Source organism: Nipponia nippon, unplaced genomic scaffold, assembly GCF_047370975.1.
Source record: "Nipponia nippon isolate SJK-2023a ecotype South Korea unplaced genomic scaffold, ASM4737097v1 scaffold_4, whole genome shotgun sequence".
Taxonomy (NCBI): Eukaryota; Metazoa; Chordata; class Aves; order Pelecaniformes; family Threskiornithidae; genus Nipponia; species Nipponia nippon.
In genome coordinates, this window is record NW_028262358.1 from 87,312,537 (window position 1) to 87,456,715 (window position 144,179).

A 144,179-nucleotide genomic window follows, 5' to 3' on the forward strand; every position below is an offset into this window, starting at 1 on the left:
GATGTGCAAACAGTATTTCAGATTCCATAGGAACCTGTTTTGTATTTATGCTAGGCCAGCGTCATGTGTTACTCGACCGACCGGAGGGATGGGAATGATAACCAGCGGCTTGCTTGGGCAAAAAGGCAGAGGTGCTCTTCCATAGTTAATAAAGAGGCAGAAACTTGAAACAAAATCGGACCAAGCTATATGTTTTCAGAACTTGAATTTGCCTACGTCAGCTAAGTTTTGTCATGGCAAAAGTGCAACGAGGAATGTGGGAACGCTTTCACCAGGTTGTCTTCATCTGAAAAAACAAAGCAAGAAAGTGAACAAATTTTAACCAGAAATTGAACGTTAGCCACTTCTGTGAGTCTTTAAATGTTAACATCTATGGAAGAAATACTATATTGCTGTGGCTTTTCCTCAGTGCATTTGCAGGAAATGCCAAACAGTAACGCTCTCCAGTTTAAAACATGAGAGTCATGTGACAAAAGGAAAACGCACGTGTAAAGCTGATTACTGGGCTTTTACAATCTATTTTCTGCCCGCTTTAATAAATGTTAATGAAGAAGTTAGCTTTTTTTGTTTGTTGAAGTCAGTTTTTTGCTATAATTTATGCAGGGTGGTAACTGCTACTGTGGCATCACCAGAGAAGAGCAGCACAGTGGTTGCACATGGCAGTACTCTGGCAATGTCCTGCTGCTCAGATGCACCCCAGGTTGCTCCTGTCACATTAAGGGTGTTTTAAAATGAGCCATCATTTACGGATTCCACCTAAAGGAGTTTTCAGCTGGCCCTGCAACGCATCTTTATGGCCATTTCCTCCACCGCATATTTATCCTTGGAGAATTACAAAATGCAGAGACCAAGTGGTTGTTCAGGTTCACTGAAATGCACAGGAAGGATTTTTACTGATAATTTCAAATCCTGTATTAACTGCATGGAAAAAATATTTAATATCGTTAGTAATCTGACCATATAGTTCCCCTTGCCACTTTATGGTATATTTCCATTCAGTTTTAAAGAAGGAGAAAGAAGGAGAAGCCATACTTGAATCTGACGTAACTTATCTAAAATTTTTGAAGATTTTTTCATTATGTTAACCTGCCATCTCAGATTCAGAGAATAATTGTTGTGGATTTCTAAATTTATATCGATGCAGGTTAATGCTTTGCAGTTGGCCTGCATGAAGTTGGATTGGCAAGGAAAGTGGCTTTTCTGTTGTTACAGTGATGCCCAGTCAGCCGTGCAGTTGATAAGTGGACTACTCAGGCACAGAAGGTCACAAGGAAATAGAGATCCATTGGTTGCACAAAAATTAGGAGCACCGTGCGCTCTTTCAAAATAAGTTACTTTGTCAGGTTCCAGTTAAGGTTCAGTTTTACCTTTAAATTCATTCTTGTGGAAGTTTTCTTAAATCAGTAATGGAAATGCTAAATGACCTGCTCAAAAGTTGCATTTCTGCTTATTTTCTGCTTTCATTGTTATCATTAAGAGAATTCTTTGGGCAAATTACAGTAGAAGTTACTGGTGTTTTATAAATGTATCTGTACTTTCCTATTAATGTCAGTACCAAAGGGCCAATGGCAGTTATGTACAGTAATGCAAGTTCTTACACACTTAAGTCTGGTCCCGTGTGTATAATAAATGAGATCTACTCCGAAGAATTTGGAAAGCCAGGAGGTTGTAGGGTTAGCCTGCTATAAAATACCAAGGGACTGAGGCCCTGATCCCCAGTCCGTTCTTATTTGTAAAAGCACTTCAGCACATATGTATCTCTAGGCATGTGTTTAAGACCCATTGACATCAATGAGACTTTAGCTGATGCTTAACCTCTGAGCATATGCTTAAGTTTCCTGCTGAATAAGGAGGGCCTTGAGCATATGCTTAAAAATACCCTGCTGAATTGCTGATCTCTCTCAGGCCTTTAGCCTGCCCCAAATACAAACCTTTACTTGCTTCTCTAGGTCACTTGTTTTGGCTTGGACTTCAGATTTTTTCTTCTGTAGCATTTCCTTTTTGCTCAGCTGGCCAGATCTATTTTCTACAACCCCCATTATCACACACACATGGTGTTCATTATCACTCCACATTGCTCCACATTACAAAGTCGAGTACCCAGTTGGCTCATTCAATGCTTTCAGTGAAAGTGCTATCTATTTATAGTTTTCTGCAAATTTAAAATCGTGCGGGGAAGAAGCTGTTGTCAGTTCAACAAACACTGTTTATATTCAGGTGTTGTTGGGATACGAACCTTTCACTATAATCCTTTCACTCTCTTCCACTGTGCGACATTATTACGGTATTAGGTGGGATATTTAAAAGGCTCCAAAAATCCATTGTAGCTTTCCCAGACTTTTGGACAAGTTGTAATTACTGTTGGCCACAGTATTTAGTGCAGAAAATTTTCTTACCAAAAATACTATTTTGTTTACGCTGAATTTTTATAGTGTTACTTTATTTCCACTGGAAATTTTCAATTTCCCTCCAGCAAACACATCCCAAAGTGTTTTTCATATTGAACCAATGTTTCAGAATGAAATTTTTTAAAATTATTTTAATGTAGCATGTTGGGGTTTTTGGTGAAAAAATAATGATATTTTAAGTCAAAGTGAAACTAAAACACGACTTTAAAATTGTCAAAAATTTCCCATGATGGAAACCTACAATTTCAAAGGAAAAAGTTCAAATAAAGATTTTTTTCCATAAAACATGAAAAAGAGGTTTTTCCATTTACCCCTAGTTAACAACGTAGAATTTACCTGGTGTCTTTTATTACTACCGAGAGAAGCCTGTGAGAGAATGCCCTCAATATGGGCTCACTATTTTGAACTTTTACGCAGCAGTCGTCATGTTAGAAGACCAACTGCACTGGCCCAAGTCGTGGAAACCCCCCCAAATTTCATGGGTCTCAAGATGAGGTGTTTCTTAGATTCAGTAAAGGCACATGAGAGCTCCTGAATGTGCCTGCGGCTCATGGATTTCTGTTAGAGCACAGGATACTCTTAGCAGATACCTAGGCACATGTGAAAGGATAGCCATCTCCCAATTCCAACAATTGTCTCTGGAAATTATAAAGAGTTACTTAACCGTTGTTTTTATTATCTTGTGTCCACGTTCAGATGTTTACCATTGAACAGTCACGACTAAAAATGGTTTCCGCTGCACATACTGTTTAAATACATTTCTTGGACGAATCCAGAAAACCACCAATCAGTGAACTGAAACTCAAGCTCCTACTCTACTTGTCAGGAGATTCTAGATCCTCATGTTACACCAAAACATAACAAACCGTTAAGACCATTTCATGCTTCGTTGGCTTCAAATAAACCAGAAGTACCCAGAAAAAGGTTTCCTCCGACTTTCATTTGTCTGCATCCGAATTTGCCAAAAATTCAGATGTTCTGCACGCTTTGCTCTTGGCTTCAGTCACTGCGTCTTACTAGCAGGGCAGAGGATTTTGTTTTCCTTGCAGGTGAGGAACAGCAGAAACGTTTTTTCACAGAAGCGTTGCGGTTCGGGCATAAGGGGGCGTTTGTATTTTACTGCCCACACAGGCCCACGGCGTCAGCTTGCGAGGTGCTGCCCCTGGTTGACGGAGTCCAAAGCCTCCTCACCGCGGGGCAGTTTGCAGCCTCGCACGGATCCCGTGCGAGTGCTGGTAGCTGGCACGATCAGAGCGGGGATCCTCCAGGACAGATGGAATCCAACACATATTTTATAAGATTTGAGGACAGACGGGATTCTTAATTCAAGGAAAAATTCCTTTTGCCTCCTTTTTTGCTGACTCAGCGTATTGTTTGCAGCTGGGCCAGAGTGGGAATGCCTGCCTGTGTAGAAGAGTTATATGACTTTCTGGCAAAACTAACTAGTATGGAACTAATTGCAGCCCACCCAAACCTAGCAGGAGGCAGGGTTTTCCTTTCAATTAAAAGCATTCTGCTAGAAGGCAGCACACAAGATCTAATGCGTGTGTTCAGATGAATGCTTAATAATAGCTTTCGTGGGCTTTGGGAAAAAAAAAAAAAGGCCTTCAGGAATGAAGGCAAACAGGCTATGGAATTTAAAGAAAAATATTAACTAAGGGTCCAACTCCAAACCAGAAGCTGGGAATATCTTTCCTGAAAAGAATTTTTCATCTACTAAAGGGGTAGATCTGAAAGAAAAATTAAAAAGGCCATTATTAATTGCACTGATCTCATTTATTAAAATTCCTATAGCAGGCTGGCACTGCTCATCTTCGCAGCCCCTCTTGTTAGCAAATTTTGAACCCTCTGGTTCTTGTGATCTCTTGTCTGTTTGGCAGGTGTAAGACACTGACTCCATCCTTGTTGTAAGGTGGGGGGAGTGGGGAGGGTAATTACCTCCTAAAACATGGGGAGCTGTGATTTAGGACAGGAATTTTACTGAGGAAAGCTCAGGGGCAACTTGGGTCAGTTGACAATTATGTTTGTGCTCTTATTACTCCAGTTACCCACAAAACCAACTCATCCCCAGAAGGCTAAAGGATTTGGATTAAATATGGTGGAGGGAAACTCTTCAAAGCATGCTGTCTTGTCTGCCAGGGGGTAAAAATGAAGTTTCAAGCTGCCTGCTGTACAAAAGAAATTGTGAGCAGGGAAGACGGGAATGGAAATGAAGCTGTTGAAGAGCAGGGGGAGGTGATCTGATCTCTACTGAAGGACAGGCTAGTCATGGTGATGACTGAATGATTTACTCTCACCAAGTGGGATAGGGATCTTTCACAAAGGGCCAGAAGACAGGGAAGGGTAAGAAAGGCTGAGGGAGTCCTTGTAGAGCTGGCTGCCGGTGGGAAAGGGGCTAAGGAAGGCCCACGGTGCTGTGAGGTGCTACCAGGGAAGAGCATGGGTTGCGTGCGAAAGGTGCTGGCCGGACTGAAAACTGACGTATGAGAAGTCCCTGTGCCAGGGGGCTGAGGGAGGGAGGCAGCAGCCTGTATTCAGGGAAAGGAGAGCAGGAACCTGGTGACGGGTTAAAGGTGAGGAGCACAGCACTGTTGCTGGTCAGGCATGGCCGTGGGGAGGGGGAACCAGGGGAAGACTTTGGATCTACTGGAATTTTTGTGGTCCCACTGGAAGGAGCTGGGCTATCCTGCCATCATAAGCAGCCATTCTCCCCCTCCTATGTTGCTTGTTATTTGGGGCATTGTATGGAGAACCTTTCTTCCTCCTCTTTTAGAAATGTACATAGCATTTTTAATTTTTTTTTTTCATGTTTTTGGGTGCTAAGTGAAAAGGCCCTGCTATCTGCCGTGGACCTCTGGCTGCCTGTCTTTGAAGATCGGTATTTGAATAAGGATTATTTTCCATCCAGTAATAACGGAGAAAGATGTGATCTTGGTATTGTGGTGCAAGTTGCAAAAATAATTTCTGCTTGCTTGGTAACTCCGTCCTTTGAAGTATCCAGATTCTCTCAGGGGTGTATGTGACCTCACCTTCTAGTTACCAAACTTTTCCAAATGTCGGATTACACTCAACACCAGATTAGGAATGTGCTTGACATTTCTTTATAAGGTGCAGGAAAATATCTGGGTAGAGATGAAAGCAGATACAAGTGTAACTGGTATATTGGAAGAAATTATATATTGCTACTACTACACTCCTCTTCCTGTGCTTCAGCCTACCTTTGTGCTGGAGCTTTGGCTAACATTCAGTTGTCTGCATATTTTCTGAGAACTCATGAGAAATTTGTTCATTACAAGTCCAGATCACCTCAGAAGAGGGACTGCAATGATTTGCTCTGTAGCGTTCACATTCAGAACCAAACTGACAGACTGCTTTTACACCTGTGGTTATTTATGTCCGCATCTTAAATTACAGGTGGCATTGCTGGTGCAGTAGAGTTGGCAGTTTGATGACGATGGACTACTGGAAATGCCAGTACAGTGTTTGGTGATGCTGCTATTTGTATCCAAGATTTATGTGTGGAAAACTGTAGACCAGCACATGAAAATGCTCCAGAACAATTATGTTACAAAAACATAAATATGATGAATATTTTACAGAATAGTGCATGACTGATCATATACCTCAGCAAGATGTATCATCTGTCCTTCACAGATAAACATTTTTAAAACACTGAGACAAAACTTCACAATTTGGGATAGGAGAGAAACAAAAGTTTGCTGGGAGGTACACAGGGCTACACTATAGGAATGTTCAGCTCTGGTCATGACATGAATAATAGAGACATCATCAAGATAATAATCTATGAGCATTCAATATTTCTTATTCATTCTTATTCAATAGCATTCCTACGGAGCATTCAGTATTCTTTTGGCATGGCTTATGTTAATACATTGTTGGTTTTCTTAGGCAGAATGGGTCTTAGTATTTATCATAATTTTAACTTGTTTCAATGAGTTCAATTCAATGAGCAGAAAAATAAACTAGGTGTGTCAGTTGAATGACATATGCTGGTCTGTTTACTTTTCTTAGTATGTTTTGTACCTATTTGCTGCTCTTACTTTTTTCCTGAACAGTCTCCCATTTCCAGCTGGGGGGTTAAAATGACCGTGTCATTGATCTCTTGAGTCTTGACCTCTCTTCCTTATTTGACCCTTCGTTCTGGCGTTTATAAAAATGACCATTGCCTGTACCTTCTCCTCACCAAGTGCTGCTCCACTTTTTTCTCTTAGCAAGTTCCTTCTCTCTGGCCACTGTCTCATTACTTTCAGCAAACCATCACTCCTGTCTTTCATTCTGCTCTTTACACAGAGCAATGCATGTGTTCTCTGTGCCATTTTCAGGCTCTTTTTTCCTTTCCTTATGGCGTAGTAGGGTTGTCTGACTGTGAGCAGGTACGCTGTTTTAACTTTGCGTGGTGTCTTACTCAGAATTAACGTTCTTATGTGGGTGAGTTTGTAGCTGCTCATTCACTCTGCTCCCTTCACAGTTCCTGAATTGCTGAGTCCCTCTGCCCAGCTCTAATCTCTCCTGCCAGCATCACTTCAGTCCCGTGGTCTGCCTTGGCTTGATAGTGCTCAGTATCTCCCAAGGAAGAACTCGTGATCTGTGGACCTCTTTGATCATTCAGACATGTTTTTTGCTTCCTTCCAAATCATTACAGCCCCACTCGTGTATTCAGAGCCCTTCTTCTCCTCCAGAAGACTAGTGGGAATGTAATGGCAAATTAGCTGACTTCAGTACTCGGGCTATTCTGTCTGTGTTGATACGAGTCTGTGGCCTTGTCTTACCTCTTCATCTGCTGCCACTCACCCAGGGACTCCCACCATGGTAGTTTATAAGACAGAAGCAAATGATAGAGAGGACCTTAAGCTGAATAACATTGGAGTTAGCAGACTATGATATGAAAGGCTGAGCAGTACTTTTGATTTAAATGTTAACTCTTCTAATAATTTTGAAACCTGCATGTTTCTTTGGATCACCTTGTACTATGCTTTATGTCATGAGGCTTTAGCTATAATCCTGATTTCTAAACTGAGGGTTGTTTGAGCAAGGGATTCCCAAGAGCATCTTAACAAGTAAAAGCAATTTATGAAATGACCAGGTGGCCACAGTGGGTGTTTGCCTTGTTTCTAGGAGAAGTGTTGGGGGTTGCACGCATGCATCTGAGATTCATGTGGTGCCCGTGGTCTCACCCTGGATGATCCCTGTCATTTGTCAGTTAGTCCTGCACATGCAGTAGAGACTGAAGCATCTGCACATGGTAGGACGAGGCAAAAGACTTTGCGGGCAGCCTGCTTTCAGGGAAGTGGGTGGCTCAAGGGCTTGTTCTGTGGTCACTGAACCTGCAAGAAACCTGTATGGGGAAAGCTGAACCTTATCACTGGCAGAAACCTGAGAGTGGCTGTGGGCCTGTTGTTATTGTTGACCTCTGTCTATCAGGGATTATGGTTTTTTTTTTTTGTTTGTACTGTTGGGAAATGTGCCCTACTAATCTATAGTTAATTTAGAAGAGGCTCTGAGGTTTTTTTGGAAGGCAAAGACACGACATGTTTTCTTGTGCAAGTGTTTAAGAATGACTGCTGACTTGTGGCTACTTTTCAAACCTGAGGGAATATTACAGAGAGTACCAGTATCTGCCAATCAGTTAGTGTTGATTAAAAAGATTGGAGATGAAGGACTCTTGTGATACTGTAATTGAACTTCCTGAATAATGGACCTGGCTGTAATTAAGACCATGGCATTCCTCAGACACACCCCTGGCGGTCTGAGATGTTTTGCGAAAATTCTTGGTAAGTTGTGCTGGTTCAAAAGTAGGAAATAAGGGGGAGGGATAACAGTGAGAAGGAATGTGAATCTGTATGGGATCCACAGGCTGAGGTCTGGCATTTGAGGAAATCAGGAAGGGGAGATATAAGTGGATTGGAAGGAGCACGAAACTATTTGTGGCAGTTGTGGAGGGAGGGGACCAGGATGGGTGTACTCAGCTTTGGGGAACTATTGGGGCTATTCATGTTAGTTAGACCAGTGAGGATAGTCCTGTTCTGAATCTGCATCTAAAGGAGCTGTTCTCTACTGACTATGGAGATAAGCCAGGAGGAATTAGCTAAATTAGGCTAAAATTAGCCTTCCTGAGTCCTGGAGGAATTAGCTAAATTAGGCTAAAATTAGCCTTCCTGAGTCCTGGAGTAATAGTCTGCTATACAAAATGACTGTGAGAGCTCATCTACTCCACCACTTACTCCAAGGCAATTATCTACAACATTTATTGCAGGCGTTGATGAAAGCTGTTCTTAAAACTCTTTGTTAATAGATTGGGACTGCTGAATTTCCACTGCACCACCTCACTAGTCTTGCCAGAGAAAGAAGTCTCTAATGTCTAAACTAAATCTCTTTTGCTGTAAGTTTAGAGCATTCTTGGCCAATTTGAAATGAGCCATGTTCATGCTAACTGGTTAATCCCACTCACTTTGCACTAACTTATCTTTAAAGTACTATCATCAATTTCCAAATCAATCTGTTTTTTAATAGACTTAAATACCTTGAAGTCTTTCAGTGATTCCTAATTTTCCTCATATTTCTAGACATCTTCTCCAGACTCCCCACAGGAGGCTGACATCTTCCGTGAAGTGCTGTGCCACCATCCGACAATGCGCCATGGACTGGAAGAATTACTAGTTTTTGACAGTGCCCTCATCGTTGCTTCTTTAAAGAACTGCCAGTTCTCCTGGACTCTTTTTTTTCTTTCTAAGCTGTTAAAATGGCATTTCTTGATGGCTGTTTTCCTGAAGTCCCTTGTCCTTTTTGCTCTTTGCTTCTTTCTCTTCTAAAGAATCCACAGTCACAATTACACTCCTGCCTTCCTTACCCCGTCCCTCCCTGCTCCTTGGAGTGGAGTCCAGACAAGTCCTCTCCTTTTTGCCCCAGGATGGACACATTCCAAGAACTTGCTGGGGAGGAGTCAGCTCACATGTCGTAGACATCTAGACGTTAAGTACCCAGGCCAGATGTCCAGGCTGTCTCTCCAGTCAGTGGATACATAGGGGCACATTGAAGAGTGGTTGACTCCATTCTACGATATCAGCCTAGGATTAATAACTCATGTCAAGTACTTACCCGTCTTCACTGACTATAAAAATATTTGAGTATTTGACCAACCTGGATGAGACAGGCCTTGCAATATTCCTTTTTCAACTAAAGCTTGGAAAATTAAAATCTTAACAGATTTTACCAAACACCAAATTATAGAGTTGAGGTCATTTTGATTACCATCATCACAAGCTTTGCCATGTGGATTTCCCAATGTGATATGCTGTGCTCTGATCCAAGACAGCCCCAATAGTCCTCTACCCCTTCTAACATTGTCCAAAGACCTTAAAGCAGCAGGTCGTTCTCTGTTTGGACCTCAGAGAAAGTGTATATGTGCGTAATATGTAAGACTTTTCCTGTCCCTCCTGCTTGAATGAACTGTAACCTCCTATAAATATGACAGTTCTATACATTGTCCAACTAATTCTGCTGTGTCAATGAAGTCATAATTCTGATCTTAGGATAAGACTTTGGGCTCAATGCTCTTATACCCATACTTTGTTCATGGAAAAGATATGGTTCATTGACCACCATCCTCCTTTGGCCTTCTATAACCTTAGTGTAATTTTATCTTTTATGATTTTAAGCCCCTCCTGCAGGCTGCCCTCGTTTAACCCTTCCTTGAGAATTTCAAATTCTAGTCTCCACCAGTTCTGTTTTAAAACTCTGCTCATTATGTTAGCAAGCCAGTGTGCAAAGATATTCTTCTTTGTTACTAGGAAGCTTAGGACGGGAGGGAGGATATTGGGATGGGAGGCCACTGGGAAGAAAGCATGCAGAAGAGGTCAAAACACAAGCCTAAAACTGTTTGACTTTGAAAGTATTTCTCACCAGAAATTTGAAGGACAAAATTAAAAATCAAGTTTCTGTCCAAAATTTTGCAGTTCTGGCAAACCTCTTCACTAAAGTAAAATAAAATGCGTGTTTTTAAAAATGTTCATCAGCTCACAGGAAAAAAAATCAGATTTATTTTAGTAAAACTGGGTTGGTTTTTTGTGGTTTGTTCCCAGTCTCTTTCACAGTGTGCTGATGCTTGGAGAACTTGACAGTGTAGTAGTGAGGAACCTGAAAGTGTATATGAAATATAAAAGAAGAGAGTAGAAGTTTCTCACTGGGAATTTTGTACTGCAGCGTAGTTCGAAGCAGGGTTTTTCTTCATTCTAAAATTAGTCTGAGTCTGAGAGATCTTATAAGAACAAACCCGCATGCTTGGCAGTGATCTGCATGATTTCCATCCTGCTCCAGTGTGAAATGTCGCGTTCTAGGCAGGCAATGAAATTCCCTAATGCTCTCATTTTTTCCACTGGCCTCAGAAAAATGGCAAACCTGGTTGTGATTGTACTTCATTAAATAAAATAGCTGTTAAACAGTGTTTCAATATATTTCAGTTAATATCCAGTTACTAGAGAACTGGCCCCACCTAATGCATCCCATCAGACTTAAACAGCTTAACAGGTTTTAACATTCTGCATCAATTTCAGAATTTCAGGCGATTGTTCAAATACCAGATTTACAAGTAAGAGATGGGGCTATATTGGCCCCTTCTTGGGAAGAGGCAAAGCTGTTTGCAATCTCAGCCTACATGTCACATCAAGCTCTTTGTAACTTTTTCTGTTGCATTCTGAGTGCTTTTAGAGATGATCCATCATACAACCAATGCAGGTCTTAACTCATCTGTGAGTCCTTCTGCTCAAGACTCCTGGTGGATTCACTGCCAGCCTCTTTTGACAGCAGAGTCGTCTGCCGTATCCTCTCTTCTTCTGTACCAGTGGCAGCCATGGGGATCTAGCCTCTCTCTGTGCTTGAAAAATTGCTGGACGTGCTGAGAAATGCTGCCAGTGGTTTAGTAGGCTGCCAAGAATGAGGTGTATATATATGTGGCAATGAAGGAGAGGTTACTGATGGCAGTTATGCAAGTGATGGAGCTGTTTGTTTAACAAATGAACTCATAAGAACTTGAATGCATGTGTGCAAAGTAATTGCACTTCAGAAAGCAATGTAAAAGTTCACACAGTGATTTCCTTGCTTTAGGTGTTAATGTTGCTTCTCTGTAATTTATGGATATCAGATTTGTAGGTGTTCAAGCCTGAAGCCTAGTTGTAGATCTGGGAAAGAATACTTTTATAGGATGTCCTCTACAGAACTTGGTCTCTAATTTTGGGAAACAAGAAAGTTTAAATATTTAGATATTTAAAAATACAGATAGTCCGTAGGTCTGTTCTCTAATCACAGACTAGAAAAAAGTGAGCATTTTTGTGACTTGAGGAAGGTTGAACTTCTGAAGAACAAGCTTTTATTTATAAATAGGACTCAGAATAAAGCTCCTTAAGCTAGTTTACTGTAAGACCATGAAGACCAGATCCTCAGCAAATTTGAAAGGTAAATTAACATGGCTTCACTGAAGTCAGAGAAGCTGCATCCATTTACACCAGTTGAGGATGACAAATTTCCGGAGTCTGTATTAATAAGAGGCCTGGAAGTGGGTGGAGGCATGAAATTACTTCAGTATTATTACTTCAGCAAGGCCTTCTTTGCATGTTCCTACCATGGGACCACCATGGAGCATTTGTCTGAGGAGCAGTTTTGTCACATCAAACTAAATGAGTTTCTTTTGCTGCTCTCAGCACTCAGTCCCATCAAGGGCCCTCACACGGCTGCTCCAGCACACAAGAATGTATTCAGGAAGGAGCTGTGATCAAAGCTTTCTGGCTCTACTGAAAATGGGAGCCTGGACACAGAACCGAGGCACTTCTGCAGAGCAGCACACCCGGGGTGTGTGCTCGTAGGGGTAGGCGGAGGTGAGCTGAGTACAGCAGGCGGGTGTGGATTCAGTTCTGCTCCAAGTTACATGTCTTCGCTTACGTTTCCTTCACTGTGAAATTATTTTTATATGTATTTAATTTACTTTAATGATTTACTCTAATTTGTTTTTCTTCATTAGACTTCATAGAAAAAAATCTAAACTGTATATCAAAGAAAAAGCCAAGCCAACAGAACTAAATTGCCTGATGTAGGTTTTCCAAGAGCCAGTGACTGACGTTAGCTGTAGCCTTGGCCTTACTTAAGTTTTCAGATTTTTCTGGGGCTAGAGGTAGATCCTGGGTAGTTTCCTCCTTAAGGTTGCGGCAGATGTCTCAGCTGGAGCGAGCTCCTCTCTCCCCAGAAGTGGAGCTTCCGAACACGGACTGGCAATTGAGCAACTGGTTTCATGACACAAAAGCACCACCAGAAAAGTGGTCCCACTCCCACTCCTGCATGCTCCAACCACTTACCTTGGGCTACCTGTGGGACCGAGACCCCGCTGGGAGCTGATTCAACTCACTGAAGCGGCAGAAAAGAAGCCCAGCAAAGAAGTGGATGATTTTCTGCTGTGTAATGAGTTAAATTGCCACAGCGAGAGTCCCATGAGCATCACGGCTAGCACAAGACAAGGGATGGCATTGCATGGCTGGGAGTAAGCGAGGAGGAAAGGGGAGTGAGACACCCTCTCTAACCCCTTTTCGGAGTGCGCTCAGTTGGCTCTGCTGAATGTGTAACTGTAAATTAGTTGCCTGGGGAGTTTTCAGGCAGAGGAGGGAAGCCCCTGATGAGTTAGGCAGTTCTGGAAAGCAGGCAGAGTGGATCACTTTTGGTGTACGTGGGTTTTAGATGCTGAAGTTCCATCTTTGGTGGGATTTGAGCAAGCCAGATCCCACCCTGAAAGATCTGCTTATAAAACAAACAAACAAAAGAGTTGTTCTGTGTTTTTCACTGGAATGCCACTAACTGTGTTAATGACAATGGGGACCACCAATAGTGTGAACTCCCTGTTCTAATGCAATACTTCCAGGCTTCTTTAAACTGCATTTTATAAGAGGCATCAAAGGCGAAAAAATTCTGCATTAGCTCTATGGGAGCTGCGTGCATACATCAGAGGGCAAACTTGGCCCCCAGTCTTCTCCCTGCAGTGAATTTGAGTCTCTGATAGCATCAGTGCAAGAAGAATAGAGCAGTAGCTTAGGAGGCATGTGGCATTTCCTGGCTGGGTGCAATGGATTCCCCAGCTGAAACCAATAAAAATCAGTTCAGGAAGAATTTTTCAGAAAATCAGTGGTGAAATTGACAGTCTTGAAATGCTCACACAATTCTTGCAGCTGTGGAGTCCTTAAAGTCAATGAGTTCCAGGAAAAATGACAATAGTTCTGGAAACTTTCCCATGACTGCCTCTGGGCAAGCATTCAGAATAACTCGTTTACTCAACGATGCTAATTCATTAATCATTAGAGATACTTTTGTTCAGCTTCCTTTGAAGTTGGCCACAACTTTTCTTTTCTCCTAAGATGAAATGTGGTCAATTATATCCATACACAGATTTAACACGGGGCAGGTTCTTCTCTTTGACAAATTATTTACTAGCTTTGTCAACCCAGACTTCTCACTCTCTGATGTTTCTCAATTGTGTATACTGACCAGGAAATGTTGCAAGTAGTCCAGTTTTACTGTATTAGATCAGCTTTTCTTTCAGCTTAGTCCTTAATGTCCTCAGTCGCTGTGGTACACTTTGATGTGATTGGTCCTTAATTTTCTTATTATAGGACACATCATTTTTTGTGCTGACAGCCGACCATAGCGTTATCCTTTCAAAGGCATGACTAGTCCAGCAGAACCCCTTCTCCAGAAACTGGTAAGTTTTGACAACCTCCCTTGCTTTTCCTGCCTTTTCTTCCATTTCTGAGCTGATGGGTAACCAAACTTGAAGGCAGAAGACTTAGTCGTACCTAGCCCTGCTTTTCTAGTGGCTTGGGCCCTCCAGCACTGCGGCTGGACTGGAAAGAGCTCACTCTGCCCTAGTCCTCTTTAGCATATCTGGCCCCTCCAACAGGCTTTCTCCTCTCCTGTGGGTGAGGTTTCAAGATGCAGCTGAGTCAGCCCATGAACTTGCTGCTGGTGAAAGGGGCAGGCCTGTTCCTGGGCACATGCTCCATTTGTCTCCCTTCTGTCATGTCTGGGATGCGTCTGATCCATTAGCTCACTAAAGTGGTGAAAACTATTCACTTTTTCTTGATTTGTTTTGTTTTGTTGGGTTAGATTTCTGCCAGTTTAGTGAGCTAAATTCACTTTCTAAGGGGTCAAATGAATGCCAGAGCTGGTGAAAGGGAAGGGTAGGTCTCCAGAGCTGGCAGCAAGAGAGGGAGCGGAAATTATGTTGGTTAAATTGAGCTGTTTTGAAAGTGGATGGCAGCTGCTGCTGCATTTTGAGTGTTTCTGAGAGCACTTGCTGAATTGAGTGTCTCGGGAGAGATTGACAGAGTGCTTGATCTGTGGATCTGAAGAGGGCTCAGGCCTGAGGTAGGTGTTGAGCGGCTCAGGCAGTTCATCCTGGGGTATTTCCCAGTGGTTGCCCAGAAATAAAGTTTGAAGGGCAGAGGGAACAGTGGATTTTAGGCATGTGGCTTCAGGGGAGAAGTAAGCATATTTGGGGCTGGCAAGAGGCACTACATGCTGCAATTTTGGATGTTAGTGTCTAAATTCTACCTATGTTTTGGCTGTGGACATTTCTTCCTTCTGTCTAGCCAAGAAAGCTATGGTAGTGAGAATGGCTGTTACAGTAGGATACCACCCTGGTACTCGGAGGCTGTATTTGGGCTTGCAGTTTCAGCATGTAGTGTTGAAAATTACTAACAAGAGATGCTCAACAAATTCTGCAGTAAGCAAAATGCTCTGAGATATGGCAAAGCAGAGGAGCAAGCTTCCGCCTCACTGTAATGTTGGAGACCTCAGTGCAGGTCCTACTGCCCACTGTTTTCGGGAGAGCAGGATTGCCACTGAAAAACAACAGCATGAACTCCAAGAAAATATGCCACTGGCTGGGATCCCAAGCCCTGAAGATGCTTACATCTTGTTTTTAGATTGTTCTAGATGTCTGCATCTCAACTAGTCACTCAAGGTCAAGAGAAGTAGACATCTAAGGTAACATGAATCATTCTCTATTTTAGATGCTTATCCTGCAAGATACATTTTGCCCAAGAAATACTCATTTTTCTCCATTGTCTAGAAAACCTACCTTGGACAAGTTTCTGTATGGATGTCTGCATCTGGTCAGATGAATCAGGGTTGGGTAACCACACTGAACTATCATCATCTTCAGGGGCAGTATTGTCATCTGTTTCTGTGTGATTAATTCTGGAGCAGGAGAAAAAGGGAAGGTCACCGACACTTTTTTCTTATGACTGCTATATGTGTTCCTGATGACTGTGTTCAGCTGATCTCTGGGTAACTCTGTAGCTGTAGGAAGGCTGTATCAGTCTTCACTTGAGTGGAAGGGATGAGAGTCTGGACAGAGCTACAGGCAACAGAAGCCATGACAGAATTCCAGGTTTGGATACTTTCCTGGGGAGGAAACACAGAGGTCTGAAATTCCCATAGCAGATTAAAAAAAAAAGGTAGCAACTGGTCCTATTTTCAGTAATCTGCTCTAGAAGTCAGACAAATTAATTTACTTTAAATGCTTTAGCTGAGCAGTTGAAATGCTGAAGCTTAGTCTTCTGAAACAACATCTTCAGGACAGAAAGGCTACTTAATTCTGACTGATTTGTACATGTAAAGTTTCAAGGTCAAGTAGTTTTTGCAAGGTGTTTATAGACACAGGAATTAGCTATGCAAATAGAGAAGTCCAGTAAGTCTTTAAATCTGTTTTCTTTCTTAATTGTGTTTTGCCAATTAAATTGAGCTTCTGACTTGCACTTGTGGAGGATTTGACATTTCTTGATAGGTTCATCAGTTATACTTTTCTGTTTGCATCTTTTTTACTTTATGGGAAGAAGTAAGATTAATTCCCATATAAACCCAGGTGAATTGCTTGTATGTTAAGTGAATCTGAATTCCTGTGTCTTTCTGGAGTCCTGGACTGTTCTTTTCCACCATATGGAATTTTCTTTTTCACACCTATTTTTTTCTTAGTGTTCTCACACAGCAAGAACTGCTGAACAAACTGAATTGGTAGCCACTTTGTCTTCTGGACACACGACTCTTAATTATCATAATACCAGATTTGTCATAATGACATATGTATAAAAATAACAGTGCCAAATATGTCTCCCCTCATTCATATAATACAGACACCTAAGAAAATCTCACTTGTCCCAGTGTTAAATGGACCCTGTGAAGATGTTGGCCAAATACAGTGTAGGCAAATGCGGATCTGCTAAATATCTTTCATGTTATTTGAGATGGCACAAGAGATGGCATGAGCTTGTCTTGGAAGCATAAGCAGCTGTGTTGGATGTTTTGGCATGAAAAATAAGTGTCTTACACATTTGGTGGAGGGTAAAGAGGGAGAGGAAGTAAGCAAGAAGTACCAGGCAGAGAGTGAAAGAGAAAGGAGGCCTCCCATTTATTTAATTTGATGTCATGGGATACTTGGGCCTCTTGGGGACCATATTCATGCACCTGATGCAATCAGCCACTCCTACCGATGACTTCAAGTCTGAGAGTTACACCCATCTACATCAGGGGATGGAAATGTTCCTCAAAGAATACTTAGCTCTTCGGGGCTTTGACCTTTAAGCTTCTCTACTTTGTCATTTGTTTTCTGACCAATCCCATTTCTGTGATTTAATTCTAACTGCTGCAAGACTTGGCTTATAGTCTACAGAACCACATAAATGAAGCAGAGGTAATTTTGTGAAACTAATTATTTAAGGAAGCAAGTATTTTAGTTACAAAATAGATCTGGTTTTGCCCCAAACCTTAATTCTGCGCATTCTCTCATGTTGTTTTTTATTAGATTAACTGATAAAATAACACAGACAAGCTTTCAGGCATACAAGCCCTCTTTCAGATATGAAGCATAAACAGCAAACGTCAAGTTAAGAGCATAATTCATTGCATGTGTCCATGCCCCGTTCCATGAATGCTCATTCTTCATGCCAGTCTCTGTCTGCTGACTCCTGTGTGATGCTAACAGAACCATTTGCAATGGCTCCTACTGAATTAGATCAGGAAACCGATGCAGGTGAGGAATGACTGTGTTTTGCTTCTTGCTTTCCAGCCAGATAAACTCTTTAGTGTGTTGCTGCCTGAATGCTTGTGTTGCTACAAGGGAGAAAACAACTGACCATAGAGCAAAATAGGTTGACACCGAACAAGGGCAGGGTCTGGGCAGGCCATCTCTAGCAGTAGGCTGTGCTCAGCACAAAGTTAGGATTTATAAATATGATGTAGAACTTGCACTTAGGAGTACTGAGCTTATGTTGCAAAGAAACATATCCTTTGAATCTATTATCTGTCTCCCCTCTCTCTTTTCAGCTCAACCTACTTATCCTGGCAATTTCGGATGCATGTGTTATGACCCATCCCATGTATCCCTGCCGTCCTTTCCCCTGCCTTTCTAGTCTGCTGTGCATGTTTTTATGTGCTATCACCATATTGAGAACTAGGAAATGCAGGTATCTCACCATTCTTTCCTTTCTCTTGCTGTAGGACATTTCTTGTTGCCTTTGCACATTATCCTCTTTTCCACCCATACCTCATAAAACTCTTTTCCATTCAATGCAGAAATTTCTCTTTTGAGTTATTCTTCTGCAGATTCCTTTTGTGATATCTGCCTGTGACTCCCATCGATTCCAAGAGCATGTGAGTTTATTCAGAACCTTTGAAAACTCTGTGGTGTTTTTATGTAGATCCCTGAAAATGGATTTTGTGACGTGAAGGTGAGAAAAACCTACTGAAACTCATTTTATGGCTAACTCATCACAGCTGGTCCAGTGGGGCATGGTGGTCACTATCTTCACCTTGGTGTCCTGTCACAAACTCAAAGGGCTATCGCATAAACGATGAGAGCTGTGCTGCAACGGATTTTATCTGTGTGCAGTAATACTCAGTTTAATTGTGTCCCTATTTCTGAAACGGGGAACAGTACATTCCCGGGAATTATGTTTCTGAGAAACAACGGCAGCACAAAATGGCATGCTGCACTGCTGGGAGTGACCCTTTGAAATAAAATGAATGTTCTCTGACATTCTTTCTCTCTTCATTGTAGCTTAACTGGCATCAATACAAAGGTTTACATCTGTATTAAAGATGTTGGTGATTGCTGAATGCATGATACATGGATGGCCATTATCATCTGCAGAGAGTTAGTGTACTATGCATATAATCAATCAGATTCTGTTCATGTCAGGAGCTAGCCAGCTCATTACAGCTCGTATCATGTTAACCCTTGCAGTGGAGTGATAAAAGGCAGAAATATTCTGCAACAGGCCAAGTAGTGATCCAACCTACGTACTTTTTGCCTGTCAAACCTGTAGGCACATAGATTTGTTAGATACCAACCCAGACAGCCTGAACATTTACATTTAGCCACTTAGGTCTAGTCTTGAGTCTATATCTCACTCACTTGAAAGAGGAGTTCATTTCCTGCTTAGCACTGTCCTGATATTCAAATTCTAGGAAATCTGGTACTGGATCTGGTCAGGAAAGCAACTGTCATCATCTGACATGCTGTCATCTGTCTTTTGCATGATGGGCTAGTGGTAAAACCACTCACCTGGGAAGTGGGAGGTGGAGAGCAGGAGGCAGGAGGGAGCCTGGCTCTAGTCCTGCACTGTGGGCTGTGCCTGGACCAAGGGCAGAACTGGGATTCCAGACCATGCTTCCAGGGCTCTGTTGTTTTATCCAATAGCAAATCATTGAATTAAAGTAAAAACAGAATTGAGAGCATGGCCTGGAAGGCCAGCTTCATAATGTGCACACACTTCAGCGATCAGCAAAGCAAGCCAGTAAAATAATAGAGGAAATAATGCATTTTCTGGAAGAGTTAAATAACACTGATAAAGCTACTTCAGCTGTGAGACATATAGATTTAAGGACTTTTATTGACTCTATTATAAAGGAAATCAGATAATCTATCTGGCCTCATAATCTATGAAAGGCCTTGATCCCTGGCTTTGCTGGTTTACTGATGCTTCACAGCCATGATGCTGGCTTAACTGGCCATATCAAGCACAGGAGGAGATAAGGCTTCAGCAACAGCTGGAGAAAGATTATCTGTCTGTAAATCAGTCATTTTGCCATGACCTTTTCAAGGAATAGGAAAAAACAAAGAACCTCATGTTTCAACTATCATGGCAGAGTTAGGTTAGCGTGACTGTGGCTTTCTGTGCTCAAGTCATTGCTAATTTCCATGATAAATCTCAGGCTCTACAGGATGCTGAACTTGAGCTGAGGGATAGTCCAGCGCATGTCTGAGGAGTCCAAAGACGTCCTCACACATGTGCTCCCACCTCTTGAATTGGCTGTGCTGAGATCTGGATCCCTATAAACAGCCAGGGAACCTCTTAAAACAGCCTTAATTTTTGCAGTGAGTTGATGACATCTTTGAAACTGTAGTCAGGCTTTGAAGCTGACAGTAGCAAAGCTGAAGCTTCTGGAACTGCAGCCCCAGACCCTGGCACAGATGCCTGTCCTTCACCCTGCATTTGGTTTGTAATTGTTGGCATAATTTTTGAGTTATTGGAATTTCAAGAATAAGAAATTCTTCTAATCTAAACAAGTAAAATAGGACTATAAATAACATTTAATCTTCATTGTGACTAAATTAAGTGAAACAAGAAGTTATTAAACACATTTCAATTCATTGCCATAGCTTCTCTTAAATTTTATGTGAAGCAGGAAGCTGCAGTTGAAAGCAGGGAAAGACAAAGGTTTCTGACTGAGCCAAGGATGTGGCACAGCTGGGAAAAAAGTAAATATAAATCTCAGGCGAAGTATTGCTAGCAGAGGCATTAAATAAAAGAGGAATTTTTCTGTGTGGTACCAATATGACCTTTGCTGAATTCTTACACAATTTTATCTGCCTGTGCTAAAAACCACAAAAAGTATTCAAACTGGAACAGGTGCAGAGAATGGTGGAAGAGGAAGCCTGCTTTAGGAGGGCAGACTCAAAAAATTTGATATTTAGCCTGACTGATGAAGGTTGAGAAGGGATGTGAATAGTTTATAAATATATTTTGTGGGTTAGGAGAATAGAGAATAAACACAATTGGGAACTACTCAGTCTTACCTAACTCTGGAAGGAAGGCACAGGGCTGCAAACTGATAGAGATACATTTAGGCTGAAAGTTAGAAGAGCATCTGTAACCACTGGAGCAACAAGATCGTAGTTATTTTGTCCTTTTCCTTTTAGGACTAATGCCCAGCCCTAACCAGTGTCAAGTCTTCACCAATTGGGAAGGGGCCAAAGAAACAGGAAACACAAAGAGAAGAATTAAGTCAGGAGGAGAACTGATGAAAACTGAAAGGACGTGGTGTGAGGATTGGAAAAGAGATTGCTAAGGGATGGGATGGGGGACACTGAGTGCCCAGGGAACTGGTGGTAGCTGCCTGGTGTGCTGGGCTCGACTCAGAAATGGGGGTGGAGGAGGGAGTGCACATGTCACACCCCCCCGAGTTGCTGGGATCCTTGCTGTCACATAGCCTCCTCCTGCAGACCCCAGGGGCCAGTTTGGCCAGGGCCGGGAGGAGATTGTTGAGGAAAGGTCCCATGACTTGGTGGAAGCTGCCTTCTAGTAGGGGTTTCAGAGGAAAAAAATGTTACATTTAAGTTGGGACTTCTCTGTATGGGAGAGAATTGTATGTTGTAGTTCCACGTACAGCAAGGTGATGACTCTCTATAGGAACAGTCCCTACAGTTTTCTACTCCTATTGTCTTAAAAAAAGCCCACCAAAACCCAACTCTTCCTCTAGTCAGCAATGTTACTGTTACAGTCTGAAGACTTGTTTTACCTCAGAGAGAACTGATTAATTACACATAAGGTTGATTATAAACCTGCTGACTAGCATTACTTTGCAATTATATCTTTGGGAAACCTAAGTCAGATTTTTGGCTGTTTTTTTTTTTTTTTCTCTTTTCTTTTCTTGAGAGGTATGGCAAAAGGCTTCAGGTTTCATATCAAGCTCTGATCACAGTAATAAAGCTGGACAGAGCTGGGTGTAATGACAGCTGCCTGTGCGATATTGACATATGGAAGGGTTTGATTGTAAGGTTCTTTTAACCTAAAAGCGGAAAAATGCTTCTTGGATTAATATCTTTACATGTCAGTATTTCATTCACTGCATAGAAATGGGTGAGAGACCAGACAGCCTTGACAATGTTATGTGCCAGAGTCTGTCTTGTGAAGACGTCTTTCAAGCACTTGGCATTGTTAGGTTTTTAATGTCTCTAAGAATCAGATAAGAACAGAGAGAAACTCAGGACATCATTGCAGCAAGAACCAAGTGCAAAATTGCTGAAGCTATTTCAATAGGAGTGGAAAAGAAATGATTTCCTGCTTTCTTTGGGAAACCTCATTAGAGTTCACACCAGATTCAGACTGGAAGCATAAATCCAACAATGTTGCTCAAAGATATTTTATAATTACCCTTTTATCTTTCTTTCCCAGCTCTGCAGCTAGTTCCAGTCCTCATGAATTAACTGAAAGAATGGATGCCACTAGACCCATGCCAGCTTACATGTCCAGATGATCTCTTGTCGTTTCCTCACCAAAATCTCTTCAGATTCCATTTGATATGAAATAGGTTATTGCTGTGATATGATAAGTTGCCATATATTTAACATGTAAATAAATACATCACTGCTGTTGTTGGATGACCTTCTGGAGACTCTGGTTTATCTCTGTTTCACCTGGACTCATTTTTCAAACCCTAATTGTTAAGCAACCTGTAGTATAACCTTTGGAAGAAATAGGTTCACATATAATAGCCCTAAGTGAAAGTGATAATTTTTATTGAACATTTTGCTCTTAACCATTCCATGAGGAAAGCCAAAAAATCCCCTCAAAACTCTCCAAACCCCACCCCTGTTTAAACACCTGTATTTTAACTGCCCTAGGAAAAAAAGCTTATCAATGCTATGAAAATAAAATAATGCCCAGAACCTATAATGATGCCTACTGGGAGAGCAAGTTTTATGGGGCCATCCTATGTCTGCAACCTCTAATGGGTGTTTCTTTGACATTAACCTAAATAGTAATAATCTGCATCTACCAGAGGTCACACTGATTATGGAATAGGGCTTCTCTTGAGTTTGAAGTTTAATGTTTTCTCTACCCTGTTTTGCACGTTGTCTCTGTGCTGGTTTTGGCTGGGATAGAGTTAAATTTCTTCACAGCAGGTAGTATGGGGCTATGTTTTGGATTTGTGCTGAAAACAGTGTTGATTGATAACACAGGGATGTTTCTGTTACTGCTGAGCAGTGCTTACACAGAGTCAAGGCCTTTTCTGCTTCTCACCCCACCCCACCAGCGAGTGGGCTGAGGGTGCACAAGAAGTTGGGAGGGGACACAGCTGGGACAGCTGACCCCAACTGACCAGAGGGATCTTCCACACCATATGATGTCATGCTCAGCATATAAAGCTGGGGGAAGAAGAAGGAAGGGGGGGACGTTCAGAGTGATGGCGTTTGTCTTCCCAAGTAACCGTTAGGCGTGACGGAGCCCTGCTTTCCTGGAGGTGGCTGAACACCTGCCTGCTGATGGGAAGTAGTGAAAGAATTCCTTGCTTTGCTTTGCTTGTGTGCGTGGCTTTTGCTTTCCCTATTAAACTGTCTTTATCTTAACCCATGAGTTTTCTCATTTTTACTCTTCCGATTCTCTCCCCCATCCCACCAGGGGGGAGTGAGCGAGTGGCTGTGTGGTGCTTAGTTGCCAGCTGGCGTTCAACCACGACAGTCGCTTTCAACACTGTCCTTTTTACAATAGAACTGTTGGACACATGTTGAACTATATTCTTTCTCCATATTCTTTTATGATGTCACAATTCTATAAAGCATATTCGTTCTAATATAAATTTAAAACAAAACATACAGTTTTAAAATGCTGCAAAGCCCTTTCTTCCAAGCAAGAATGACCAAACAATGCACCTAAAAGAAGTAGAGACCTAGATGTATTTTGCTATCAGAGAGACTTATTGGCTTTGGTTCATTTTTACATTCATTTCCTGGCACCATTAAAAAGATTGTCCTACTTTGGCTGGGATTTATCTCACCTGAATTTAGGTGTTCAACCTGGAAACTCAACTAGGAGTTTAGTCTAGACTGCCTCGATCACCGAGGCAGGCATTGCCGTGTTTCATCTTGCTCATTTTAAACAGCTAGTCTAGGGTGGAATGTCCCACCCTCAGAAGCATTTCTACCTACTAGAAAGCTATAGCGTGTTCACTATAGCTAGAATTTAAGATGCGCTTTGAATATGCATTTAACCTTTGAATGATCACCTTGAGGTAGCATGTAATGAACCTACACTGTGTAGGTAAATGTGATTTTAAGTCCAAGGTATTCAAACCTATTGCCATGGTGTATTTAGTCTTAATTACAGCTAGGCCTATTTTAAGTAACAAGCTTTAATAATGATACTCCCCGTAATTAGTATTTTACTTACTGGTGTTACAGATTTCATAACCTGCTAATGAGAATTTAGTGTTTTTTCCTCTTGCTCAACAGTCTCTGTCGATAGGCCATTCGAAAGTATTTGCTTAACTTATATTAGTTACGGTATCTCTTGGACGGCATACACTTGAGATAAATAAAAAGTGGGCAGTTTACACAGATTAAAAACATGTGATTGAAACAAACATGCATTTATGAAAAGGAAACATTTGGAACTTGTTAGCTTTGTGAGCACTTCTTGCAAATAGATGTAATTCTAATGGTCTTAAGGATCTATGCAAGGAGGAGGAGGACTTTATCTTCCTTGACCTCTGAAGCAGAATGATTGGCAAGTATTGGGACTTAATTTGTTGGAAAACAAGTGATCTCATGGCTTAAATGGCCTTGTCAGTGAGTGCAGTAAGAATTATGAAGACGCAAATCACAGGGAATGAAAGAAATTTGGTTCCACATCATTTTATTATCATGAGTTTTCAGTAATGCATTTACTCTAGTGTTCTCTATGCTGATGTACAGTAACATGTTAGTCAGAGAAGTCCAATTTTTAGTAATTGTCTTGACAAGGCACAAAAAGATCAAGTAGCTTGCTCAAGGTCACACAGAGAATGAGATTTAGCCTGTGTTTGCAAAGAAGGATTGCCTGGATCCCAGCCTTTTATTTAAGCGGTAGAGTTCATATTCTCCTTAATAGTTAGATCTTGTTCCATATAGCACATGATTAGAGTGCTTATGGCTACATCTTCAAGACCTACTGTTATCTGAATTAGAACCTAAAGCACTTCTATTAGAGTGATATTAGATATTAGACATAAAAGTAAACAAGGCGTGATTTTGTAATATATAGCTCTAATCATTTGGAAAAGCTAAGCTTGCAGAGGATAGTGCAGCTGCTAACATCGTAATAACTAATGTGCAGTATTTTAATCCAGCTGTTTAAAAACATTTTTTATGTTACATTTACATTCCAACTATCCTGTCAGCTCAGGAGACTTCCTGGACCCATTGTAGTTTTTCTATTTTGTAGTCTTCTGTGTATCTGTCCAGTCAGTGTGTGTCATACCTTCCCTTGTGATGATGTACGCATGCCTTATCTGCAACACCCCTTGTCAAGGAGCTGCACAGGTTTACAGACTCCTGCCATCTCCTTCTGTTTATTTCAAACGTGGCTCTTACTACCTCCGTTTGATGGCTTCTAGCTCTTTGTAGTGGAAGATGCCATACATAGTTGAACTTTTCTTCATGTTACCCAGAATTGTAGATTCACCTACATTTTTCAGGATAAACCAGCTTAACCTACCTTGCAAATCTCTGCAATCATTCCCAGTTCTCTTCAGGATGTATTTCAAAATATTATTTACAGACTTATCCAAGAAACCTTTTCATGCTTTCTGGTTTGCACTGTGTTCAGTGTTTAACAACACAGCTTTCTACCCTTCAAGACTGTCTAGAGTAATTTTTATTTGGAAACCCTATGACACACTTGAGTTTGCTGCCTATGCAGTAATCTTTAGGCCATGATAGAGAGAAGATTCACTTTGAATTATGTTTGATTAACTGTTTTCCACTGTTCTCGTTGTTTTTCATGGCCATAATTTGATCTTATTTTTAATCTCCTTAATTAAAAACTAGTATGCTATGACTATAGAATCTCAAGTTCTCAAATATTACAGTGACAGGACTGAAAAAAGTGTAGATATTTTTAGTATGCTAATATTACAAATGAAAACAACCCTGGTACCTTGGTGTAGTTCTGCGCACCGTATCGATTCCTGTTCCCTACAATGTCGCAGATATGTCTGAAAAAATAGTATGGTGAAAGTGCCAATTAAAAAAAAAAAAAACAACCTATGACAGTCATAAAGCTTATCCTGCATAAATGACTTACTTTTCTCAGAAGCAGAAAATTAAAAATAATATTTAATGCACTGTTTTAATTTTAAGGGTAATGTTGGCAGCCTTCCTCAATGTTCTCCAATACATTCAGCTTCATCACATCTCAGGCTGTGGTGAGGTATTTGGCACAAGCACCAAATAGGTTGGCAGAAACAAACCCTAACCATCCTTGAGCATTCCTTGCTGCACTTGAGTCTGATCACCCCGTTGCCTGATGCGTTTCTCTGTAAGTGCACGTGGAGGGTAGCGTCGTTACAGGCTGGGGTATGCAAGGGAGAATGAGTGACAGGGGCTGCTTAACCCACCACCGACGCTGAAGAGATGCATGTGTAAATGTGACTGTGGTATTGCAGAATATGTTTTTAAAATAAAGGTTGCCTGCCTCACTTTATCCACTTCGACACTTAGATGATGAAAAAATAGGTGTGAAAGAACAGGGGAAACTGTGTAAGAGTTTCTTATGTCAGAAAGGGAGAGGAAAGAAAGTATGGTATTAAGTAAGCACTGCTGGGGAAAGTGATTGGCTCAAGCAGTGAGATGCAGGATGACTCTTGTCCAGAACTCTCCTGAGGTACTCAGCTGGCGAAAAAGAAAATTTGTTGTGCTTTTGGTAACAAATAGTACTGCCAGTCTCAGGCATTCCAAAATCATGAATCAGGCCCCAGAAATCACAAGATTAAGAAGAAAAGGAGAAATTGTAGAAACAGTACACATTTGGAGATATTTGTATCCTCTTTTTTTCAATCTTTACTGTACTTTATGACATATTTTCTTCCACATCCTTGAGGAATAACAGATACTCTTAAAAACTGAGATTTTCACCAGATAACATGACTGAAAGAGCTTGGGCTTTGTGGAAACCATTGGCTACCAGAAACTTTGATAATACATTCAAAAGGGTTAGAGACAAAGAGTAAAAGAATGGGGAAATGAAGTAGAAAGACTTTAGAAAGATTAAAGTGCCTCTCTGAGTGAGTTGACTAGCACTGAAATTAAAGTGAGGCTGGCCAGATGAGAAGACATTGCAAAGATTTTATAGATTAACCTTGTGCAGGGAACACACATCTCATTTTTCCTGGTAAAACAGAACAGGCTCCAAAGAGCAAAATGTGGTGATTTAGAAAATGCTCAAAGGAGAAGCAATGACAGGTTTTATGGCATTCCTAAAAATGCAGAAAATAACAAAAATGTGGGAATGTTGCCTCTGTCACTTACACAGTCCTTGCATTTTGATAGTATTCTATAAAGACCTTATAGGGCAGAAGCAAAAAAATCCCCAGATCCAGCTAAGATACGTAGTTTTCTGTTTCCAGAATTATCAAACTCAGGAATAATTTTTTGCAGGCAGCTGGGAATAACAATGAAGAGCTGTATAAGAACAAAATTAACTATTCTGATGACAATTACTACCCTGAAGTTCAGAAAATTTGGAGGCACGTTGGAGCTAAGCAAAACCAGCTTAGGAAAAGGGATAAGGTCCTTCATTTCATAATCATCACAACTAAGATGGGTATTATTATATAAGAACAAAAGGTCCCAGAGGAGCATTGCCAGCTCTTGACAGTTCAGGCATTGTGATCCTTCGAACAGAAGCAGCAGCAGGATTAGACATGCAGTCTGCAGTAATTGGACCAACATCTAACTTTACAGCAAATTCACCTGGATTTTGCAAAGAGGCAGGAGGCCTGACATGCATCAGGGCTGCAGAAAGGGAAGCAGAGAGAAAGAAATGAAATATGAAGTCCGGATGCTCTACTACGTCCAAGGAGCAAAAAGGACACCCAGGGGAGGAAGTGTAAAGCTGCCTTTTTCTGGGATGCAGTGTTCCTGCATCCAGACCCTTGGAGGAACTTCCAGCAAACTTAAGGCTGTTTGGGGTTATGTATTATCTGGCAATGGACTCAAGGGGCCAATAAAGCAGCTGGGGATCAGCTTAGAGAAATACTATCTCCTGTGGAAGCAGTAAGAAGAAGAAGGGGAGATTCTAAATCTAAGAACCTAAATTCTTTTTCTAGTGAGCATAAGAGCACTCCTCTACAGCTGTACAATTCCCTTGCAGGCTGGCTATGTCAGGCTTAAGAGCAAAATCTTTGGTCTGTGGAGCCATACGATCAAAATAGGCAACAAGCAAAATAGGCAATAGGCAATAAACACCACGTTCTACATTGTGCTGCCACAGTAGGTTTAATAGGCAGGTGCCAGGGGGGGATATTATGGATTCTAGGAGGGGAAATAAGTGACAGGATGAAGGTATTAAAAAGACAAGGCTGTGCACTGGGTAAAATGTGCAAGGAACTACTGACAGAAGAAGGGGCAAGTCAGCAGAGGAAAATACAGGCTGTGTAAGTCAACCCTAGCTATTTCAGACTTGCCTTCTTCCTCACCCTCTAGTTCTTATTCTGAAAAATAAAGGAGCAAAAATTAGCAAAAAAGTAAAATATATTGCAACATTCTGAGCTGTTTCTTTTTCCTTCATACTCTTTTAATACAAAGCAAAAGTTGGTTGGGGAATTTTCCGGGAAGGCAATTCTCTGCCTACTGCAGCTGTTAAAAATAGTAGTTGTAGCTCTCAGCCTACTGATCTCTGAAGCCAGACAGCTTTTCTGCCCAAATAAATTTGAGTTCATGGACAACTGGTTTAAGTTATTTGTTGATCCTAGCTGAGGGTTTTCACCAGGTCAGGATGGGTCTATACCCAGAAAAAAATGTAATGATAGCTGTGTTCTTCATTGCCCTGTGCTGGATACATTTGCATTGCTATATCAGGAAGCTAAACCTGGAACTAAGGAGTTGCCTCTTTTTCTTCCCAGTCTCCTCTTTCTTAATGCCTTTACCTCCAGAGGTAGGTCTGTACCTACATCTTAATGAACACCACAGCCTTTCTGTCTTTCTTGCAGGACACCAGTTATGGTGTTTTATCTCCTTTACATTAGTTTCTTTTTAGGAATGTTAATACAAATATATAGGTTTGTATAAGATTTTGTGACTCGATAATGAAGCACAAATATTGAGCATTTAAAAAGTGACCTTTAATGTTTGTAGGGTTATGGTGAAAGAAGCTTTCGGTAGTATTCACATAGAAACAATTTAAAGGACAGCGCAGAGCAGCGTCACAGAGCAGCTACAGTATTAGTTGCTGATTAACCTGTCCAAGGATAGACTCCTAAAACTCCTAAAAAAAAAAAAGATGCTGGGAATGGGAGAAACGCGTGAAATTTAGACAGCAGGTTGTGGGCTAAAACTTCTGAAACTCCTCAGCTGTGCTGTAATTAGTTACAGTGGTATGAACACCAAATTAGCTATGCACTAAGCTCAAGGCACAGCCAAGCAGCCATAGGGCTGAATAGATTCTGCTTTGTTCAAATATAGCTAATACAAGCAACACATCTGCTGATGGTTAAAGAGCCCTCAGTGTGGCTGGGAGACAATGTATTGTAAATTGTATGAGCAAATTATTGTTGGCTCTGTCTGTTACTATGACAGTAATGGTGTGTAAAATATGAAGCTATAGCCAAGGTCAGGATGGACAGTATCTCAATGAGTAAGATACTAAGGTATAACTTTCAGTGTCATTCTGGCCAAATATAAATTTATGCTTACTATGTTGTTTAATGTGGCACAGCTTAGGTCTCTGAAGACAGAACAGAAAACCATGCTGGCTTTAATTCTCATTTGATTTATTTAAAGATAAGAATAAATACAAGTAACCCTATGTAGATAGCTATTTCATATGGAGTATTTACCCCTGTTCTGTACAGCCTTGTCATAACAGTGCAAAATATACAGAGGCATTCTGCTTATGTGAATTTAACAGATGACATAACTTATTGGTGCTAAGATTTGCTTGTATTTGAACTGTCAGAAATATGAGATCATCGTTCTTCTTTCTTACTTCAGCTGACCTTTTCCTCTAGAAAATATTTTAACCATAATTTCCATTGCAGTCCTGCTTTAGGCATTACGTACATGCACAAAAAAGAACATTATAAGAAAAGAACACTTTCATCCCCCTGTCTCCAAACTTGAAAACACTACACATCCTGATATTCTACATCAGGTGGAAAAGTAAATAAAGAAGAGAGAACAAGGTAAGCTGGCAACTGCTTGTGAACAGTGTAATAAGTAACGGTCTTAGCACCCCAACTGAGAATCATCAAGCATAATTGACCTAACTTGCTCAATATATTATTTACCTTAGTTTGGAAGACGTGCTCAGTTGCTTTTAATTTCACTGCCTAACACTATTTTGGTTTATTTTCAGCTGTAATATGTTTAGTAACACATCCAAGGAAAGCAGAGCAGAAGGGTGAAAGCTCAAACAACTTGATCACAAATTGCTGAATCTTGTATTTGAATTCTGGAATGAGGATTTAAAATGATCTAGAGCTAACCTGTTCCTGGGCTAACCTAAACAACTTTGGAGCAACTTTGTCAGCAATAAGCACACAAAGACTAAAACAGGCCTTGAAAACCACAGGCTTTGCAGTATGATGGTAAGGATCACTACCTGGTTCTTGCAGGTAGTTTTGCAGTACATTTTCCAGGTTGAGTAGCATAGTGACTGTGTTGAAAAGCTGCACTCTTAGTTTAGCAATGCATATTTTTTTAGAAACACAGCACTGAATGCCAACTGAGATTGTTCTCCACCTTAATTTCTTGAATTAGACGTATTATCTGGCACCAGATACCAGAGGACAAGGAGTGTTGCAATGCTGGAGAGCTGGCCTAACGAAATGTCATGTTACTGGTTTTTTTACATGCGGGCGAGGTTGAGCTGTTTCCTCGCATCATCATCTGGCTCGCTGACTTTTCTCAGTCTGGAGTTCTCCTTAGTTACTGGCCTTCCAGCGGTCTTGCTTCCTTGTGCGTGTCCTTGAAGTGTTTGAGTCCCTAGGTGTCTGCTGCCAGGCTCAAACCTCTTAAAGTAGGGCTAGTAATTCTACAGAAGTCCATGGTATATATTGTCCCCTATCCTCTTTTTTAGCCTCAGAGCTCCTTCTTGGATAGAGTCAAGCTGCTCCATTCCCAATTAAATGCCAAAGGCCTGCACAAGTCCAGCCCTGCCTCTCATACATTAGATTGCTTCTCCAGGCTCCCCCTTCCTCAGTGGTCTCAAAGGGATCTTCTAATTTCTTCGTTTCTCATTTGTGGCTTCAAGCTTGTGTGGAAACTTGTTACAATCTTTCTGTCATTTATACTGATTTTCCCCCTTCTTCCTGCTTTCTGCTGCCGTCCTCTGGTTACTCCCTCTCTTTTGTCCCTTGGCCCTATACTTCTATTTATCTCCTCCTGTGGATGAATGCCTTTTTTCTGAGGTGCCAAGTCAGGATATTGTAAAAGGCTTTTAGTTCCTTCCTATTCCTCTGATTCATTGGCACCTGTAGTTCCTCCAGGCTAAAGTGGTAAGCAGCAAGCAATGCTGCAGAAAAGACACATTGGCGAGGAACACTATATCTAAAACCAGCCGATAAGACCAGCGCATCATCACATTTCTTACAGTGCAGTGGTCAAAATTCACAAGTGAAACCCTTAGATTCTCCACTCTTCCTACCTTTTTTGTCAGGATTCATCACCTCCATCACTTGGGGATCCTCACATTTGGTGGTGCTCCTCTGATGAACACCTTGGAGTCAGCCAACCCAAGAAGTGTGTCCAAGCCACATCCGGCACAAACCAATACTAGTGAGGTCACGGCAGAAAAAACAGCAGTCAGCACCTCTTTACAAATATGGTGTTATTCACTGCTAGGGAATGGGAAACCTAGGGCAGTTCTTCCCTCAGAAGAGTACTGAAGGAGAAGAGTATTCACCAGCTCATGGTAACAAGGGGCAGTTTCCAATCTTCCTTTTGAAGTTGGGCTGCTGTGTAGAAATGAATGCAAGTTTCATGGACCTTGGCAGATGACTTTATATCCAAGTAAGTGACCGTAACTTGGGGAAGACCAGAGCTAGGCTCTAATCCATTCTTTTAGGGCTGTTTACACTATTTTACCCAAAATTAAAATCCCAAATGGTATAAGACACTTGTCTGTAGCATTTTCTGTTGGCTTCCCAGTATGGTCCCTCTTATCAATCTAATCTTCACCTGCCTGATAGTCCTGTGCACAGCGACTGTTCAGTGCGGTGGCTTGAGACTAATGGCCATGCAGTGTATAAGATAGCTGTTGCGATGCTTGCCATCACTTGCCCACGTCCCTTTGTGGGCCAGACCCTGGGTGTCTTATTAAAATCATGAGAGAGGCAATCAAGTCTCCAGTCCTCAGAAAGAAGTGTGTTCCCAACAGTGGTCCCAGCTTCTCTCCTGAAATGGAAGATGCCCTTCTCTTCACCTTTGTAGCTCTGCCCAGTCAGCAGTTTCTGCTATTTGCTTTTATTTGACTCAAATGTTCTCAGTTGCCAGTTGGTTCTTCCATCCCAGTGACTGAATCACAAGGCAGACTAGGGCTGTGCGTGACATACTGAATGGTATCTCAAGAGGTAGTAAATAAAGGTTTGTTTATTCAAAGGAAATGAAATACAAGATAATGAGTAAAATTCATTGATTTTTGCTTAAGAAAATAAGTCTAGTGAGATTTATTTGAAGAGTAGATTTTTTGTCTGTGTTTATTTTTTAAAAAAGTGCATAGATGCCAGAGTTCCAGGTATTTTTTTAGGATAAGTTCATGAATTCTTCAGATGCGACTTTGAAGCTTTTCCCAACCTTTTGAAAGTATAAGTAATAAAACTGGGTGGGTTCAGTGCCTCAGATGGAATCTCCTAGACGTAAAATCCATCTACTAAGGTGTTTCATATTTTCTAAAAGCCAAAATCGTGCAAACTGCAGCCCGAACTACGAGGTGCTTGTTAAGCGTAGGCAGAAAACAGTGTCAAATGTTCTTTAGGCTGCCTTTCATAATCACTTGTTGGCTCCACTCCTGCAGGACCTCCTACAAGGAGGTCTTGGCCATGCTCTAAAATAATACATTTATCCATAGGCAGCAAAGGCTACAGCTGCAGCCTGCTGTTTGTGTGAGATTTAAACACCAATGGAAAGGTCTTTTAACTTCTCTGAATTCCTCATTAAAATGCTGGTGTGATTTTCTGCAGCCACCTCAGCTGAGAGCAGCAGTCCAACAAAGAAGCACTGGAAGAGATTTGCATTGTATGTTTCTCTTTGAAATGTGGCAAACGGAGGAATAAACTTGGATCCCCCATCAAGAAAAACTGAAGAAGGAAAAGTATTTTCACTACTAGCCACTGTGGGCAGGGATTCTGTGGAGGCAGCTCTCCAGCAAGGAGCTGGTGGTGAGAAGTTCAAGGAAAGACTGCAGTCTTGAAACACTGCACGCCTTTGTGGATGCCATTATCTTCTTAAAAAAAAAAGATTTTTTTTGTATTGCAGTCTTCTCTCTAGCTGGGCTTTCCCCTTTTTAACATATGAGCTAGTCTGCCTTTGCCATCTATTCAGATCTCTGAGAGCACAGAGAAGACAGGATAAGGATGTCAGGGCTGGATATCTATGTGTATAATTATGAACAGGTGTATTTGTCCAAGGAATAATGAAAACCAATGGCCTGAAACTGAAGCCAGATAAAGTCATATTGGAAATAAGACATGAGTTTTTAACAGGGAAAAGATTAGCCTTTGGAAAATACCACTGTGGGGAATGTTAGTGTCTCCATCTCTGGACATCTTCAAATCAGACCAGACCCCCAGCACTAGATCTGTGTGCTGGACTCACCAGAGCCAGGCGCAGATGCCTTAGCCAAGCACAACCTGCTGGGCCCAGCACAGGAGTAACAGGGTGTGATTTAAAGACCCAGGAAGTCAGACTGTGTGATCCAGTTCTAGCACATCCTCCTCACTTTTTGAATATGAGAAGCTTTGCAAGGAAAATAAGAGCACTGAAGTTCAGCCCAGCTTGAGATTGACAGGCTCAACTCTATTACATCTGTTTCCTTTTAATAGATATGTAATGACATAGTTAAAAGGTGTAGTAAATAGTTCTATTTCAAGTCTCCTAAGGTGTGTGAGCTTTTGAAAGCAGTTTCTCAAGGCTAGCAGGTATCTCATTTATAGACAATTCCTAAGGCACATTGAGTCAATTTTGTCATATTTTTATCACTTGTGCTAGAGTGTAACAGGAAACCTACCTGGTCCTTGTGAAGTGATAGTTCATCAACTGAACAAAGACCTGGATCTGTTCTTGGATTCACAATGTAGTACTGCGTGACGCATTCAGGTGTACTGAAACCGATGGGACCGTCTGCTGAGTATTAGGGTGAAAGTTTCAAAGTCAGACTGGCAGTTAATATTTGTTACTCACATGTGACCGGAAACGTTTTGCATTTAGAAGATACTGTCTGGTTTTGAAAGCTTAAAATAAAAAAAATCTAAGTTTGACATTCTTACAATCCTATTCCTAGGATAGTAACTCAGGAGAGGGTTAAAACCCAGCAGTGCTTATGAAAGCATCATATGTGGCAAATTATCACTGTGTAGTAAATAACTGAAAGGGGAGAAATATGCAAGACTTCACACAGAATTTTATTGTCCTTGACATATTGCTGGCCCAGAAGAAGTTGAGTCTGGTTGGGAAACTGTGGTGGGACACTTACATGAAGGAGTAACCATTCATATGGATCCAGTAGATGTGCCAGTCAGAAGGGAAGGAGAATCCAACTGTGTAGCTGAGGACGTTATCGAAGGAGGCTTTGGAAAACAAAGGTTGTCATCAAGCTGTAACACTAAAAGGCACTGTAGCAGGAGTTCAAAAGTAGGTGTAGAGCTGAAGGAGTATGAGTTAAAGTGGTGTGTGCAACTGAATTTCTGCTCACATAATTATGTCCCACCTTCTCGTTCAGATTCAGTAGCGTAAAGCATTCATCACGTCCTAGCCTAAAATACTGCAGAGAGCTTCTGTGCTTTGCTAGTCATTTATGACAGGTTGTCCTAGAGGCTAAGCACATTTCAGTGGTGGATGAAGAGGTCCCTGTGTACATTGGCCATGTATCAGCTTAAGTTTGTAAAATGCTTTGGAATCCTTTGGGGCACAAGGCCATGTAATGTAAGGCCATTATCATGTTTGCTAAGAAAGCTGGGTTTGCTGCCAAAAATGACAAAATCTCCTTTAAACTTTGAAAGACTACAGCTAGAATCTGCATTAAAATAGCACAAGAACAAAGTAAAATGGGACTTACCGGTAATTTCAGTGTTGCCTTGGCACTGCCTCTTCCCAATGTAATGCAATGTTGATCCTATTCCTTTTCACCTTCTTCCTCTGGGTTCTCCAAAGTCCGTGGCTATAATCATGGGGTGGACTTGGCAGCAGTGTGTAGGACCTGGAATGTGTTTTTCCAGCAGCCGTGTCTGGATTTGTGGCTGACTTCTTTGGCTGACGCCACTGCTGGCTCTGCTGGCAGACAGATCTTCTTGGGGGCTGTTTTGGGTTCACAAGGCTGTCAGCTCACTTTCTGTTCTGCCCTGGATGCTGTTTTCCTTGAGTCACACTTCTTTTTTTTTTTTTTTGAAAGACTCTGTTTGTGGACAAACTTTCTGTTATGAAAACACATGATATGGCAAAAATCTTTCCATATTTCAGTGTTCTTGTAAGTGTTTCCCTGCGAACCAAGAGTAAATGTGCACATTTGCTCAGAAAAGTAACTGCTGCTGTAGACGTAGTCATGTCCAAATAAAGCTGCTCGGCTGGGGACCTTCTGTGGCAAATTCTGTCACTGGTATTGTGGCAAATCCCGATTGTCATGACAAAAAATGCCCTATAGTGCCCTTTGCTGAAATAAGATCTCAGTCTGCAAAGGTATTTAGGTGACTAACTGTTATGTAGGTGCCTCATTTCCACTGACTCATATTAAGCGCACTAACTGCTTTTAAGGATGTGGGCTTAAACCTTGCAGGCAGCCAGAGCCAGCAGGTCATGTGGGTGATGCCAGCTCAGCAGGACGGATTCTCACTCACAGTCCTGGATTTCCCCCTATTGCTCCTTTGCTGACTAATGGCTCTGCTGGAGCTGTGGTAGATTGCTGTGAGTAGTTTCACCAGGGGATGGGATATTTCTATTCATATTAAACTGAAAGACCCTCACTGCATCCTGGTGAGAGGTCCCTAAGGTTTTTTTTTTCTTTTTCTGAGATTTTTAAACATATTTTCAGTGATCCATTTTCTTTTTTTTTTTTTTTTGTTTCTTGTGTATTTTTTTCTCCCTTACATCTTTCTCTCTCTTTCTTTCTCCTTTTCTTCCCTTCTACTTTTCCTTCTTTCACTTTTTAGATTCCTTCCTTCAGGGATGGCGTGGAAAAGAAAGAAAGCAGAAAAGTAAGGGGAGAAAAAGCTAAAAAATAGGAAAACTGTGAAAAGCCAAAATATTTCAATTTGGAAAAGCGGCCTCTACTTTTTAGAAATGCTTTGAATGGAGAATGTTGGGAGCTGTAATCTTGATAACTGGATTCAGGCAATAATTCTCAATATATGTTAAAACCGATTTTAGGAAAAAAGGGTTTCCCTTTCTATGTTAGATACTCTTATAAGCATTTTGCATTTAGATGAAGCTGTGAACATCTACTCTAGGCCATACTGGCAAGTCAGCAAAGTTCATTTGGTTTGTACCCTCTTTTGACTGTGGTCCCTGGCTTCCCAGCAGCGGAGGTACTGGTTTACTCCTGGGCTTTTCTCTTAAATGAGCCAGCTCTTGATACAGGCTCCTTTCCTGCATTGTTGAGTAGCTAATTGACTAGCATTAAAGTCAACACCCCTATGTCCTTTATATGGCTGAGCTTGAGTCTAATTATTTCCAAAACGGATATATGCATAGAATATGTTGTTTGAGGGAAACTTTCCCTGGAGTCCACCTTGAGTACATTTTTATCTTTTGAACCTTCTAATCCATCTCTAAAACACAGAAGCAGGACTAAGAGGGAATTAGTAAATAATGATATGGCTTTGTGCAGCAGTAGTGGGAATATCAAGTTCCTCTTTTGCAAATAAATGGGAATTCCAGCTTTTTGAAAAGGAACAAACTTTTCTTGTTATAACAGGAAGGCTGAGCAGCAAAGGAGAAGTACAAAATAACATTTTCTGAAGCTGCAGAGGAAAATGGGAATCCCTGAATTACGGATTACAACCTCAGTGACTTATACTTTCATTAGGTAGACATGAGAATGACATAGCAGAAGACAGTGGTTTTCTGTTAGTAATTCCAACTTTGGTTCCCAAACAATTGTTTAGGAACAACTGTTTTGGTTTTTTTGTTTGTTTGTTTGTTTTAAATATTTAAAATAAAATGCAGTGCTATGGTGTTTTATTAATTTTAAAAATACCTGACAGAAAATACTTCAGGAACTGTTTAAGACTGAAGTATGCATAAGGGTAGCATATTGTTTGCTTTAAAATTTTAAACAAGTAAGGTTAAGTGATGTAAATGGCTAATTCAGTTGAGTGAGTCATCACTTGTCTTTTGCATTTTAATTTATAAATATCATAAAGGAAGGAATTATCAAACAATAATAGCTGGCAAGCTCTCTTGCCAGCCAACCCCAGATAGATACCTAATGGTTTTTTTCAGTGATTTGTCCAGTTTGCTCTCGAAGTTACTAGGAACAATAAGACTCCTGCTGCTTTTCTTCAGATACTTATCTCTAGTTAGCAAACCTCATTGTTAAGAATTTCCCCTAGTATATTAATTTTCTGTATTTTTAGTTGCACCTTCTTGTTCCAGCCTGGTTATTTATTCCTGTCCTTGGTGTTTACACTCTTCAGATACTTGAAGTGGTTAACATACGGCTGTTGGACATTGTGCAGACAATTGAACATCATTCCTTTAATCTCTCCTCATAAATCAGCCCCTCCAGCTGTTCAGTCTTTTTTATGGCTTTTTTTCACATACCCATCATTCTGTTGCTCTCTTTCTGGTATTGAAGTATCCAGAATTGTGCAGAGGTTCCTGCATATAATCCCCCCAGAGGGAGGCTGAGTCATTCATTCTCTGGTACAGTATCTGTGACCACATACACAGCCAGCTATGAATTTCAATTCGGGTTGCTGTCTGGCATCTGATAATTTGGTGCTTTGTAACACGTCTTTCATTCTGGTTAAACTAGATCAACATTTTGTACTGTTTGAAAGCTTGAATTAATAAATTTATGGTATTTAGAAATTTTAGGGGAGATGCTATAAATTAGTGATCGCAGATTTGCATAACAACTAACAACAAGGACTAGATGTGATATTGCAATATCAGGAAGAGATGTAAAAGGAAAAAACGCTTTGACATGACTTGTAGGAAGGAGATGTAGTTGTCACAGGGACTGGAGGATAATTGGTAGCATTACTGATTCAGAAAAATAAGTCAGGAAGGATCTAAGACATCACCTAGTCCATTATCCTCCCCAGAAGTAGGATGCAGTATAGTTCTGTTGCTCCTGATGGGATTATCTTTCCTGTTATTAAGGACATCCACCAAAGAGGCTGTAATTTCTACAGGAAGGCTATTCCAGTAGTTACAAAGCAATCCTGCTAGAAGGCTTTTCCTATTTTCCAACCTGCATAATTTTGAGGATAATTTTCTCAGGAGGATTAAGAGTTGCCGTTTTTGCTACTTTACATGACAACATTGATGAAATATGGGACTGGGACCTGGGTGCACCTGTTCCTTACAAGAAAAAGAAGACATAAATGATGAAAGAAATATGGTTACTGTGTGGCCTGTCATTATTAATCTAGTCCTCTAGTCACAAAAAATTTGAGCAGCCATGATCAGTGCTCTTGAGAACAACTGCCTGGGAGAGAGATGCTGACAAGTAGAAGTACTATTAATTCAACAAGAAAGGCTTTACCCATGCCAGAGTCCCAGCTGCTGGTAAAGATGATTGCAGTAGTGCTGCACTGATTTGCACCAGCTGAAGGCCTATGATCTATGTAGACTGACTTTGTTTGAAAAATACAGAACTGTGGTACAAATTTAGCCCCAGCTCATTGCGTGTGTGCCCAAAGTTTCCTCTGAACTAACTAAATTTCACTTGTAAAATCATATCAAATCAAAACTGTCCTATCAGATAAAAACAGCAGTGCAAGATGCAAAGCCTGCAAAACTGCCCTGGAAACACTGTAAGAAGTTGTTTCTTTTTAAGTTGTATTTAGAATATGTAATTATTTGGGGGGAGGGGGGCTGTAAGTACATTGCAAATGATTTGTGGTTTTATTGATACTTCAATCCCATGTTCTAGATAGTGTCAGGAAATGCAGGGAGAGATCATAGAGAAAATGCTACCCAAGTCTAGAAAGTGTTTAGTGGTCTGGGAAATGGTCCAGACTGGATATGCAAAGCAAAATATAGCATCTTTTGAAAGTCTCAGAAACATTCCAGTTCCCATGTAAGTATTAGCATTTACTGAAAATGTAATACAGACGTGCGCACGAGTCATTCTTATCCAAAACTGGACTCATTTGATGAATAAGTAAATGCACTTTTAAAAGTAAGTACTCAATTTCTCAAATTTGAGGTGTGGTTATTGTAGAAATCAGGTGTTCAGATAATTACATGTCATACTTTCTGCCATTTGCTGCTCATAAATGAACTAATTGTAATATCCTCTGTGTGGATGAGCCTGGAAAATTTTCCCCCAGATTACGTACCCAGGAAACATATAAGAAGTGCTTCATACCTCAGACAAGGGTGCCACAGGTAAGAGAAGTACTTTGCAATATGCACATATCAAGTGTGAATAAGGCCATCAAATGTCAAGAGTGTGCACCAACATCCTCCCCAATGTCTCTTTAAAAAATAACAACAAAGCAAATACAATAAAATGGCACCCTGTCTCACAACTCCATAACTCACAAAATCACAATACACTGCCACATAACTTTGTAGGGCTTGATTTACCTTACCTTGCTTTAAGCACCTAGTTGAAAGACCTAAATAATGAACAAGGTAATTCAAGAAATTCTCTGCAGTTAATGGAAAGTGATGGACACCACTAGAAGGCAAAAGAGATCTTAAAGTCTAAACTGTAGTGTTGGTAGAAAACAGTTCTTCCTTCCCCAAATCAAACCTGAATATATATTTTAATTAGAAAAAAAATGCAATTTACCAACTAAACTAAAATACAAACCTTAATAGTCTGCTCAAAGCACATAGACTGAATCTCTCCCACAACTTTCTCCTAGTCAGTCAGCCTCACCACGGGATTCTTTGGGGAAACAGATACCAATGTACAACAGACCTCAAAATCAGTAAAATCAGACTCTGGGGAGAAAAGGGAGCAAAGAAAACTTCAGAATCAAGAATTTGTCACTTAAAATGTCCTGTATGTAATAAGATCCTTTCTTATTTAACTTGGGATCCACTCATGTTAGTACTGGAATTCCTGGTTTTTAAAGATGACACTTAGATGAGCTGTATAGAGGATTATTTTGTACTACTTAAATTGTTTTAAACCCACAACTAAGGATAAATGTTTCTGTATATTGTGGATTGTATATGTACATATAAAATATATAATTATCTATTATATTTTTCAAATATATTTCTGGGTTTAGTTCTGTTTCTCCTATCTCGAGTGAAATATGGGAGATAGGAAAGAAACTAAGAGTTAAAGCATCTACTTCTAATAAACTAGGAACTTTTTCAAGGATAACAATATCTAGCGGTATGTACCTTACTAAACACCAATGCTCTACTAGTGTTTAATGTACAATACCGTGCTTACTCTGTCTCTATTTTACTGAGGTTTTCTGTTCTAAAAGTGATATCTTTCTTGCGTAAATTAACAATCTAAAAATGGGTTGTCTACATCTAAGCTAGCCAGCTTCGTCTCCATATATATTCAATGGAAAGAAATGAGCATTGCCGTGGGGCAAATGCATCTAGTCCTGTCTTTTCCTAAACCAGAATCACAGAATCGTGCAGGTTGGCAGCAAACTCTGGAGCTCATCTAGTCCAGCTCCTGACTCAAAGATGGGCCAGTTGCTCAGGGACCTGTCCAGCCTGGCTTTGATAATCTGGGAAACCTGTTCCAGTGTCACTCTCGTGGTAAAATTTTTTTCCTTTCATGCTATCAGAATTTCTCATCCACGTGAATTCGAACTTGCATCTCTTGCATCTTATTTTATGTCTTTAATATTCCCTCTCATAAGGTAGTTACAGACAGCAATAAGGTCCCCCCCCAAGCCTTCTCTTCTGAAGGCTGAACGAACCCAGTTCATGCAGCCTCTTGTCATGCATCCTGTGTGTTGGCCTCCTGCCCATCTTGGTGGCCCTCCACTGGGCTCACTCCAGCACGTCCATGTCTTTATGGTATTGAGTAGCTTAAAAGTGGGTGCAGTACTCCAGAAGCAGTCTCACAAGGGCCAAATGGAGGCAAATAAACACTTCCCTTGACCTGCAAGCTACACTCTTGCTAATATAGTTCAGGATGTAGTTGACCCTCACTGATGCAAGGGCACACAGCTGAATAATGTTCAGCATGTTGTCCATCAGGATGCCCTGGTCCTTTTCTGCCAAGTTGTTTTCCAGAGGGTTGAGCCCTAGCCTTTATTGCTGCATGGAGATATTCCCTCTCAGATGCAGGACTTTGTGTTTGCCTTAGCTGAACCTCATGAGGTTCCTGTCAGCCCATTTCTCCAGCCTGTCCAGGTCCCTCTGAACAGCAGCGTGTGCTCCTGCATATTGACTGTTGCCCCCAGTTTGGTACCACCCACGAAGAGGCTGAGTATGTCCAGTCACTAGTAAAGACTAAACAGTATCAGTCTTGCTGAGGTCAAGATGTACAACACTTTTTGCTCTTCCCTTGTCCATGGAGCTGGTCATCTCGTCATAGAAACCGGTCAGATTGGTCAGACATGATTTGCCCTTGCTAAATCCCAGTCAACTTCTTGCCTTTCATGTGATCAGAAATGACTTCCCTGAGGATTTGCTCCATAATCTGCCTAGGGGCTGAGGTGAGGCTGACTGACCTGAGTCGTCCTGCCTGCTCTTTCTGAAGATGGGTGTGACGTTTACCTTGTTTCAATCATCAGGAACCTCCCCTGACTGCAGTGACCTTTCAAGGATGATGGCTCTTTTGCAATGATCAGCCAGCTTCCTCAGCACCCTCAGATGTATCTGATCTGCTCCCATAGGCTGCATGTGCTCTGTTTGCCTAAGTGGTGCCCTGACCCTGCCTTCCTTTCCTGCAGGTACGGTGTCATTCCCACAAACTCTGCCGGTAGCCTTCGGGGGCTGGAATGCTTGAGGCCACACCTACTCGGTGAAAACTGAGGGGAAAACAAAAGAGATGGAGTACCTCAGTCTTCTCCATGCTGATGGTCACTCAGTCACTTGCTCCATTGAGCAGAGAGCCCACATTCACATTAATCTCCCCATCGGACATATTTCACTTCCGTAAATATAAAGACAGAGCAGGCTGATTAGCTTAGTCTTCACTAATTTTCAAAAGCCTAGAAAACAATGACTTGAATCATACTTCACATTCAGATAAACCTTTGGTTTGTGATTGACTGTGGACATTACCAACCTGTACTGGGCTGGGTGCAGCCTGAGCTGGTGACATGTTTGCACTGGTTGATACCTCACTTCAGCAGCCTAGCAGGGCATTGCCACTGCATTGCACAAGGAGCAAGGGCTTTGATCAAGCATCAAAATCAGGGGTTTCAGGCTTTTATTCTTTCTTGTGTTCTGACTTGTATACTGATTTTAATTACTTGAAGAGTGATTCATGGCAGAGAAACAGCTCCATGATCAGTGCGGTCACAAGGAGTTACTTAGCCTGTGATGATGTGGATCTCCAGAAGTCTTCCAGCTCTTTGGAGGTTCCTGCTGGTGTGCAGAGGGACATGCGCTTGGCTTTCATGCCATGTACAACAGTTGTGTAGGACCTAACTTTTGACATGAAATGGTATTAAGTCAAATAAAGATGCCAAAGATTACTTTTATCTTATGAGCTAACACTAAAGGAAGGTGGTACAGAAGATGCCTGTAAAGTATTTAAAAGCACTTAAGGGAAGAGTCATCTACATGGAGGAGTCATTCTTCTGCTATCGTTCTGCAATGTTTCTCTTTTAGGGGCAGTTTTACTCATAGCAGACACACTGTCAAGGCAGATGTTGCCTTTGTGGGTTCTTCCAGAGCTCAGTGTCTCTTGAATGTTGGGCTGTGCTGTTGCATGGCTGATTTAGCTCAGGTTTTATGCATCAAGGTTACAGTAAAAATCAAAACAGGTGCTTTAACCTGAACAGAGCAAAACAAGGCAGGAAATAAGCATTTTCTATCCTAAAACTCCTAAAGAGAATGCTCTGTATAATATCTGGGGGGTGCAGTTGGGGGTGTCATGATAATAGCGAGTTGAATGAGAAGTGTATTTATGAGAATGTAAAAATTAATCAGAGAAAAAGAAAAAATAGTTTATCTCATTAACTTCTCTGCCAGTGCAGTCTTTCCTGTAATATCCATTGTAATAACTATTCCAGGAGATTTTTCCCTGTCAGGAGAGCGGTGTTTCCATGGAGCATGCAGCACGCCGAGGGGCTGCGCAGCTCCCAGTGAGGGCGAGGGACGGATTCCAGGTGACTCTAATGCCTTTTCAATCCAGGTCTAAAGCCTACAGTTAGCCTAAGACTACAGTTAAATAAGACCTTCCTGTGCTTAAAGGCCCAGATCCGCTATAGCAGGCAGTGCCAGATTAGCAAGGCAAAAATGACTTTATAGATCTTTAGGCTGCTGTAAAACTATTATAAATTAATCTTGGCTACCTGTGAGCTCAAAGAGTACATCTGGTAGCAAGGGAGGAACACAGTATCAATACTACACCCTCTAGCTGGAGAAGGGAAGGTGGCATACAGCCACTGTTGCTGCTTTGAATTACCCAGTATTTCCCCTCTATGGAGAACCATCAGGAAAGCAAGACTGCTGAGTCTCTGGCTCTTTTGCACCACTGAAATGACAAAAAGCAGCTGGAGCAGACCTGAGAACGAAGCTGCACAGCTCATTTCATTTAGCATGCTAATTTTTTTCCTGTTTCTGAGCTGTATGGCAAATGGCAAAACTTTCGATTGGCTTTGATTACACAATGTGTTAAAATATAACGAAACACTCATCATGCATTAATTACCAACAGATTTTTGAAGACACTTATTGACATTGAATAATTACATGGGAGATGTGTGTCTCTTATAAAATGGATAATCCTCAATAAGTCTATTTCTTGCAACCATTCTGTAATTATTTTACACTAACTATATTTAGATTTGGTAGCATAAATCATAAAATACTAAATTATTATTTAAAACAATATTTTAAAAGTCTGAGCTATGTAAGTTAATCCTACAGAAATATGTCTTCAATAATCAACTGGTATTTTTTTAAAAATGCAATTAGAATCTTATTAAATCTAAATTAAAAGCTTACATGAAAAACAATTTAAAAATAGATATTGAAACCTAAGAATTCACACTCTTCAGTGTTTGCTCCTATTACAATGCACACTTAAGAATTTGATAATTTTTTCCAGGTGGACAAAAACAGAAAGGGTTTAAATTTGTAGCTAGTTTCAGATTTTAAAGTAAACAGGCTATTTAAATGGAAGGACGTGGTTTGCCCTGTTGTACCCATATGGGAACATTTAATTTTAAACACATCATAAAAATAAGGCAGATTAACATTTTTAAGCAACTTTGTGCCATTTGAAGGGAGATTTTATTTTTATTTCAGACACTGAACTTAGTTTTTCCAACATGCAAATTCTGGGTCAATGATAGGCCCAAGGAAGCAAAAGCAAGGATGCAGTGGGCAGGCGTTCATTTTCACAAGATGAATTAAAGTGGAAAAATCTGTAGAGACCACAGGGTATAAGGGCATAAAGTATAGTGAGTGCACTCAGTCACTGGAGTGACACTGAGCTGATTGCAGTTGATTAAGCCTAAAGCCATGGTTTGCTCTTCTTGCTTTAATGGAAGGGCAAAAATCCCAGCTCTTAGTTATTGCTAAGCCAATTTTTGGTCAGTACTTCCAAACTGGGCTATTATGAGGTTCTCTTACCATGCCACATAATATGTTTATACATTGAAATCTGTGCTTGGCATTTCTTCTATCCCATCCACAGGGCAAAAGCAGAATTAGACACAGAAGCAGAGAGACTCCTGCGGAGAAAGCAGCAAGAAAGGGCAACTTATGAATTATTTCTGAGATTGCATAGAAATGTGTAATGTATCATCTGTAGTCACAGACTGTGCGTTTTGAGCTCGGATGTTCATGAGTTGATACTGTTCCATACTGGTATCTATCAGGATAACACAATGGCTATACGACAGTCATGATTTTACTGACTTTCAGTCACCACTGAGTATTTTTCAGGCTTTCTGGGAAATTTTGCCATCTTTACTATGTATTCCATGAGCACAGAAGTCTCTCAAATATCCATTGTTCTCAAAGGATTGCCTTTGGGAACTCAAGGGGTGCTTGCTTGCTTTTTTGTGGAAGGAAGATAATGAGCTTAATGGAAGAGAACCAAGCTCATTGGAGCAGGGTATCCTTAGAGCGTTTCTGACAATGGGGTGGGTTTTCTGAAACATAAATTTCCTTCTCATCTGCAGGATGGGGTCATTTGCCTACTTACTCCTGTTGAAAGCAGTGAAGTGACTGGAACATGGTTTTCTTTCTCTTAGAAGGCTGTCATAACAAAACAGCTTGAGCTTCCCACAGTATCACAACCACCTCCATGAGGAAGGAAAGAAGGGTTATAGTTGAAAGTGACTCCCTTCTGAAGGGAACAGAGGGTCCAATATGCTGGGCAAACCCTCCTCATAGGGAAGTCTGCTGCCTCCCTGGGGCCTGGGTTAAGGACATCACCAGGAAACTTCCCAGCCTGGTACGGCCCTCAGACTACCACCCGTTACTGATCTTCCATGTAGGTGGAGAGGAAGTTGCAACCCGTAGTCCAAAAGCCATCATGAGAGACTTCAGGGTCTTGGGACTGGTGGTGAGGGAATCAGGAGCACAGATTATTTTTTTCCTCCCTCCTTCCAATTGTGGGCAGGAACACTGAAAGGAACAAACGGATCCAGTCCATTAAGACATGTCTCCGTGGCTGGTGTCATCATCACAATTTTGTGTTTTTCAACAATGGGATGGCCTACACAGCACCAGCCTTGCTGGCATCTGACGGGATTCACCTTTCTCAAAGGGGGAAGAGGGTCTTTGCTCAGGAGCTTGCAGGGCTCATTGACAGGGCTTGAAATTGCATTTAAAGGGGGATGGAGCTGATATCAAGCTTCCCTGTGATAAGTGGTGGGATGACATGCCATAGTTAGAGGGACAGGGTACTAGCGGGGGATGGGGTGCTAGCGAGGGCCCTCAGCCTGTTGATCTGCGGCGTGCTGGAGACACTGCAGCACAGTTGAAGTCTTACAGGGATGAGCAGGGGGCTCGTGAGGTAATAGGAGCCAACAGGGAAATATTGGTGAAATTCCTCAAGGGAACCAAGGGGTGTTCCTCCAAGAAGGTGACACAGATGACAGCCCAGCTGAAGTGCCTCTACACTAATGCATGCAGCATGGGCAACAAACAGGAGGAGCTGGAAGCTACTGTGCTGCTAGAAAGTTATGACCTAGTTGCCATCACTGAAACTTGGTGGAACAAATCCCATGACTGAAGTTCAGCTATTGATGGTTACAGGCTGTTCAGAAGGGACAGGTGAGGTAGGAGGGGTGGAGGCATTGCCCTCTATGTCAAGACATGGATAGAATGTGAAGAACTGTCCCTGAAGAAGAGCCATGAGCAGGTTGAAAGTTTATGGGTAAGAATTAGAGACCAAGGCAACAAAGGGAACCTCGTGGATGGTGGTTACTACAGGCTGCCTGATCAAGGGGAGCCTATTGATGAAGCCCTTTTTCTCCAACTACAAGAAGCTTCAGTCAGGCGCTCACAGGCTCTTGTCCTGCTGGGGCATTTCAACATCTGCTGGGAAAGTAACACAGTGGGCTGTAAGCAATCTAGGAGGCTCCTGGAGTGGATGGAGGACAACTTCTTAAGCCAGGTAATAGATAGCCCTACCAGAGGGGATGTAATACTGGACCTGTTGGTCACCAATGCAAGTGAGCTCATTGGTGATGTCAGGATTGGAGGCAGCCTGGGCTGCAGTGATCACACACTGGTGGAGTTCACAGTCCTGAGAGATAAGGGTCAGGTGAAGAGTATAGTCAAGACCCTGAATTTTAGGAAAGCAAACTTCCAGCTCTTCAAGAAGTAAATCAATGGGATGCCCTGGGAAATGGCCCTCAGGGACAAGGGAGCAGAACAGAGCTAGCAGGTCTTTAACGACACTTTCCATAGAATGCAAGAGCTCTCGATCCCCAGGTGCAAGAAATCAGGCAAGGAAGGGAAGAGGCTGGCATGGCTGAGTCGAGACCTGTTGGTCAAACTAAAGGGAAAGAAGAGAATGCACAGGCAGTGGAAGCAGGGACAGGTATCCTGGGAAGAGTATAGGGACACTGCCCAGCTGTGTAAGGATGGGATCAGGAAGGCCAAGGCTCGGCTGGAGCTGAACCTGGAGAGGGACACAAAGAATAATAAGGGCTTCTACAGGTATGTCAACCAGAAAAGAAAGGTTAAAGAAAGCATACCCCCTCTGATGAGTAAAACTGGCAAGCTGGTAACAACAGACGAGGAGAAGACTGAGGTACTCAACAACTTTTTTGCCTCAGTCTTCACTGGGAACCTCTCTCCTCACACCTCCCAAGTCAATGGACCATATGACGGGGATCAGGGGGGCAAAGTCCCTCCCACTGTAAGAGAAGATGAGGTTCGCGACCACCTGAGGAACCTGAACATACGTAAGTCTATGGGTCCTAATGAGATGCATCCCAGAGTCCTGAGGGAATTGGCTGATGTAGTTGCCAAGCCACTCTCCATGATATTTGAAAAGTCGTGGCAGTCAGGTGAAGTCCCTGGGGACTGGAAAAAGGGAAACATTGCACTCATTTTTAAAAAGGGTAAAAAGGAGGACCCTGGGAACTACCGACCTGTCAGCCTCACCTCTGTGCCTGGGAAGATCATGGAACAGATCCTCCTGGAAGCTATGCTAAGGCATACAAAGGACAGGGAGGCAATTTGAGACAGCCAACATGGCTTCCAAAAGGGCAAGTCCTATCTGACCAACCTAGTGGCCTTCTATGATGGAGTAACTACATCAGTGGATGAGGGAAGAGCTACAGATGTCATCTATCTGGCCTTTGACATGGTCCCCCACAATATCCTTCTCTCTAAATTGGAAGGATATGGATTTGATGGGTGGACTGTTCAGTGGATAGCAAATTGGCTGGATGGTCACATCCAGAGGGTAGTGCTCAATGGCTCAATGTCCAGATGGAGATCAGTGACAACTGGTGTCCCTGAGGGGTCCGTACTGGGGTACAGTACATTTAATATGTACAATGCCACTTAATATCTTCGTCAATGCCATAGACAGTGGGATCAAGTGCACCCTCAGCAAGTTTGCAGACGACACCAAGCTGAGCGGTGCAGTTGACACGCCTGAGGGACAGGATGCCATCCAGAGGGACCTGGACAGGCTGGAGAGGTGGGCCTGTGTGAACCTCATGAGTGCAAGGTCCTGCACCTGGGTTGGGGCAATCCCTGGTATCAGTACAGGCTGGGGGATGAAGGGATTGAGTGCAGCCCTGAGGAGAAGGACTTGGGGGTAGTGACAGACGAAAAGCTGGACATGAGCCAGCAATGTGCTCTTGCAGCCCAGCAGGCCAACCATATCCTGGGCTGCATCAAAAGAAGCGTGGCCAGCAGGTTGAGGGAGGTGATTCTGCCCCTCTACTCTGCTCTGGTGACACCCCACCTGGAGTACTGTGTCCAGCTCTGGAGTCCTCAGGAAAGACATGGACCTGTTGGAGCGGGTCCAGAGGAGGGCCACAAAAATGATCCGCGGGCTGGAACACCTCTGCTACGAGGAAAGGCTGAGAGAGCTGGGGTTGTTCAGCCTGGAGAAGAGAAGGCTGCGGGGAGACCTCATTGCAGGCTTTCAATACTTAAAGGGGGCCTACAAGAAAGATGGGGACAGACTTTTTAGCAAGGCCTGCTGCGACAGGGCAAGGGGTAATGGTTTTAAACTAAAAGAGGGTAGATTTAGACTGAACACAAGGAAAACATTTTTCACGATGAGGGTAGTGAAACACTGGAAGAGGTTGCCCAGAGAGGTGGTAGATGCCCCATCCCTGGAAACATTCAAGGTCAGGTTGGACGGGGCTCTGAGCAGCCTGATCTAGTTGGAGATGTCCTTGCCCATTGCAGGAGGGTTGGACTAGATGACCTTTAAAGGTCCCTTACATCCCAAAGCATTCTATGATTCTATGGTACCATACCATCATCTCTATGACTTGTCTGTCTCTGTCTGAGGAGGTGAGGGTGGTCTCACAGCAATAAAAGGGAGACATTATAGACAAACAGTGTCATTTAACCTTTCATATCCATTGTGTAACAACACATCCTCCACACCTCTCTATGTTAGCCTACGTGTAAATGCCTGTAAAAGTACGTGGCTTATATGTCAGTCACCTCAAGGAGTTATTTTTTGGTTTTGTTGCAGGAGAGGCACTGAGCTAGTAAAGCATATTAGAAGAAGCAAATAGAAATGGTGGAAAGAGCAGAGTCTCTATAACGTGGGAATTTGTGGTCATGCCTGGAAAGGGTGTAGGCCAGCTAAGAGTGGATGTCTGGCAGATGTATAGGGCTGAGTTCTGTGAAAGAGACCTCTTGGTACTTTGAAATACTGCCATACCCACAAGGGCTTGTATGCAGAACTTCACTGGAAAGACACCCTAAAGGTCTGAACCAAAGGGCTCCTCCTTTGCTGGGGGAACGCTTGCTTTCCTTTCTGGTCCCATTGAAGTGTACTGTAGAAAATGCTGGTGTGAGTTAAGCATCAATAAGCATAGAAAAGACTTGTGTAACAATTCCCTAATGCTTTTCATTGCCTGCTTGAGCCGCTGCAATGGATAGGCTCGGTATTTAAATTCCTCTTTTGTCTAAATAGGGGAATACTCTCTTTCTGCTTTACAGAGGCCTTGCTTTCTAAGAAAGGATTTTTAAAAAGTGGCTTTCTGTCTTCTTACTGGCCTCAAAAGGCTGTTACAGTTACTAAATACAAATGTTCCAAGTAAAATATCTGCCTACCTAGAAGCAGCTGATTAGGTTTAAGGATCCATTTGATCCTCCCTTCTACCTTTCTGAGCCTTTGATATATGCTCCAGATAAGGACTTAAAAATCTTACCGTTCTGCTCCTGTGGAGGTCAGGAAAGAGTCCTGCCAGCTATAACATTCATGAGATGAGACGGATGCTGTGTTCTTATTCCCCAGTCTGTGGAAACTCAAAGCCCAAAATATTGGATCAAGTCGTCCTTATGGCAGTGGAGTTGTGTAGACTTTGAAGAGTCTGTTCAAGGACCTCCAAAACTAATTTACTCTCCCTCTTTTCCAGATGTCCATCGTCTCCATTAACTACAAAGGAGTCTAGACAACCAGCTTACTCAGAGATGTCTCCTCTGTTTAATGCTGGGTAAGCAATGTCCCACTGCAAGATTCCATTGCTCCTCAAAATCTCAAACTGAGTATGCCTCGTGGCATTTAGCTCTATTTGTTCCCTTTGCCCTTCTGCCCACACTCCGGAGTGGTGGTAGAAGTCTTAACCCCTATGATAGCTCCTTCCTAGCTGGAAATAGCTCTTTCCTGAAAGCCTGCTCTCATGTGTTCTCTAATGGATTAGCTGAAAAATATGTGTGTTTAAGGGACTGGAACCCAAACACTACAGCCAGGAAAATGGTGGACTTAGTAGGAAGTTCCCTGCTGATTCTCATGCTGGAATGGTTTATGCCAGGAAACCTAGAAGAAATCTCAAATATTTATTGTTAAGAAGACTGTGTTTCTTAAGTTCGCTACCTTACATTTTTCTGTAGTATCCATCTATATGATCTGTGTCCTGGTTTCAGCTGGGATAGAGTTAATTTTCTTCCTAGTAGCTGGTATAGTGCTGTGTTTTGGATTTAGGATGAGAACAATGTTGATAACACTCTGATGTTTTAGTTGTTGCTAAGCAGTGCTTACACCAGTCAAGGACTTTTCAGCTTCCCATGCTCTGCCTGGTGCACAAGAAGCTGGGAGGGGGCACAGCCGGGACAGCTGACCCAGACTGGTCAAAGGGCTATGCCATACCGTATGGCACCATGCTCAGTATATAAACTGGGGGGAGTTGGCTGGGGGGCAGCGATTGCTGCTCAGGGATGAGCTGGGCATCGATTGGCGGGTGGTGAGCAATTATATAGTGTATCACTTGCTTTGTATATTATTATATTATTATTATTACTACTACTACTATTACTACTACTCTATTTTATTTTATTTCAATTATTAAACTGTTCTTTTCTCAACCCATGAGTTTTCTGACTTTTACCCTTCCAATTCTCTCCCCCATCCCATCAGGGGGTGGAGAGGGAGTGAGCGAGCAGCTCTGTGGTGTTAAGTTGCTGGCTGGGGTTAAACCATGACAATCTGTAAGCCAAAACAATGACCAGAACTGAAAAAAGAGGTAAAAGAGAGGAAGGGAATCATTCATTATCATTATGATACTGAAAGATTTTAATTTCAGATGTATGGGTGAGGCAAATGTACGTTACCTATAAGGAAAATAAAAATTGTAAGTACTGCTTTATAAAAGAAAAAATGTGTTTATATATTTCTCAGGCTCACTTTCAGTTTGACAAACACTGATTTCTTTTAAGATGGCTTTTATATGATGAATATCTTCTGAATTTCTTAACCTTTTAAATACCTTATCATTAAAGCCAGGGGAAGTCAAAGGAGTGGATTTCCTTGGACAGCAGATCAGGTGTTGTAGTTTTAACACCATGTTTACGAGGGATGAGCAAAATGCTTCTGTTTGCCCTTTCTCATCATCTTGCTGGCACAGATAACAGGTGAACATGAGCTGCTTTCTCTGTTTTTGTGAGCTTCTGATTTGTGGAGTTTTGTTTTTCATAAACTGTAATGTGAGAGGGCTATGAGAGAATGGGTCAGTCACTTTGATCCCTCTTCAGCAGTTTACCCAGGGTGGATAGATAAGTGTGACAAAGGCTATCTAATGTCAGAACTTCTGAATTATTCAGGGATTTTTCAGAGGCTAAACAGAAATTCCTTTACTGGCTAAATTATTAATCTTGTTCATTTAAGTGTTTAAAAAATGATGAAATTAGAAGTGCAGTATGAAAGAAGTGACATTTTTTTCATATTTTTCCAACCATAGGGTTGATTCTGCTTCCTGATAGCTCTTTCTAAGTGTATATTTGTACTTCATCCCCAGAATTTCCTGTGGTTTGAAATTCTTTTGCTGACATGAAAACAGTTGTGATTTGAAAAGCAGAACAGTGTTCAAACTGGTAATACATAAAGCAGCTGAACTTATTAATATGGTGCAGAAACAGGATAGTAGTAAAAGGTGCCATTTCCTATGTATAAATGGAAAACCTATGAAATGGAGGGCTGGGAATCTCTCATGATTGCATTGACAGACCATGCAAATAGCAGGATCCACTTATAGAGACTGACTTAAAGGACCTAAAGATCCAGCGTCAGTCCCAGCAGAGACTCTATGTGAAGTTTGTTTGTACAAGGGACTGCTATACATGTAATGAAGTAGCTAAATGCTCCTTCGGAAGCTGTCCCTTTAGGATCCTGTTGTTACGTTTCTGCCACCAGACATGAGAGAGGAGGTGTGAAAGCCTTGCCATCCCACTTCACCTTGCCTTGCATCTTATTAGCATTGGCTTTTTATCAGGGTTGTAATAAGACTCTAGTGTTAGATATTTTCAACAGCCCTTCCTGAAGTAGGATGCTGTGGGACTCCTGTGCAAGGCATTCAGCTCCCTCCGCTCCCCCCACATGAATTGCACTGGTTGAACGCTATTCTGCATGACTCAGTGCATTTCTCGCCAAGTGCATCTTAATGTATGTTTTCTTGCCAAGTAGGGATGTCCCCTTCCTTAGTTAGAAGGATATTTTTTTCTTTACATTGTTAAATAAAAGGGTGGATTCCAGAGCCCCTCACTCCTTTCTGCAGACATCACATCCCCAAAGCATAAATTTATCACCTGCTGAAGGGAAACGTTTTTGTGGGAGCCACTTGTTAAAATACTGGCACCATCTCCCTGCCTAGGCCACCCATGCAGTCTGGCTGCCTGGAGGTGTTTCCATCATCATGCGCTACGTTATCGGCTATACCGCACTGTGCTCCCTGCCCCTTCCCAGCTCAGCACGTGATCCGGGACCAGCGTTTATGGCACTGACCCGTAACTGCACTCCTCCCATCTCCCCTTCAGGAACGAGGTGGCTTTTATTTCAAAGTGTTAATATATGTGCTAGATGAGACTTCCTGCTCAGACATTGCTGCTCTGTGCTAGCAGCAGATATGTGGTTCAGTGGTGTTGGAACAGCTCAGGAGAAGGCCAGGTTGAAGTTAGCCCTTAAATGAGTGCATGGAAAGCATAAGTAGAAAATCTCTTTTCTATCTACATGATGTCTATAAAGCAATACTCAGCTGTGGCATGTTGAAGAAACATTTATTTCAGCACTGTGACCTTTAGACTGCCAGACAGGGCAGAAGAAGGGATATTCTCTTGCTTTTTAGTAAACCACTCCTAGAAATAAGAAACCATATTACCTTGAAGATTGAAAGAATAAACAGATGGCAGGGACCACGCAAAGACTTGATGTTTTCTCCAACCTCTGATAAGTGTCTCACCCCCTGGAAACCTCCATTCTCTGCCTCAGCCAGAGCAGAGGCTGGGCTGGAGGCAGCTGAGGCCACAGGAGGATGAAGGCATCACAATTCAGAGCTCCTCCAGGAAGAGGTGCCTCTTCTGCACTTGGGTCATGGTGCACAGTCACTTAACACTGATATTTCCAGGCTTCTTTTTAGTGGGGAACGGGTATTCTCCTGCGGCTGTCGTCTACTTGACACCTACATAGACACACCTGCACTGAGTTGGTAAAGTAGAAGTGTAAGTTCCTCTTGCTCTCCACTCTCCGAGGGCTTGTGGAGGAGCTAGAAGATAGTGGTAGAGCTGCTTGGAAAATGGAGTTTTGACTCGGTGAAACAAGTTAGAGCATTTTGATGTTATTGTCATCTGGAATTGTGGAGTATAAAGTCAAAATATTAAAAAGTGTCAAGGAAAGAAATTTTTCTCGGAAAAAAATGATGTGGAAGAAAAAGCTTTTAGACATTTATGATCGGAATGAAGCATTTCAGTATTGTGAAAGGAAACAGTAAATTGAAATGTCAACTTACAGCTGAAACCATTTGTTTCAAACCGTATTTTCAAACAAAAAGTGTTTTGTAAGGGCAATTCAAAGCTAAAAATGTTTTTGAGACATAAACATTTTCTAAATTCTAAGGAAATCAGATTTTCCGAGAAAAACATTATCTGGAAATCACTCAGCTACCTCTAGGTTCTGAATTGCATGATGCCAGAATCATAAGCACAGCAAATGGCCCCTGGGCTTCTCATTAGCTCGGGTGTGCATAAGGGAAACTGCTGGGTTTCAGCTTCCTTGCCAGCTGCCTGTGTCCAGAGACCAGTGGTCCTTCATAGAATCATAGAATCGTCAAGGTTGGAAAAGACCCTTAAGATTATTGAGTCCAACCATTAACCTAACACTGCCAAGTCCATCTATACCATGTCCTTGAGCACCACATCTATCCGTTCTTTAAATACCTCCAGGGATGGAGACTCAACCACTTCCCTTGGCAGCCAGTTCCAATGCCTGACTACCCTTTCAGTGAAGAAGTTTTTCCTAATATCCAACCTAAACTTCCCCTGGCCCAGCTTGAGGCTGTTTCCTCTCGTCCTATCACTCATTACTAGGGAGAAGAGACTGACCCCTACCTCGCTACAACCTCCTTTCAGGTAGTTGTAGAGAGCAATAAGGTCTCCCCTCAGCCTCCTCTTCTCCAGACTAAACAACCCCAGTTCCCTCAGCCGCTCCTCATAAGACTTGTGCTCTAGACCCTTCACCAGCTTCGTTGCCCTCCTCTGGACACGCTCCAGCACCTCAATGTCCTTCTTGTAGTGAGGGGCCCAAAACTGAACACAGTACTCGAGGTGCGGCCTCACCAGTGCCGAGTACAGGGGCATTCATTCCTTCCCCTCTGAATGGAAGGGTGCAGATGCCACATGTGTATCTGCTTCCTGGCTACGTTCTGCCGAATCATGCCAGGGTCACCAAGCATTTTTAATAGTAGGTCTCTTTCCAACCTGGATAGTTCTGACCAACAAGATTTTGAAGTGTCTACATGTGCTGTTATGTTTTGGGGAGACCTCAAGCTTTGAAGAAAAGCAATGGGCAGAGGCACTAGCCTTTCCACATAGCTCAGCTGCAATCCCAGGTGGCACATCTGACTTGCAGCCACACGCTCACAGGATAAAGTTTCACAGCATGTTTTCTTCGGTGGCAAAGCTGGTGTAATAAATTCCTGCCCACGCGCCCCAGCCTTCCTCTCCAGCTCTTCAGCTGCAGCTGTGGACTTGCCCTGTAAGCCTGGTCAGCAAAGGTGTACTGAGTTAAAAACAGCTCTGTTATTCAGAGGTTGTTTCAGGGCTGGCTGAGAGTAGGGCTCCGCAATAGCTGTTTCAGCGCAGCCGAGGAGACAGCGGAGTGGCTGGCATCCATATGGCTCTGCGTAAGCTGCCCTCACTGAGGCGGTGTGGCAAGCTTGTGCAGGACCCACGTGGACCACAAAGAGCTCACCCTCTGTATGTCGTCCCGGTGTGGTGGGGGAAGGTGAGACAGAGTAAAACAGGACTGCAGGTTTGGTCCTGCTCAGTGTGACTAAATGCTCACCGTGGGGCTTGTCAGATAAAAGCTCACAGGATTATCCCTTCTGCTGCAGCTTTTTCTTACTGCTATTCTTTGTATATCTGTCTAATATTACTTAGAAACCCTTTGCACATCTTTTACTTCTACATGTGAGCTTACAGAGCGTCAAATATGAAGACTCCCATTGTACTCTGTTGAAGTCAATCAAGTTCAAATCTGTTGAGATTAAGGGATTTCATAGAATCATAGAATAATAGAATAGTTTGGGTTGGAAGGGACCTTTAAAGGTCATCTAGTCCAACCCCCCTGCAATGAGCAGGGACATGTTCATCTAGATCAGGTTGCTCAGAGCTCCATCCAACTGATATAAAACTGGTTTGAAGACAAAATCAGGCTCAAAGCTTAGTACTATGAAAATCTAGCTAAGAAGCACAAATCATTGAACCTGAAAGCAAATGCATGTTTTCAATAGTAAGGGACAAACGTTGCAAATGCACACAGTTACAAATAAGCAGTCCTAATAAAGCTGTTAAATTTACAAGGAAAATGTGCTGATTTGCTCGTTTCAGGGGAGTTAGGTTTCGTGGTCTCCATTAATTAGAATACACACAGTTAAAACTAATAAATAAATAAAGGTCAATGTGATGAGTATTTCATTTATGATGACAATCCCCCCAAAATTGATTATTCCATCATTATTACTGCTTGTTTACCTTCTGCATTATGTTCACAGCTTAATGAAAATTGCCTGACCAGGTTTATTTCCCAAATGAAATGCATAAGTACAAGTGACACAAGTTTGGGATAATACATGTATTGATACAAAATATTTAAAATCATGTCTTCTGTCCCCAGTGTCCACTTTTTTGCCTAAATATGCTTGATATTATTCTGTTACAGTGGCATCTGTTTTTCTGCGTCTTTGGTGCGCTCCACAAAATTGTTAGCCCAAAGTTTAATGGATATCAGAGGATACACAGCTTAAATCTTATAATCCTTCTTTGTGTTTGGAGGTGTCTCATTTTAAGATGGGATTAATCTCTTCTGAATTCCTTTTCTCACTCTCTGTTCCTGTCCATCTTTGTTTCTTTCCTGCCCCTTTGTCCTATTTTCTTCTGATGCTTTGTGGATGTTTTAATTATGCAAAATTTAATCTTAGAATCTCTGCTTTTTTCCCCAACCTAGTTTGGTGTGGTGGAGATAAAACTGGAAGATTTAGATCTGTAGTTTTAGGTGTGTGTCTGAGTTGGATAAAATTTTTCTTGGTTTTCTTGTTGAAAAAATCAGTTGGGTTTTCTTTAGGCTGCCTCATACTTCTTATGGTAAATGTTTGCTGTGGGGACATGGGGAAGGCTGGTGATTTTGAACTATTGACTAAAACCAGAGGGCAGATATTTGTATGTTGCTGTGATGTCCCCAGCCAGGAAGTCTTTCTACCTAGGGTTTCTCTCAGGGCAGCTTGTTGCAGCCTGGGAAAAGGTGACAGCTGGGGAGAGTCAATCATGAGGAGATCAGTGCCCTCTTTATCAAGGTGCCACCATGTTGGGATGTAAATATTGTCATCTACTGCCTTCAGAAGGTCTTTAAACCTCATATCCTGATGAGGCAAAGGACTCTTGGTAATAATTCTGTTTTCCATGAGGGACCGGGGAGGCGCTTTGCTTGTACATGTCATTGCTTGGACGTTTGAAGAGGGAGGTCGGTTATTTGCTGGTGTGGATGGTGATTTCTCATGAAGAAATGGTTTTCCAGCTTCAGCCAAGTCTTCAAAATCATTCAGATTCTCCGGAAAGTCCAAAAGTGGCTGATATATGGGCTCACATGGCATAATTTTGCTTGATGACTTAGGAGATCCAAGGTGGGCCAACTCTCTGCCTAAAAACTTGGAAACTAAATAGAATATAGAATAAATCAGATCAGTTTCTGCTGGAATGGTATTTTCAAGAAAAATAACATGTTAATATCAAAACAGCTTCATCCCATAACAAAAAAATCATTACTTGTAAAGGCATAAATAAAAGTAGATCTTGACATAGAATGAAATTTTGCACCAAGGATTTAAAGCAAATGGTGATCAGGAGGCAGGCAATCGGCAATTTTTTGGTTGGGCGAACAGTCTTAAATGAGCATCTCAGCATGAAGTTACCTGGGTTAATTTTAGTGACTATTATTCATTTATGCTTCTAGGGCTATATATCACATTAATTTAACCATGCCATATATGTGAACAGCTGTGGGTGTGCAATAACTGGAGCAGAAATAAGTCTAAATTCAGATCTGGAGTTTGATTATCCAGTACTGTGCATCTTCTATATTTTTGAAACTATGAAAAATGATGCCATGGATGTGAGTGCAACCCCTTCTTGAGTATAAGCGAAGTTGTGACACTTGCACCATGCTCACATTCATCCTGGGAATATAAATAATTTCCTTTTTTTACTCATAAATATCTATTCTTGGAGGTGCCCTAACAGTACTAGTACCGCCCCAGGATGGCTCATAGAGAAACTAACCTGCACAATGATACGGAACAATTATTTGTAATCAGTACCTGCAGAGTGTAAACTGGATCAGGTGTTCACCTGCTAATTTTCCACCTGATCAACATTAAAACCAAACTTGGGGCTGGGAAACAATTGCTCAAAATACTTGTAATTTCAAAACAAAGTGGAAGGATATTTCTATAGCATTTTCAGGAATTGTGTTCCCTTTCTTTCCCAGACAGATACCCTAGTACACTTTCAGACTAAGATGCCAAGACTATATTTCAGTACAGTACCTTCTGGGAAGTCTTCCTGGTTTTCCAATGTAATTGTGATCTCATCTTCTTGAATAGCATCTGGCGCTGCCAGGACTAGTACAGAAGGAAATGCCCTATTGCCATAATTCCTGAGTTTTTCCAGAGTGTCCATTTCAGCCTTCTGAGAAATCTGAATTTCTGAGTCCTTATTCAAATGTTTATCAGGATTAATATTGTGTTTTTCTACTTCATTTTCCCTCTGCAAAATGATCAGACACCATTCGATCAGTATGGAACAAAAAGGCACCTTGAACTTTAAAGGAAATCACAGTATAACATGTACAATGGGAAATCTTTCCACACAAGACTTAGTTACACACATCAACTTTTCATCTGAGCAGACCCCATGCCAGAGGTTCTTCCTGAAACCCAGCTGCACATGGGCTGGCAGACCCTGCCTTTTACCACACAGGCCACAGGGAGCAAGTTTTCATGAAAACCCACTGGAGACTAGAATGCCATCATTGGAGAGCCTGTAGCACTTCCTTTGAGGTTTATGGCTCACAGAGTCTGCTAACCGATGTCTAAGGAAGACCAGGGTACCACAGAGCTCATGCTGCAATGCAAAAACATTACAGGATGCTGTGAACTAACCCTCAATCCAGGAGGAAGATTATCGTGGGACTGTTGCTGTCTGCTGTGAGGGCAGGCAGTCAGCACAGTGCTAGAGCAGTCCTGGGAAGGTTTTACAGTGGGATTGCAGCAGGGAGATGTCCATGGAGCTGTGGTAACAGGACTGAGCATCCTGACACGAACATGGGCTCCAGGACTCCCTCCTGCTGCAGTGCCATCATCCTTACTCCTACATGCATCCTACATGCACGTGGGGTTGTGTTCTCGTATGTAGGACACTTGTCTATCCCATGATTCAAGTTTTCAGAGTCCTCACCGTGGTAGCCTCATGCACGCTGAGTTTCAGGTATCAAAACCTTGTGAAAATGCAAGGGCTGCACAGTGAAATAAATCCCCTTCTACAATACCAAGTCCCATGATGAGCTATCTGCGCTGTGTGCTGCTTCTGCCAAAGACCGTCTTCTCTCAGGTCTGGCGCTCCTGAAAATGAAATTTCTGAAATGTATTGACTATCTGCGTGGATGTTCCAGTTCAATACCAAGCTTTTTTGCATGTTCTCTACATCATCTTTGACAGACCCACTTTGTCATTATGCAGCTACCACTTCAAGGATTATCTGTAGTAAGTTTTGTTCTTTTCACTGCCATCCCCTCATAATACAAACTTCTTGCTTCCAGAATCAGAGAAGTCATTTGTTTTACTATGGTATATTTATCTTTCACAGTTTTCTTCTATTCTTTGCATTGCAAAGTACTCCCCTTGTGAAAAATATGTTTTTAATCTAACATGCCATTATAAAAAGTGGGTGTAATTTGTGGAGAAAAGGCAGTTTTGAAAGCTTACATGTATTTTGTGAGTTAGCAAAAATGTTTGGAAAAGTTTGGAGGGCCCCAAACCTCAAACTTGTGGGGTTACTCCATCCTTCCTACATATTTGCAGTACCCAATCACAATTAAGGAAATTATTTTTAAAGTATTTATAAAAAGAAACACAATATGTTTAAGTTGACAACATATTGCTAAAACCACACTAGATCAATTGGGAATTTGAGATGTCATAAGCATTTTAGGCTATGCAATCAAATAGTCTCCCAGGATTTTACACACTGCTAGTTAAGAAAACAAATTTTCATCTTACGTTTTGCAAGCTGTCACCTTATATACGGTATCTCAGAAAACTTGCCATGACTGGTTTTACTGCCAGACCTCTTAAGAGCTAATTGGTTAAGCACCTGGGCAGGAAGCTTTTTGGCAGAAATGCTATTTTCTGCAAGGACTAGCTATAAAGTTCTGGATGGCAAATTGTAATCATTAAGGCTCCCTCTTCTACAACAGAACACATAAAATGTAAATACATTGCTTGGAGAAATTACGATGCATAAAAGGACAGGCTGTGTTTTAAGTTTATCCAATGACTTATGGCTCAAATTTGAACATGGAAAGGATCTTATACTTTTTTCAGGGTCAAGCTTTCAGCAGACTTCTCTAATTGCACCCAGAAAAATGAGAATCACATCTGTTTGCATCCACCAAAACTATTATTTGCATGTACAAATGTTAACTTGTCTATACAAGGAGGAGTTGCAAATACAATGACTTGCACTGGTCTTTCAAACACAGGGGGTTTTGTACGTGAAAAATAATTTCCACAGACTTTTACAGTTGTAGATTAGAAGTTCTACTGAAAATTTGTCCCCAGGAAATTGTATGTTTCTTCGGTATTGTGCGAAAAATCATAGCATAGTCTGCTGACTGGAATGAGTTGAATGCAGTGGTTTGTGAATATGTGTTTGAATTCCAAACAATGTTTTGGGCTGATTGTGTTGGTGGAATTTTTTATTGCATATTTTTCATGAGCATTGTCATGAATGCAAATACTTTTTCGTATGTGTTGATATTGGATATGTTTGGTTCTTTTTGGACAGAATTTTCAGAACGGCTAGATGCCAACTTTCTCTACAATTCAGTGAGGGGAGGTTTTTAGTTTGCCTAAAAATACTGGAGTATTTTTTTACCAGAAATTTACTCCTTTATAACTATTAGCTGTCTGTAAATATCTCTTTTCATAGGCAGACAAGTATATGCAATATCCTTTATGATCCTAGACAGAAATAATGTAAATGAATGGCAATTTGTTTTCAGGGTACTTCATTTTACCTGCGACTGTTATTTGTTACTTATTTGTTTTGCTCATTTAGATTTCAATTTGCACTCATTTAGATGAAAATACTAATTTTTGTGCTTTAATTTTATGCACACAAGTTGCCTTGTAGAACTCGGTGAAACTATTCATAAAGTTAAAGCTGATGCATCCATTTGCACGATCTGGAGAGCTAAAAGGAAATTATGTGATTTAATGATGGATCACACACTGCTAGTAATAAACAGCTAATAGTTGGCATGATACAGAATAGAAAGAACATCTATCTATGCATTTTGAAATATCCTTGGCATAATTTGTAATACAAATATCAAATACCCATGCTGTCATAATTAAGCTCCAGTAACATTATCAAGATCTCAACAAGAAGATGAAGAAAAAGTAGAAAATTTTCCCTTGCACTCTGTTAACAATCTTTAGGCTTCTTCCTCAGTTTCAACTCTCTGTGGCCGGGTGGTTGGAGAAGTGCATTACAGCCTGCCAAAGAGGTGGTTGAATTTGGCCTCTTTTAGACCAAAGCAGAGAATCTTCCCCCCAAGATAATGCCCTGCCGGCTGCCTCCTCCGAGAGCCACCAGCGCAGCGTGGGCTAGGCTCCAGGGGAGCTGGGGGCTGCTCTTGGCTCTGCCTCTGCCCAAAAACGTCATGCCACCCGTGTGGGGCTCCGCCTTGGGATCCAAGAGATGTATTATTTTCTTTTCCCTATATACTTTGCATACGCTTAGGGCTAAGTTTTGCCATTGTGTAAGCATGTGCATAAAGTAGCTTTTGCTGAAGAATAGGTCAGAGGATACTGGAAAAATAAGGGCATTGAGTAAGAATGCTCAACTTGATTTCTTAGCCAGCCTTCCCCTCTCTCTCCCCTCTTTTTGCCCGAACCCCAGTCTTTCTCCACAATACGAATATTATTGAACATTGAAGAAACTGGCATAAGGTGGTAGCACTGATAGTAATGATTTAAAAGAGCTCCTGGGGAGGAGTGATTGCACAGGTTAATTGTGTATAAGGCTCGAATAAGAAACAACCAAGAGGTGATCATTATTAACTACAAATAGTTGCAGAGCCTAACTCCTAGCAAGGGAGAAATATAGTAATTTTCATAATACAGAAGAATATAAGAGGGGGTAGAGGGATGAAATTAAGAAACAAATGATGTAGAGTGACTATCTGGGAAAAAAACTATGAGTTTCACAAACACTCGTTGATAACAGAATAATCTCTAAATGGTACTATTAGCAGGCTTTGTGTTTATGAGTTTAAACGTAGCATTTACAAACCTTATGCTAACAAACAAGAGGAAACGAACTTTTAATGACATGGAAAGGTGGTATGAATTGGTCTTTTCTAATTTCCTAATTTCTATGTCTTAGTAACAGATATTAGAAGGTATTACTTATGACAGAATCCACTCTGCCAAATTTAGGCACCTCGCTTGTACCTATATTTCAGGTTCTCAGCAAAGATGTCCTCTTAAAAGCAAGTCATTTCCCTGCAAAGCCATCAAAGGGAGATTCTGTCTGTCTAAATGCAAATTTAAGAAATCCCCACATTGAACATGTGAAGATTTGCAGATCAGCATTGTTTTGTGGTACAGAAGAAAGAACTGCACACCTGGGAGCTACGTGGAAGGGGACATAGGGAAGGTGTAGAAATGGGGAGCTGTGATACGACACAACCAAACAGACTCCAGAGTGCGTATCCAGTTCCCATGCTAGACATGTCCCCGCCAAGTTTAGTTCAGGAAGAGGAAGTGCAAAGTCCTGCACCTGGGGAGGAACAACCTCAGGCACCAGCACATGCCAGGGCCACCCACCTGGAAAGCAGCTTGGCAGAAAAGGACCTGGGGGTCCTGGTGGACACCAAGTTGATCATGAGCCAGCAATGTGCCCTTGCTGCAAAGAAAACAAATGGTATCCTGGGCGGCATTAGGAGGAGTGTTGCCAGCAGGTCGAGGGAGGTGATCCTTCCCCTCTACTCAGCCCTGGTAAGGCCACACCTGGAGTACTGTGTCCAGGTCTGGGCTCCTCAGAACAAGAAAGACATGGACATACTGGAGAGAGTCCAGTGAAGGGCCAAAAAGATGATTAAGGGATAGGAGCATCTCTCCTATGAGGAAAGACTGAGAGACCTGGGACTGTTCAGCCTGGAGGAGAGAAAGCTCAAGGGGATCTCATCAATATATACAAATAGCTGAAGAGAGGGTGCAAAGAGGACAGAGCCAGGCTCTTTTCAGTGGTGCCCAGTGTCAGGACCAGAGGCAATGGGCACAAACTGAAACACAGGAGGTTCCTTCTGAACATCAGAAAACACTTTTTCACTGTGAGGGTGACCAAGCACTGGCACAGGTTCCCCAGGGAGGCTGTGGAGTCTCCGTCCTTGGAAATACTCAAAAGCCATCTGGGCATGGTCCTGGGCAACCAGCTCTGGGTGCCCCTGGTTGAGCAGGGGCGTTGGACCAGATGACCTCCAGAGGTCCCTGCCAACCTCAACTGTTCTGTGTTTCTGTGATTCTGTGAAAGTCACCGCTGTTTTGAGCTGGTAGCTGGCTCTGTTATTTTGGGTCAGTACTGGCTTGGGTTTAAACCTTTGACTGGAAAAATATCAACACAGAGAAAGAAAATGTCGGTGATTCCTTTGTTAAACTTCCCCTCTTTTTCTCCTTGCTCTACCAAAACCTCCAGCCTGCCTGGGAAATATATATATACTAGGACTTCAAAAAAATAATTTGTAGTGTTATTACCTTACAATCGGGGCCATTTTTGGGGGTCTGTGCTTGAATTCAGCTTGACTCTCTGCCTTAAGAGGGCATTTTGAATGCCAGGAGTGGCAGGAAGCAACGCAGCCCCTTAATCAGCTTGTAACTTACTTTATGCACACGATTGCTTCCCTCTTCCACCCGGGTAGGATGCTGAAAGAGGTCATAGAGGACATGAAACACTACCACTTGCCTGGAAGGCTAGATCTCTAGGGGCTGTAAATCAGCTTGATATCCAGAAGAAAGCTGGTCAATAACCTTCACAATACGGCTCTTTTTGAGTGACTTACGATTTAGCAGATCCAATTTAAAATTATAATATGAAAAAAATCACATATGTGAAGCAAAGCCTCCTCCCCCTAAGTGTGCACACACACACACACACACTCTCCCCAACTCATATTTTTGAGTTATGGCTCTGCCTGCAAACACTGCACAGGCTGTTGCGACCTTGGGGCTGTGCGCTGTGATGGAGATCTGGATCTGCTCAAGCTCATCTGAATAATTTCTAGAGGAGTCAACTGGACCTTCTCAAAATACAGCTTCTCCGGGGCAAAGGCTTTGAATGGGAAGCTAATCACTGATGTGTGTTGTTTTGTAGCTGAAACTTTTCCTATTGCACTTATGTGTTAGAAGCTGGAATTTGGCTTCCTGTCTGTCTAGTTTCTGCCTGAAGCAAAATTTTTATGACTGAGCTGTGAACCCCTTAGTGGAGATGGTTGTAAAAGAAAAGCTTACAGCCTTTTTAACTAATTGTGGCCTTACCAGCGATTACCATAATTTTCTGAATTTATTTTTAAAATTTTTGTCCCCTCTGATCTCACTCCATGTCCCTGAGTGAGTCGGAGCTGGAGTGTGAGCATAAGATACAGTGGTAAAAATACAAAAAAGATGCTGGGAAAAGATTTTCCAATGTTCACAGCTTCCCACTCACCTCCCCAGACTTTGGATCAGGCCCTCACAGACCCGTCAGAAAGGGAAGGGATGGCGAGGTCACTGAGATGCTAAGCCTCCTTTTCCCAATGGAAAAGTAATCTTTTATGTAAAGCAAAGTAATTCTCAATCCCATTACAACCAGCAGCCCATTTTTTAAATTCATTAGTCATAAAAAAAGGTTAAACTTATCTCTGGGAAAAAGATCTCTTAAAATAATCACCTCTGAGAATGCCAGAACGTAGGTTTCCCGAGACTGCACACAGATCTGCAATTTCATTACTATTTTTGGGGAGTTTTATCTCCATTCCATGGACAACCACCTTTTTCACATGTGCTGTGTGGCTGTTGCAATGATGTTCCTCATAAGAATCCAGGGAGCACTTTATGCCTGTCATGATCATGATATCTTACCTGGGCTCTTTTGCGGTCTTTCTGGTACCTGAGCAGTTTCTTCAGCAATAAGCAATAAGAAGCCATGGCAGGAGAGGGTCTGTTATTTATTAAAATGTTTATAACTTCTGAAAGACTGAACTCCATCATTTCTGTCATGTACTTTAAAACAACAGGATTCAATTCACTGGGGCAAAGTCTGAAATATTAGGAAAAAGTATTTAAATACAAATGATGCGCCCAGGTACTCTGTCAGAATTTACAGTAAGTGGACAACACACTTTTCGTGATGTAGCTGGAGTAGGCTAAGTTGCTTGTACTGGCAAATTATGATACACAGTTGTGCAAAAATCCTGTCTGGCTACTCTAACTTCACTTCTGGGCTGAGGCTCTGTTACTGCATTATTAAATATCCTATTGTTGATATAATTGATTACCCTGCAAGGACACCCAGCAGGATTATGCTTGAAAAATTAAAAGATGGAAAACAGCATTTTCTTGTTTTAATCGAGCGTCCATATTTTCATTCTCAGTACAGTAGTCTCAAATGGATTAACAGAGAGATAGTGTGTGTGCATGTGCATGAGAAGATGGTAAGAGCCCCAAAGGCAGGAATATCCCAAAGGACAAAAAAAGAACTAAGGAAAGTGCAGGAGGGTTTTTATTTCTATATAAATCAGATTGTGAAATAAAACTGGTTATGTTATAATGATAATTATTTTACTCACAGGTTTCTGTGAGTACTAGAGTCTAGTAAAGGCATTTTAGAAATATGACAGCCTTGGATTCTGAGACTCCTAATTCATTTTTTCAAACTTGTTGAATTTCAGTATGAATGGGCACAGACACATGTGAGGGGAGGGAAGGATGGCAAAGGTAGGAACGGTCAGCAATTCTCAGAGAAATGAACAAATTGAGCCTAGATTTCTAATAGCCCTGGCTGTGACTGGCAGTGAATCGCCTGGATTGTGGTAGGAAAACCTGCCATGTGTCCTGTAGACACCATTGCAGATGGTGCAGATTACATAGGCCAGATTACTCTCTTTTTTGATTAGTGTTAAATGTTGACTTTTACAGAATGATCTGGGCACAAAATGTTTGACCCATGACTAGCTACTTTCAGCTGTGAGGAAGATGTAAAAGGTCCATCACTGAAATTAGGTATTTAAAGACATGCAAAATATACTTTGCAGCCTCTCGATATGAAAGATAAATAACATCTTCAAAGCTGGCAATATTTATATGAAGTGTCATATTTCATATATCTATTTCAAACTTCTATAATAATCTTAAACCGTAAAGTGGCTTGCTAAGAAAAAATGGAGACTAGTTAAGGCCAGTTACAGAGATGGATGAGAATAAAAATTATTAGAATAACAAGAACTTCAGTGTAATATAAAAATGTCATTCCCTCAGTGGGCATATGAGACCTAGTTTTGCAGGAAAGGATTAGAAGCACACTGTCTAGAAATTAGTGGCACCAGTGAGGCATGTTGAGAACAAAATTATTGATACAATGGATATAAGCAGTTCTGTAAGGATGTTTCCTCTTACATAAAATTTATCCATGGTTAGAAAAGCTGATGTAGTGTTTTCTGAAATAAAATTCTGTCATTTTGGAATAGCCCTGAGCAGATAAAGAAAATCTTCTAAACCAAACAAAACAAAAAAATTCCTAAAACCCCCAACTTTTCCCCCCCAAATCCCGAATCCTGAAATCCCAAGCTAGAAGAGAGATGTGAAATTTGTTACCTGTTCTCATAGGTAGCAGCATTCAGTATTTTCCTGGTGAAGCCTTCATTCAACCATTTGTCTTTTATTGCTTCTTTGACTCCAGGCCTCTTAGCAGGGTCAGGCTCAAGTAAGGACTGCATGAAGTGTACAGCTCCTGTGCAGTATTCAGATGAAATGCCTTCTTTACTAGCAATATCTGGTTATTTGAGCAGTGCAAAATTTTCCTTTTTCAGAAATGTGGCACTTGCCCTGCCTGAGCAGGGTGGGCAGCATGGGGCAAACCGTTCCGGGAGGCGTGCGATGGACCTGTGGATGCTGTTATAGATACAGCACTGGACCTCGCTTCCTAATTTACTTGATTTACTCAGTGAACACAGCCTGTGGCATCAGTAGCAATCTCAGCATTGTGCTCACTCAGCATTTGTTCAGGGCTCTGAGAAGGGGCACTTCTGTGCCAGCTGACTACCCAGGAGTTACGTTCCTCACACAAAGAAGCTAATCTCATTGATAAAGCTCTCTGTATCGAGGGAGGGAGATGGACCCTTGTGCTCAGATGACGTGGTGTGCTTTGGCTTCCTGGATTTGGGACAGAGAAAGCTCAAACATTCCCATATGTCTATCGCTCAGCTCCAACACTGCATAAAGTCCCACTCTTTTTTTTTCTTCTTGGGAAAACTCAACCAAATTCTTCCATATTCCTTGGGGATGTTTTGAAATGAGCAAAATGGCAAGAGAGCATTAAACTGGGAACTTACTGCTCCTTTCACTTGTAATCTCCTTCAGAAGAACTGAGATCTAAAGTATGCAAAGCTTGTTTACTACTGCTCTCTCACTAAATTCCCAATGGGCAAGGGAACAATGGAGTTATCTGCAATCTTCCACTAACTGTGTGGGCTTTGTAGAAAAGCAGAGATAATGCATTTATTAGTAGAAGCTATAACAATAGCATAAATAAGAAAAATTAGAAATATAATAATTGCAGCTATGGAGGGCTTATAGAAAAAATGGAGCTGCTATCTGGCAACCAATCTCCAAAGACAGATGAGAGACTAATGTACAAACATTCTGGATAGCTATGGTAGATATCCTCATACCATTTACTGGGGGAGAAAAAGAAATTGAATCATCACATTATCTTAATACTGTAACTCCAGACTAGATCCAGCTAGCTTAGTCTGGAACTGTCTGCTGCTTCCCAGCGCTTGGCTGCAGGCAGCCACTGAAGCTAATCTTGGTTCCTAGGCTCATTCTTGCCTAATGTCAGAGCAAAGCTGCTCAAAACGACAGGGAGATCTGAACTCATGCTGGTAGATAGCTAGGCAAAACATGTCTCATTCTTCTCTGCTTTCTGACTTGGTCAGTGAAGCTGCACGATAATGGCTGTGAGAAGGGGCCCAAGCCTGTGATGGTCAACAGAGAAGATGCTAGTCCAGATGGAGAGAAAATAGGGACTAAAGCCAGAGGTGTATAGGAATCATTGTAAAACAGCAGAATTTTGAGCTTTGAGGAAGTAAATTTTGGACTGCTAACCCAGAATGTATATACACCAACATGACTTCTGGGTTTTTGAGCCGTGGGCTCTACTTCAGGCTAGAGCTTTTGAGAACTATCTTTCCCAGTTGTCCTAAAAGACCCCATACACTGTACCTCATTAAAGATTGTCAGTAAAATTCATTGAAAAATGTTGTGTTTCAGTTCTTTCTCATGAAAAATATGAACAGACTTTTCACAAAAATACCCCTCCCATTTCTTTAATTATCTCAGTGTTGTGTGTTCTGTCTGTAGCCAAAAGATAAGCTCTTCGGGAAAAATTATCTAAGGTTTTGATAACTGATTTTGGGAAAAACAGGAAAGAATGTCTGGCTATGACATGTAGCATGGGACATACTACACATGACAGTGTTCTCATTTGCTGCACAGCTGCTCCACTTATGTAAAAGTAATGTACATTTTATTCCCCCTGTAAATAAGAACCAAGAATAGTGGTCTTTTGAAGAGACAACAATGTTGTTTTCCTACTAGCCTGAGATAAAGAGATCTTGCCTATGGCACACAAAAGTTATTTGTAAACACAAACAAAGCAACTGGAAAAGGTACCTCTTATTTTCCAGAAGATTACATTATTGCTAAATTCACTTTATTACATGGGATAGACCTTTTATTTATCAGTATTCTTTATAAAAATTGGAGTGCTTTACCAGGGGAGATATCTGACGGAATAGGGCTGATTTCTCCAATTAACATCTTTTGATGTAGTTGCTTGATATTAAAAGGTTCCACCGTGAAGGGTAATGTCCCAGTTAGCATAGCAAACATGCTTACACCTCTGTCAAAGAAGAAGACAAACATTAGAGCTCCATATAATGCTAATATATATTTTTTTAAAAATCCCACAAAGCTATAAGTCAGGTTTCAGAGATTTGCCTTCAGTATCAAGAACAAGGTTACAAATTACCTCTAAGCAGCAATTTGTACTGAATACACATCTTATGCCTTTTTCCTTCGTGTAAATGCCATTTTATCTAGAAAAGAATGTTGTGGGAAGTGTGTATAAAATAGACTGTACAGTGAGTGACTGGAAAGCCTGCAGTGTTGAAAGTGGAAACCTGCTGTTTATTTTTCATATAAGCTGATTGGAGTGTCGGTGTAGTGTACCCAGCCCATCAGAATAAAGCATTTCGGTTTGGAGGCTGAGTGACAACACAGAGCTGGGACTGATGCGATAGATCTTGTTCCAAATAGTAATTCAGTTCTTCTTGCTTTGCTCAGATTGCTAAATTAGGTGTGACTTATGCCTAGGAGGCATTTGTTTGGTAACAGCTTGCTCTTGGCCGAAGACTTAAAACTTTAACTCTTGCGAAAGGCTAACAGTCTGCTAGCAGTGATCAGCAAACTTTGTGAAGGTTTGCCATTCAGTTTGGAGAAGTACCAACGTTTGGAAAACTTGCTTAGCTGTCCCGAGTTTGCGAATGGGGAGGTTTCCTTGAACACTCTCCATGGTACTTCCTTGCTCCAGCTGAGCTGCGCCACCACAACAGCACTTAGCCATCCTTTGCCGTTTCTCTATTCAACTCAGTTGAGGCAGTGATTTTAAGAATTCAGGCAATTCTAATTTAATTGATCTGGTTGGTACATTAGTGAAGATGATGGTGATGTTATCTGTGAAACAGACTGTTCGTGGTGTGCACAACTGCAATCTTTTTTTAATGTTGTCAAACAGCTGATGGCACCATTGAAAAACCATGAGAAGATGGTGGCACCTTTTTCTAAATGTTGTATTGGATTGCATTTGAACCAGAGACCCATGGATAAATGCTTTTTATTACTCTCAACTAGGACTTACCTTGTCTCGCTTTAACCATCTAAAACCTAGGTATCAGTAGGTATCAATGGCAAGAGACAGGCCTCTCCAAGAGAGATTAATCACAGCTATGTTATACAGCTGTTTTAGACTACAGTTCAGTGTCTCAGGAGATGAGCTCTTTCCCTGCACTGACCATAACAGGACACTAACTGCCTGGTATAACCCAGATGCCTGGTTGTTAAATGGCTAAATTTAGGTGAGATCAATCTCTTCTCACTTTACCAAACCTTCTGATAAATCTAGTCCTTGAATGTAATGCTTTCCAAAACTTTCCTGATGAATCCTTTGAGTGAAAAAAAAAAAAAAAAACAAAACAGAGATACAAAGGAAACATGCTGCAATGAAATGACATTGAGTTGACTGAAGTAGCAACGATGATTGTCATTCTATAATACATAATAGCACATGGATTAAATGTAGCTGGAGTTGAAGCAAGAGAAGGGCGCCTGAATATTCTCTGGTGAGTGGAAGTAACATGCAGTGCAAATGGATCTCTAATGTCATTACAACATTAAATACATTTTTCTTTTCAACACTGCAAACACTACCTTGCACTTTAAATTGCTGGTGCATGATTGCTTTTGCATGATTGGTGCTTTAAACTGGCAATAGTTCTTTTCATCAGCCTACTGGATGGGGAAATCCCCAAGGTACTGGAATTTGGGGAACGGATGGAGCTGCCATCCTAAAAACCTCTTTTAAAATCTTATGCACAAAATGTAGCTAGTTAACAGTAACACACTTAGTAGTTAATTGTAGCTGGAATCTGACGGCATGTTAAACTTGAAGGTTTATTATCTATAACAGACTGCTTCTCCTCTGTCCCACTGAAGTATCTGGATTTGTTTGAATACAGCAGCTGTTCCCTCAATTCAGCTGGTGCGCGAAAGATAATCACTTTCCAGTCCTCCAAAGAATCTTTAAAATCTTATGCACAAAAGTCATGATTAGGCAAAACAGGCACTGCTGTTCGCTATTGCCTCATAGGAGCCTTAGCTGTATTGTAGTTGAATCTGGTTGGTTTTCTGAATGTGCTTCTGACTGAATATGGCTTTCTGGTTCCCATTGTAACGACTTGTCAGTCCTGCTGCATAAAGTCAGTATTTCTCCACCACACTGGAATCTTTTGCCAGAGTCCAGTCGATCTGTAATCCTTTACTTATTTTGTGACAATAGAAGTAACTTATCTTTCTAATTAATATTTTAGTTCATCAGAATTCCCTTTTCCATGACAGTAATGTGAACAATTCAGGTTAAACTGTAAATATGTTTTATGCCTAAAATGTAGAATATGTCTATATTAAATACCAGGGGCCTTATGTAAGTTTTATATAGCCCTTGACTTGTTATGTGATGTTTATTAACAGAGTGAGCTCAGTAAATGGTTCTAAGGTTACTGCTTTGCCCTCATTCAGACATCTGAAATGTGAAATAAGAATAATCCTATTTAAGTGCTGACAGCATCCTCTAGACCTGATTCGTCTGTGTTATGTCTACTTAAATTCAGAGTAGCACTCCTGAAACCCAGACTTATACTGAAGTAATTGGGTAGAATTTGTCCCTTCATCCTTAGCTTTGTGTACCATTCATATCCTGTAAATTTAGAGGAAGCTGAGGTATAAGAATCATAGTTAGGTCAAAACCCTAATACATAGTATGTCTGCCAGAAGCAGGTCTTGAGAGGAATAATGTGCATTATATATCTATGTGTATATAAATCCTTCTTCTCTTTTGAGCATATCGGAATGCTAAGCTCCTACTTTAGACATCTGAATCAGATGCCTGTATGTAAGTAGGTACCGGCAACCTTGTAGATCAAACTAAAACACTTTGTCCTCTGTAGATACACAGTTTAGTAAAGAATGCTGAGAACTCCTCAAGGAGACTGTATCCTTGCAGCTGGATGAGCAGGTGGGACATCCCAGTTCAGAGCAGTTCTGTACATCCAGACCTCCTGTTCCTTCTGGCAGGTGACCAGAGTGAGGTCACCTTGGTGACCTTGGGTTTGGCTTGGGTTTGGATCAAATGCAGCATTGTGTGTTGAACAGAAGAACACTAAGATCTGTTAGGTCAATACAGTTGTGGGATGGGATGAGATGGGAGGTGGCACTTCTAAGCCAAAAAGTCCAAATACTCTTACAAGCCTTCTGAGCTGTTTGAAATCCACAGGCTTTTATCAGTGGCTTCAACAGCACCCCGATTTTCACCCTACCGCTTGTTAGTTAAGCTACTGCAGGGAATTATGGTTGCAATTGTAAATAGGTGGGAGGAGTCTGGACAAAGGTGCATTTGACCAGCCACTGGGTTTTTGAATCGTAATGCTCTAGATGAAAATTTAGCTTAGTCTATATTACTCATACTCATCTTCTATGCCCTGAATCATACCTGCTAGAAATGGGCTTAAAAACATGTTCTAGGCGGAACACTCAGACCCAGGCATATGGTCACTATCAAAACAGCTGAGGAGAAGCTGATACATGGGCACATATACTTATAGATAAACATGAACTGCCTTTGGACAAATGATGGACATGGAGAGCCGCTTTCCTATCTGAATCCATGAAGATCAAAGAATACAAAAATGGACTTAATATCATTTTCTCAGATCCATCGAGAAAAACTGTCAAAAAAGTAAAAAAACCCAAACTTGACTGCTAGAATTGCAAACTGCAAATGCAGTTGAGAAGTCTGAGATGATTTACGTGAAAAATTACTCTTCTGATGGCACCTTCTTTGTTATTCTTTATTATAAGAGACATATCCTGTAGATGTGCTGAACAAAGAAAATGGAGTCCATTCAGGTTTGTGCCACCTATGAAGTAAACAACTCCACTTTTTAATCATAATCCGATATAAGGGCCTAGCCAAGGTATGGATGAAGGTCTCTTGGCTCTGCTGTAGCCCCATCTTTGGACTGTGTGTCCCTGAGACTCAGTTTTTCTGTTTAGATTTCTTCTTTTGGCAAAGTGGACAGAAATGCCTGTTTGTCAGCTGAGGGTTTCCAGGGCTTCTGATTTTGACAGAAGTTACTCAGATATCAGCTGTACCTGTGTGCCAGAAGGACAGGAGGGTGGGGGGTTCATCTGACAGGGCTGGTACATACAAGCTCTTTCTCTGTCTTTTCAGAACAGGCTCCTAGAGCTGGATACCCTATCTTGACACAGGCTTACTCCAGAACAGCACGTGCATTGCTCATTCAGTTTTTTCTCCAGTGTTCTGCAATGGATACGTATTTCAAGATATATTTTTCACACCCATAATTTTATTTTTTCTGGCAACCCTTCTCTGATATATCTCTGCTTTCCCCATTGATGCCCCAAAGCAGAGTGTTACCAACCTATTTATATGACAGTCTTGTCTAAACCATTCAGTGCTGAGAGTGTTTGGATAAGTATATTTTTAGATCTACTTACATGGACCAGACATCCACCTTTGGACCGTATTTTCTATGAGCAAGGAGTTCTGGGGCAGCATAAGCTGGGCTTCCACACTGGGTATGTAACAGCTCCTGAGAGAGACCCTCAAACTTTGCAGTATTGCTCAGTCCGAAATCTGATGGTAACAAAAGCAAAGATGAAGAAGTTTTAGTCTCTTCTCAGAATAGTTTATGAATTGGCTGAAGATAGGAGAAAGATGAAAACGGCAGCTGGCTTTAGCATCTGGTGACTGTGGATGCCAATTTGGGTTTGAATAAATGTGCCATGAATTAGCAGAGGTAACAGTGAAGTTACCCAGCCATGGGTATGCCTGGTTTGGTTGATTTTGCTTTAGCAATTTTAGTTTGCCTCAGTTGACTCTATGCTAGTACAAGAGCTTAGCTACACAGCTGCATTAGCATGGCTTAATGAGCTACAGCATTCAGCTCAGCTGGGTGTGCTTTAGCCGGTTGTAAACGTGGGGTAAAATGTGCTAACTTAAGCCTTTTTCTCTGTATATGTGCATGTGTGCAAGGGGGAGGGAAAAGAAAGGTGTGATTGTAAAGGACTGGCTGGCTATAAAACAGGGGTGAAGAGTTGGTACCTTTTTTCTCAGAGGTGTTAAGCTTTTAAAAGTTTGGGAAACACTGGGTTAAACATGTGGCGTCTCTAAGAGTGAGCTTCCCTTGCGGGGATTTTTCTGTGTGGTTTCCATAGAATAAAATTAATGTTTCTCTGAGCTGTGTTAACTGCTTGGTGCAAATTCCCTCATTTTTATAAATGTTTGCTTCACAATCCTAGCAAGGTTTCTGTTAGTGACCAAAAAAGTATCTTTTTTTTTTTTACACATACCAAATGAGGAGGTTTCTAGTTGGAGTAATGACTCGACAGAAGCTAATGTGTCTATACCTGCGTTTCACCCCAGAAGATATATTTCTTTGTCTACAAATCACTTCTGCTAGGAACAGCTTTCTACACATAAAAGCTGTAATTGTTTCTTGCTTCTCCAGCAATACACAAGGGAAAACAATAGGCAAAATTGTTTTCCTTGTTCTCTTAAAAATATGTTTTAGTTAAAGCTCAAATAAACAAGCTGTTAAGTTATACTTCATAAGTTTTATTTATTCTAAAAGCTCGAATATGTTTATCGAATAATCACAACCTCACTCATAAAATGTGCTGTTTAAATAGTAGCTGAACTGCCACTGAAAACCACACAAAATAAAAAGCTGAAAACAAGATTCACAGATAGTGAGCACTTACCAACGATTTTGATGTTGTTGTTCTCATCAAGAAGAAAATTTTCAATTTTTAGGTCCCTGAAATGAAGACAGAAAGCAAGTTTTAAGATGCCTGATGTCCCAGCTAACCATTTGCAGATAGTTTTTAGCAAAGTTTAATTGAAATAATAACAATAGTTCTGCACAGCTCTGCCTACAATTGTAACGAGATCCTTATTCCTTCCTAAAGTTTTCAGTTGTGAAAATGGAAAGTTTCTGTATTCCAGGGAATATTTTATGAGTACATATTTTAAACAGACCATTCATTTTAGGAATAATCCATTCTACTTATGTATTTTTAAAAAAAAATGAACAGCATTCATTTCTTCTTTTGAGTAAAAAAGAAAGTTGTGTGTACTTGGACGCAGAATGTTTTTGTCTTTGTTTGAAGTACTGAGCACTGTTGAGTATTTCTGCTTGCTTTGTGAGTAAATCATGCCTGAGAGATATGAAGGATGAGAGGGGAACTTGAAAGTAAGATCTTATGGAGGAGGGGAGATGTACCAAAGCTGGGTCAGGGACAGATACCCTGAAGGTGGAGACATCTCTGCAGTGATGTTTATGTAAAGAGGGTCAACCAGTATCAGCCGCCCCCACAGGAGGACGTAATTCAGAGCTGCAGGAAAAATGCTGTTAGCTGGGTCTAAGCAAGCAGGCGCTGACTTGCTTACTGTGGAAACATTTATATCCTTACAAATTCAAACCAAAAACCAGAATATTGCTCCACTGTGGGAAGCGCCTGAAGTGGCAGTTGAAATCTTTCGCAGCATGGGGGAATCCTCAGCCAGTGTAATTTGGGTGTTGGGAGGCAGTCCAGGAGCCTGCAATGCTTTGCTGACTCCCATCATGGCCTCCTGCATGCTGCTGGGGGCTTCCCTCAGCTCTGCAGGGGGCATGGGGGACAGAGCAAGTTTCAGAAGTGGCTCTAAGTACGTGGATTTCCCTCCCACCCTCTCTGAAGTTGTGAAGTGCTTTCATCAGCCCAAAGACCTTGGAGAGTACAGGAGGACAAACCAGAAGGAGGGATGGGAACAAGGACAGGAGCAAGGAGCAAGATCTGGGAGGACCGGTGCTGCACGAACAGCACTGCACTGCTGCAGGGGATTAGGTCCGGAGGTGTACCCGGTGGTCCCGATGGGTGGTTTTATGGGAGCGTCCTTTAATCTCCATGGTTCTGGATGGGACACCATTGCACTCAAAACCCTCTGCCACCCCAGGCTGAGAATGGGATGGAGATGGTTTTAATGATAACTTTTTAATTGGTTTTAATTTGAATAGCATGTTTTCTAGAGTGGGAAATAAGCCAGTGCCCAAAAGCTGGGAGGTAGATTTAAGATAACTTTGTTCATAGCCTATCCCTGTGACATAACTCTGTGCACTAAAACTGTGTGGTTTAAAACTAGTTGTGTTTCAGGCCACTGCAAATCTGACATTTCTATCAGATTTAGCACCCCACAGTGCACTCTGATGACTTTTACTACACTACAATTAAATAATGTTACATTGGATTGCCACAACTGCTGTTCTATAGGCTGAGCTGAGTGCTCACACAGTTAATAAAAATGTATGCTATCTTGCCTGAAAAACCTGATAATGGTCACTATTAAAGTTTACATAGTGTCAGAAGTTATCTTGCATCAAATATACATCTTTTTTATTTTCTTCCAAAGGAAACTTTCCCAGAAATGTTGTAAGTTTAAGCAACATCAAGAATTTTTTTCTCATTCCCATGGGGACTTCAGAGAGAGTGCCTAGAGGGCAGCTTGTGATGCTTCTCCAGGTCTTTGGTCCAGTAGTGATTCAAAAGGCTGTATGACATTTTTATATGGGAGAAAGGAAAATATCCAGGAAAAATTAGGAACTGTACGTACAAGTAAGTTACTGTCACTTAGCGAGCGCCAGCTTTAGGAGTTGGTAGCTGACTGTGTGCATGCGCTAGCCCAATCCAATTGCGAGGTAATGTGATTTAGCTTATATATCTTTATTTGAGGTTTTTAAGCTCAGATGCATTACCTCACCACTTGGCCATGTCTAGAGCAGGCATAGGGATAGTTAGCAGAGCTCAGTTGATGAGTGTTAGCTTGTGAAGCTGTTGAACCTGATCTTGTGCCTGAGCCTTCTTATATCTGGCACAGTAAAATGCTGTGTGCTGGATGAATAGGCAAGTGAGTCAATCCTCCAGCTTCTTGATCATTTTGGCAACTGTGGCATCAAAATCAGCCGTGATCTTGTGTGGACAAGAAAGGTACTACCTTTACTGTGAAAAGTAGACTCAACCTTAATTTAAGCCATAAGGATTTGTTGGATCAAGTGCTGATTTTAGTGCTGAATAGGGAAAGTAAAGCTCAGGAAACAAAATAGCTGTCAAAACATAGCACAGGATTTCTGATGAGCAGTATTAATTTGGACTAAAAATAGTTACAAAACTGGCCAGTTTTTCATCAAGTATATTATTAAGACAATAGAAAACACCATTTTTCCGAGGTATATCCCAGGGTTAAAAATCAGGAATGCCCATAAGACACTTCTGAGCAATAGGAAATTAGATTAGCAAATTCTTAAGCTCATCACTTAGGAATGAGACCTTGCAATCACCAGGCACCTCCATTCTAGTAAAATAAAGAGGCCCAGGGCATAGACCCAAACGTTGACTCACAATTATCCATCTCATGAAATTATTACTGTGATACATGGTGTAATTTTACCAGCACCCTCCCCAGCAATGCCCTGACACCCGTGGGGTGCTGGGGTAGCGTGGAGCAGCAGCCATTCCCACCAGGCAGTTTGGGAACCCTCCTTTCCTTGTGTTAAAGCAATGTGAAGAGTTGAGCTTTGCTTAGTGCTTAGATGAGAAAATCAGATGATTGACTTTGTGAGGTAACTTTCCTATTGCTGTGCTCATCTTTCTGGAAACATTGATGCCTTCTTTTCAGAAGAGGATACACCCACAATTATCCTCATCGGTTTAACCTCCACGGTGAGTTGCTATAAATCACTACAGCTGGAGCTGAGCGGGAAAGCTCTTCCAGATCCTTCCCAGTCTGCTTCTGGTATGAGGTCAAGCTCTGAATCTCAAAGCTAGCAGCAGGTCATGAGTTGAGGTGCTGCTGACTGAACCTATGCCCACAACCTAGCAAGACAACTGGGCTCCTGCTGGACCATGCAATTTCATAAATCCTATCACAAGGTGCTTGAGAGCCAAGGATGAATTTTCCTTTGGTTAAGTGGGGTTTAATAGTAAAACAAGTCTCTGAAGACGCTCACATCACTTTGTACGTGGCTGCTCTCAGGGCGTGCTGCAAAATTCTTCTCTCTCACAAAGCTCTCCCAGCAAAACAATATGAAGAAGAAGAAGAAGAGAAAAGTAGCAGAAGTCGTCAGGCTACTCCCCTCCTCACTGGGAAGAGTTGTTTCCAAACAAAAAGATGGGAAGAGGGCTTGAGAAATTCATGAGGAATGTTGTCATGGGAAGAACATAAATGTTATGATCATGGGCACTGAAGAAATGCTGTAAAATACCTTAGTTAGGGAACCAGCAAGGCAGGGATGTCAGCCTGGACTAAATGTGTGAAGACCCTTGGGTTTATTTTCTGGCGGGTTTTTTTTTGTTTGTTTAAATTCTCTAAGTCCGATACCGACTATTTCTTTCTTGTCTATTCCTTACTAATTAACATATCCAATATAATTAAGTGCTGGATTGCAAGCATTTCAAGTCACAAAGCACTTGTAAATGCTGAGCCATCACATTCACAGCTTATTTGTTTCATGGTTATTGTAACGATACAGTCAACAGGATTACTTGCTCGGTCCTGGGAGTTTTCTTGATGAGTGCATTTACCATTTAAAATTAAGGATCTGATTGACTGTGAATTATTAAGTAAAACAGAATACCAGTGGGAAAAACTGCTTCTTGCGTATTCTCCCACCTAAATGGAAGTCCTTATTCTACTGCTCTTGGAATATGTGCTGAGATCCCTGGTGGGGGGAAGAAGATCAGTTTTCTTTGCATGGGCTGCTCAGGATCCTCTAGCAGTGGCTGAAGTCATGATCTGTCCCCGTAATGCAAAAGCCAGCATGGAAGGTCAGTGACCTGCCACAGACCTGGACTCTCAGGACCATGTCAGCCAGCGAGCTGTGATTCCTCAATCTTCTGTCCTGAATGATGTGTGGCTATTTCAATATGTTGTGGCTAACGAAATGAAATCAATATTTATATGCATATAGCCAGACTGAAGTATTTGGATTAGATACACATTTGTCACCAGTTAATTCTGGGATAGTCATGGTGAAGTATTAATTTGTTGTGCTTATCAGCTCTTATCTTTGGACTTTGTTACTTTACTCCCCAAGTGATGTGTAACAGCTTATCTTCTATCACCACTGAGAATAAAATGCTTTATTAAGATGGGCTGAGAGAACATAGTCTTCTTTGCAATCCCTGTTTTTAAATGGGAAAATTAAGGAAATGCTCTCGGTGAAGAATAGCACTCTATGTTCTTGCACACTTGCTTTTCTTGCTGTTCTTTGGAAGGGATAACATCTTACCTGTGAACAATCCCCTGGCAATGCAGGTGCTCTACTGCAGACAGAATTTGTCTGGTGTATCTCCTTACTTCCCTTTCCGCCAGCCTCTTTTTGTCACAAATTCTGTCCAGGAGGTCCCCGCCAAGGCACAGCTCCATCACCATGTAATAGGAGTTGTCAGTCTCCAAGGTCTCATATAGCCGAACAACATTGGGGTGCTTAATCATCTGGTGTATCCGTGGCTCACGCTTCATATTTTTTAAAATGTAGGAATCCTGCTTGGCTTTTCTCTTGTCAATGACTTTTACGGCTACCTAAATTGCAGGATATATGCAAATTGGCAACAAGCTTTGCAACCTAGATTAATTTTCAAAAGGAAGGGGAGAAAGCTGACATGTGGGAGAAGCTGTTTTTCACGTGGTGTTGATAATCAGTACCACAGAGGGAGACATTCTTAATGGAAGAATACACTTTTTATTTCTCTTGAAAGCCAAAACAAGAAGGCTGAACTGTCATATCTATCCATCTGATTACATTAATAAATACACATATATGAAATGTTCTCAAGTTCAAAAAATCCCTACATGACTGCTAACTGCATCTGTACTGTACCACATTTTTTTTCTAACATGCTCCCTTCTGACTTGGTCTAAAAGCCATTCAAGATACTGGCTATAATGGACTGGGACTAGGCCCTTTGCAGTTTGGGCAGCTAGTCAGCCAGTGAAGCTACGGAAGCCATAAGAAAAATAAAAGTAAAACAGCCACTTGATAGTAATCCATATTTCCACAGTTACATCTAGTGGTGCATTATTTTAGCCCAACTGAGCTAGAGATAACCGATGTTATCTGTATCCTGCCATATAAACGATTGCTGTTGGAGTGGCTTTTCAATAAGTGTTGGCCATAGCTTTAAAGGCCAGATATGTGGCACTAATTACTCAATAAGGATTATCGGGGAAAGCAGATTTGAAATTGTCCTTATGCCAGTATCCTATTCTCTTTCAGTGGGAGGATATCTTTGTTGTCTATATTGTTTTATAATTGTGAAAACAGTTGCACTCAGTATATATTCACACATGTGACTGATTATACATGAGCAATAAACTCAATTTATGAGTTTAATTTATGAGGATAAGGTTCAGAGGATAATTCACTGAGTAGATTGTGGTTTGTGGATTAAATGGTCTGAAGTTCTCTGACATAAGTTAGTGTGAGGTTACTTGCGATTCCTAGTGCACGGTACCCTCTCATTAGGAGCTTACCTTCTCCCCCGTGGGGATGTGCAGCCCCTCCATCACCTTGGCAAAGGAGCCCTTGTTGATCATTTTGCCTACTAGGTAATTCCCAACTTGTTTGGAGTAAGGGAAAGTCTTCCCAGTTTCTTGGGGCATCTTGCTAAAACAAGCAGGTATTTTTATATCCTTTAAGTTTTTCTCCCATTCTGGTAATATCCCATCCAAGTTGCCAGTGTCTGTCATTTTGTCATCCAAGCCTGCTTTCATTGCTGTGGGCATCCCTGAAGAGTCAGGTTTAGATTGCTACTTTCCAGATGTAGCTTCTGATTCACAGCAGATCCAGGCATTAAGTCGGTACATCTTGTGGTGCAAGTGCCATCCCGCTGATCACACAGCAACTAATCCTTTCCCTCCGAGACTCCGTGTTTGTCACTGATCTCTACCCTGGGCACACAGATCTGCTCAAGCAGAACCAAGTGGTAGATTATTAACCTAACCTGATACGCGATGTCAGTTAATGCCCCCGAGCTGCAGAGTCAGATGACACATAATCCCAGCATCAGCCTGGAATATGCGGCTCTCTTCCTCCTACAATAGTTCCCTAAACAAGTTGCACCAAACTAAACTGAGCCCCAGTTTTCCTTGCGTGCATATTGCTGGTGTGCAAGGACACAATTTGTTCTAAAAACACCATGAATGCATGAATGCAGAGCTGAGTTACGTACCTGATGGTGTGTAAGCATTTACACATTTGCTGTGTAAAGCATATAAATATATATGCACTTGTAGCACATTTAAGTCCCAGGGTCCCGGCCTGATTCCAGGTCAGGTATCTTGCATTTTCTGGGACTTTATTCCTGTTTCATAAAAATGTAGCAGGGGGGACACAGAGAGAGAGTGTTTGTATGTGAGCTTTTTCCTCCTTACAGCAATGACTGTTAAAAAGAAGAAAAGAAAAGAGGGTTTTTTCTACAGCTGTTGTCTATCTGTATCTGTCTTCATTATCTGGGTTCTTTCCAAAGTCACAGAGAGAGAAAAGAGCCTTTCCAGAGAGTGCTTTCACATACCTGCAATTTGAGCTGGGAGTTGCCATCTCCCTCCACTGACTACAGTGGAATCTTAGGGAATCAAAGCCCTTCCCATAACTTAGTGCAATAACGAATCCTTTCTCCACCCTTTGTCCCTTGGAGTTGAACAATAAGTGGCACCCTCCTTGCCTGATTTGACTTGTGAAGCTCACGAAGGGCAAAAATTTGCCAGGATGAGTGAAAATGAGACGGCATTTTAAAAAAAAGTGTTTAAAATCCAAAATGGATTTACTGTACGCTTTACAGTTCAAACTCTTGTGGGCGAATTCAATGCATGACCATCTGCATGCAGCTGCTTGCAGGCACAGAGCAACCCTTTGCCTTTTACTGTCTAAGTAAAAGATAAAGTCCCACTAAGCTGAGCAGGTTTCATCTTCATAACATACTCAGTTGTCACACTTTGAGCTGTATCAGTTGCCCAGCTGGAATAGGACTTTGTTTGCTAACTTAAGTGTCTTTTTTCTGTTCCTCACAGAAAGCCAAAAACAAAGGAGACATGGTTTTCTGAGCGAAGAACGAGGAAATTCTCGTTGGCTTGTGCTTACTGTTTGTTCTGCCTCCTTCCCATCTTCCTAAACCACTGTTCATCAACTTTCCCACTAAAAACAAGAAAATAAAAGTGAGGGGAACCACTGTATGGAACAGAAACCCCGTATTTCTGGCACATGTCAGAAGAAAGGAAAAACCTTTTTTAAAAATATAACAAATATTTAAAACAGGCTGATACAGTTGGGAATGTTCAGCCTGGAAAAGAGAAAGCTCTGGGGAGACCTTATAGCAGCCTTCCAGTACCTGAAGGGGGCCTACAAGAAAGCTGGAGAGGGACTTTTTACGAGGGCATGAAGTGATAGGACAAGGGGTAATGGCTTTAAACTGAAAGAGGGTAGATTTAGGTTAGATATTAGGAAGAAATTCTTCACTCTGAGGGTGGTGAGGCCCTGGAACAGGTTGCCCACAGAAGCTGTGGATGCCCCATCCCTGGAAGTGTTCAAGACCAGGCTGGATGGGGCTTTGACCAACCTGGTCTAGTGGAAGGTGTCCCTGCCCATGGCAGGGGGGGGTGGAACTAGATGATCTTTAAGGTCCCTTCCAACCCAAACCATTCTATGATAGCTAGCTAAGTTAACTATTGCTATTTTTGGGGAAAGTCCCAGCCTCACACCTTGAAAAATGTTGACATCGAAAAGCTTCCAAATACCTTTCAAAGTAATTTTTTTGGCACAGTGGAGGATTAAAAAAAGGAGACAGGGCAAAGGAGCAAAAGAAAATCTACCCCTGTGTTAGGGAGTCCATGACTACTGATCACAAGCCAAATGAAGCTGAAATCCTGTATGATAAGGGAGCCGTTTGCCAGTGCTAGTAGTGTCTCTGCTCTGTGATGTGCTGCATTGCAATGTGAAAAAAGTGTGAGAAGAGACCTAATAAAGCACATCTTTGATAGAAGAGGGATGCCAATAAGAAATAATCTCTGGCAAGAAGGAAGGGTTAGCACCATAGAAGGAATGACCACCTTAATTGCTTCAAAAAACTAACAGCTCTCTTCCCCAAACAAGCCCTGGGCTAAACCATCACATATTTTTACCACTTTGCACTCATTTGGTGGTGTGGGAGGTGAGGCGGTTCTGCTGCCTTGAGAAATAAAAAAACTCAAACCAACAAAACCCCAGATCTGAAGAAGGTATATAGTTTTCCTATTAGCAAGTGAAAAGAAGGTTTTTATATAAATTGGAGACTAACTCCTGGTTTGAGAAGACAAATTTTGCTTTATCACTCCCTTTTCTTAGTACCCTTCTAGGGAAACTGAAATGAAAAGTGTTTCTCACGATACCTGCGCTACTGATCCAGAAAATATGAGGCTGTGTGTATGTGGGAATTAACTTTACGCAAAGGCCAGGCTAGTTAAACAACCTCATTACATCCAGCAGGTATAAAACAGCACGAGCAGGAATTTGTCACTTCGCAGCCACCATCTTGGATTTCCTCCTGTGAAGCAAAATCCTGACTGTAGCTGTACCCAAAGCTTTTCTTGTCTCACATTAGAGATGAGGCAACGTGGTCCTGGTTTCTGGGTTTTGCCATTGCAGGATGAAGCCTTGGCTTAATGAAAGGCTGGGTTTTGCTCTTTGGACTAATTCTTTTTGAAGTCCTGATTTATACTCCTGTGAATACTGCCAGTTTTGTAAGATCTAGTGTGAGATTTTTCAAAAGGGCCAAAAAGTCATATTCTTAGAGCTGTGAAGTCCGACTGATTTGACTCAAGAGTTCCCCTGAAGCCTGCCTCTTTGTGGTCACAGCACACATGCCCTATCTAAAGATGTGCTTTCCACAGGCACCAAGTGCATGCCGACCTGGTGGGGGGCCGTGTTGCTGTGTGGGAGCAATGCTGCGGTGGGCTGGGAGACAAGGCTTGTTAGTCAGGAGGCAGCATCCTACCAGAGACAGGTCTCGTTAGTTGGGAGGCAGCATCCTATTCTCAGGACAAAAGTCAGCCTCTCCTCCTGCATTGACATTATAATTTTCATAGGAATGTACCGGCACACACAGAACAAGTGCAAACATCTCTTTTCCAGGAGTAGTGCTTTAATGCACGCATATTCTTAGGTGTTTTGGCAACTTTCCCCACTCCCTTGACTTTTGACTTTCCCACTAACTGCTGCTGTCTGCTGCTTGAGGTACTAATGATGCTGGCTTAGGTCCTGAGCTTGGCCCGCTTCGGAGGACTTGAAGGTTGTGAACAGTTCATATTTCCACATGGCTTAGGTTACCTGGGTGTAGGATGTAGGCTCAGCAGCTCCTTCTAAGACTGAAAGCTTTTCAAGTTTCATGCTGAGAAGTGGGGATTTCCTTTTCAGAGAAGGAAATCCAAGATGGTGGCATCTAAATGTGGTGAATAGAGCAAATAAGGGGGAAAAATGGTTTGAAGACATGGTAGGAGGAATTTCATCTATATAGCAACCTCACAGTTTGTGTTGTAATAACTCTCAGATCCTGGAACCACTTCAGTCTGTGTTTTATAATGTACGTAAGACATGCCCTTATTGCACTGTAACACCTGCCATATTGTAAGTTATTTCTGACTTCTCATACACTTTTTGGCAGCCATGGAGTTTACTTTAGAAGGTACTGCATGTGCAAGTTCAGCAGCTTTTCTGAAGGATTTACTTACTGCCACGTGTTAAGGGGTTAAGAAGGCATGCACTCAAGGGTGGGTCAGACTCTTCTCCCAGAATGGTGTAAATCAGGGATTGCTCTCTTTTGAAAATCGTAGTACTTCCTTAGTCAAAGAGGTGACTATGCTTTATCACCAAGAGACCAGTGGAATCAGAAGCATATGGGTTGTTATTTTCTTGGTATCGATCTGGTCCAGCACTCACACAAGTGAATGGGAATATTTCTTTTGTCTTCATAAAGAGCTGGATCAGGCTGTAAAAGCGCAAAAGACTTTGTTCTCCATAATATATTAAATTTTAATTCATGTAAGTGTATTTCCAAGATGTCACTCATGAACGTGTTTTACTCACACAATCCATATCACCACTTAATTTGTATCTGATTCTGCACTGATTCCTTAGGCTAGCTGTTAAATTAAAAGAAAGACTAATAGGTTTACTTTGCAGATAGTCTTTGTCTTTCTGCCATGCAATATATGCTTATCAGGTTTGCAAAAATTTTCTCATGCATGTGGATACTTATTTTCAGATTATTTTCCATTTCTAGAAAAGAAATCTTGCACCTTTATTAATTGTCCATGAGTACTGATTCATGCTATATTTTAGATGGAGTATTTATGTCAGACCTGTATTTCCTCCAAATGAGGGTCTTTGTTTCTAATGCATGTTGGCAACTTTGATCTACTAACCCTTACTTGACTCCTTGCGGTAGCCTATATAGTTTCTTTCATGTTTCAGTATTGTGTCTGGTTCTTGAATGTGTATAAGAATATCAAAACCAAAAATCATCCATATTGGGTCAGACTGAAAGTCTATCTGGTCAGTGTCCAGTCTTTGAGCGTGGCCAAAATGAGATACCTGGAGTCAAGCATGTCAGGTGAAGCCTATATGATACCTCCCAGTAATACATTCCAGCTCCAACCACTTGCTACTCAAGGGTTTCATAAGTTTCATAAGGTGGCTTCTGTGGACTCCATAAATTTCCAACAATATCTTTCAAACCCCATAGATACACATAACTTTTATCTTTAAACCCAACATATCCTTAACTGTTATGCTATGATGAAATGTAATAGTCCTTCATGTATGTGTGGACCAGACACAGGAATGGCAGAAGTATCTCAGTAACCTATTTCCAATTTGGCTTGAACGAAACAGCAATGGAAGAAGCAACAGTAATTTCCAAAACACAAATCATATTTGGCATCTACCACCAAAAGTGCCCACAGATTATGTTTATACTAATCTTTTGGAAACTGAGCTCAAATGTTCAGCTCATTACATAAAGGCACTAAGGATATATGGTCAGAAATGTGAGGTGGATTCAGATTGCTGATAAAAGTGAAGAGTTTCAAAGCTTTTTGCTGCAACTGGAGTTCTTTTTCTCTTATACCACTTTTTTCTGTTTAAAAATTCTTCTAAATATTTTGCATTAAAAAAACATACATGCTGGGCAGCAAATCTGTAAATATCTGAACTTGCATTGTCACAACAAGACTGATCTGTTAGCAGATTGTTAAAGGAGAACTATTGCAAGCAGAAAAAATTACAAATCTGCAGGGGATAGAAAAAAGTTATTTCAGAAGAGAAAAAAATGGAGTAGCTGCATGTACCATCATAGTTCAAGACAGCGTGGAAATTATCGAACTGTTTAGTATCATATAGAAAGCAGTAAGGAACAGATAGCCAAAAATAAACAATGCAGTAAACCAAAACATTTTGCATTGCCACATATGGAAAAACATGGACAGAAAAAAGGTATTGTGCTTCATCACCCCCAGGATGGATGAGGGTGCAAATGGAGAGAAACAAGGGAAGCAGACCTCTAGGAATGCACCTCTAGACAATGCCATGCGAATTTCCAACATTACCTGGCTTTGCCCAGCTTAACTTTCAAGGCCAAAAATAACACCTTCAGCTTTACTCCCCAAACCTTAAGCATCCAGTGCAGATTGTGAAGAGTTGGGTTTGTTTGTTTTTTTCTTGTGACTGGGGCAAGATACTCATCAAGGTGACTGCAAAGACCACATCATCTGGATTCTTTTATTTGTTTACCTGTAGCCTGATGAAGGACCCAACTGTTATGCATTCATGAAAAGGGGCATTGCTATGGGTATTTATTTACTTTTTGACCTCTTTGGCATCTCCAGCTGTCTTTGGTGGGGTTAAGTTCAAGAATAAGACACCTTAACTTAGTAATTTACAATCAGGTGTCCTCATGTGGGGCAGTAAAGGGGCTCAGCTGCCTAAATTTAGGCACCGAGTGGTATTTAAACTGCTCACAGGTATCCTTTCAGCTTTCAGCTTCTGCTCAAGACAGTCACGGGGATTCCCAGGGTCCCATGGCAGATCTGCCAGCCCCATGAGGGTGTCTTGGATACCACGGAGCATCTCAAATGGCACTGGACATCTACGTTAGTGAATTGAACTGAGCTCTCAGTGGCAAGCTAAGGATGAGATGAATCACTGCCAAGGCTTCTCCAGCTGTACTAGGAGTGGGAGTACAGTGAGAGCTTTGACCCTTCTTTTGCCCACAGACACTGGCATGTAGATCCTTCTATGTAGGAATTTTGATCTCAGACAGAAACCATTCCTCAGTGTGCTGAGTGCGTGTGTGAAGATAATTCTGTGCCCTTGATAACCTGTTAATTTAAAAACAGCTTTTATCACTGCATCATCATAAAGTTTTACATGTAACACTATGATTCCCAGCAGCTTGATGACTTCAGGAGACAAAGTTGTATTGCTGGAGCTATTCATTGATTAGATAAAGTCAGATCTCATTATTACCTTTCTTCATTAATGCCTTTTGGAAAAGGAGAGATATGCTTGGTTTTTTGTGAGTTTGTCTTTATTGAACTCAGGGGAAATCAACAGTATCAAACTGTAATTCTTAATGGACTGAACTTAGAATGAACTCCCTTTTTTGACAATTTTTTGTTGTTTGTTTATATTTGCTTTACTGCTCTGAATATAAGAAAGCGATACTGTTATTGTTTGGAGCCAGTTGTAATAGGCAATTTTTTTCTCCCCTAAAACTCTCAGTATAGGCCTAACACTGTCCTTGCTCAAGTCAATGAAAAACTACCTCTCACTGAAATGGGAGCAGAATCATGCCGATAAATAGTCCTGAAATCCCACTGAAGATGGGTGGAGACCATACCATTTCCTAATACACTTTAATGCAAACATATGTTGGACCCTCAATTAGTAATGAACACTGGAGACCAAAAGAAGGGTGGACAATTACAGAAAAAATAGTTTCTTAGACATTTTGCTTGTGTTCACAGGTTTAATATACTGCTGGCGGCAAAGAGGCAAATGGGAGCCGTTAGTTTGTATGATTGTGAGATTTCTCCTTATTTTAATTCTCTCTTTCAGCCTTCACCATCCAGAGTTTCCAAGCATGCAGTACCATGTAGGAGTGGTACGCTCTGTCCAGCACCCAAGATCACTGACACACCGAACACATAAAGGTCCCAAATTGTACAAGATTAATGCTTGTTTTTGTTAAGTCAAGAATATAAATCATTACTTTATATTACAGTATCCATGTTCTTGCTTGTCCATCTACCAGCTGAAGTACTAGAGTGCTGTATTGAATTGCATCTACTGTTTGCTGAATTATCTTTTGCAAACAATGTAATATGCTGTTTACAGGTTGCTTTTTTACAGTGGCATTGTTTTGAGGCCAGCTGGCCACCATGTGTATGGTCATTTACCGCAGAGAAAAATGAAAGCTGAAGAGATCTTTATCTTTGCAAGCCCCACAATTTCTGAGTGGGTGAATTCCCTGTTGCGGTCTTGCAAATTGATAGCCAGTGCTTTAGTGATAGCCAAGCTTCTCCAGTGGTACGATTTTTCAGGCAAGCTGGAGTCTAGTCACTTGTACCTGGCTGAAGTATAAGGCGGCAGGAGAAAGCATGGATCCTTGATCTCACTGATACCTGGTTCCTGCAGTGGGAAAAGAGAAAAAATCACCTTTGGGATTTCCTTCTTACTGAGGGGTTAATCAGCCTTGAGGGAGACAGCTCTTCTTGTCCTTCCTCCCAGATGAGAAAAGGAGAGATGTCAATACTGTCTGGGTGATTTAGTGAAAACATAATACCCCAAATAAGCAGCATGCAACTTTCATAGCATAAACTAAGTTCTCTATGAAAGTTGTGGAGGAGTTTATCTAACATGGTTTTTTCCACCCCCAAAAGCTAGAGTTTAATAGTCTGCTCTTGACTATCCCTGTTTTCCACTGCTTTCTTGATGACAAGTTTACAGATGTGAATCTTTTGCACAGCCGTGCTTTCCTTCCCTTGGGATGCTCAGCGTGGTTTGCCCAAAGCTGCAGTGTCAGCTGAGAATCCAGTGTCATATATCACAGAATCATGAAATATATGAGTTTGGAAGAGACCTCTGAAGGTCATCTCATCCAGCCTCCCTGGTCAAGCAGGGTCAGCCAGAGCAGGTTGCTGAGGATTGTGTTCAGTGGGGTTTTGAATATCTCCAAGGATGGAAACTCCACAACCTCACTGGGCAACCTGTGCCAGTGCTCAGTCACCTTCACAGTAAAAGAGTGTTTCCTGATGCTCAGAGGGAATCTCCCGTGTTTCAGTTTGTGCCCATTTGCTTCGTCACTGGATACCACTGGGAAGAGTCTGGGGACCCCAGAACTTGAGTCAGCACTCCAGATGTGCCTCACCAGAGCTGAGCAGAGAGGAAGGATCACCTCCATCGACCTGCTGGTAATGCTCCGACTCATGCAGCCCAGGAGGGTGTTGGCAGTCCTTGCTGCAAAGGTACATTGCTGGCTCATGGTCAAATATACATCATGGCGGCCTCAAGAGTAGGATCAAGAGGCACCATTCTGGTTTTGTCTTCATTGCTTTTGTAAATATTTTTTCAGTGTCCTAAAAAGGGATGAGGTAGGCAAAGAGGATAAAAAACGACATCAGAGGAGTAAGTGTGCAACCCCAGTTTACTCTGGGCTGTAGAGGCACAAGGATAGCTTTGACGCTACTGATTCTGAGTGCCGATAAAGGAAGGCACTCATTGCCAACTCTCCTCTCAATTGCCACTTGAGGAATAACTCCATTAAGGGACTAAACCAGAACAAAAATTGTGCTTGACCATTTAAAAAGGAAATGAAAGGCATTAAAAAATGTAAAGTCCCACAGCAGACATGTGAAGACCAGTAAATAGATTAGGAAACACTGTAGGATGCATGGTCATGACTTTAATAATAATAAGCTGAAGAGTCTAGATAAGAATTTAAACAGGGTATATTCAAGAAACATACCCTTCTACTTGCGTATTTGGGGGATTTTATAGTTTTGCTTGTATAGTTTCTTAAGGCAGTCACAAAATCTAATGTGGTAAATCTGAGAGAAAAATTCCTTTGGTAGGAAATAAGGTAAACAAAAATAATGGGGCTCTTTCAGTGGATAGCAACTTTTAAGAAGTATTTCTACTTTTTAATCCGTTAGCCAGTATTTTTATTACTAAAGAGTTCAAGTTTTTGAGCAGTACTGTGGAAAGAAGTTCTAGACCTGTCAGAACTGCAAATGTTTGGCATAATTTCTTCAGCCTTCGTATTAATTTCTCAGCAGCTGCTAAATCAAGGATATCCACATGATATCTAGACAATGTGAAAGCAGTAAATCTCTGATCAAATGGAGCCCCAGTTGGAAGACTTTGAACTGAAGAAAGAAATGTCTTGCAGGGTAGTGCTGATGACATCCCACTGTCTGATAGCATGTATTCCTACAGGGACAGTTGCTGAAATTAAGGAGGGTGAAATAGGGGTCACAAGCTTCAGTATGGTGGAACATCAAGAGCTGGGAGCACTGTGAGCCCCCAGAATAAACCTGAAATCCCGGTCCTACTGTGCTGACAACTGAAATGGGCATTAAGAAGAATGTAAATAGCAGCAGACTTGATGCGAATAGTAATCCAGTGCAACGTGTCCGAGACTGTGCAATTCTTTCTTGGTTATTGTGTGAGATTTCTTTGTGTCTTGGTTATTATGTGAGATTTCACCAAACCAACTGCAGTTAGCAGTTCCCAGCAGCAGTTACAGATCCCAACCTGAGTAGCCACCATCAACTGTCATTTGTAAGACTGGAACGAGCTGGGATTTTCTACATGAAACAATTTTTCACTAGTAAATACTAAACTGATGTTTCATGGGAATGTACCAATTCCAATGAAAATGAGTCCTCTGCTCCAAGGTAGAATTTGATTTGAAAATGAAAGAGAGATTACAGGACCAAGCAAATAACAATTTGGTGGCTAAAGCTTTCCTATGGATCGTTGGAGACACCTACTTCTCGAGCCCTCCAAAATCCTCTGGCACCTAGATAAATGCTTTAACAGCAACCATGGGGAAGCTGTCCCACTTCTGTAAATGAAGGAACGTTCATTAAGGCAGAAAAGGTGAAACTGGACTACTGACTCATAGACTAAAGCATTGTCTTGGATATAAAAGTAGCTGGAAATGGAAGCATTTGAACTTCAGTTTCTCTTGTCCCAGCCCAACTAGTGGCTATTTTGTTGGTCTTCTCCTTGAGCTCCATTCTTGTCATGGACAAGATTGCAGGGATTTGGTGGCATTCTAATGAGAGACTTTTGTTTTCCACTGTCTTGAAAAAGTCTTATGAGGTGAGAAAAAACATCGCCTGCTCAGTTCTGATGACCCCAAGCCCAATATTGGCAAGACCGTACTCCTCTGAAATGAGACATAAGCCTCCCATTGACTCCACTGGGAGAGGGTAATTTCTTACTGCTCTGTAGAAAAATTACATTATTTTATTTTTTTCTAATTATCTGGGATTCAGGAAAGCAGGCTGTTCTAGGGTGATGTGCCTTCCTGAAAAGGGATTCCACAAATGCATCAAGAAATGCAACTGGAGTGAAAGGGATACAAAGGTTAGGGTCCTGCTGCATTGAGGCTAAGTCAGGCTGTGCTGTCCTTCACTCCTTCCTAACCAAGGTCTGTAGAACGCGGCCTCAGTAGAGCCTTTACCCTGTCTTGGTATGTCTTTTTTACAGGCTCCTTTGTAGCTTACTGTAGCTTTCACATGCATGCTGAAATCTCCGAGCAGCACTAAAATGCTAAAAAAATAAATGGGAAAATATTAACCCATTCTCTGTGTATCTTATTTGGGCTGCCTCCTGACCACCTTTCCATTAAACTGAATGCTTTTTGAATTTGAAAGGAAGAATGAGGATTAAAGAGCATGTTTCCATACAAGTTATTTTATTTATTTATTTAAATTGACAGCTGCAGAGTTTGTACTGACAAAGTGAGCAACGGGAATGAACTGGAGAGTAAGGCCTATTGTGCAGCCCTGTTGACAAGCTGTCAGATTTAACTGACTTGAACTTTTTTGTACCATGACAATGTACTGAGACCATGACAGGGGTGTCCATTTTCAGAAATAATTGTAAGAAGGAAGAGGAGATAAAACCTTTTTCTCCCTAAGAACCTATGCGGAATGCAGTTTGTACTGCCTTTGGATTCTCATTTCTCTCTGGATCAATAAATTGAGTAACACATCAATACCAGATAGCGAATGAATATCTGCAAAAGAGAGCTCCCCCCTGTGGGTTTCTCTATTGGCATGGAAAGTGTTTGATCTGGTTGTGCTGTCATAAAAGATAAGAGCTACTTCATCATCTTTGCAGATTTTGATTTACTAACTAAAACTGATGAGGTACCTGTTTCTCAGCCTTAATCTGAGATGGTATGTTTTTATTTGTTTATTCCTTTGTTGAAGGGTTTGCTTCTTGGTGAAGAATAACAAACTGAGAAGTAAATATTTGGAGCGTTTGTAGTGACTGGTCTTTGAACAGACACTGCGATGGGCAGTGCTATGCTGGCAGGCAAAAGGCAAAGGAGGGCAGAACAATCGCTCCTGAAAGCCTTCCTTGTGCTAACAGAGTTTGCCAGGGCCAGACTTTGTTAAATCAATACCGGATGCAGGATTTTGGAAATGGTTAATGCTCCTCATCCCCCATCAAACGAACCCCTGTGCACGGCCTCCAGAAAGAGCCGGGGAGCTCTGCCGGGTGCGTGCGGGGGTGCCTGTGGAGCAATGGGCAGCAGTGTCTCCTCCGTTAAACTACAGCATGGGATTTCTTACACTCAGCAAGGTAATTCCGTGCTGGTTTATATTAGGAATACAGTTTGGGAAATATCTGGTGCGGATTGGGGGTGCCCAGACGTTTGTGCATATGCAAGTGGTTTTGCCTCCTGAAACGCGTTCTCTTAGTGTAGCTGGAGCTGCATTTTATTCCCGGCCCTTCACGGGGAGTAAATCCCCAGCGCTCCCGGGTTTCCTCGGGGTCGGTGCTGCCACAAGAGGGAGCGCAGCTGCTGGGGAGGGCGCGGGGGCACCGCCGGGCGCGCACAGCCCCGCGGCCTCGGCAGCAGGCATCCTTTAAAAACTGCCCAGCAGCGAAGGCAAACCATTCGGCAGGTTTGTTAAAACGTGAAGGCCTGCTTGAGAAGAGGATAAGACCGGAATACGTTTTGTTTTTACAGTGGGAAAGGAATTTTTTCCCCTATTCACTGACTCAAGGGTGATGCAGGGGTAGGTTAAGCCCACAACCCCTTCTAGAAGGATAATTTTGCACGCTACATCTGCCAGGTAAACAGCATGTGTGTGTAACACATGCAACAGTGCTGGCGAGTTGCTTATAAATCAGATAATTAAAGATGTAGCTGACTATAATGTCTTGAAGGAGGCTCAGCATTGGGCAGTGACTTTTATTTACAATTTAACAGTTAAACATATTATACTGCATAAACCTTGAAATGGCTTGATTATAAAATGTGTTTTGGAAAGTCCGTGTGCCTTCCCCACAGAGTGCTAAACCTGGTGAAAAATGGGTAGCATCAATAAACACCAAACCTTGTACCAATAAATGTGTTCCCTTCATTACTCAAAGAGCCCAGAGCTATGGAGGTATAAAAGGCCCCATTCTCCCCTACAGGGGAATAACACATGTAGGGTAGAGGAAACTCAATGAATTTCAGCATGCAGTTTCCTGCTCACGTCTCCGTGGGAGGGGGATGGGTAAGGGCTTAGGGCTTGCTTTCTCCACAGGACAAAAAAAATAGCTGCCTCCCTAATTTACAGATGCTGGGAAACCCAGAGAGTTAGGAACATCTTTTCTAGTTAACTGTCCTACAGACTGCTTTTGCAGTGGTCATTAAGTACCCCTCACAAGTGCATTTTTTAAAAAAGTCAGGCAAATAAGTTGTGTGTCCCAGTCCTGTCATTTGCACGAGAGGGGTGGGAGCTGTGTGTCCGTGCAGCGCTCCAGGCACCCTAGCAGACCTTCACACTGGCACAGTGTTTGCCCAAAAATTGCAGCCTTTGAGTTGCTGCAGTCTTAACAGGCAGTGGGAGACCTGCTGTGTTTTTAGAATAAATTAAAATTGCACTGTTGTCATGAAATTATGCAGGATGTTTATAATGCTCCCTATATTACCTGTGTTTTATGTATATATGTATATAAATATACAAAGAGAAGGCATGTGTAATTTCTCTTAAGTTTCTAAAGAAACCCCTTCATCTGATGCAGATGATGTATAGTAGCATTTGTTGATTCATGTCACTACAGCAGCCCTTTCATCAGCCCAGGAACTGAACCTGGGGACTGCCCGAGACCCAGCTCTGTGCACGTGAAGGTGTCTGGTGGGAGGCAGATGCTGGCCCTGTGGGGGACACAGAGAAGACTTTGACAATCTGGTGTACGGTTTTCTCTCCTGGTTGGGGGGGCGGTTGGGTCTTTTTCACCCTCTCCTCCTTCCTCTTGCACTCTGCAGAGCTGGATTCCAGTCAGATCAGGGTAAAATTGGGGTACACTGCAGTGACTGAGTTCCCAAAATATCTTTTTTTTGCAGTAAGATTTCTCCCTTCAGTTGGCCCAGATCTCAGTTTGAGCCTAAAGGACGTCTTTCCCCAGACTTTGAATCAGATCCAGAGATGGGTCTATACATTGCCTGTGTATGCATATTGTATGCTTTTAAGTATCTGCGAAGTTATGACAACCTTAGTCTTTGTAGATTATTCCCTTAGTCTTAAGTGACGTTTTTACCTGACCTGTAACTTGAATAAGGATTCTTCCATGCAGCTTTACCCTTGGTCTGGAAAAAAACGTTGAATTTGCTTCATTTTTTTTTAATAAGCTTTCTCTTTTTCACCTGACTTTCTCAAACATAAATCCTAAACAAAGCGTGTTGGCAGAAGTGTCCCCCACCATGCCTCTGTGCAATCTCTGAAAACACGAAGCAGGAGCCTCCCCAAACATGACAGTTGTTGCAGATGCATTGCCCCTGTGTGGCAGATGAGAGAATAAACAACATATGGGAGATGCTAAGTGCTGCTCCAACGCTATAGCAAAGAGCACAGGATAAGAGCCACTGTAAAAAAAATAGACTTTTTGCCTTAAACTTTTTTAAAGTGCCATAAAATTGCATTGATTTCAGGCACATTTCCTTAGCCCTTGTTTTCATTATGTTGTTCTCAAAGATGTAAGTTGGTGTATCTGAGTACAGACCCCATGCAGTTCCTCGGATAATCAGAAAGATGCTTATCCTGAAAATTCCCTTGAGCTGCTGAATTTCACAAATCATCTTTTCCTTTTCCATACCAGGGATTGCTTTCCCTGTACCTCAGCAGCAGCCTGCAACTCCTAGCCATAGCTCATGTTTGCCCCCAAATATGCCAGGAGCTGCTCTGCAGACCCCCGCAATCACAGTGCACTGAGCCCCCCCCGCCCAGGCCAGGAGGCTGCTCGGTCCAGGGCACGTCGTCGTGGCTGTTTTACCCAGGCAGGAGAGACCCTCTCCTGTAAACACTTCAGCACCAGTGTGTTACCTTCAGGAAAGGTGCTTTTGTTGCTAAATATCTGACAAAGTTTTAAGAACTTGTTATTTTGAACTCCTAACTCACTCTGGTAGTGAATGCATGAGTCGGTAGTGGGGATATTTATTTGTTATTTGCCCATCGCTGTAGACAGTTGTAACAGTTACAATAACTTTGATCTTTTGTTTTCCCCACTTGGAGAAGTCCTCATTACCAAAACGTCACCTCTGACCTTCTTTTATATTTTCAGCGTGTGTTTTATTAACTCCTTTTTCATATGGGACATGTGGTGTCTGCCACTTGGTACAAAGGAGACAAAGTGTGCATTTCTGATGCAAAGAGCAGCAGTGAGGAAGCTGGCTCCTTGCCAACAGTTTATGCAAAAAATATCTATATATTATGGGGAAGGGCGAATTAAATCTGTGCATATAAGGTCAGACTTTCTTTAGGCTCAGTGCTGGGACAAGCCTATTGCACTTAACAGGATTCAGCTAAGGAAAGCGGAGCGCATCCTTATCCCACCCTGTTGCATGCACTTTACGCAAAGATGGTAAATTTCAATCAATTGCCTGAAGTATTTATTTCCACAGCACCTCTTTACTTCCCAGGCTAAGAAACAAAGCATCCAGCCCTTCCCTGCCAGTAACACTGGATGTTTTGCACTTATTATACATTTGGTGAAACAGTATGCAACAGTGAAAATTTACTAGATGTTGCAGAAAGAAGCAAGGGAAAGTTAAAGCACAGCCTAGAAAAATAAAATGAGTACTGTTTGCATGTACTTTTATTGATTTCTGACAGCCATGTTATTTTCAGGGACAACAGAAGGGAAAAGAATTTCAGTCTTTGAATGGATGAGTGATATACTACCCCCCCTTTTTAACTAGTCTTATATATATTTTTTTTTTTGTGCTGGTGTGTGCCTGTGCAGAAGGGTGTCTACCTAATTGGCCTCAAGAGGGGATTAAACCAAATAAAATCATGGTCCACAGGGGGCCTTTAAATATGGCTTTTTAATTTGAAAATTTTTGTGGGTTCCAGTGTAATTCAAGCTTTTCAAGCTTTATTAGTGCACAGTCGTTCATGCAGCTTGCAAAGCTCCCATCTCAGTGAGTTTGATATGCCCGCCCCTCCTCAAGTAGAAGACAGAGCGCTCTCTTCAGCTGCAAAACACGCTCTGTGACATAACAAAAGCCCTACTGTAAATAAAACACATGTTAATAACAGTGACAGGAGGCAGCAGAAACCAGCCACGCGCATCCAGGCAGCGACGCTGCTTGAAAGTGGTACTAGACGGAGGTAATGACAGTCAGCAAGCATCTCTCTGCTCTGCCTGCGACAGAGGCGCTGGGAACAGATAGGAGTAAATACCAGCAATTTTACATGTTCGCTTGTAATAAAAGTCAAAATATGCAGCTTGGTGTAACTAATTGCTGTGGAAGGAGAATGAACCAATAGTGCTCGTTGCTGTGAAACTGTTAATGGAGAACTTATGGAGAGAAAGTCCAAGTTCTCTTGTCCAAATTGGAATGTGAAAGAAATCTGTTGGAAGGTGATGACAGAAATGAAGTAAAACAGTTGTTTCCTGATCCATGTGCCAGATGTGTCACATACTGTGATAAATAAGATCTGCATCTTACACTCCAGAAATTGGGGAATATTACAAGCGTTTATTATAGTGAGGTACAAAAAAATGTACTTGAAATGCTTTGTTTCTCCTGGCACCAAGCAGTGAGAAGTTATTGCACAATGCCTGGAGCTGCTAATTCTTTTGTTTAGGTTCAATCCAACACAGCCTATTAAAAGCTTAAATTCAATTTTATTGTTAAGGTATTTATTAACTGATTATGAAAAGACATTACAGGGCTCATAATTAAACTACTAAATTGTTCCTTACCTTGACGAATCCCCCATTTTCCAAGACTGACTTCCATAATATAAAATATCAGGGTTTTAATTTAGAGAAGAATGCTGCTCACAGGCAAAGACCAGCTTTTGCTTCAGCTCTTGAGTCGATCCCAGGCTGCCTTGCTGCTGTTCATAAGCCCAGAATATCATGGCAGAAAGCCTAATGCATTGGTGGCATTTCTTGGGAAGACTGCTCTGCAGGTTTGTGGCATGTTGTCACACATTTGCAGAAATAGCTGTGTGTTGATGTTGGATAACCCAGTCTTATTACTCAGGAAAAAAGTCTCATTGACTTTTGGCCCATATGCTTTTGAAAATGTGTATTGTGAACAGCTTGCTAGCCCTGCTGAGACTGAAGACACATGCTTCCAGGCAAAGCAGATTCCCAGAGTAAGATGCAGTTCCTGAAGATTTGCTATCTGAAAACTCCCCCAAATTCAAAACCTGGGAAGGCAGTGGGAGCTGAGTGACTGGATCTCCCATACCAGGTCAGTGTAGGACCTCAAAGAGTCTGCTGTCCCTGCAAGCCAGTGATTTTGTACAGGCAACTGCATCGTGCCTTCATGCAGATGACTGATGTTTGGGTAGGGTGGGATGGGTACAGGAGGCAGCCAAGGGGGATTGACACTTTTTGTGTTTTCCCTTTGGAAATTGCTCTGTTCATCAGAAGGGTCATGTGTCCAGCACCTGCACCAAGGTTAATGGGGAGAGTGGGTTGTCTGCCCAGAGGTCTTATGGCTCTCAGCTGGCTCTGGCTGTCTGCATCCTCGCAGAGCTCACCTGCAGGGCTGTAATACTTGGTGGCCTTCCACGCCGACTTCATCAGAAGGTTATTTCTGTCAGAACAGAGAGAAAGTACACATCTGATAACCACAGGTAGAGATGAAAGCATGAAACCCCTGATAAGCATGATTTGGGTGAACTTCTGCAGCCCCAGGACCCTGATGGTGAACAGCAATTCCCTGAATATGTGAGCTGTCTTTAAAAAAGAAAACCAATCTCATGGTTGCTATGCCCATGATGACCCAGGGAAGAGGTAGGTCCTTTTACTGTGGTGCTGTGCCCAGCAGTTCAAGAAGCCTTCCCAGCCTGGCTGGGGCATTAGGCCACTATTGCGTTCACTCCGCATGCTTGCTCAGAGCTGGGGTGGGTGTCTAACGTGGCACTGCACCGTACCATGGGGGCATTCTGGTCAGGATTGATCTCACCTGACCCTAAGCACCTAATGTAGGCTGAAGTGAACTGCAGCCTCCAGGTGTCTCTGTCTCTCCTTTGATGATGAAGGGATAATGCCTCACTGTGTGTAGATGAAGCCCACCCTGGTTGCCACTCATATTTTCCAGGGTTACTTTGGAGAGATTGGCTTCAGATGCATTTCAAAAACTGAGATTTACAGAAGTGTTGCTTTGGGGAGGTGCCGGTATCCTGTCTCAGCATGTAAGACCTGTAGGTGAGTCCCAGCTGGGAACATTTCCTAAATCGCATTCTCTCTTGCTGCCCAGTTTCCCCACACAGACCCTCTCAGGACAGTTTTTAACCTTTGCTGTGTAAGTTAGTCTGTCCCACCCTGAAGATGTGACATCATCTATGGTCTTCATCAGTATCCCACCAGCCTTTTACTCAGATTTCAGAGGAAAAGACCTCCTTATGAGTTTTAAAATTCTCGGAAACAAGTTTGTTCTTAGGCTACGTCTTCACTGCTGGAAGAGTGTTTGATTACCCCATGGTAGATATCTCACTCTAAAACCCTAATTCAGAGCAGTACAGGTAGCTTTTACTTTGAGACAGGTCTTTCACTCCTCCTGGGATTTGCCTTCATTAGTCATATGGAAGTAAAAGCTCTCTTGCCCTCCCCTCTATTGATGTTTCCCAGTGAGATACTGAATTTAGCAACCCCACTGGAAAAACCACCCTTTTTTTTTGGCAGAGAAGCTGCAGCTGTAAGTGTTTATGGGAAATAAAGATATCTGATTAGGTTTTTTTTTACACACTAAGCTGCATACCCTCTGGTAACCTTATTATTTGTTATACTGTTGGAGGCTGTGGAAGAATGGAAAGACTGCAGTTTCCCAGCGGCGCAGCTAGAGCTGGCCCACCTTCCAAAATACGGAGGTGCTGTTGCTGTTCAAAGACATTTTATTGAAGAAAGTGATACTGCTTTTGACAAAACCAGGCACAGCCTTACAGTAAGGGCTAGTTAGGAGCCCCAGGAAAATGTTATTGTCATCTGGAACCATGTTTACCCTTAAGGGACACATTAGAAAAAACAATGGACAATGGGCCATACTGACAGCTTATGGGAGGAAATAAATGAAAGAAATAAAGCTTACTATGCTTTTGTGAAGCTGACATGAAGACAGCTGACAAAGGTCAGTACGTTACGGCTTTGCAAATGGCAAAAATATCGGTTGTCCTGGCTTGTCATAGAAAGTGAAAACACCTATCATGCATGCCAAGTCTATGAAAAAAAATAGGCAATACTTACTGCAGTGAATAGCCAGTGATGAATGTGGTGAATAATGTGTGATGCACTTTGCCTAAGCCAGTGAGTGGATCCCCCTGAGGCAGGGAATATTTTTATGTTGCCTCTTTATACAGTGTGGGATTTGTTTCTCCTAAATGGAGACTCCAGAACCTAAGACTTAAAGAAGAGCCCAGTCTAGCAACTTTCCTAACCTCACAGGCACCTAAATTCATTAGGTGCTTCCCTCCTTAGCCTAAAGAATCCTGGAGCAATGAATGTTAGTGGCCAGAAGTACCTGTTCTGGGAAGGGGATACCCATCTGCCCCCATACACCCTCCCAGAAGCCTGATGTGACCCAGAAGTGGTTGGAGAGGAGCCTCGGCTCCACCTGGGGTCTTGGCAAAGCCCAAGCATGGAGATGCAGTGGGGGTGAGGGGAGCAGGCCGAGGACTCCATCTGCTTGCTGGGACAGGGACCAAAACTTGAAACTAGAACTCACTCAAGTCAGGCATCCAAAGGACTGGGTGGACTGGATCCCTCCCAGTGTTACCAGTGACACTGAGATTCCAGTCAGGTTCACCGAGAGTCTGTGCAACAGGAGTCATCGGCAACAACTTGGGATTATTTACACCAGTGTAGGTCTCAAAGTTTACACTGTGGATTTCTTGGTCTAACACAGATAAGTATTGCCAAAAAAAGTACATTCCTAACTCTGGTTAGATAATCCAAGTTTGCTATTTCAATCTGAATTCACTGTGAAAACAAGATGACTTGGGTTTTAGGCAATGCCTGTATCTCAACTCCAGGTTCATACAGGAGCCTGGAGCAGCTCACTCAGGTTGCTGTGTCTTTTGGGCTGTTTTCACCTAAGTCAGATAAATTGGAGCAGCAAACTTTAGAGTCTGGAAAGCTCTTAAGATCTCCCCAGGGATCTGTCCTTCACACAGAGCTGCGCATGGCTCAGTGGCTGTACAGTCGGGGCTGTCCCTCTGGCTACGAGAGGTGCCCAGTGTGGCATGGGGGTGGACACAGGACCCCTGCCAGCCCGAGGGCAGCTTTCCCTTGTAACCCCTGCTGAGGACTGTCAATTCATATTTCACAGTTTGTACTGCTCTTTGCATTCAGAAAATAAAAACTTGTCCTGTCTTTGCAAATACAGCACCGAATATATTTTGGGTGACCCCTTGGTGAGAGGAGGGCAGTGCGTGATGCATGAAAAGCACAGTGTCTCCAGTGCAAACCTGGCTCTGCCATCAGCCCGACTGAAGAAATGTGCGCTGGCAGTTCCCGTCCGCAGGTGTTACTGACTGACAGATAGCGATGGAGGCAGAAAAATGTCAAAGTGTTAGAAAAGTCAATATTATTAAGACCTTGCTCCCCTCGCTTCCCTGTTCTGAGTAGTTTCTTGAGTATGACCAATTACATTCTTTTTTTATGACCAGTCACAAATGCAGATTTTATTAGCTGGTTTGCTTAATGATTCAAATGTATAGACTTTATTTCAGTCTCATTTGAGTTGGAGGAAAGCATACAAGGATTTTTGCTGGCTTAAATTAGTGGAACTGCCCCTTTGGCTGAATGACAGGGCCCTCGCCTTGCAGAGCAGAGCTCCAGCCCGTCTCTGACTTTTGCCTGTAAATTAGTTTGTGAAGTGGTGTTTATTGCTACATTGGGAGGTTAAGACAGCCTAATTGTATGTTTGTACAGGAGAAAACATCACGCCAGAGCCTTAAGCAATTATTCTTTCCATGTCCTTTCACTGTTTAATCTTGACACTGTTCAGAGGGGAAAGGAGACAATTTGTCTTCACCCTACAGCCAATTAGCAGTAAAAGTGCAGAATGGCTAATGCAATATCCACTGAAGTGCCATTGTCCATTCATCAAGATAAGATCCTGAACTAGCATGCATCTAGAACCTCTCATTGGTAATTGTTCTGAGCCCATGCCTGATCGCAGCCAAGGATATCTCTGTGATTTATAACTGTGCTGGTTTTGGCTGGGATAGAGTTAATTTTCTTCACAGTAGCTAGTAAGGGGCTATGTTTTGGATTTGTGCTGAAAACAGTGTTGATAACACAGGGATGTTTTAGTTACTGCTGAGCAGTGCTTACACAGAGTCAAGGCCTTTTCTGCTTCTCACACTGTCCCACCAGTGGGCAGGCTGGGGGTGCACAAGAAGCTGGGAGGGGACACGGCTGGGACAGCTGACGCCAACAGACCAAAGGGATATTCCACACCATATGACATCATGCTCAGCATATAAAGCTGGAGGAAGAAGAAGGAAGGGGAGGACATTCAGAGTGATGGCGTTTGTCTTCCCAAGTAACTGTTACGCATGATGGAGCCCTGCTTTCCTGGAGATGGCTGAACACCTGCCTGCTGATGGGAAGCAACGAATGAATTCCTTGCTTTGCTTTGCTTGTGTGCGTGGGTTTTGCTTTCCCTATTAAACTGTCTTTATCTCAACCCACGAGTCTTCTCACTTTTATTCTTCTGATTCTCTCCCCCATCCCACCGGGGGGGAGTGAGCGAGTGGCTGTGTGGTGCTGAGTTGCCCTCTGGAGTTAAACCATGCTGGTTAACCCAGTGCGTGGTTCCAATGTGTGACAGTGCTCAGCACCTCTCCTCCCACTTCTCTCCAGTGGCCATCTTCTCTTTATGGAAGAGTTATTCTCCAGAGGACCAGTCTTTTTAACAGCCTATTACTGTTTGAAATGTCTTTTCTAAACAGCTAAGATGAATCGCAGGGAAATGCTTTTCTTTCCCAAGGAGAACATGCCAAATATAAGCCAGATGAGTAGTGTCTTCTCTGAGTTAGCTAAAAGGTATGGCACAGCAAAGGTAGTCCTTTGATATGACAGCCACCATGTTAACAAGAAGAAATCTCCCTTTCAGACCATATCTCATTCATGGAAGTGGCAAATCTTTTAAAACCATCCAGGTCTTGTGCCCCACATTTACATGCAATAAGCCTACAGAGCCAGTCAGACCCAGGGTAAATGACCGACAACTATGGAGCTCTGGTCATGTACACGTGATCTGTATTTGGTTCTGGGTGTCCAGGATTCGGTTTCCTTGAAAGTGTCTGCAGGCAGATTCTCTCAATGTTTTTCTTGTCCACAAAATACTTCTCTTAAAAGAGCTATATAAAACCCAGAAGGATCTATCTTCCTTGGGGCCTGCACAACAGGGCCCCAACTCTTTTTTACTGGATGCTTAAATATATGCAGTAAGAACAAGCTCATGCTCAAATTTTGTTTTCAACTGGCAGGGTAGAAGTTTTCTGGGCTCCTCCCCAGGAGTGATCTAGTCCTATGTGTTTTAAGAGGTTAAATTCAGCCCCTGACTGTTGGTACAGGCAATTGCATTGCACCAGGAATGGGCATGACCCCTAATTTCTATGATAAATAGTACAGGAGGAGACCTACCCAGAAATGATCATTAAATCCTTAGTGTGCTGCTTCATCATCCAGACTGATTTTGGTGGAGTAAATGAAGCTTTCCCTCAAAGATGCTGAATTTTGATACAGGAAAACTAGACATTTTCAAAGAGGTTTTATTTGCTGGATGGAATAAAAGGGAGGTGCCAAGAACATTTTAATCAAATGCTCATTGCTGAGAGGATCCAAGAAAAAAACACTGGCTGCCCTGCAAGCCAACAGACCATTTTGAAGGTTTCAGCATCTATATAGCTATATATACATATAAAAGATGTTCTTACAGTTCCAACAAAGGATAAGGTGGAGGAGGACTAGTGGTTAGCAAGACGGGAACAGGACTGTGTGTGATACTGGTCTGGGAAACATGTTAGATTATTCCAAAGCTTCAATTTTGACCTTTCTTCAGGAAAAAAAGAAAAAGTGCTTTATGTAAAAACCCTCAGATCTTTAGCTTCTCAGAGAAATTGTCTTTTGCCAAGTAACACAGTCACTTACTTACATTCCATACGTCTGTGCCAGAGGGTATGTCCCAGGCAGGCCTGATGTGCTAGTAAAACAAGGAGTGTAAATCTGGTAGGGTGCTCACGCCAAGCTTAGGGATGTGAGAGGACAGGAGACAGGCTTTAAAAGCTTCACTGCCTTAAAATGCACCTAGGACGGTGGTTACGGGTGCTGCAGTGTTTGTGGAAGCTCTGCTTCCTAGGTACCTCAGGGACAGGAGGAATGATGTCACAATGACGTCATGCTCGTCCTGAGCTTCCCTAATGTTAATCACAGCAGCATCTGCCGCAGGGAAGAATTTCTGGGAGAAAGGTGTCAAAAACATGACACTTTCCAACCGTAGCTGGAGTGGGGAGTTTCAAGCAGCAGAGTGCTGACGCCGTGTCCCCTGGGGCCTGAACCACTTCTCTTCTAGGTGTCTGACTGTCAAATGTGCTGCAGTGCGTGTTTTTCCTCTCTTTCATTTACTTTATTGAGGACGGCATCGGTTACAGCTGTTTAAAAAATATCTGAGCAGGTTATTATGGGAAAGGACAGAAGAAGTTCTTGCTGCACAAACGCAAAACTCAGATGGTTTTCTTTGCAAGGGTGAAGATCATTAGTGGTTTCTCTTCCTGGGCTGTTTTTGGGGAGGGGAAGCATCTTTGGTGTGAGAGAGCTAGCAGAATGGGCAGTTGGGGATTTTGGAGTGCTGACTGCAGCTCTGGCACTGATTCTCACTGAAACTTAGCTAAAAATTTCAAATTGGAGTCTCTGAAAGGTCGATAATAATAAGTAATAAGGCTGGCCGGAAAACAAGAATTCTGTTTTGTGAAAAATGTTGCGGTTTCAAAATTTGTTTTCATTCCAGTGAAGAAAGAATATGAGATCTTTCTTCCTTTCTTTCTTTTTCAAGGGAGAGGGGAGAAAATAAAAAATAAGCAGATTTAAAAAAGCCTTAATAGTCTAGTAGGTTAGGGCAATGGTTCAGATGAGGAACTTGACCTGACATCTCCCCATCCAAGGTGAGATGGGGGATCTTGGCTATCCAAAGTTGGTTTTCCCACACAGTAATTCTATACCAGAGATTAAAAATTTTCTTGACAACTTTTTCATTGAAGCATTTGTGTTTCTTTAAAAGTTTTAATACTATGACTTTATTTTTTTATTTAGAAGGGAGTTGGGACATTTCTTGATCATTTCTAATAACCACCTGTGTATATATTTTTATTACTTATAGCAAAAAGCAGGTGCAGAGACAGTCCTTCATCTCATAGATGCTATCCAACTGCTCACTGAAATTGGGGGAGATACAGAATGGCAACTTATATTTGGCCGTTTCCATATAAGGTTGTTTAAAATTGTGTGTTTCATTCTGCAACTTCAGGCAGACATGTTAGAAATAGAGGTCTTAGCATTTCTGACTTCACCTCTGCCACCTCTGAAATGTTGATGATAATACTAGGATCTTTTCTCAGGTGGCAGGGATGTTGAAAAGTTTAATTAGAGCTGCACAGCTCTTTGAATGTGACAGTCTTAAGTGCAGTGTTGAATGCCTCACCTTGAATACCTTGTATGGACAAGACAGTAATCAAAGATACAGACATGGTGCAAAACATCAGCAATAGCACTCCAGACTATCTAAACTGAATCAGCCCAACAAAGGTCTGGTCAACAGGCCAGCTGATGGCTGTTCTCAGTTTTGGCCATGGCACAAGAACATGAGATCATTCATAAATAAACAATTTTTGTTTACCCAAATGTTTTATGTGAAAGCTTTGGAGGGTTCTTCTAGGTAAAGTGAGCCAATATGCAGTACAATGGGGATGAGGTGCAGCTGTAGCTACTGCTTTGCTTGTTATAGCTAATATCCAGTGCTTAAGTGGTGCTACAGGAGATGAGATTGCAATTGCAGGGAATTCACACAAGAAACAGACTTCTCTGCAGAGTGCTGCAGACATTAGACCTACAGGTGCAGCCTGTGAACTTGTAAAGCCTTTTCAAAATTCAACTGGGGCTTTTCCAAAGCAAAATACAATTTCTGTAGGCAAAATAGATTTAGCACCTATTCTTGCATAGCTGCAAGTCTCCTTAGCTACCACTGAAATCAATTAAATCTAAAAATATAATATTGGACTCTTGGTATGTAATAGTTCTGTGCTGACTAGTTCTCAGATTGCCATCTTTTAGCCAAGCAGAAAAAAAAACCTCAAGCAGGCCTGTCAATTCCCTTTCTAGCCTTTCCTCATCAGCTTGCATCAAGCCATGGCGACTCTTTCAGCTGAGCTGGCTGGTGTGTGATCTTGGGAGCTTTGTGGAGGAATACAGAAAGCCTCGGGGCACTGGGAAGTAACTGTTTTCCCCTCTGCATTGGTGACATCTCTGGCAAGTCCAATAACATTCAGCAGCAGCAGCAACAGTAAGAACAAACTGTGAGATGCCACCTTGTATTTTCATAATATAGCAGAGACTCTAGTGAGTTAAGCCTTGTGAAACAGCCTCTGAAGTGGCTGAAATGGGTTGAAGTGGGAAGCTGGGGTTAAAACAGTCAAATTTGGGTGTCTATAATAAGGCAGTTAAATATAGAATCATAGAATCGTTAAAGTTGGAAAAGATCCTTAAGATCATCAAGTCCACCTGTTAACCTATCACTGCCAAGTCCACCACTAAACCATGTCCTCAAGCACCACGTCTACCCTTCTTTTAAATACCTCCAGGGATGGAGACTCAACCACTTCCCTGGGCAGCCTGTTCCAATGCCTGACTACCCTTTCGGTGAAGAAGTTTTTCCTAATATCCAACCTAAACTTCCCCTGGCACAGCTTGAGGCCGTTTCCTCTCGTCCTATTGCTTGTTACTAGGGAGAAGAGACTGACCCCCACCAATATGAGCATCTATTTTTTTTCCCCTTGAAAGGCAGAGTGCTTTGCCTGAACTGCTTTACTTGTTGATGTCTGGGTTCAGAACGGGTTTGCAGGACACAGGATTTACCTTTTGATCTTTCTCAAGGAGGCTCAAAGTCTGCTTTCCCTAATGTGAGCACTTCCCCAGCTGCTTGGGGGTGGGGATTGTTTCAGCCCTTCATTTAGACCTGAGCACAGAAACACACGTCTCTCCTTTCCCTGGCTAAGAAAGCAGCTATGGGTAAAATTCAGTGAAAATCCATCAGTTAAATAACAGTTTTTAGACTGTAAATGTGATTATTTTATAACATAAAAGATTCTGGGAAAAAAGTCCATGTCTATCTTCTATATTTGGAAAGCCCTTAACATTTTATGGGTATTACAGGAAATAAAGACAGGAACAAGAGAAGCTGGTCCATGATGCAGGACACAAAATTCTGCTGTTGAGTAAGGGAATTACACAGAAAAATGCCTTGGCCACAAACAGTAGTTTTTATACTAATACTGTGCTGTACTGAATTCATCCTATTTAGTAGCTGAAGGTGGTCTAGCTGGCATTTAGACTGTGCTGCTAGGTTAGGTTTGAGTGCACATCTTAACTGCAACTTTAGTACCATTGTCGGCCCAGAAATCCAACAAGCAGATGATTTGAACTGTTCGTGCTGCAAGAAATAAGCCAATGAGCTATGAAAGCTCACCAGATTTAAGGCAACAAAGCCCAAAATAGCTATTTTAAGGCCTGGAAATGCATACTCTTGGTTTTGATGGATCTGTGTTGCCATATGGAAGCTGAGCGTAACTGGGAGAATGGGAGGGAGCTACAGGGCATGGATGGCCTCAGGCAAAGAGCTCTCACAAACTTCTTGTGACATTTTTTTTCTGCCGCTCTCAGAAATATGGTCAGCAATGTCAGACAAATAAATATATGTATTCGTGTGATAGTAGAACTATGCCTTGGGCCATATCTTAAAGGTTTGACAAAGATCTCAGAGATAAGCAACAAAATCAGTGGTGATCCTTTTCATAAACACAGGAAAGTAACTGAAAGTTCCCTGCAGGGGTAGGGATCTACTGGGGGAGGACACTTACCCCAGGAAACAAAAGATTTGGCTGCTGCCACAGATCCATTTTCCCAAGATCAAAAATAACACAAGGGAAGAGTTTGTGGAACCAACTCCTGAGACATCAGGTTTTTGGAATTTGGAATCAAAAATTGATTCTTTTGGCCCATGTTTGGTGAAAACAGTGGAAAAACTAGATTTATTTGAAAGAGAAATTAAAAAAACATGAGCAGTAATAAAAAATAGTACTGACTATGACAGTAGGACAATTTATAATTGGGGGTCAAGTATCCTATTAGTTTGGGGCTATTTCTCTTTAAATAGAAGACCAGTCACAAAGGATTCCTGAGAGATGATATAATCTGAAACTATATTGGAAAAAAGTTTGCTTCTCTCTTAAATTACTAGGGCCTTTTGTATCCTAGTAAAATACTTTATTACTTGATCTGGCTCTAGAGAAACAGTGATTCCATAACAAACCTTTCCCAGGACTTTAATTATTTCCTTTATTATATCCTGAAAAAGGACCAGGTCAGTTCTGAAGGCCACAGCAAGAGTATATTATATTTTTTTTCCTGGGCAAACAAACAAAAACCAAAGGAATGTTTCTTTATATCGCAATCCTAAATTGAAGTTAGGTTGCTAAGTACTGAGAGTGCAATAGTTCTGTTCCCAGAAACATGTCTCAGAATATATTTCAAAGAATGATCTGATGATCTTCCAGTGAATCCCTTAAAAACTAACCCTGCCCCAATACAACTGTGAATGATCTTTGTCACTACAGATAAAAAGAGGGTTTTAAAATGAAAGCCCATGTGGCTTGTGAATCATTTAGGTGCTTCTATAAAGGCTCTGACATTTGATGTTTCAGTGACTGACCCAGCTGTGCCTCACAGGGCATGTTCATGCTTTCAATGGCTATAAATTTCTGACGGTGCTTGACCAGTTCCCCATATGATGGCCCATTATGGATATTGTCCCTCTGAAATTTGGCTGCTGAGGCGAGCACTCAACACAGAGTAGCCAGTGAAAACTAGAAAGATGTTCAAAAGTGTTTGTCACCTTTCAGGAAAAACAGGTAACACAGGGCCCTCCTGTGTGTAACTCTGCTGAGAATTTTTTGTAACAGAAAGCTATAGCTTAATTCACAGTTAAATTGCTAATTTTTCCTTCCTTCCTTCCTTCCTTCCTTCCTTCCTTCCTTCCTTGCTTCCTTCCTTCCTTCCTCCCTTCCTCCCTTCCTCCCTTCCTCCCTTCCCCCCTCCCTTCCTCCCTTCCTCCTTCCTCCCTTCCTCCTTCCTCCCTTCCTCCCTCCCTCCCTCTCTCCTTCCCTCCCTCCCTCTCTTCCTTCCTCCCACCATCCTTTCTTCATTCCTTTCTTCCTTCCTTCCCCCCCATTGTTTTTCTTGACAGTGAACCAAAAAGCATTTGCTTATCTACAATATATGATTTCATATATGTGCAGGTCATGATTTACTTCCCCAAAAAGAAGAAAAAGAAAAAAGAAAAACCACAAGCCATGCCACAGTCTCACTAAATATATAAAAAATTAACTGTCCTCATTATGACTAACATCCTACTTCCTCTAGCATTGCCTTATATTTCAGGGCATTCGAAATCTGTCATTTATAGAAATACCCCGAGTGAGTAATATGTGGTCCCTGATTGACTGCATGGGTAGAATTCAATCATGGGCTTCTACTGACACTGGGAACCACCGGGGTACAGCTTGAAGGTTTATGAACGGCAGGAAAGCTCCCGGATTGAATTATAACTTTGTTATTCAATCTGAGAACATATTTTGTTATTTATAGCATATAGAAAACTCATATGGACTTTTTTCAGGTGGAAAATGATAAATCAGGGTAACAAAACAATCACCACTAATTTCAAATGTAAAGTCTGTGAAGTAGGTAGGGAGAGAAGGATTAATGTGCACATGATGCAAGGTTATTGAGGTGTGATGGGGAGGGCCGAGGATGGTTTATGGGGAAATCAAAGGGAGAATTTCACTGGAAAGTAAGCACTTTCTGTGGAAGTTATTAGATGGCCAACTACTATAACTAGTCCTAAAACCATAGTAACAAAATCCAAACAGAAAGACGAACTTCACCAACGGCTTCTGCCTCCCAAAACACCTCAGGTCTATCTTTACTTTGCAAGTGTGTTGTTTATATAATTGTCAGTGGCAGTACATTTCAGTATCTCCTGTGCTTGTTGCTCTGGGAGTATCTGCAAATCTGTTTGTGCCAATGGGTCCAGCATTTCAAAGGAAAACCAACAAAGCACTGGTCTGACATGCAGAAACTGACAGACTTCTGACAATAGGAACACAAATGTATTTTTTTCTTTGTTTCTTTCTGGGTGTTTTATGGTGGAAAAAAAAGAGGCAAATGGTCATTACTGGTTATTATTGGTTAGTTGCGAGTACTTTTATAGCCGGTGGTGATTCTTGGTTATTGACTCTCAGGCATGTGAAGCCTGGTTCTTCAATGGACCAATTTAAACTTGTCTGTGGTGGTTTTGCAATCCCTTTACCTGATCCTTCTCCCCCACCATCTTTTCAATACTTTGAGCCTCATTTCCTATATAGCACTTAATAAAAACAAACTGGCAAGAAACCCTCTTTCCAAATTTATGAAACTGTTGTCTTGCTGTTATTTCACTTTTTTCTTTTTTCTTTTTTCTTTTTTCTTTCTTTTATTTTTGCCCCAGGTTTTACTTGCCTGTCAAACTCATTGAGTTCAAACTTTTTTGAATTTTAGAAACCTAAGTTCACACAGTAATTGGAAGAACAGTCCCATAATTTCCAACTCCAGGGGGAAAATATCTTGGAACACAACAGCAAAAAGAAACCCTCGGGTGAAAGAAGAAACCTGGTCAAAATAAAATCACAGATCATTGATTGAAAATGTAGATGTGATTATTTCTAATAAGCAATGAAGGAAGGCAATTAGAAGAAACTGTGTACATTTCTGGAGCCTAGCTGAGTAGTCATTTTCAGATTGATGAAGATTTATAGAAGATCCAGTTTAAAGAAATAAATGCAAATATTATGGGGCCTTATTCTGGAAGTTATCCTTTAGGCATGTGCTTAACGTTGCATCAGTGGAGTTTAACTAGTGAGTAGCACTGAAGGGCTCCCGGCTGCCTCTGCTTTTACTCCTTCCACGCCACCCTGGAGAACTGCATCTTTCTGAGTGGGAGTGTTGCTTTCACAGAGAGCCCCACCAACCTTATCAGCAGGTGTTGGGTTTATTGCTCTGACCAGAGAAGCTGAAAAAACAAGTGTGGTCCAGTGTTTCCCTAAACAGAGCCTTGCTATGAATACTGACATTATTTGTTCATAACTTGTCAGGCTAACATCAGTGCTCTTCTCTGAGCTTGAAGTGGCTTCTCAGTCATCTCTGCTGCAGATTACTGGTCTCTTAGGAATAAAATGGGCATAACTAGTTGAATAGAAACTCAACCGTTTGCAGTAAAAAGCGTTCTCACCCTCCACTAAATTCTCTGCTAGTGCTGTAATCGCTATGAAAAATTCTGAGAACTCACACCCAGCTGGAAGAGGTAGCCAGCACTAAAATTTTCAGGATTTATTTATCACATCTAACACTTTGGATTCTGCCTAATGGCAACAGCAAGCTGGTGTGGCCTTCAGGGAAGTGGTAGAGTTGCCCCACACTGCTTCTTCTGTACCAGGGGCAGATCTAACTCCCCTCCTCCCTTCCAGCTGTGGGTGTGCAGTGCAAGCAGCATTGCAGAGCATTGCTGCTGAGCACTGCTGGCAGCACCCCTGAGTGCAGCAAGAGCCACCTGAGGCAAAAAGGTGCAAACACTTTTCCAGGTGTTGCCAAGATAAAGGACTCCCTACCGCTGGTGCTGGCATGGGAGATGTAGGAATATAAAATATCCCTATGTTTGGTATTTTTGGAGCAGGTGACTTTCAGCATTTTGGATGGTCAATATTGCCATCACATCTCATAAGACAGAATAGGCAGCTTGTCATTGAAGCACTGGCTGGTGCCCTGGGGCTTTCTACACTGCCCAGGCTGCTCCTGTGAGACCCCCGGTACCACCTTGCTGCCTCTCTCCTTCACGGCCTCCTGTGTCATCTGCACTGTGGTTGCCTCTGCTGCCCGAGGACATGGTACAGCGAGGAGAAAGGCTGGGTCTCTCCTCACATCCCACAGGCAAGGTGGCCAGGTATGGAGTCTGGCCAGGGTGCCAGCGGCTTGGGGTCTCTGCTCCCGAGGTGTGATGTGTGGGATTGTACCCACCATGTCTTTAATTTTTTCCCAATCTAGGGTATGATGTTCGAGGATACCTGAAAGGGGTAGGAAGTGTTAAGGCTCACTCTGTATCATCTGTGCTCAGAAAGGCTGGGGATGTTTTATCCCACGTCATCTCTGCTTTTGCCATATGCAGCTTCTCGTCCCCAGTCCGTGCTCTGCAGCAGGCGGTGACGAGGTGCTTCCCTGCCTGCAGGCAGTTCTGGATATATTTTCTCTAGCAGAAATAGGCAACGAAGGCAGTTCCTGGCTGCTCTCTTCTGCTCAGCAATTATTCAGCAATAATAATCCAGGTTAAAAAAAACCCAACACATCTTTCCCAGGAAAAGGTCATTTTTGTTTTCAACCTAGAACACGCATGGCCCCCACATGCATACTTGCTTCTTCAGGTAAGGGCTGGTAAACAGGATGCAGAAATGAACAGTCGCACATAGAGGGGAGCAGGAAAAATGTGACTTCACTGCCAAAGGAAGCATATCATGCATCAGCTTGGCTACTGAAATTAGGCAGAGCAAGTCCTAGCCAGTGTGCTCTCCAGGTCTGACTCAAGCCCAAACAAAGGCGGCAGCCCTGGCTGTCCCTGGTCTAGGCTCTATTTTCATACCCCTGAAAAATAAATAACATAACACATACTTCCTACAGAAGGTAGCCAAGTACTTGTCCACACTGCATTGCACAATGTCATATAATCTTCACATCCAAGGGAGGTTATTCATCTTTTTTTCAATATGTGAAATATATCTAGCGTATTCATAGATGGGGGCAACAATTAGGAAGTGTATTCCTCTTTGTGAATTACCCTGAGATCCAGTCACACCAGCTGTCATATATAAAGAAAAAGTATGGAAATTCAATCATAAACTCTGAGTTTAATCATTGGCATAATTCCCCTCCTGCTTGGCGGGACCAGGATTTCACCCAAAGCATCGCTAATACCCAATTAATCAGCTGACACAAAGTCAACAAATGCAGAACTTTCCAAGCATGGGAAAGCGAAATGCCATAAGAATAAAACTTTATAGTGGTCGAGCTCTCTGTGGAGCGGAGCAGGAGGGTCGCTGCATTCCCCATTGCAATTAGGATCATGTCGCTGTTCCCTGTCAAAGGAATGGACCTTGCCATGGCTCTTTCATTTCACAGAGCTATTCCTGGGGATTCAGGAGCTGCTAGCAGGCTTTGCTCCAGGTGTTCTCTCCTATTAAGCTGGTCTTAATCTCTGCTCTCTGTCTTGAGCTAAACAGGCAGCTGCAAACTAGAAGAAAGGAAGTGGTTACTCCAATGCCTATGGGAAAGGCATTGATGTTGCAAGAGGGCTTATCAACAACTTCTATGTGTACAAAATTCATGGAGTGGCTCCCGCCCCAGGGGCCGGCAAAAGTAAGTTCCCACTTCTGCTGCTTCTGAGACTGACTCTGTGCTGAGGCTTCTGCTGATGCAGTAATGTTGGTCTGCAGTACGGTAGATTTTAGGAAATTTCTATATTGATAAAACCTTTAATGGAGGTACAGCTTGCAACAGCACAGACAGACATTAATTTTATAAATGCCTTTGCCAGCATGGACTGCTTTCTTATTTCGTTTCTACCTTTCAGGACCAGTAAAAGATACAGGGGTGTGGAGATGTTTCTGCATTAATAACTTCTGCAAACTGGGAATTTTGCAAAGGGGCAGCTACCCTGACAGCACTAACTGCTGTGTATCTGCTGCTAGTCTATAGACTATCGTAAGCTCATAAGTAATACTGGAATGTGAGCACTAGAAAAAGACAGAGGAAAAAATGAGGAGGAAAAACTTCTCTCAAGTTTTGGATAATTTTTGCTGCTTTTAAGTAATTTTTTCCCCCACAGCACAATTTTCCGGGGTCACTGAAAAACCCCAGCTGAATATTGAAATATGCAACATTACATTTTCCCTGCAGCAGCGCTGGACATGGCCTTTCCCTTTTCAGATAAGAAGCCTGACCACCTCTGCCCCTTATGGCTAAGAGACTCAAGGAGCTGGGAGCTGGGAGTTCAACCGCTCAGACCAATGAGAGGCCATACATGGGCTCCTGACACTGGGGCTGCCTGCTCTGCCTGCTCTGCCTGCTCTGCCTGCTCTGCCTGCCCTGCCTGCCAGGCTTCCAGGCTGCCGTGTTAGTGAGAAACATTGCTGCCTTCTACTCAGACAACAGCTTAGATGAGAACATCTGTATCCCCACACAGAGACGGATGGGAAATCTTTTATGGATGGGGAGAGATTTGCTGACTAGTAGCAGAACAGGGACTGTTCTTACTTAGCTCCAGCCTCTCTTAGCAGCAGGCACTTGGATGCCCAGTGGTTTTAACTGCAGGAAATATTGGTACACAGAGATGGTACACAGAGACTTCAGTGTCTCCAGGGGGATGGGTGACAGCCAAGTTCAGTTCAGAGGAAAAGAATTTTGGGTTCAGACCTCCAGGGGCACAGAGTTGTATACCTAAGCTATTGTGTGGCTCTGGCCTTTTGATGCATTTGCACATAAAAACATGCCAGAGTCAACAATACAGCGTGTCCTAGGGACCGCTAGAGACGTGCCTGTGAATACTCTGCCCCCAGCACAGTCATGGGGCTTTGACTCTGCACTCTCAAAGCCAGTGGGAATTGTGCAGTTCAGTCCTACGGCATCAGGGTCAGATTGCAGGAGACTCAGTACCTTTCCTGGTAGTATCCCAAAGTTATCCCAGAGACATGACTGATCAGCCGCATTTTTGGCACACAAGTCAGAAGATACAGGACTTCTTCAATGTAAAGAAATATGTCTGCAGGTGAATTTGCACAGAGCACTGTTAGGCAATCTTGCTGGCTTCTCACCTGTTGGTAAATCACAAATAACCTGGTAAAAATTGTTTCTGGAGTGGTAAAGTGCAGGTAACAAGGGCACAAATGATTGCTGGCTTCATGTTTTCTCGCAGGGTAGGTAGCATAGTTTTGCTGGTGCAAGGTTGGGTCCTGTGACTGCCAGACAATGGGGAAAAGGCTGAAGGGACCACTTCGGCTGGCAGCCAGCTGTCCTGTCACCCACCCCACCACATCCCACAGAGGGTGTGGGCACAGATGGATGGGTAACAGGGCCATGGCTAATTTGCCATTACAGTGGTTTGACCAGTTTTCTGTGCCTGCGCCTTCCTCTCCTTTCTGTTTGTCTTATGCCAGGATATTCATTGTCAATGAAGAAACACAAACAAATATTTGAAGGATGCAGATCTGCACTAGCAACCAGCCCACTGCAATTATACCAGCTCTTGCTTATCCAAAACTGGATCCATTAACTGCAGATTAATAGGGTCAGCTGTATTACACATCGAGTCTGTCAGCTGCCAGGGTGGGATGCACACAGAGATAAAGAACTGAATGAAGAGACTGGCAGGTTCGGAAGAGAATCCTGCAGTCCTACCGAGTTCAACAGATACTGTGTGAGAAAGAGTTTTCTTACAACCAATTGCACAGGGGAAGAATATGGGAACTTTATGGTGTTAATGCCAAGGAACTTATCTTTGTGGCTTCTGTCTCCTCTGTTCTAAATGACCCTATGGGAAGTATCTCTATTAACAAAAAGGTATTCATTTTTTCAGTTTCAGAGTCCTTTAATCAGAAGAAAAGCATACCATGTTTGTCCAATCTGGAGTATTTTCTCAAGGATGAAATCCCGTCACTCTGGAAGTCAACAGGAGTTTCCAAAAGGGAAACTCCTACTGATTTCAGTAGGGCCAAGGTTTCACTCTATGAACTGTTTGATTTATTTCACAATACACAAATATTTAAAAATATGTTAGAATTTTATTCTTTGAAATTTGATTAGAACCTGCTAAAGCAGACAGTTCAGTAAAATACTTAATCCATCAAAATAATCTAAACCCATGTGTTTTTCAAATCACCCTGAAAAGGGTCAGATCTGCATACAGTTTCCAATATGTTTAGACTGTAAAATGTTTCTTAATTTATGTTCTTTGGCTTGTATCCAGCAGCTTTAGCCTTCAGTATTGTATTGATGCCATCCTCAAGACATTCAGTGCTTTGGCTCCACAGGGATAGCTGTGGTGTGAGGTTACAAGCGGGCATGGCTCTGGGTACACACAACTATGCTAAGGTACAGGAAATTAATCTATAGTTCTACCAACAACAGTTTCAGTGCTATGAGGCAGATTGTACCTTGTGTCTGAATGCAATATCCTATGTCCATTGCTATAAATAATCCTTGAACCTGCTTTAGCTCTACTTTGGGAAACAGGTTCAGGTTGATTTTATCTATTAAAGGTCTTAGGCCTTGTCTGGGCATGCAGAATTGGCTAGCCTAAAACAGCAGTTCTGCTTGGGCACTTCCAGTATAATTGAACAATACCAGGATAACTCCCTTATTTTCTCATGGAATAAAACTAACTTATAGGATAAACCTACTTATCTTGTAGGATAAGACTAACTTTGTTAAAAAATATTCTGGGACAGGGAAATTTTTATTTTGGAAGAGAGGGTCCACTTGAGGAGTTGGAAACTGCTATGCCAGGCAGCTTCTGGCAGGGAGAGATGGGGAGGGAAGATAGGGTGATTTTCTGACCCCGTTCTGTGTGAATGCACTAAGTGCAGGTTTCCCTCCTCACGCTCCCAGGAGGACGTGAGTATCCTGCTCTTGGTGAATGAGGTTGAGCACTGAGGAACTGGCACACCAAACTGTGAGGGCACCAGGTAAGTCAGGGGGTCAGGAAGGCACAGGTACACCTGCATCTCTCATGACTGGGGTGAGTAAAGAAACTGCCAACATTTAAGAGGTTTAAAAGGTTTTGAAGCCTTCGGGGATGGAAGACCAATGGGCACTGCTGTCTGCCCGATGGTGTTCTTGACTGTGATTCCCAAGACATGAGCGCTGAGGGCTCATCAGGGCAATCCTATACCTGCAGATCAGGGCAATCCTATACCTTTTCTTCAGGCACACTTCTTCACACTCTTCTCTGTGTTATTTCCAGAAGCTCAGCCTGTTGATGCAGTGTTTTGGGGTTTTTTTTATGGGACCCATCCGAACTTGTTCTCCAGGTGCATTTGCTGAAGATGTTGGCTCCCTGGCTGTGGTGTGTGAAAGTTTAGGCACCCCAGCACTGAGGCTAGCCCCATGCCATTTCACATTCAGCTTATGCTGGTTTAATATCAGCTTGCTCTCCTTTAATATCCTGAAGCTCTGCTCCCGGTGCCCTTCGGGAACCCATTCCTCAGTACTCCATCTGAACATCTGCATCTGCAAACCTGCCCTCTTGCACAAAACCTAATAACGTGTGAGACAGATAAGAAAAAGAAGTCCAGAGAAGTTTTTCTGCTTCAATACTGAGAGAGGACCACCGCCCCCACAGCTGAAGGACTGAGTAAAAATGAGCATTTTTTACTTTTCTGCTAGATTGAGAGATCAAAAGAATGACTAATTGACCAAACCTGAGTGGCTGTAATTGACTTCAGCCCTTCACTGTTCTGCACCTGTTTTGGAGAGCTGATTCAGGGCTTGATCCAAAGCTCTCTATTGACTTTAGTTTTCATCAGGACTCACAATTTCCAAATGAAATGAAGCACTTCTTGCTGATTTTGGTGAACTTCATTGCCGTGCCTTGGCACTTTGATAGTGTTTTAAGTAATTTCTGAAACTTCATTATGAAGTTGATTTAAAGCATTACTGAGTACATCTGAGTGCTAGCAAGACACTAAAGAATATACTGTAGGCCATATGGAGAACATGGGTATCGCACAGTACAAGGCTACTTTGAAGTAAACAAAAATCCGAATATCTAAAAATCCCATTTTACTCTATTATTTTGTTTTACTCAATGTGGGGAAAACAGCTGCATTAGATTCTCTGCTTCAGAAGTGTTCAGTTTTCAGTAGTCAAATAATTTTATCAACCTTTTTTATTTTAATATTTCTAGCCTTGTGACTGAAAATGAGAAACTATTTTCATCTTATGATGATTTCATAGGATGTACTGATGGCCTGAGAACTTTCATCAACAATTTCTTCTCTTAACCTCATTCTGCAAGATGCATCCCAGTCTTATTTAACATGTAGGTTCTGCAGTAGGTGGAGAGGCTTTGGAGTCCAGCCTCACAAGAAGTATCTGACTGATTTTAGGGAAACTCAGATTTTTTTGTCTTGCCATCATTCACTGGAACCTGCTGTTCTCTCTTCCAGGTTTGGATGCAACAGGAGGTCTGCAGCATCCCTCAGGTGGGCAGTGTGCCTTGTGGGAAGGGGTCCTCCCCTCGTCTGCTAGCATACCATGGTCCCACAAGGTCTCAAGGGTCCCATTTCCTGCTGAATCCCAGGGTCAGAGAGCCTTAGTCTTACAGGGAAAACAGCTTCTGTCTGAGGCAGATGATCTTTATACCACTCAAAGTCTTTGTAAAATCCACACGTACAATTGTGTCAAGCCCCTGCATATATGGGACCCTTTCTTTTCTTTTGTCTCTTCTCTCTTCTCTTCTCTTCTCTTCTCTTCTCTTCTCTTCTCTTCTCTTCTCTTCTCTTCTCTTCTCTTCTCTTCTCTTCTCTTCTCTTCTCTTCTCTTCTCTTCTCTTCTCTTCTCTTCTCTTCTCTTCTCTTCTCTTCTTCCTCCTTTTTTCCTCTTCTTCTTTCTCCTCTTTTTTTTTTTCCTTTTCCTCTTTTTTCTTTTTTTTTTTTCCATCAGTGCAGTATTTTAACACTTCTGTGCACTCACAGAAAAACAAGTCATGGTCTGGTCTTTAAGATTTTGTGAGAACTGACAAATTTGGTCAAGGGTGAGATTTTGCAAATGCTGTTAAAAATGCAGCTTTTCATGTGGCAACATGTTCTTTTATACTGGAACACATCCTAAATTTTCACACATGTGCAGGAAGTGAAATCACACCTTTTTATGGCAGAAACAGCTTAGCACAGTGAAATGACAGCTTTTCCCTATAAAAAATGCCTTTAGTTTTTGTGGAAACCAGTGAATTACTTGAGGCAAAACCACAAAGTGTTTCATCAGCAGCACAATGGTTTTTAATGCAGCTCTGCCTTGAAAAGAGCTTGAGGAAGATGGAGATTAGGGGATGACACCACTGGATGTATCAGCCTTGCAGCCCAAATATGCCGTACAAGGTTTAAGTGCTTTTTCAAAAGACTTTTAATTTAATGGTGTCTTCTGAGTCTTCCTTTTCCCTCCTTCCCCATCTTCAAAGTCTATTATTTCCTCTCCTTTGATCCCAAAATTTCATCCCATGGTATTTTTAACTCTCCCTGCCCCCACCAGACTTACTCCCATTCCCCTCCCCTCCACATGTGGCTGCCCTGCTGCTCCGGCTGCCTCTCCCTACCACGGAGGAAAGCCGAGGGCCACGCAGGCTGTAGATATAACTGGAGCTCTCTGACTTGCTTTAGCTGTACTTGCATGTCCTGAGTTAAAGACACCCCAGTCTGTGTCCTGGCCAGCAGGACATTTGATAGCCCTGCGGTCATAATTTTATTGCCTTCAGTGGGAACAAGCGCTGCAGTATCTGGAGGACCAAGCAATTACTTTTTGCTGGGAAATTCATTCTGTAGAGATCATAGCTGGATATACAACTGGGAGGAAGATACGTTTTATTTCTAAGTTTGCTTCTTCACAGGACAGGAGTTGCAGTGAGGTAAGATGGGTTGCCATGAGTTGCTCTGTTCCCTCCCAAGCTACACCATTCTCAAATGTAATTTCCCTTTCCTCTCCCTCCTCTTTAACATCTGTGTGTGCTTCTCTTCCCTTAGGCCACGGAGAAACCTGTAGATTTGGAGGAAACTTACCATTGTCACTCATGGAGGAGCTCTCAAAGCAGACTCTGGGAAGCCCTCCAGATGCTTTCAGCATGTGGGTGCTCGGCAGGAGTCAAGAGTTGCTGCATGCCCTCAACATGATGCAGAGTAATTTGGATTTCTGTGCTGTCACTGAGAGCCCAAACTGTGGTACAGGAGCACTGAGGAGAAGCATAATTTGCAGTAGCTGAAATACAAAAGTAAACCAGTAAGTAGTGAGAAAAATGCATGCATGCTCTGTCCTGCATTTGCAGGTACATCCATGTGTGTGGGAAAGGCTACAAGGGAGAAAGGCATTTGTACAAGTTTCCGAGCAGGTTGTATGTGCTGGAGCTGAACTGCCTCCTTGTTGAAGGAGATATTTTAAACCTGCCTGTAAGTCCAATAACCAGCTTTCTAACCACACACATCCCACACCTACATTTTTGTGTTCTGCAGCTTTCATGTTGGTCAAATAAAAAGCATCAGCACCACATCTACTTGTTTGCATTGAGGACCAATATGTTTTCTTTGCACTTTAAATACTGTTTAGAGCTCTCTTTATGAGCTTCAATTAGGAGTTTGCTATGGAGGGCTTATTAGAGCAGTTTTATTGGTACTTTAACACATTTTCTTTGTTAAAAGCTAGTTTAGAAGCTAGTTTAAGAAGCTTGTAAATGGGAGCCACAGTGAGCTGTCTGTTCCACTGACAAACACGTATCAACAGGCCTCCCAGAGGGTTCCTCAAGTCAGCTGGTCCACCCTTGCGTGAGCATCTGCAGTGAGCCCCAGCATCTGCCGGGTTCTCAGGAAAAGGAGTTGGGTGGGGACATCAGGGAATAAATATTAATTCTGGAATCTGAGGAAAAAACAACCTCCAAACTGGAAGTTTTACAGTTGATATAAACTTAAGATGTATGAGACATCCAGTCAATTTGGTATCCAGAGCAGTCAGCTCAATAAAACACAAAGAGATCACCCAGACTGGTTTCACCAGAAGAAGCAGAGGTCAGGACTGGGAGTGAAGAAACTTTCCTGTTACCCAGGTTTTCCGTCCAGGGCACAGGCTGGAGAAAGCCACAGTGTCGGGCCTCCTTCTCTCCTGGCCGTGACCCAAGGAAAGCTTCCCTCTTGTCTCTGGAGACTCCACACCGGGGTGGACATAGCTGAGAAGACCCCATACGTGCTGGTTTCTGTTTTCTCTTTCAGTACAATTCTTGTTTTAAAGGCACCTAGAGGTGAATTGTGGCTATTGAGGAGTGGCCTCCAGGAACAAGGAAAGCCACTGCAACAGAGGAAGGAGTATGAAGGTCTGCCCAAGAGCGCTGCCCACCCTGAGAGGCACCTACAGCCCCTCTCAGGTGGCAGGACAATTTAAATTAATTCATGTTTTGGATTCCCTCTCACATGCTATATCTCTTTTCAGATGTGGCTGCCCCATCCCCACCAGTTCCCTGTCCCCACTGCGGCTGGACTCCCGGCTGGGCAGCTACCCCACCAAACACCCACGGCTGCCACGTCGGCATGGCTGCCATCCTCTGGCCCAAAAGGCACCATCAATCCCCCACACCTGCCTTTCTGCAAATGCCTCCAAAGCCCATACCCACAAGGGTCCCATCGCAGAAACCCGGGCCGTGACTGCTGAAGCGAGCTTAGGAGGAGGTGGAAAGTATCTCCTCCAGATCCCTCGGGGAGTGCTACAGAGTATCTAAACAAGTCTGTTTCATTAGCCACATTTATATTTTCCTAGGAAAAGTATGCAAGTAAATATTTTCTCCAGGCTTTTTTCTTTCCTCTCCTCTTTTTCTTGGCTCCTTTTTTCCCTCTAAACCTACAGTATATCACTCACAACGACTTAAATAGTGAAAACTGTCTACAGTTTATCTAAGGATCAAACAGCTGTTGTCTTCACAGGCCTTTTTTATTAATATGAATTAATGTTTTCCAACTTATTTCCTACATTTCTGCTGGGAAGAATAACCCTTCCCAGAAGCATTCTTTGGCAGATACCAAAATAATTTGAGTAGCAGATATATGATCTCATTTTTTTCTGGACAGATTACAAATTGGAGATTGGCTAAAAGTGGATGAACACAATAAGTATTTTAATCTTGCAGTGATTTCATGTGCCTAAATGCTTCAGCTGCCTACACTTTCCAAGCTATGAGCTGCATCCTTAAGCACTTAAACTGTCTCTACTTGTGGAGGATGCTGTGGCCCAGACCTACTGTAATGGAAGAGGGAGTGGGTTGTTTCCATTTGTCTGTCACTGCAGAGGTCTCTGAGCATTAACTACTTGCCTGACCAGCGTTTCTCAGATGAAGTGCTTTGGAAATACCAATGTTTGAGTCCTACTGCAGCCTGACATTCACAGAAATATGTTGCTTTTGACATAGCTGGACTGCTCCTTCTCTGTAGCTGGATCCTGCACAGTGGGTCTGGAGGTAAAGGCCTAAAAGTGCTGCCTTAGAAATGCTCTAATATTTTCTTCCATGGAGAGTCTTCAGCACTTTAAACTGCTTTAAACAGCTTTATGGAGAGTCAGGCCTTCTAAAAGATTGCTGTTGAGCCTGAGAGCATTCCTGGATTTAGTCATATGAGGTTTATAATCTACACATATGTCACAGAGACTTTTTGCCACTTGATGTAAGTGCTCTAGGAGCTCTTGCTGAGCCTACCTAGTTATGGCAGTGACATGTGAACCAGCACACTCCCACATCTCACCATTTCTGAAATAAGTAATTGTACATGTCTCTTCCACTGAGAGCTGAAGGTGTCTGTGCTTTGCACCCAAGGGAAGGATGGATGTTCATCAGAGACGCAGTAGATGGAAGAGAAACTGTTGACTCTCAACTCCAACTATTTCTCCTTTTGGAGAAGGTTTAGAATTGATTTCCAATTGCGTTTATTCAGTCATTGGCTATAAGGAGTTGGCTGTAAGGAGTCTTTTCTTGTAAGTAAGTACTGTGTTCCTTAATAGTCCTTGCTTTTTCACTGCTCCGCTCTAGCCAAGTCAGGAGTGATAAGTAACTAGGAACCCCGTCTCCTCTGCATCTCAAATTACATTCCAGTATAATTTTTGGAAATCCTGGAGCAGGTAGTTCGTTTTGCTTCTGTGATGTTTGATAATCAGTGTATATGAAATGATAAGTTGATGGGAAAACTCTCAGTGATCTCTTGGAGCTTTGCACAAGATCTCCGCTCTGTCAAGCTGCGTGGAAAGGACTGAGTGTGGTGATAAAATATTAGGAAGATTGCCCTCTTCCTTCTGAAAAACGACTGAATTGAGGATCCTGCTCAGCTGTAACAGTCACTGGTACAACCGGGAGGCACTGACACTTGTGGTAGGTCTGTTACCTATGTCAGCTGAATCAAAGCTGGACACGGTGCATGTCCTGACCAGCACCGCACTGTGATAATTTAAGCTGGAGTGATTTATTTAAATCTGTACCAATTTTGCATCTCAGTTCCTGTTTCTTTTTTTGCGTTTCATGTAATTCTCTCTGTTTTCCTACTTGTCTCCTTGATGATTTTCTTCCTTCAAGAGGGCTTTTCTCTATGTAAGTGATAGGAGCAGCCAAACAAAACGATACAGGATTTTATGTTGTATGAGACACTTCATATTAGAGTGACCTCCACGAAAACCATTTCTTGGCGCCTCAATCTCCTTTAGGCCTTGCACATGGCTGCAAACTAGTGGGCAGGTTTTCATCAGTATCTTTAATCAGGTTTCAAGACACTATAAAAACACAACAAAAATCATAAAAATTCCTTTTGTCTCAAACACATACCTTAGCAGTAAGGGATGTATCCCTAAATATTTCCTCAGGAAAAATTAATAAAGCAAATTAAAAGAAAAATTCTTTCAAGCTGTTCCAAACAAACTCATTTCACAGTCTTTTATCATGCTTCCTTGCCGTTTGGGAAATTTATTTAAGTTATTAAAAAATTCCCTAAAATTCTCAGCTGAAAAGTTGGCTTCTGTTTTTTCTACAAAGCTAACTCACCTGATTTGTCAGAACAGCTCGAAAATGAAGTGCTAACTGGTGGGTTTTATTGAAAGGAAACCAAGTGGAACAACATATGTATTTTCTTAGGAAACTAAAAAGCTCACAGTCCTGTGGTGTTCCTTGGGGTAAATTCTTTGTTATGAATTACAACCTGCTTACTGATGAGTTGTTAATAAAAAGTAGACCTGCTGGGCCATTATTTTTTTCCACACAGTATACCCAGTTTAGCTTTTTTTTAACGTTTTCATTAATGCACTGAGTGTGAATAAATCTGTTTCCAATTTGTAATTGTTTTCCCTTCATCTGGACATTAATTTATTGCCAAATCTAACACTCTTCTATTTTTAATATCCCTCCAAACTGAAGAGCTGTTTTAAAAAGAAAGAAAGAGATTAGAAGAACGTAGGATAGCGGGAAGGATCTCTCTCTCTTTCTTTCCTCTTTGTTTCTTCTCTCTTTCTTTCTCTCCTTCTTTCATCTTTTGCTCTTTCACTCTCTCATTCTCTATTTCCTTCTTTCTCCCTTGCTCTCCTAGATCATATCCCAGTATCTGGGACCAGGAGGAAGGGGCACAGGGGTTCTCCTGGGGCCCCACTGTGTTTAGAAACAACAGCCGCCAGCTGAACTCATACATAGTTGACAAAATGGTCTGAAAGAAACACTGGAATCAAAGTAAAAACAGATGGTAACCTGAGGTGGCACTACAACTTCATTTAATGTGGGATGGCTTTTTATTTATTTGATTTATTTGTTTATGTTCTAGCTAAGCATCTCTTTGCATGGGGGAGCCTCCTTCCTCACTCATTACTGCGATGTAATCTGGGCAATAGCAGCAAATCTCATTTGTTGAAGAAAATGAAGGGATTAAGCAGAAGGCAGTCAAGTGCCAGTGTGTTTCAATGGATATTCTTAGCAAGTGGCTCTCTTGCTATTTCGGTTCAACACATTTGCATGTATTCACATGAACTGGTGGCACGAGTTCAGCCCCTAATGATGGAACATTACTATCACAGTCAGGAAAATCTGTGGAATCAGCAGCGAAAAATGTGTCTGTTTTTCTGGCCTGTTACTTGCCACGAGGAGGAGGAAGATGTATGGAGGAGAGAAAGGGGAAGGGAGGATTAGTGGTTCCTGGGGTGTTTTCAGAAGCAGTGGCTACTGGTGGCAGCAAATGTCTTGGCAGGCTCTAAGCTGTGCTTGTGCATGTGAGTAAAGATGCCAGAAGAGGGCTGGAGATGCATAAAATTAAAGCAGCTAATGTGGGATCCCTGAAGCAGTGCTCCTTTGATGCAGAGGGTGCAGCCAACAGCCCAAGCATGGTGGCTTTAATGGATGCTGCATGCAGCCAGCAGCAGAGTCGGTACTGGGACCACCAGGGTATGTGTGAGGCGCGTGCCCTGTCATGCTCTGCAGCAACCCACAATGTCTGGCTGCCCTGGCCAGGAGAGCTACCTCCAGAGAACGGGATGTTTGCACGCAGTTTCTCTGTGGCCTTCCACCTACCACCTGTTTGGCTTCATAAAGGCCTTTTCCTTAGACTTTTGGCTCCCCCAAGAGCCTGGAGCTTGGTTTTGGGTGGCAAATAGCCACTAGTGGCCTTCAGGCTCCCTCACAGGCAGAAGGAAGGCAGAGCAGTCATGTTTTGCTCCCTTCAGAAACCCCTGGGTTTCCAGGGAGGAGGGGAGACACAGACGACAGCACCTTTCTGGGCACCAGGGCTGATATTAGTCAAGGCTAATTTTTAGGCTGTACCAAGCAGACACTGTCTGGGCTCTCAGACTCAGACCTGCTGGAAAAGCCAGGGGGACTCTGACATTATTGATATTGTTTTTTAAGATATTAAACACAGTCAGGAGATGGAACTCTCCTGATACAACACAACTGTACGTGTGGTGTTTCAGTAGTGATTACGCCCACTCCACGTACCTTTGTCAGATGCGTTTGTGTGATGAACTGGATGTGCTTATCCTAAAACTCCTGGCAGCAGTTGCAGGTACATTTCACTACTCAGATGGTAGCATGGTAGCACAGGCTAGATGACACAAAATAAAGAGAAAGGAAAAAGAAACAAGCTTTCCCCTTACTCCCACGTGGTGCCAGCATTCAGTTCCCTGCTGTGGGGACACTCCTACATCACCCACCGGGATGTGGGGAGCAGTGGGGGCACAGCACATTGCAGAGAGCAGTTGCAGAGTTTCTTTATCTCAAATGCTTTTGACAGCAACTTCTGTGCTGCCTCTGCTCCCCCAAAGATGCTGGTTTTCTCACTGTGTGAACTGTGCTCTTTGGCAAGCCAGAGAAACTGATGCAGACACATTTTATATCTCAAATCTTTATTTTTTTTTTTAACCACAGTTAATTCTTCCCTTTTGCCCTGGGTTATAGGACTTATGTCCGGAAACAATAGGAGCCTAGCACCTTCCCATATGATCTCTTTCTTCGTTTTGGCTGCTTGTAAAAACCTATCTTGGTCCCTTGAGTCCTAAAGAGTAATAAGTCCATTGCCTCCACAATTGCCTACTCCATCTGGGACTCTCATTGGGATTCAGTCCACACATTCAGTTCAGGTGGGATCTTCAGAAAAATCAATAACCAACATGTCTGGCAGCACTTTACTGCATGGTATCTGTGTCCTGCTTCCTGGCTGGGACTCTCAAAATACTGATGTTCTGTTGAATTGGGGTTTTTCCAAGGTTTCCAGCCACCTCTCTGTTGCTCTGTGATTTTTTTTTTCCAGTTAACTGTAATCTATCTCTCATAATCTGTACAGAGATGGCCATTCTTCCTGCTTCGCTGTTTCCCCTCTAACTGAGGCCCTGCAGTTTGCAGTGTTCAAATTACGGCCTTCGGTATTATTGAATGATGCCACTACTTCGGAAAGCTGCGGGTGACTGCAACCTGCCAGTTATATCCTCTGCTGCTGTCAGTGTGCTTCTGCCATAGCCCCAGGATCAGAGCAGTGGGCTCTGATCCCGGTGCAGGGGCACGGCTATGGGGTGGGCTGTGCTCCAGCGCCGGTAGTGTCAACTGGGCAAGGGGGGAGATGGGGAGTATTGCTAATGATATTCCCCACAGCTAAACTGGGGTCATGTTTATACTGAAGCACAGAGGGTTGTAGTGTCACCCACAAACACTAAGTCAGCTTTAAACTCACTTGTTTGGGTACAGGTAACAGCCTGCCTGAGGCAGCACAGAGCTGTAAAACAGCACAAGCTGTAAAACTGCTAAAGTACCTGGATCTGGTCCATACCGAGCTTTCGGATACTGCTGCTAGGTTGGGGTTGAGGGCTGATAATGTAGATCTATGCGGCTGCAGCTAATGCAATGAGCTGCTGTGCAGCCGTTCCCCTGGGGAAAGGAACAGAGCTCTGTGCCGGACTGAAATGGCCCTTTTCACCCCATTCATGTGAATTCAGCCATTCATACCTGGGGAAATATCATTGCTGTTTTAGCACAGGGAAAGTGAGGCTCAAGGAGATTAATGCCTGATTTTCGGCCACACTGGCCATCTCTGCCTTTTGCTAATGGATATATAATGTCGCCTGGTCAGCGCTTCTGAACAAATTGAGCCTCAGCTGACTTCTTTAAGGTTGCCGAGGCAATACCTGCAGAAGTACTGACCCCATAAACCCTGAGTCCCTTGGACAACTGGGAGGCCTTTTTTCCCTCTCCAGAAGCATCTTCCTTGAGCAAGCACTAAAAAAGCTTTGCCAACGTTGAAAATGGTCTGAGTTGGTGTAGTTATGCATTTTGCTGAGACTGGCCCTGACTCAGTGCTTCTGAATGCTTTTGAACCTGAAGCCTGCAGAAAGCTGTTGGTCTGTGCAATAGAGAGTTGTCATCTTTGCTTATGCAGAGCTCCTACTCTGTAAGTAAGGAAGGCTCTTGACGACTCTGGTTTTCAGTTTCTCCTACCATCACACTTGTTTCTCTTCGAGGGGCAGGAAGGGTGAGTACTGAGGTCCCCTGGAGAGATGGGGACCCCTTGTCTCCTGTGTAACTCTCTCTCCAAACAGTGAAAAGCAATTGCACTTTTGCAATTGTACTGCCAAACATTGGCATAATTTCAGCTCTAGATGTGCCATTGCCACCAATCAACACAAGCATAACCAGTTTTAACCTGGCCTTTTCCATTATTCAAAAATCAAAAAGGCTCTCTAAGCTGGCCACTGAAGGACTGAGCAGCTTTCCAGTACTGTGGAAGTGATGTATGAGTTGGCTTTGGAGCACCTGACTTCTGTCATCTAACAGCAGGGGCATCTTCACAGGGCTACTCTTCCATATAGAGAGAGGATGCCTCTTTAATGCAGCATCAGTGAAAATTCTTCAAAGACATCTTGAAATTTGTAATTATCTATAATTTTATGCAGATTTACATTATATGTGGATTATAAACAAAAGGAACCCTTCTTTTTTAAAAAAAAATGGGTTTAGGTTGATTGTTTTACAAAGTATTGGTAGCTGGCCATAATGCTCCTCACTAACAATACAATGCCCAATATGTGGGTATTTCTTCTTTAGAAACAACTCTTCCCATCTTTTAGAATAAAACAATATGTTAGAATAAAAAAGATACATTTAGAAAAAAAGATTAAATGGATCTTAAGGGTCTAGCCCAACTCCTTGGCAGGTTGCAACAGGAAAAGTATCACCCATAAATATTTGCCCTTTGTATACTTAAATTCACAAAATAGCTCTGTCGCGTGTGTTGATAACTTCATAATCAGGAAATTTTCTTCCATCTGATATTCAATTAAAACATTCATTGCTGATTTCTTCTGGTACTTCTCCCAGTGCTTATGGAGAAGAATCAGGCACATTGTCTTTTTAACTTTTTTGGATAATTAGGCTGTCCTTACAGTTCCATTTATGAACAGTGCTTAGTACTAGGTCCATGGTGAAGCAGTTCAGAATAGAAAAGGCTTATCCTAAGGCCCATTGCTAAAAAAAAACCTATGAGTAAAAGGCAAAGCACTGTGTGACTATTCTATTTGCTACAAAGATAAAAAGAAAATCTTCAAATGATCTGAATATCAAAATGCAACTTGTCTGGATATATTACAGGGAAAAAAATCCATCAAGAATACAATATAAAGCTTTAAATTACATTTTTCTCCTCATTTATCCTATTATTAATGTTAAAGGAAAAATGCATGAAAGATAAGGGAAAAAAAAAAGCTTTTATTATTTTATTACTTGAATGCCATAACCGAACTCAAAATGTTCTCAACCATTGAAAATCCAGGGCACTTTGTGTTTTGCACATAAGTGACTGTGTAAAGGTTCTGCTTGACGAGGTGTGTAAGTAGCTTTATTCTATTTGTTTTTAGCTGGATTTCATGTAAGCATTTACCTAAGTATCAGCAGAACCTGAAATCACCAACGCAGTTTCTTGTCATATCATTCTCCTATATCCAGGTCCATGACATGTGGCCCATTATACATTAATCAGCCTTCTTAAACTCTGATTCATAAAATTGCTATGAACTGCGTGCATTTGCATCACATGATATTTAGCAGGGATAAATTATCTGGGATGAAGGAATTTTAGGCATTTTCTTTTCAAATAAATATCCGTATATTTTCCTTATGGCCAGGCTGGACTTAATGAATCTGATCTTATTTCATCTCAGGAGCAAAGATGTTTCAGGCTGGTTAACGAAGAAACTTGGCTCAGGTCACAGACTCTGTATGAGAATTTGATGATTATTAAACCATAGAAACTGAGTGGAAACATTGCTTTAGGTCCCATCATCACTGCAGAGCAGATGGACAGGAAAACAAATACATAACTTTTCCTGTGCTGATACTGAAAATTAGAGTCTCACACCTGCCTTTGTGGTAGATTTCTTGTAAGACTAAGACCAAATAATTCAGAAAAACATTTTCAAAGGCAATTGTAGCACCAGGGCACCAAAGCGTCGGTGAAAGTCAAAGGCAGCAAGTGAGCAAGTCTGAACCTCTGAGCTGCAATGTCTGTGTCCCAGCCCTCCACCCCTGAGATGGTTATAATTCTTCCAATCTTCCAAGCTATTTTTTTCTTTTTATAGCGTAGGCAGTTTTTGGAAAGAGCTAACTGACCAGCCAGGAATGGCTGGAAATTCAACATTTCCATTTTGCGTGACAATACGGCATGTCAAAAAAGATTTCACTCTCACCGAAAGGAAAAATCTCTGTGTCTCACGGAGGAGAAACTTCTGGCAACTTTTTCCCTTCAGGAATGTCAAGATAATTTCTTCTGACTTCTAAAAAATGAAACAGAGCGGCCAGCTACCCCAACACAACTTCCTCCGTACAGGTTGTCATGGAGCCTAAGCGATCTGGACGATTTGGACTCCAGAGGGAATTATTTTCTTCTTGAACTAAAATGAATTGAAACAGACCTGAGATAGTTGTCCTTGTCAAAGATATTTACATGTATTTACACGGCTGAACAGGTCTGTTAGACAACAAAACCAAAACCTATTTTTTAACTTGCAGGTCTCCAGACAACATCTCCACCCTGGCTGATAGATTATCTCTGTTTGCTCCTACATTGCTTAAATCATTCTCTAGGTATGAAAAGCTCTTGGCTTAAAGTGCTTCCCAGGATGACGGCAGAAGTACACTAAAACATGAAAAGGAGCCAGCCAGATTGCAATCGTTGCCTCCCTGATAACCGCTCCAATAGCTTTATATAGTTTATAGATGCTTTTTAACCTCATCAGTGTAATTAGTTCTTGATTGGACCTATCTGCACTGGCCGGGAGGTTCTTGGGGAGTCTAAGCTCTTTATATCAGTGATCTTTGTCAAAACTGCTAGGAAATGACAATTTCTAAAAGATTAAAGCAGAAGAGTGAACACGAAGTAGCTTCTCAAAGTGTCCATGTTAAATGACTGAGTCCTCACTAGGAAAGCTAATTCAGTGCAATTAATTTCTGAGGAATTTATAAATTACCCTAGAATTATGCACTGAAATATTGTGAGAACAAATGACAAAGGAGAGTCCTGTTGCAAGAGGTCCTACTTCTCACTGAATGGAAGTGGAGAATTGTATCTATTTAACTGTTTATCCCTAACTTTTGAGAGAAGAGCAGAAAATAGGGCTGGAGGGGAACATAAAAGACTTCCAGTCCATCCTTCTGCCATGAGATAGGATCTACTGTTCTTCAGGCATCACTGTCAGATATTTACTAGCTTCTCCTCAGGAGCCTTCAGTGATGGAGCCTTCCTGAAGGCAATGTATTCCGGTGCTTCCAAATAATTTTTTTCTGACATCCAGACTAAAACTTCTTGGTTGCGTACTGCACTTATTATTCCTAAATCTGCATACCTAAGTGATGGAGAACAGGGGCTTCTCTTCCTCACTGAAGTCGCTTTTTATGTATTTGAAGACTTATTATCCAGGTTTATAGTAGGAAATTAAACCTGCTGGGGATCATTCCCTGGCACTGGGTCAACTGGCATGCAGCAGCCTGGATCTATTCTAGCAACCTCCTTCAACCTCTAATACCATCTGATCACATTAAATCTGCCAACTGGGAAAATTGCTGGGTTGTATCCCAGGCCCTTTCCCTGGCAGTTGCCCAGGAGAAAGCCAGTCAATCCAGAGCAAACCATGGTAGCCATCTCACTTCAGTCTCTCCTTCTCTTCATCAAATTGTTATTTCAATCTTTTCTCATAGGCCACATTTTCACATATTCACCCACATCAAATCCATATGTGGTGCTTCAGCCCGAGCCTGGCCCATGCTGAGAGGAGCAGTGTTCCTCTGCCTTGAGGGTGAAGTCCTAATCATGGAGCCCACTATTGTCTCTGTCTTCTTTGCAGCAACAAGATGTTGTTGACGTGTGTTCGGTTATGATCTGCTAGAAGCACAGGATGTTTTCCAGCAGAACGTATCCATTTGTTGCTTATCCTTTACTTCTCCAGGTGATTATTCCTGGCCAAGTGTAACATGTAGGCAGGAATCCTAAGTAAACAACATCATATCTCTTTGTCAGACCATTTCTCCAATTTGTTTTTATAGATATTTCTATCCTGAAGCTTCTCCCATACTGATGTTATAAAAACCTTCAATATATGACACTCAGATCATTAACAAATATACAAATGTTGCTAAACTCAGGACAGACTCTTAAAGAATACCATTTTCACAGTAAGTTAATGGTTAACTATTATTTGAGGGCACTGTTCCTGCCTTTTTTACATTCACTGAATAACAATTTAATCTAGACCATGTCTCCTTGGCTTGCCTTTATGAGGCAGTGTCAAAAACCTTGTTAAAATCACTGTATGCAAACACTTATTAGCTCTATTCTATCCATCCATAAGGCCTGTTACACCGTCAGAGAGGGAAATAATTCAAATCGACACGGTGCGTTCTGGAGCAATCCATGTGGCTGTTATTTGCATTGTTAACTTTTAGGTGCTTATGGATTATTTTTATTATTTGTTCCAGTCCTGTTCTGGGAATTGAAGCCAACATGTGGTATCTATGATTCCAGCTGTGCTCTTTTAGAGACAGGAATGCTGCATATCCTTCTCTCTCTTCTCAGTCCTCACCTGTTGCAACCAGCAACACTCTGAGAGTGCTTTAGACAGGTACTAAAGATGAATGGTGTGACTGATCTGAAAGGCTCTAATTTATCTAAGTACTCCCTCACTTTTTCTTCCCCTATTCTAGCAAGAGCGCTTACCTTTTATCTGCCCTACTGTATTTAACCCACCTGATTTTAGTCATTACTTTTAATGAAGGCTGAAGCAAAAAAGCTTTTGGCCTTCAAGACACCATCTGTCAATAGCTTTCCTTCAGCACTTTCTTGATTTTCGCCTTACAGAGTGACTTCTCATTATCATTTTGTGCCTTTGCCTTCCTGATTTTGTCTTTTACTGTCACATTACTTATTTTCGTCCTTGGCAGTCTAGCCCGGTTTCCACTGCTTGTGTGTATTCCAGTGTTTGAAATCAAGGAAGAGCTTGTGGTTTAACCAGGTTGGCTTATTACCATTGCTTCTTCTTCCCCTGCTTTGGAATAGTTTACTCTTCTACCTGAAATATTTGTTTCTCAAAAAAAAAAAAGCCAGTTTTCCTTAACTACTTTTTCCCATAAACTGTCTTTATATACGATCTTACCTACCTGTTCTCTGAATTTATTGAAATCTGCATCCTTGAAGTCCACTGTTTTGATCTTGCTGCTCTCTCCTTCCTTTCCTGTGGATCACAAATACTGTCGTTTTGTCGCCCTCATCTCAATTTCCACCTTTGCATTTTCAGCCATTTATTTCCAAATCTGTAGAAATCTTCCCTTTACCCTCTCTGCTGGATTTTCCTTAACTACATGTCAAGAAATTGTCATCAGCACTTTCCTGGAGCTTGCTGAACACTTCCTACATTTCACTACACACAAAATGTGCCCACAGCTATTCTTTAAAACTGAGACCAACTGGCAGAGAGTGGCCCGTATCTGGACAGGTAAACTCTCTCACCCTCCAAAACTGGGAGTCCATACCCTGCCCGCAGGATCTGGCTGCTGCTCTCCGCTAACTCCAAGCAGTGTTTGGGAAGTGTTTTGGGACAGTGGCAGGTACCTGAGGGCAAAACCATGTCAAGGGATGTCCCAGCACTTCAGTATGAATGGCAGTGCATCAATGCTGAGGAGAGCGATTCCTCTGGAACCGTTTCATTTACTGTGATAGATAAAGTCTCTTGGTTTATTACTTTTTCAACAGGTTGCTGAAGAGTGAAAAATCCCTGGAGAACATCACCTCCTGGAGGATCCTACCAGTAGCTCACAAAATGCCATCTCTACCGGTGCTTGTTGAGTGGGCTGTCCACAGTAGACAGTTATCCCGAGAGCACCTAAACTTCTTTCCCCTGTGATCAGACATTCAACGACTTTTCCTCTCTCTGTGTTCTGGAGCTGAAAGCAAGCCCCATGTACTATGCAGTCATGCTTCCCTTCTCCCCTTTCTTGTCCTTCATGAACAAATTGCATCCTTTTGTACTAATATGCCAATCGTATGAGTTATCCCACCATAAGCCTATTTTTTGCCTATTAATTTTTGATCATTATATAGACTTCCACTTCCTCTTATCAATCTCAAGCTTTCATGCATTAATCTAAACATCAGATGTTTCATGGGCTGACACCCCCCAGCACACACACTCTCTTTCACCCCTCCTATGATCCTTTTGTGGATAAATCTGTGCTTCAGTTTGGCTAGAAATAGATATTGGAAATTATTTCATTGCTGTGGGCAAAAAGAAGGAATTAAGTCAGATATGTTTTGTTTAGCTTCAGATGAAGAAAAAATTGCAGAAACAGGACAATGACACACACACACACCCCGCCTCCATCTGAACGTGGTTTGTCTTCCTGGGTTAAAGTCTGTGCTGGAAGCACGTGATATCCTGGCAGCAACACAGCAAATGTCCAAGAGGGAAATGACACGTTAAAACAAAAAGACAAACACATTTTTCACCCTGACAGACAGCTGGCTTACATCTGTATTTTCACAGGCATCAGCAATGTTGACTGTTATTGTTAAATGCTCAGATACTGCACTGGAGTGTCAGAGGGCCTGAATTCTCTGCAGTGTTATTGCCCACTTCTAAGACATCCTGAAGTGATTAATGGGCTTTTGGGTCTTCCCTCTAGGATGCCTCAACGTCAAAAAAACACTGTCTGGAAAGCGGGACGCTGTTAGGGTGTTTCATGTTAGCACCGCGTTCACAGCAGAAAACGCTCCCACTTGCCAGGAGGGCAGCCACGAGGACAGGGACGGAGGAGGGAGCTCAGGGGTGCACCTGCGGGAGCGGGACCACAGCCGCTGCCACCCGAACCCCGGCGCCCACAAGGTGGGCTGCTGGGGGGCTTGTGCTGTGGGAGCAGTCCCAGCACAGCCTGGGGGTGGAATCGGGTTTGGAGCGGGCTATGGGCAGACTGGCAGCCCTAGGAAACAGCTAGTGGGTTACATCCCACAGTGAGCTCTCATGCAGTGAGGGAATAAGAATAGCAATGAGAATTCAAGTTTTTGGAAGGCCCTTGGACACGTTGAAGCAAAATTAAGACATAAGCATGTATTTACCAAGTGTAGGAGAAGTCCCAGCTCCATTTGTTGCTCATCTGTTTCCGCAGCATTGGGGTTAGTGTGTCCAATGCAGAAAGCCTCCCCCAGCCCTGCCTTTCTGTTCTCGCAGGAAGATACTGCAAATCTTTTTGTCACCCTTGTTATTTTCCCTGGCAGCAGGGACAACGGGCTCTGATAAGGAGAGGTATTGGCTTGGGCACAGCCACTCACAGCAAGTCCAGCCACTCTCAGCTGTACAGCCCTGTGCTGGACCGTGCACACACACAGCTGGGGACATCAAGCTGCTCAGGAAACATCTCTGTGAGATAACTTGAACACACATGGAGAATGTGTGCCACTGTTTGGGAGCCCCTGCCCCCAGAGTCAGCTGGGGCCGAAAGGGAGGAAGGTTAAGTGCCAGCACTTCTGGCCTTGCCCACCAGTCCGGGTCATTGGTCCTCCGTGTGTCTTGCCAGCACTGCATCTCATGCCCAAGGCTCTTCTCTAACAGTGGATGCCATTTCTCTGTTGGGGGTGCCAAGAGAGATCTGTTTGGGTTTCAAAATATTATTTTTTATGGATTTTGGCTACTTTGTTGCTTTGATTTTATAATCCTTCTACAAGAGCCTGGAGCAAAGGCAGGAGACATTTTCCAATCAGCCTCACTGAGAAAATACCACAACAAGCTATCTTGTCAGTGCGGTAGCTGCCCGTGTGCCAAAACCTGCATGCTAAAAAGGTTGTGAAAGATGTCAAAAAAGGGAGATGCAGCCTGAGAATAGCAGGTTCTGGGCTTATGTTCATATACAATTGTCCCCTTTTAAATGTGTCCTTGTTCTGGCTTTACAGTGCCTTCACAGCAGCCAGTTAATTGCCTTGTAAGAGCTGCAGATCATGGAGTTATGGAGAAGCCAGAGTTTGATATAGCAAGCCAGAGTGGCAACCTGCTGCTAAAGGGAGAAAGAAAATTGAGTGGAGGGAGGGAGGGGAGCCTCCCCTGTGTCCTTAGCATGAATCTGTGGACCTGGCCTGGAGGCACCTCAGCAAGTCTGGGTTTGGCCCCCATGTGCATGGTGGAGGGGGGAGAACCATACTCTGCTCCTCTCCTCCTCTGTGCTGCTCCCCGTGGCTTCTCAGCACATGGCTCCACTGCCGTGAGATGCATATGCTTACAGGGCCTGGGTGAAAAGTGAGCCCCAAATGCTCTTCCCTTCCTCCTGGGCTCTGAGTGGGCGTTTGAGTAGCCCACGCTTTACATCCTCCCACACTGTGGGGTATAATAAGAGCCTTAACTGATGATGCATGCAAAACGGAGGCCCAAAGTGCAGAGCGATGCACAGTTATGTTTCTTTTCTGTGCCCCAGCAGATCTTCTGGGAACTCCCTCTGTCCCTCAGCCATCAAGCTCCCATGTCCTCCCAGAGGAAGGAGCCCTTTGCTTTCAGAGGAGGAGAGCCATCACAGCAGGCTCTGCATCCCCCCCTGCTTCTCTGGGTGAAGGAATTTGCTTGAGAGCCACATCTATCCCCTGCCATGAGCTGGCCAAGATGCTGTCTCCTGGGGACCAGCACCATTTCAAGGGTGAAGCCCCCTCCTAATTCAGAACAGGCAAGAGGTACCAGCCCGCCCTTCTCCAGCAGCCCCTGGGCTGCCTTGGCCCCCGGAGAGGTGAAAGGTGGGGATATTCAGAGCACGCCTTAAGACACTTGTGTTTTCTAGTGCTTCTGGGAGGGTTCAGATGTACAAGACACTGAGGGTCTCTGGGGAGGGTGGGATATTTTTAGCTGTCACTTGGCTGATGTTTGCTGTCATGTAGAGAAAGTTTGTTATTCTTTTCTGTATGGATTATATTCTTTTAGGAATAGCAAAAGCTCCAAGAGTCTGGGATAGGTGCTTTTCCTGCATTCACATAGGAGTAACAGCAATAATAACAATAATAATAGTAAAATAATAACTTTGCAGAAAAAGCCAAGGTTTCACCAGAACTCCCCATCTTCTAAAAGCAGTGTAGCTGCTCCATTTTAAAAATATGTAGTCTCATCTCAGCCTTTCTGAAAAAGAAGAAACAGGATTATGCAACTGGCAATATAGACTAGCAGTTTGCCTATTGTGAACTCGTGTAGCACTTGAAAACAGTAGTTTTTGGCCCAAATTCAGCACATCACTTAGGCATATGCTTAACTTTAAGCATGAGAATAGTCATAATGAAATCAGGGGGACTGTTCACATGTTTACAGTTAAGTCTCAATCCAAATGCTTTGCTGAATTTAGGCCTACTGGGAACTGAGAATGCTAATACAGTTTTCAGAGCCTGACCCTGTAAAATATTAAATACAGCTGAGCCCTCTAATTCCCACTGAAGTTAATGGAATTGAGGGTACTTGGCATTCCTCGGGTGCGTGCAGCCCTGCACAGAATCAAACCCTGACTGCAGCCGCTGAAAACGTGCTCGCGTGCTTCCTGAAATCAAAGAACGATGCTCCTTGATTGCAGGTCAGATATGACCTGTGAAACATAGAGCCCTTCATCTTAAAGAGGATGTTTCACCAGGAACTTTCGGAGTCCAGAGGACTCAAGGTTGCATATATGACAAAAATACAGCGTGCAACCGTGAGAAATGAAAAGAAGGAGCGGGGGTGATCGTGGAGGATCTCAGCAACATGCTTTTTTGGCCACACTCATTAATTACATTCAGAATGGGATGCTTCAGAGTGATTTAGAAGTGTTGCCTCCTGACTTGCCTTAGTGTTTGTTACTTTGCCAATTTCTTGTAGCCATTGAAGCAGAGTTTTTATACGGGATTTGGAAAAGGAGAGCAGACCTGTCTGGAAGGTCTGTATTTTGAAGATTTTATTTTTATGTTTATATTTTTATTGGCTTGCATTTCATATTTTTATTATATTTCTTATTGGAAATAGTAATTCTGATGCGGAAAAGCTCCAAGTTTTCAAACCACAAACTCGACCTCATACTTAAAGCTTTTAAAACAGTCTGCAGAACGGGCCATCAATTTTTGGCAATCAAAAATTTTGTTGAACATTTTAAATATTGGTAAGAATTGAGTAAAAATTTATTCAAGTTTTGTTACTTACTTTTCACCAACTGTTTCAGGGAGGTGGCTGAAATTGTGTTGACAACCCTTTTGAAACCAGTAACTTTTTTTAAAAAAATTGCCACTAAATAACATACAGCGTTTTCAGCCAGACTTAGAAGTTTGGATGGCTTCACAGGTTGGTTTGGGCTGGGAAATCCTGAGGACATTGGCTGGCACAAGCAAGGCTGCAGTGGGCGACATCAGGGACAAGAGTGACAGTTTGGGAGGGTGATGGGGAAGAGGGTTTGATGTAAAGAAAGAAATCTGAAGAATTCAAAGAGGCATCAAGTTGCTCAGATTATAGCGGTAGCAAAAGTAATGATTGTGGCAGCTGTACTGGAGGCTATGGGACATTTTTATCATCAGGATAATTTTACAGCCGAGCACACAGCTTCTCAGCAATGGACATTTTCTGTAGCAAAAAGGAAAAGGCTTCATTTAGGGTCAGTTTGATCCAATCAATTCATTTTTTTAAATTAAAATTATGTAAAACATTTCATTTTAAAAAAGTTCAGATAAAAGCATGGCATATCCCTTAGGGGAAAAGAATGGGATGTGGAGACCTGTGTTTCCCATTGCGTAATCTACAATTAGCTCACCAGGTTGCATGGTACAGAAACAAGCACCGTTTTGGTGCCCGGCGGGAGCTGTAGGACAGCCACGAAGCTCTGCTCTCTGTTCTTTTCTGGGTGAGGTCCCTCACTACACCATATATTTCTCAATGCACAATATATGGTCTTCCCACTGTACCATGCAGTATAAGCAGTAAAAACCATGTTACACTGAAGTGTAGTTTCCTATAGATTTTGACCCAGAGCAAGCAGAATCTGCAAGGGAAGGGTAATGCAGCCTGCTGTTGATTTTACTCTAAATAAAGCATATCAAGTAAATGAAGCAAAATTCAGCATTTAGAATTCAGCAATTAGAAATGCTGAAAAGTTTTGCCTAAATATATAGATGTTAAAAGGGCAGTATTTCTGAGGAGGTGCTTTTAGAATTTGAGCCTTTTATCCTATTCTGGATGAAAATAAATGTTGGAATTTCCAACTGGAAATTCTGCATTTCAGTCAAGTCTGAGCTAAACTGATGGGAAAAGAAATGGCAGAGCCTGATAATCAAGATATGAGGTGATGAAAACTGGATGAAAATTCTAGTAGACTACATGGGAAGTCTGAATGATTTAAAAATTGTAGAGGAAAATGCATCACAACTTAGGTAATATTTTTGTATTCTAGCCAAAAGAAAGAAGGGGAATGGCCAAAAATGTTCACCGATCTTGAAACTACATGGCAGAGAAAATGATGATGTTAAAAGCACTGGAGAGTAAGAGCTGTCCTGGAGAAAAACTGGCGCATGTTTCATTCAGGCTGATACTGGAATCTGGAGGAGGCTCAGAGCAGCAGGCTGGGATGTGTGATGGTGTGAAGGGAAGCTGGACTGAAAAAGGCATCTGAAGAAATCAGATCTGAAGTCATGGGAGCAGGATGAATGCCCTAGAGAGGTGGAAAAAAAGGAGAAATCTGACACCGTGACCCTTTCCTCCTTTCCCATAGATCCTTCTTTAATACAGACGGGCCTGGCCTTCCTCCCAGGATTTCAGCAGAGTACAGAGTATCGTGATACGCTGATCCTGTGGCACTTCAGAGATATCTGCACCTCTTACTGCTGTAAACACCCACAAATATCTCAAATTAGGTTTAAAGGTTTCTGCTGAAGGCAGCTGACCACATAGCCCAATTTGACAGTACCTAACAGATTTACTGCTTTCAATGGAAAGAGCACATGACTGCTCCTAGATTTAATGTGTGGATGTAGCAGCCTGGAGGTGCACAGCGGTGTTGCTCAAGTGGGATCTCTTTCCCTAGGCTTTCCCATTCCCTGTCTCATGTGCCCTGGGAGTGCTCTGTCCCTCCTGGACCCCACGGATGACCGAAATGCCACAAGACAAGAAAGGATGTTTGCACTCGCCTGTGCACTGTTGCCCTCTGCTTCTCCAAACTGCAGGGGCCACCTTACAATAATACTTATTAGGGCTATATATTTTCCTAGCATTGTACAAATATTAACTAATTAATACCCAGGACTCCTGTCGCCCATTCTGCTAGACTCTACCAGCCCTAGGCAAGTCATTTAACCTCTGTTTGTCTTAGCTTTCCCATCTGTTACACATTGTTTTTAATTGTCCTCTGAGAAGCCAAGCAAGTTGAACAAGATCTCAGACTTGTAAAAATAACTTGCACAGGATGACGTGGAATGGCCTGGCTAAGCTCCTTGTGGATCCCTTGTCAATCCAGGTTATATTTTAAGATCGCCACTATGGCAAGGCTAGGCACTTGGCAGACCAGGTTCATATGTGACTTCTAAGGTGGGAAAATGAAGTTTTGAACAAGTTCACTTACAATCATTGAAGGAACTGGGGCAGAAAAGACAGTATTTAGCATGAGAGCAGCTCACATGTCAAGTGGGAGGTTGCCTAACCTATGTGTTAGTCTACAAAGGAGTGGATCCAGAGTTCTGTGTGAGACGTACAGTGTGTTTCTCCAGCAACCCTCTCTCCCTTGAATGGAAATCAAGAAATGCAATAAGGCTCTGGGGAGGATCCTGCTGAAGAACTGGCTTCAGAGCAGCCCAAAGCGCTTGGACCCTAACTTCTGCACATATCTTTGGCCCTAACATGGATACAGCTTGGACTCTGAGCCTGCCCTGTGCACTTAGTAGGAGTGAAGCCGGTGGGATGTGGATGGGTAGTGGTATGCTCACCCCCACGTGAGTACAATCCCCCCCAGACAGAAGAGCTACCAAGGGGTCCAGTGGGCACACTGAGGCAGGACCTGAGTGTGAGCTTGAGGCTTTGTAGCTGGTTGTAGATGAGCAGGGTCATAAGATCAGCCTTGGACTTTGTCCCTCCTGACCCAGAGATATATTTCTCTGGAGCATAGACACTGTGACAAAATTGCAGAGCTTTGGTGCTGTGATGGTCTAAACCAGGTTTTTCAGGCACACACGCTGGGAGGAGAGGTGTAACAGGGAACTCTGGGCAACAGTGGTGAAGCTACATGAGAGACATGCCATCGCTTTTCCTGGGAGTGTCCCAAAGGCTCTTCTGATGGGGTTGATGGACCCTGCAAGTATCTGACATAAACCTCTCCTTCTCTCTTACTTTCTCTCTCCATGGGACACCCAGTGGATGGAAGCCCCTGTGATGATAAATTGCTACAGCAGCTCTGTACCACTGGGAGTTTTCCTCCAGAGGGGATCCTCACCTGCCTGGCCCTCAAGGTTGCTTTGCACCATTGGTTGGCTTTGCCCAGGACTCACAAACTAAGAGATCTAACCAGTGTCAGAGGAATCCATCAGAAGGACATGCTGCTGCCTTTCTCAAAGCAGAAATATTACAAAATGTTCCTAGCAGGTTTTTTTGCTTCACTTGACTTTCCACTTAAATGTAGTTTGCTTCTCACCGTACTCTTAAAACGAAGAAACCTCAGAGTCCTTTATGCAGGCAGTGTCGCTTTTCCAAAAGCTCAGGTTTTCCAATGCTGTTATTAAAAGGTAGGAAGGTAAAACTTTGCACTAAAAACTGTTTCTGACTGAGTGAAATCCCTTTCACTAATTTAAATGGCTTTAAGATGGTTTTACAAGCTGTATTTTTAAATGCGGGCATAAACATGTGAAACCTTGACCCAGCAAAGCACTTAAGGATATGTTCAACCCCATATGCAGAAGGTTGCAGGCTGGATTCAGGACATTAAGGGGCAGGATTATACACAAACATTTGCAAAGCTGGTTTTGCTTTTTAATGAAAATGGAAAACTACCCATTTTAATGTAGAGGCTCTAAAATGGGTCATTGCAAGTGCATGTGTAGCATTGCAGGCTGTTCCTGGGCATAATCAATAAGCACGTGAGAAAAGTTCTGAAATCGTAGCTTTTACATTCACAATGTGGTGAATTCTTGAAAGTATGGGAAATCTGCTTTTAAATAAAGGCTGAGTTAGACTGTGTTTACAGCTGTTAATATAAACAAGAAAACCTAGCTACAGAGCTCACAGCATGACTGCGACATCATGTTTTCGTTACACTGACTGAAAACTATGCATAATAATCAGCAGATTATTTGGTATTTAAATACAAGTATGGATTCAGTTATAAACCTCTGAAGATGGATATTAAATTAAGGCTCCTTAACTCTGTCATCTTTTTGCAAATACCTAATAGTTAAGTGTTGCTAATTTTTGTTTACAAGAAATCTGGAGTTAAAATGGTTGCAATTAAGCAGTTAAATACTGTAATCAAGAGTCAAACTGAAAGTTAGCTCAGCTCAGCAAGTGTGCTAAGCAAGGAAAGGGAGGACTGAGTAGGAAGGCATGGATTAGACACACACATTATTAAAACAGCTTTTCTTGATGTATGCAGCTTCCAGGGTGCCTACTGCTCTGTGCTGGGTGAAATAAAAGAATTCAGCCATGGCATCTCTATTGGTCTGAGAGGTATTTGTTTGAAAGAGTTATATTCTCTTTAGGCAGTGAAATAGGCTTTAGGCTTTCAAAATCCCTGGCTTCTTGAACTCTTGTATGCAAATATTGTTTGGAAAAAAAAAATGCTATTGCTCCCCCATTCCCTCCTCCCCAGACAAACAGTAAAATAGTATGGGAAGAAACGGGAAGGCAATAAGGAAATTTCAAAATTATTTCTAGCACTCCCATGACCCGATTTTGATCTTGTGTGGTTTAAAGGAGCCTTTGTCTGAATTTAACACTTTGGCAGGAAAGTAAGTCTGAGCAGTGGCGTTGAAATAGCACAAGAAAGCTGGAAAAACTACCTCCAAACAGCCCTGGAGAACACATGCTGTAGAGTTATGTGTCCTTAGCTGGTGGATTGCTGTTCGGTTTTACTCTTTCTGCTTTCCAGTGGAAAACACGCGGTTTGCAAATAACACATGTGAATCCAGCAGACAAAGGTCACAACGTACATGCTGCCCTTCTGCGTGGGGTCCTGACCCCATGGCGTTGAACACATATGCCTCGCTTCACCTGTGTGAGAAAATCCTGTGATTGTATCAACTTATTTAAGGCTTTGAAGGACCAAAGCCTTTTTGTGTCTCCATAGTTTTCAGGTTGAATTTGCAGAGTTCATCATTGAAAACCATGCTTTTCCGTCAGTCTTGGCCAAAAACATGTATCAGCATGGTTTTGTAGAGATGTGGGGTTCCTCCTTGCTCTGTGGACCCCCCAGGGTCCATAACCCCCCAGGGTCCATAACCCCCCAGGAGAGTTTAGAGACAGGACGACTTTCTTGCCTGCCAGCTCACCATTACCTGTTGCGTGCAGCATGGCGGCAGGGGCTGCCCTGGTGGGGGATGTCGAGGAGGGTCAGGGACCCCATCAGCAAGAAAGCATTGGCTTGGTGGCCATGGTTGGGTGGAAGACAGAAAAAAGAGATGTGTTGGAGGGAAAGGTAAGGTGGTTTGAGGAAGTTGGGGTTTTTTGCTCTTGATCAATCTCAGTGATTTATTCAGTGTCTTGAGACTGAAGAGCAGCACCTTGCCCCCGCTCATCAGAGCTGAGACCACCACCAAAATGGGAGCTGCTCTCCTCCCACTCCTGGTTTCTACACAGGGACCTTCTGAGGAAAAGTGCCGTGTTTCCAGTCACATTTCGTAATCAAGCTGCACTGTAAGAGCAGTGAGAAAACCTCAGAGCATCTGGAGATACAGCATGGTTAAACAACCCGACG

General features: G+C 42.2%; 1 protein-coding gene across 1 annotated transcript; it reads right to left on the reverse strand.

The window, feature by feature from the left end:
* Nucleotides 1-221: 221 nt before the first annotated feature.
* On the reverse strand, nt 222-81,120 carry LOC104022016 (hormonally up-regulated neu tumor-associated kinase homolog A). The gene is made up of 12 exons (XM_087776393.1): nt 80,869-81,120; nt 79,625-79,917; nt 75,063-75,118; nt 73,797-73,935; nt 69,218-69,345; nt 67,038-67,173; nt 65,307-65,484; nt 58,452-58,671; nt 57,110-57,562; nt 34,409-34,502; nt 15,541-15,659; nt 222-286 (listed from the first exon to the last, which is right to left on the reverse strand). Exons 1-12 carry the CDS (start codon nt 81,118-81,120, stop codon nt 222-224), a joined length of 2,133 nt encoding a protein of 710 aa, XP_087632519.1.
* Between the last annotated feature and the right edge of the window lie 63,059 nt (nt 81,121-144,179).

What these genes read in the sequence shown, in the direction of transcription:
- LOC104022016 (XM_087776393.1), bottom strand. Translation starts at nt 81,120, where the DNA reads ATGCCCACAGCAATGAAAGCAGGCTTGGATGACAAAATGACAGACACT. An exon ending in TGCCCTGAGAGAAACCCTAG is followed by an intron (nt 34,503 to 57,109) that starts GTAGAAAGACTT and finishes TGTTTTCCAAAG; the next exon opens with CCTCCTTCGATAACGTCCTC. An exon ending in CATACAGAAACTTGTCCAAG is followed by an intron (nt 287 to 15,540) that starts GTAGGTTTTCTA and finishes TTGTTTTTTCAG; the next exon opens with ATGAAGACAACCTGGTGAAA.